Source organism: Astatotilapia calliptera, chromosome 22, assembly GCF_964374335.1.
Source record: "Astatotilapia calliptera chromosome 22, fAstCal68.1, whole genome shotgun sequence".
NCBI classification, from domain to species: Eukaryota; Metazoa; Chordata; class Actinopteri; order Cichliformes; family Cichlidae; genus Astatotilapia; species Astatotilapia calliptera.
Genome location: NC_137442.1, coordinates 21,517,121 through 21,656,789, shown reverse-complemented (window position 1 = coordinate 21,656,789; position 139,669 = coordinate 21,517,121). Strand labels below are relative to the sequence as shown.

General features: G+C 41.1%; 4 protein-coding genes and 2 long non-coding RNA genes across 13 annotated transcripts; 2 read left to right on the top strand and 4 right to left on the bottom strand.

Annotated features, from left to right (window-relative positions):
• The first annotated feature begins 3,072 nt into the window (after nt 1-3,072).
• LOC113015253 (dynein axonemal heavy chain 3-like) lies at nt 3,073-26,134 on the top strand. The gene is given in 42 exon segments (XM_080295850.1): nt 3,073-3,081; nt 3,185-3,392; nt 3,560-3,601; nt 3,704-3,865; nt 4,249-4,345; nt 4,347-4,442; nt 4,760-4,796; nt 4,798-4,835; nt 4,837-4,891; nt 14,281-14,472; nt 14,634-14,724; nt 15,279-15,460; nt 15,555-15,687; nt 15,988-16,175; nt 17,189-17,332; nt 17,456-17,570; nt 17,657-17,853; nt 18,511-18,600; nt 19,915-20,009; nt 20,138-20,239; nt 20,479-20,698; nt 20,793-20,927; nt 20,981-21,092; nt 21,268-21,401; nt 21,404-21,440; nt 21,633-21,875; nt 21,878-22,029; nt 22,031-22,169; nt 22,172-22,218; nt 22,292-22,448; nt 22,451-22,532; nt 22,619-22,855; nt 22,942-23,065; nt 23,067-23,152; nt 23,154-23,250; nt 24,035-24,199; nt 24,249-24,346; nt 25,044-25,088; nt 25,206-25,446; nt 25,685-25,783; nt 25,884-26,066; nt 26,069-26,134. Coding segments are annotated over 42 exon segments (5,172 nt in total).
• Nucleotides 9,373-13,544, bottom strand: LOC113014988 (uncharacterized). Its single transcript, XR_003271041.2, has 3 exons — nt 10,716-13,544; nt 10,502-10,581; nt 9,373-10,418 (listed from the first exon to the last, which is right to left on the bottom strand). It is a non-coding gene; the product is annotated as an uncharacterized LOC113014988 (long non-coding RNA).
• Nucleotides 26,135-31,366: 5,232 nt separating the features above from the next.
• LOC113014503 (inactive phospholipase C-like protein 2) lies at nt 31,367-57,939 on the top strand. Its single transcript, XM_026156083.2, has 12 exons — nt 31,367-31,901; nt 40,244-40,345; nt 40,535-40,684; nt 40,893-41,053; nt 42,144-42,612; nt 42,701-43,909; nt 44,266-44,515; nt 44,612-44,898; nt 47,163-47,366; nt 50,318-50,393; nt 56,387-56,496; nt 56,679-57,939. The coding sequence occupies exons 1-12, from the start codon at nt 31,656-31,658 to the stop codon at nt 56,859-56,861; spliced, it is 3,447 nt and encodes a 1,148-aa protein (XP_026011868.2). The 5' UTR covers nt 31,367-31,655; the 3' UTR covers nt 56,862-57,939.
• Nucleotides 57,940-59,640: 1,701 nt separating this feature from the next.
• Nucleotides 59,641-80,362, bottom strand: tbc1d5 (TBC1 domain family, member 5). 5 transcript variants are annotated; one of them, XM_026155943.2, is made up of 23 exons: nt 80,222-80,362; nt 74,561-74,613; nt 74,158-74,276; nt 73,351-73,408; nt 73,073-73,181; nt 72,762-72,851; nt 72,456-72,530; nt 72,185-72,252; nt 71,988-72,090; nt 71,574-71,662; nt 71,405-71,455; nt 71,245-71,314; nt 69,722-69,894; nt 69,476-69,618; nt 68,789-68,895; nt 65,606-65,691; nt 63,873-64,168; nt 63,612-63,668; nt 62,190-62,398; nt 61,987-62,086; nt 61,667-61,746; nt 61,306-61,563; nt 59,641-60,926 (listed from the first exon to the last, which is right to left on the bottom strand). In XM_026155943.2, the coding sequence occupies exons 3-23, from the start codon at nt 74,255-74,257 to the stop codon at nt 60,645-60,647; spliced, it is 2,604 nt and encodes an 867-aa protein (XP_026011728.2). In that variant the 5' UTR covers nt 74,258-74,276; nt 74,561-74,613; nt 80,222-80,362; the 3' UTR covers nt 59,641-60,644. The 5 variants fall into 5 exon arrangements, with proteins under 5 accessions (XP_026011728.2, XP_026011731.2, XP_026011730.2 ...); XM_026155946.2 differs by having other exon boundaries at nt 73,351-73,405; XM_026155945.2 differs by lacking the exon at nt 80,222-80,362 and adding an exon at nt 80,010-80,189.
• A 7,195-nt stretch (nt 80,363-87,557) lies between these two features.
• Nucleotides 87,558-101,184, bottom strand: satb1a (SATB homeobox 1a). 4 transcript variants are annotated; one of them, XM_026155942.2, is made up of 11 exons: nt 100,695-101,184; nt 99,969-100,198; nt 99,532-99,708; nt 99,322-99,448; nt 98,608-98,731; nt 97,469-97,580; nt 95,282-95,814; nt 92,522-92,719; nt 92,091-92,246; nt 90,223-90,426; nt 87,558-89,281 (listed from the first exon to the last, which is right to left on the bottom strand). In XM_026155942.2, the coding sequence occupies exons 2-11, from the start codon at nt 100,183-100,185 to the stop codon at nt 88,400-88,402; spliced, it is 2,730 nt and encodes a 909-aa protein (XP_026011727.2). In that variant the 5' UTR covers nt 100,186-100,198; nt 100,695-101,184; the 3' UTR covers nt 87,558-88,399. The 4 variants fall into 4 exon arrangements, with proteins under 4 accessions (XP_026011727.2, XP_026011726.2, XP_080152859.1 ...); XM_026155941.2 differs by having other exon boundaries at nt 99,969-100,130; nt 100,695-101,113; XM_080296733.1 differs by having other exon boundaries at nt 100,050-100,130; nt 100,695-100,913.
• A 7,179-nt stretch (nt 101,185-108,363) lies between these two features.
• On the bottom strand, nt 108,364-109,021 carry LOC145423490 (uncharacterized). Its single transcript, XR_013904550.1, has 2 exons — nt 108,906-109,021; nt 108,364-108,568 (listed from the first exon to the last, which is right to left on the bottom strand). It is a non-coding gene; the product is annotated as an uncharacterized LOC145423490 (long non-coding RNA).
• Nucleotides 109,022-139,669: the final 30,648 nt, after the last annotated feature.

Here is a 139,669-nt window from a genome sequence, read left to right as displayed (position 1 = left end):
CGTGCATGGGGCTAGACGGCCAACACGTTAACGAGCTAACTGCGCTAACACACTAGTTCACACCAATGTAATTGAGCATTGCATGGCACATCCAACATACTGTTTTACTTTAGTCCATGACTCGCTTACCTTCAGGGTCATACGTCACATGAAAACCAAAATAATTCCAAACGCCAGATCTGAATGAGGTTCAATTTGCCTGTTGCAAGTAGAGCTTAACTTCTGTCTCGCTAGCTTGCCCTGCGCTCTTCCTTCTGACTATGCTGTCTGTGTTGAGCGCTCAGTGGATCTGCGCTGGACAGTGCAGCCTAGGCGGAGTAGTCGAACACAGATTCACTGAGCGCTCAACACAGACAGCATCGTCAGAAGGAAAATTGATAAAAGAAATTACAAATGTTGTATTGTTCGATACATATGCGTACCGAACCGAAAGCACTGTATCGAACGGTTCAATATCGATACGAATATCGTTGCACCCCTACTGGAATGATAAAATTATTTGAACATTACCTAATGAGACTGATTTAGGACAGACAATTAGTTCTTTTAAACTTTGCTATCAGTCCTTCACAAACAGGGAACAGTCTGTCTATTCTCTCCATCTGTCAGCTGCTGCTGGCTCTTCCTCTTCTTCCTCGCACACTGCTGAGTTTGTCCTGGTGGATCATCAGGGGTGCAAAGCCTCACAGATGATGTGCAGCAGTGGGTCCCTCAGTCTGTCCTCACTCTGGACACTTGCAGTTGTCACACATGGAAATCAAATGTGTGATAAGCTGCAGGATTCAAACACAAGTGTAACTTCTAAATACATGTTCATACTTTTATTACACAATCAGAGAGAAAGAAAAAGAGAGAGATTGCAGGACAGACAGGTGACAGTCTCAGGTGTACACTGTTACAAAACAGCACAAGAGAAGGAGGATTTAGTGTTTGTGTTATTACGAGTGCTAAACAAGAAGAGTTTCCAGATGGTACAGTGGACACATGTGTGACTCCTGTGATTTCAGCTTAACGAGTGAACCGTCAGCTCGTTCAAACACACGTTAAAGTCCGTTTGGCTCGACACCACCGAACAGAGGCAGCGATATAACAAAGCTAACATTAACAGTGCAGTGAATCCTGCTTGTGCCGTGATATTCAGGACTGCAAACTGAGCAGCATCACTGACTTTCAGCTTGTTGTGTTTGTGGATATATGACTGACTTTAATTATCCACAGAATCATCAGATTCTCTGTAAGATTAAGGTCGACTATTGAACGGCGTATATTTTGAAGTAAAGGCTTTAAAACCAAGTTAGTACAAACATCACTAATGTCACATAACTTTCCCGACATGTGGCCAACAGTAATGATTTAATGTTCTTCGTTATTAAACATTCGCACATAAATAAGTGACATCATATTCAGTACTTACTTTTGACAGTTCACTCTTCGGACGCTGCCGTCTGCCGTATTTTGTGGCAAAATTATCCACACCCACCGCCGCACTATGTATTGTGGGATATATGGGACCGCGAAGCGTGCACCGGACCACGCTTGATATTTGGGGAAATCGACGGCGCATTTGGAGTATGCATTTGAAGTACACTTTGAATTGGGACAGCCGTCGTCGCGTGGCGGTGACGTAATCGCACTCAAGTACTTCAAGCGTGCGGTCTCTTAATTGGGACACAGCGACCTTATGTGTTTTAGCTAGCAAAGCCGCATGGCTGATGTGGAGTGAAGCCACGTTAATGACAATGTGTACAACCATTGGAGATGTGAGCAGGAGAGACGGAACAATTGACGGAAAAAGTGTGGACTTTATACCAGTTTTTAAATTGTGTTGATAGGCCATTTAAAACCAGAGTTATGATAAAAATATCTGCAATGTTTAGTTTTCTTCCTGAAGACTATCCTTGTTTATATTTACTGTGGGAAGAAATGGTAAAACAGCGTTTTATAAGGAAAACGCTCGAAAGCACTCTCCGCCTGTGAGCAAAAACAAAACCAAAAAAAACCCCACCCTTTCCTATTGGTCGAAAAATGTACCACGTCGACCAATCAAAAAATGATATGGCAACATGGCATTTAGTTGTTTAGGAAGGGGGAAAGTTTTAGGAGTGATGGCGGTGTTTTGAGATGTGAGAGATTTGTGACGTTTAGCACAAATCTTGTGTAGTTAGTGTGTAGTGTAGTCAATAGTTTTGTTGTGTGTGTCAGAACAACGAGGTGACTGCTGAATGTTACAGGTGTTACAGGAGTGATACATCTCCTGTTGTCAGGCCTGCAGGTATCAGGCTGTTGTTGTCCTTTATCTCATAGTGGACAGAAATTGTTTTTTGGAGTGGCACAAATGATTTGTGTGGCATCAAATTTGATGCAGAACAGCTGATTGTTCTGTAAATAGTTTGAAATGTTTATTTAAAAAAAAAAAAAAACACCTTGGCTGCATTTTTAGGTAAACAGCTGCAAGAAACTTTGTTGTTTGCAAAACTCAGTTACTTTTTTTGAAGAACTATATAATTAATTGCCCAACATTGATCATTATTTACTGTATTTTGCAGACAGAGTTACAGGACTCTTTCCCAGACCACCATACTCATAAAAGTCAAAGCTTTATACAAAGAAAAAAAAAGAAGAAAGTTGTGTTTTCAAAATTGGGGTTCAAGTTATTTTTACTTCCAATAGTGTTAACATACTACACAGGTCATGAACAATTTTTTTTTAAATTTTCATTGTAAGTGGGATAAAGCAGTTAATTAAAAGTAGTCTAACATAAATGTAAATGCTGTAATTTGATTATTTTAATAAACCATGTAACTTGGATGGATTTGATGCTGGCGTGACCACAGTGCACACGTCTGCTGTTGCTCACAGTGGTACACGGGACCGCTCAGGGAGTTTGTGTGTTCGCTCAGACACATGAAAAATTAGAGGGAACATTGGTTCCAACCCTCACTGTTTTCATCCGATTTACAGATGGATGACGACTCCATTTTTAATACAAGTCAGAAGAGAGAATATTCTGTTCCCCCACCTTTGCCCTTGAGCTGTAACAGCGAACCCTCCGAACTCAATCAAATACGAATAATGTTTACGGTGCCGCATATGAACTAGTGCTTTAGAAAAGTCAGTTAAGTAATTGTCTGGAGTTAGAAGCAAAAATCCTTGTGCCACCTTTTAACCTTTTATTTGAACTCAGATCGTCTTAAGGCACAGCGAATACCAAACCATTCTCCAGATCAAATCATGGACGCTGGCAGTTCCATTTAAAGAGCAGCGTCACTACCGAACCCCCAGTGAGTCCATTGGAAACAACTACAGGCCCTGGGCTAAGGATCTGAAAATTAATCAGCTCCAGCGCAGACGACACACTCTCCATCAATCCTTGGCAAAACCAGCGGGGTCTTGTATCCTTTTGAGCTTGTCTCGCTGTGGGATTAAAAAGGGAAGGCTTTGTAAAGCGATGTGAGACTGCAGTATTCTTTGATTTGCTATCTGATAATTTAGTACTTCTTAAGACTTGCCTGAGAAACTTCACTTCAGCATATATTTTTGATCTTAATGAGGCTTTTAGCACTAACACCACCTGGAAAGAGAAAAGCAATAACCCCAAGGAGCAGGTAATTATACATTTAAGCAAACAAATGACATCAGTAACTTAACTTTAAGGTGTTCTTCTTCGTAAAACACTTGATCTAATTCACTCACCCTTTCATAGGGATGCATCTCCTCATGTATCATTTCAGGTCCAGGTCTAGAAGCTTGCCCAGACCCAGCAGGCGACCTATGAGTCCTGAAGAGCAGCTGGACACAATGCTTGAGCAAGAGAAGATGATCAGGGCCACTCAGGCAGAACCTAATGACACAGACCTGGAAGCAAGTATCACTTAATTTAGTGTGTAATTAGTCAGACGCTGATTTAAACCCCTTTTTTTAAACACATGTATGACCTTGACTTTGCTGTCACAGAGGTAAATATACTACATCAACACTGTTCCCAGCTCAGTGTTGGCCCTCCAGCCCTGCTAGCAGATGATCAACATCGTGCAGCTGCTGTCTCCCAACACTAAGGATAGTAAACCCCTCCAGAGTTGAGTGCTGCCATGGAAGAGGAAGTCAAAAGAGATTATTACTTCAGCTTGAAAAGCGTAGGTACTAAACAGTGATAGTAATCCTTAGTGATTGCACACATCTCCACTGTTAGCATTTGTTCTATAATTAAACAGACAAAAACTAATGATTCTTTCATGATCATTTGACCAGTGAACTACATTCTCATGGACCCATTTGAACGTCATCGATTATCCATATGCAGTGTCCCTCAGCTTTTTCCCCAGGAGGTTTTTTCGTGCAGTGTCCAGGGCAACCAGCTACAGGGATGTTAAGTTGTGGCAAAGACAGCATCTCTTTGCTGTCACTCATATTATGCTCCTACTGCAGGAGGTGTGGCTAAGCAGGTAATGTGTTCTTCCTGTTCACTTAGATTATGCTGTTTTACTTGCAGTGCATGGGATATTTTCAGTGAAGTATTTCACTTGTAAATTGTCATACTGAGCGCACAGGAAACAACCTCATGCCTCCCCCACAGCTAATTCAGCTCAGTTTCTAAGATGTAAAGCTAAAATGTTATGCCAGATACAAAGAGAAACAGCATGAGTATTGTGGTGTGAAGCTGAATTTCTGTACTAGGTTGTATTAATTAACTGACTGAACCAATTAAAAGTGTAACTTTTAAAGTGTGAAATGCAAGTCATTATCTTTGATCTCCTTTCAGCTTTTCTTCCTTGAGGTTTATCAAGCTAGAGGACCTTTTTCTCCTCCAACCTCCCCCTCCTACCATCTGAGTTTGAAGTTTGTCCAGAGACAGTGCCAAAGTACAAGAGAACTGATTCAAACTGATTCAAAAGTGAGTATTGCCAATTTAACAGACTGCCTCAAAACAGGCAGCCTGTCACTGAAACTTGTATGCTAATGTCCACACTTAATAACTGTAGTGTAGCTTTACGCTGGCATAGAGCTGCAGTATGTGCCCAGGCAAATCCAATTGTAGGTGCTGGCTCATGTTTCAACCCTGTCCACTCTGTAAGGCCCATGTCAGACTCCTTTTCAGGGATCGCTTACAGTGCCACCTTTTGGGATTCCATCAATACCTTTGTATGTCTGTTGTATTTCAGGTTAGACCATTTAGCAGTCCTCTGGGATTTCTATCTAGAACACTGAAATATAAGCCATTGTAATCTGTAGAAATTAGCATGTGTATGTTAATTCCTGTATGCATAACTCCTACCTGCATGGTTACCTTACCTTTAAATAATGTGCTCAAAGGAAGAATGTTATCAATAATGTATTTTGCACATGTGTTCCTCAAAACACCAATAATGACTGACACAAATAAACAAGTCAGTGGCTTTTACTACATGTGGACTTAGGTTAGACAAAGCATACACTTCCACTCTGTTCTGTGTATTGATGAGCTGTGCCTTTTCCATGTCCAGGCATTCAGAATGGAACCAGCGGTTACAGTTATCACACTGAATCTGTGAACAACAAATACATGAGTTTTCATAAAGACATAAAGTAAATAAGTACATAAATAAAATAATTTGAATCAGAAGCAAATATGTCATCCTAGACAACAAAACTATTTTTAAAACATTGTACCCAGTCAGTGATGGAGGGTCCTGGATTGGGTGGTTTCACTGTTGCACACATAACACAGTTGTCACTGTTGAATACTAATACATGGAAAAATATACATATATGTTAGTGTTCAGCAGTTTGACACGAATAAATAAATGAAACTTAAAGATGTTACACACCTGAGGCCTCAAGTATTGTCTGCGGCAATGTCCTTTGTGCCTGGCCATCTCTTTTTTAGTTGTCAAAATGTAATTTCAGGTTTCTTTGGGAATGCGTCCATTACAAACAAACAAACAAAAATAGAATTAAAGTGAAAATATCAGTACAGCAGGTACAGTTTCTGTTGCATGATAAAAGTTACACACAAAATGATCCTTCTCTTCTTTTTCATGAATCAGACAGACACATGAATGAATCTCAACATGTTTTTGAAGCTGTGTGAGAATGCCCTGTGATCTATATTATGTTACATGAAGTTAAAATACATATGTTCTTTTAAATCTACAAATTGTGCTAATGTCTTTCTCCTTAAGCATTGTAAGGGTATTTTTATTTTTGGAAATTGCTTGTGTCTAGTTTGGAAATACTTGTTTAAATAACTGATAACCATGGATTTTATTACCCTTTCATCTCCAACCATATGTTCAAATATAGAAACAGATGTCCTCCATAAACAGGTGAATGCCCTATTCAGATACTAATCCTTTGTAATTCATGTAAGATGACTGTTTTCTAACAATTCTTTATTCATCTTTAGTGCAGTTTATTAAGCTACAAATTAAAAAAAAAAATTATGTTAGAGGGCAGTCTGTGTCACGCAGTTCGAAAGCACCTTTAGATAAAGGCCCTTGGTCCTGCCACTTTTCTAATGACATCACAGAATACCTAATATTTTGTTATAATAATAAAGACGTAAATAATGCATAATTACCAGAATCTTTGGGCTACCCGGTCAGACTCTTTCTGCTCCAAAGACTTTCTTGAAGGATCGCCCAAATACAGAGAGCTGTCATTGTACTGTGATAGATCTAGTTTTTAAAATTACATAAATTATGAACACTGTTAATGGAAAAAAAAAATTAGTGTAACAAAAATGTTGCTAGTACTAACCAGACTTCCGGTGTATATTTCCAATGTGTACAAATGATACAATGGCTTTGTAGTTGTCAAAGTTCACCTGTGACACATTAGAAATTCATAACAAATCTGCAGAAATACTTTTTCCATTTATTTAAAGACATTACAAAATTTCCAAAATCAGAAATCTCTAATATATGAAATAAAAATTTACCTTGGACAAACTTTGCCTCCTGATGATTTCTATCGCTCCAAAGATCACAAAATAAAAAGCAGGTATGGAGGAGATCAAAACTCCAGACATCCAGAGGCCCCCAGGACACAAGAGACCAAGGAAGACCAACAGAGGGGCAGCCACGCCACTGTCCCAGAAAGAGCTGAGGAGAGTCCCAGATGAGGGCTCACTCAGCAGCCGCGGAGCAGAAGCCAGGGGGACTTGCAGTGACGTGCCCGTGAGCTCCGCTAGCAGCCAGCTGTGCCTGAGTGACCGAGCCCCAGGCCGAGAGGCCGGGGGCACCCCACCTCCGAAGTGGCCCGAGCGAGCCCCAGGCTCCAGGCCCCGATAAGCGGCCGCCAAGGAGTGAGCCGGTGTGTACCTGGACGCCCATCCCCGGACACAAAGAACCACCAACGCACCGATGTCTGAGGGAGTCCGCCACTGGCAAGGGAAGTGGTGGTAGGGGGAGATAGGCCTCCAAACCTTGGAGGGCCTGAGATGTCCCCAGAGAGGTGGCGCCTGACACCCAACCTGACATATAGACACAGACATACAGGCACACACAGATACAAACATCCATTCCCACCCTCATGCTCTCATATGCACTTACTCCACACTCAACCAACGTGGAGACAGACATAAAGAGACGTTGTACACACGATCACACTCCCCAAGCGTACTCTACAAACCGGGTCTAGGTACCCTTGCCCCTGGAGGGGGGAACTGCACCCAGACCCAGGTGGTGTTACCCTTTTCCCTGCGGTGGGGAGAGGCAGACCGCCCCGACTCCGCAGCAGCAGGGAGGCCCCACACTCCAGACCGCAGTCGGACGGCCAACTCCTCCTCCTAGCCCCCCCGCTCCAGCAGGTCGCAGAGAACGGGGGTGAGAGAAGACTCCAAACCTCCCTCCACCCGCTCATTGTAGTGTTGATGCATGTGTGTTCTAAGGTGCATTTAAAACCCAGGAGGGCATGGAGCTACCTGCCAGAGAGCAGCAGGTAAGCGCATGGTCCCTCCTGCTAGCCCTCAATGTCTAAGTGTATTTAACCTTGAGAGGTGGGCAACGACGCCAGGGGTGGGGTGTACACCCTGATGGTACTTTGGATTCCGTGTATCGTGCCCACCCCCAAGATCCTATATGTATGTGTAATGAGAGTGTGAGTAATGTGAATGTCTAAGTTGTGGGATAAAATTGAGGCAGAGGCAGCCAGAAGGGGACAGAGGGGGGGGGGGGGGTAGCCTCCTCTGCACCCTGGTGACATACCCCTACTCCAAGGTCCTGCATGTGTGGGTGGTTGTGGTGGAGCAGGAAGAGGGAGGCAGCTGGAGATGGGGAGGGAAGGAAGGGAGGGGCAGGTGACCCCTCCCTGGGGCCAGCTCCCCCGCTGACCCCAGTAGGCACCCCCATACTCCGCGACCCGCCAGGGAAAGGGGGCCCAGGCCCATCCAGACCGGGGCCCAGTGCAGCAGCGCCTCCCGGCCCCACAGAGCCCGGGACAGTCCACCCAACCCCACCACAGAGAAAACTGCACCCACCCCACCATCCACTCATCTTCCAGACTACATAAGACAATAAACACCCAGGCTGAGATCTTCCTCCACCTCTCCTGTATCTCCCCCTCCTGCAGAGGGAGCTCCTGAGGAGAGGAAAGCTCCTGCAAGATGTGACAATCTCCCCCACCAGTTGAAGAGCCCCCCAGGTGGCTCGATGCACCGGTGGCACCCTCCTCCTAGGGCTGGGCCCCCATGCACCCACCCGCCCACAACCCCGGCAACACACCAACCAGGACCCAAGCCCCCGAGGCCCGGCCCGGGCCCCAGCCCAGAGACGGAGCGCCCCCAGAACCTCACGCCCATCCCGGACCCACCCAGGGGAAGCCAGGCTACCAGGTCAGTAACCCACGTCCATCAGCACAGACCCTCCCCTAGCCCCGCTGCACGCAGCCGCGAGGAAACAGTCACCTGAGAGCCAACAGAGCCCCCAACCGGGCATGACCGCTACCCCGGGTTGAGCCCCCCAAGGAAGATGCCTCCGGGGAACCCCCCGACGCCCTAAGCCTGTCCCTACCCCCACACCAATCACAACAGTGAAGGCGGGACCAAACTATGACCTCCCACCCCCACTAGGTGATGGAGCTGATCAAAGGAGCCCAGAGCAATTGATCTGATGTGGTGGCAGAGGCTGTATCAAGACTAATGTAATCTAATAGATAATTTCTATATTGGTTAGAATTAAGATTATTTTTATTTTTCCTGTTCATGAGGACTGTTTTCTTGGCTATGCATAGGGCAGTGAAAACCATATGGGCGATATTCTTTTCTGAAGTGACATTATCTAAGCTGCCCAACAAACACACTAAGGGGGAAGTTGGAATGTTACATTTCAGACACTTCGATAAGTCTTCACATATCTCGCGCCAAAACTTCTGAACTGGTGGACAGAACCAAAGAGCGTGGATATAATTGTCCGGTGAATTGGTTTGGCAGTGTGAGCTGTTGTTGGTAGACGTAAAGCCCATCTTGAACATCCGATGACCTGTATAGTGCACTCTATGTAATATTTTGTATTGAATTAATTGAAGATTTTGTTTTGTTTTTAATACTAGGAGTACATACATCTCCTACAAGCCAGCTGTGTGGTCTAAGGGACAGGAGCTCACTGTGACATATGATGAAGTCGTTACCTCTAATTTGAGACAGGACCACAAAGACAACTTCTGTTTCATGGTGTTTCCACAAATATGTGAGCTGTGAGTCAACAACAGAATAGTAATTTGTTATGAGTTCAAAAACTCATTCTTCTGAGAACATTCATTGTACCGTAATAGATTACAATGGTTTTAAATGTAATTTAAAAAAAAAAAAAAAGTACATCATGCAACAACAACAAAATATCTCCAGATTTTACATGATTACATAAATAAAGTCCAATAATTGAAATGCGTTTTATTTGTGATGTTAAACAAAATTCAGAAATTCATACTTGTCTCATTTACTCTTGTTCTTGTAAAACACTTTAATGCTGATATATTACACATAATATTTGTGGGGTGTGTTTGATTAGAAATCATAACAGCTGAAAAAAAAAAAACATAGTTTGAATCTATTTAATGACTGCTACTTTTTGTGGACTAATTTATCATTTTATTTTACTTTAGCAGTGGATATCATGCGCACTGTTGGGTCATTCTGCAGACATGGGCCTACCAAATGAATAAGCGTCATGCAAGGTAGTTTCCCTGCTTACCGCTACTTGTCCTGTCTTTAATTTGCCATTTTTGCCAAAGAAGACATTGCTCTCTGCTTTGATATTACATCCACCAGTGGCAATTAGTGCCTTTGTAAGTCTGCCCATGTGAGAAAGAGTTCAATTAGCAGCATTCACAATTGCAGCCATTTCGAAGGCACTGAAATCTCCTTTCCAAAATGTGACTGACGCTTTCTTAGCCATGTATGTTGCAGTTTTCTGGCAAACAGCTACTTGTTCCTGGCTTTCATCCTACAAAGACAGACATGTGACAATAATCAGACTCATGTACGATAATAACACACAACGGTAGACATAAAATAAACGTAAAATACCTGGTTTTAGACAATATCATGTTGTTTGAGCTGTTCCTGTTCCAAGGTTTTGACAGGAACCGTGGGAGTCGTGTCTTTCTCTGTTAACAAATAACATTTTTGAATGACTTCTTTTGTTTATTTTATAGAACGACGAAAGGATAATTGTGAGCTTAAAGAATTGAAAGTCCGGTTGTCATTTAATTCTTGAAATTAACGGAACATTAAAACATACCTCAGTTTTCTCTTTTTTCAGTGGCAAGCCTGTCACTAATGGTGACACGTACACACTGTCATGGCTGGCAGACCGTGGGGATGTGGGGAAATCAGGACCCACAATGCAGGACTCTGGTGCAGAAAACAGTGCGTTTATTGACAGTGCTGTGAATATTACACAATAGATCCCCGTGCGCTCCCCTGACTCCCTTGTCGTGTCTTTCTACACCCGAAGTCCGTGCTCTGTATTTTCAGCTCCCGTGTGTCCGCACACCCCGTGCTTGCTGCCCTCTCGTTTCCATGCTCCGCCTGGGGGGGAAATAACAGAGGCAGCTGTCAGGATACACAACTACAGCTTGCATACACTCAAAAGACTTTGCTCAGTAAGACAACTGACATGCCGTCTCACACAACAATCGCACATCAGTAGGAGCTCAATCACACCCTTAAATAGCTCCCCTGACAAGGCTGATCAACTGCAGGTGCGTGGCATCATCTTCAGGTGTGGCCAGCCACCTGGCAGGGCCACACCCACCAGGCCTGAAGGTGCCTGTAGCCCGGCCTACCGGATACAGCCGCACCCACACACAAACACCTGCCTATACATGTAAGCATGGAAACAGGGACAGCAGCATAGCAGCAACCATACATATAAGATATTATACAAGTCCACAACTGCTCACGGACCCTGGGTCACTCAGACTGTGTTTGTCTTTCCATTTCTCCATGCCTGTTGAGTATACAGACATACTTTTAATGCTTACAGATTCCATCACCAGTTGTTTCTGTACATAGGCAAATATTTTCACTGGTTCTGACTATGTTGCTCTATTTGTATAAAATATCATTTTTAGTAACAGGAAATTGTTCATACTTTCTTGATATTTTCATGTTTGCATATTCAAGAAGGAGGGCATCGTGCATTTTTTGATATATGTCAACAAAGTCATCAAGCCGTGTCAGTCTCCTTCTCTGGATACGGATTCTTTTCATATCCTACTGGCTTTTCTCCATGATTCGCTGGCTTCTGTTGTCTTGTGTAAAATGATGTAATGTAATAGTACATAGTGAGTTAAACAATCTATGTATTTCAATTTTATCTACAATTTCTGTTTCTTTTACACTTATTCTTCTCTTCATGATACCTGGTTCTTGGATTGCTGAATGTCACCATGGAGTTAATCAGGATCAGTACCATGACGTCCAAGATCCCCTGAGGAGCATCCAAATACTTCAGAAATATAAGTAACAAACCAAAGCTACTGACTGACAAATCTTTACTGAGTTGTCACTTTTACAGTTATTTATAAATGACAAGTTATAAAAATAATACAAAAAATAAAATGTACCGAGCATCAGTGCTGACCACAAAGTTGCATGTGGTAGAAGGTGATTTACGAGACCTGAAATACATTTCGGCATAAAAGAGGTTTCGTTCACCCTCACAGTCCAGTGTTGCACTGTCAACAATTTCCTGGAAATGGGTCTTCAAGGGGGCGTTCTGAACATCAGTCTGTTAAACTTATATATAATCAGTAATATCACAAAGCAAAAAAAATAAAATAAAATTCTTACTTTCATGCAATGTTAAATTCATTAAAGTATGTACATATGAAAGCATGTTTTCATAATTATTTCATTTTTTTAACAGATTATTGAGTTTTAAAAATACATTGTTATTTTTAATAATATAAAGTAATGAATTGTTATGGGACAGAGACAAATAAACACTTATTACTAATATTACTTTACTAATAAATATAAGTTAACTTTGTAGTCCTCAGCAATCACAGTCTTTTCATCCACATCTAGGGTCCCCCTTTTTTGCATAAGGAGTTTCAGGTTGTTGTAATGCTTTGTTATATTCCTTCCACTACAAGGACTGCGAAACACTACTGCTGCACTATGGACAACCTCATCCATGTCTTTTAAGTTAGCACAACATGCAAGCAGCCCAAATAGATGCATTCCAAGCCTGTAGTTCTCTGGAATGCTGGGGAAAGAAAGAAATGGAATCACTGTTAGTAGTACCTTTAAATTAGAAATGTTATATTCTCAAAGAATTATTGATGTAAATGTGCATACTGTTTTTTACAAAGGTCCTTGGCATTTTTCATGACGTGGCTCAAATACCGATGAAGAAAATGGTAAAATGGTAAATGGCCTGTATTTATATAGCGCTTTACTAGTCCCTAAGGACCCCAAAGCGCTTTACATATCCAGTCATCCACCCATTCACGCACACATTCACACACTGGGAATGGGAACGTTGAATGTCTGTGATGAATGTTTGCCAGTGAGCAAGAGAAAGTTCTTCTGCAGCAGATCCTCACAACTTGTTCTGCAGAATGTGATGGAAATGGATCAGAGGAGTACTAGTGATCCATCACACATGAACATGACAGGCCTTTTGTAGGCCCGATTTACAAAAGCTCTCACCAGATCTGTTTGAAAGGCCTGCAAGAAGTATGTTACAGAGGCTGTAATATGGTCACACATGACATATGTAGCAACAGGAAGAGGAGGTGCACCTTTGGATGGGTTTCTGACAACCAATTCATACACATAGTATGGTGGCATTCCAGCACTTTCTTTTCTTACTATAGCATCAAAGTACACAATGTCTTCTTTGCATTGCTGATACAAACTGACAAGGTTTTTTTTGACCACCTATCCAGGATGTACTGTCACAGTTGGGACAGGCTTGAGCAACCCCTTTACCTTATATTGGATAAGCAGCTAAGAAAATGGACAAATTGACACAAATATAATTTGCGGATACAAAAAAGTATCAAATATATTTATATGTTAATACAATTAGAACAATAGAATCGAAATATATGATCTAAAAAGAAAGCATTCTCTTACGAAAGAAGGAAAGTCAACATCTGATTGTAAAGAATTAAAAACAGTGTATCTATTAATTACAGTGTCATCAGTTCACTGTGTTTCCGGATTCTTCTTTCTGTCTAATGATGAGCTCCTGGAGATTCTGCCACAGACCAAAGACCCCCTGTGTGTCCAACCCCACCTGAAGAAGTGTTTTAAAGGCATTGCGAAGCTGGAATTTACTGAGGACATGGCGATTACTGGCAAAATATCAACTCTGAAAAGGAGACAGTGCCCTTGACAGAGAAGATTTATCCAGCTCAAGCTAAGGTATACAGCAAAACAGTGTTAGCTAGTAACACAAAAAATGCTATTTTGCATATTTCATATATATAAAAAATAGATATCTAATTTACATTGTTTCACTTTTTTTTTTTTTTTTTTTTGCAGTTTTTCAGTTCACATAGTGCAGAGGCCATATTTTGTTACTTTTTACTGTTATCGCTTTTAGGGTATGGTGGGAAAATGGTTGGTCAGCTGTCCTTTTTTTCACTAGGATATGTGAAAAGAGTGAGGAAATTACTAAGATGGTCAGAGGCACCCCAAAAACTACAGAAGAGATCATGACTGAGCTTGAAGACAGCAGAGCAAGTCTAAATAAACAGAAAACAGATTGAGGACCACCTTCAAACAAGGTAAGAAATGCAGCTTTACTGTCTGTTTTCCCAGCTTCTTTTTAATGTAAATACCAACAATTCAAACTGACTGCCCTGTCCCCATTTGACTGTTTCAGGGTCTTTAGCTTTAACCAGAGGCTGCAAGATGTGCAGAAAGAGATACTGGCTTTTAAGAAAAAGAAACTGATGAACATGGAGGAAATAAAGAACAATGTGAGAAATCTCACTCAAATCACTACCAACCTGGTGGACGCTGTCACTGAGCTGGAGGTCAGAGAGGCTACATTCTTACTTCCCTTAAAGTACACATGTTATCTTTTCATTTGGTAATGTAGCTTAAATAGTTTTTGTACCTGTTAAAACATAGACCTTTCTTTATCCTGTAAGGCCAGAGGGTGCTGCACGATTGTTGTTGTTCTTCCTCCATACAGCATATCAACAAAGAACAGGCTTTGCTAGATATGGAGCAGACATGATTTCTTCATTCCCTCCTTGCTTATAGAATAAAGCAGCAGCACTACTGTTCATGTTGTTCCAACATTTTGCATGCAAAAATAGTGCCACTGTGACTAATGTGTAATTACATAAACATGAAACTCTGCAGATGGCTCACTCCTGCTGCTTTATAATGGATGCAGGTGTTTTACTTTGATTTTAATATTTGTATTTGAATGCGTACTAGATGTAATAATGGGGCACTGGCACTGCTAAAATTCAAATTCAAACATCTGTGGGATTAGCGTGCACTTCCGTTTAAAAAGCGGTCTGAGTAAGTGATATGCAAGCTCTGTTTCCAACAAGAACAAAATTACTTGACCTGCTTAAGCACAGCCTCAGGCAACGAAATTACAATATATTTATCCTTTTAGTGTATATTTTTCTGAATTTCCATTTTTATGCTCTTCCATGCTAATATTACAGTCATGTACATCTCTAGTCTTGTATTTATTCTTTAAGACATTTATCTGAATTTAGTCGTTGGTAAATTCTACATTAGAAATGCTATGACTATGAGATACAACAAAAGCTCATTTTAAATGCAGTTGTGTTATTCTTACTGATACTTTCCTAAATAGCAATGGGAGGACAAGCTGCAGGACGTATGCAGGACATACTAGATGCCATGTTGAAGTGTCAGGCTATGTGGCTCTACCTTGAGCCCATCTTCAGCTCCGAGGACATCGTTGCCCAGATGCCTGAGGAGGGACGCAAGTTTGCCATTGTGGACAGCTACTGGAACAATATCATGACGGAGGCGGTATAATCCCTATGACACTGTCAAAAGGCGTTTTAGTTTCTGTAATTGGATCTCGTGAATTTTGTTTCGAATTCTGTGTGATAACACTTTCCAGGTTAAGGATACGCGTGTGTTAGTGGCTACGGGCCAGCCCAACATGCTGGAACAGTTGCAGGAGTCCAATGTGCTTCTGGATGACATTCAAAAAGGCCTCAATACCTACCTGGAAAAGAAGAGGCTCTATTTTCCAAGGGCACTATCAGTAGCACTGATAGTACCTTCAGATATTTGATATTTCAGCTATTTTGACTCCCATTTGTAGGCTAAAATACACATTGACAGTCTATGTTTGCTAAATAAAATTAAAAAAAAAAATAGAACTAACGTAAAGCAGAAGCATCTACAGTGCTGTAGATGCCTGTAGGAAAATCTTACATTAATACAGAAAAATAAATATGGAAGAGTTACTTAATTAATTTACTAATATTAGAAATACTGTTAAGGATCTTCTCAAGTGGCTGTTTCAGCTTTCTTTGTTCACTGTGTTTCCAGATTCTTCTTTCCGTCTAATGATGAGCTCCTGGAGATTCTTTCACAGACCAGATACCCCCTGTGTGTCCAACCCCACCTGAATAAGTGTTTTGAAGGCATAGCAAAGCTGGAATTTACTGAGGACATGGCGATTACTGGCAAAATATCAACTGACAAGGAGAAGATTTATCCAGCTCAAGCTAAGGTATACAGCAAAACAGTGTTAGCATGTGTTGTGTTACTAACTATTTTACATATTTCATATGCATAAAATAGATTCCTGTTTCATATCTGATTTACATTGTTATACTTTTGCCGTTTTTCACTTCACATAGTGCAGAGGCCATATTTTGTGACTTTTTATTATGATCACTTCTAAGGTTTGCTGGAAAAATGGTTGGTCAGCTGTCCTTTTTTTCACTGGGATATGTAAAATGTATGAGGAAATTACGAAGATGGTCAGAGGCACCCGGAAACTTCAGAAGAGTTACTGTCTCTTAACCAGTACATTAAAAACACCAGGGATGTGACCATTCACAAGCTGATAGACGAGGTTGATGAGGCAACCAGGCATCTCAGCTTCCTCTTCGATTATGCTACTCTGACTTGTATGCCCATCAAATCTTTTCCTAACAAAATAAATGCTTACTTTACTCTTTATCTTGTTTTTAGGATAAGGAATGCTAATGTATCTGTCTTGAGGTCGCTACCAACTGTCAGATTTAGGCACCATGTGTAATGGGGAAGCTCAGGCACTAGTCGAACACTGCACAATGCCCAGGCGCTCCATGGTCGCAAACTCCTCCCGAGCGACAGACAATTTGGCGGGGTCACGCGTGAACACCAGGTGCCCGACCGTAGTGATATAAATGGTTGCTGCAAGTGGAGAACCCAACGCTCAGAAGTGTTCGGCATGTTTAAAACACAATAAAGTGAGAAGATATGTGAAATAGTTGTTGAAGCTAGGTTAAGAAGATGGGTGATGATCAGCGAGCAGCAGTGCGACTTCATGCCAGATTATTTTTTTGCTTTAAGAGTGTTGATGTAGAAGTATAGAGAAGGTCAGAAGGAGCTGCACTGAGTCTTTGTGGATCTAGAGAAAGCATATGATAGACCCCTCTAAAATATAGAGGGGTTGTAAAATATGATTAAAGAATACTATAACTCCTATCATCCTTATTCAAATATTCAAATAGTGTTTTCAGTTATTTTATCAAGAGTTCAAACTTATCTGAATTTTGTTTCATGTAGATTCCCCGGAAGAAGTGGGTGTTGCAGTGGCCTGGCCAAGTTCTTATTTGTGCCTCTTCTATATATTAGACCAGCCAAGTGTCTGAAGCCATCCAGACCAACCCTCTGCCTGTCAGTCTTTAAAAAAATGTAAAAGTTGAAAAAAAAAATCCAATTATGAAATGATACTGTGTGGGTTTCTTTAAAACTTAAAACTTCTTTTACATTTGTTTTTATTGGTTTCATCTTCCAAAGGCCTATGTGGAGAATTGCAATGCCCAGATTGCTGACATTGTAGACCTGGTGCGTGGGAAGTTCCCTGGAGGGGCAAGGATGACCCTTGGTGCTCTTACTGCGATTGATGTTCATGGTAATTTCTAAATATCAAAAATATTAGATTTTGTTTTAACATAAAATGTTATCTGTGTTTAACCTGTTTTGTTTTTTCTCTCCTAGCTTGAGATGTTGTGGCAAAACTTGCAGAGGACAGTATCTCCTCACTGAATGACTTTGTGTGGATTTTTCAGTTGCGTTACTTTTGGGAGGATGGAGAAGTGATGTTGCGGATGATTACAACCTGCTTGAAATATGGCTATGAATATCTGGGCAGTTCCCCCCGTCTGGTCATCACACAGCTTACTGATCGCTGCTATAGATAACTTTCAGTTGGTTTGGTCACTTATGGTTTTAGCTTGAAGTGCAATGCTATAAAATATAAAAAGAGGACCCAGCCGAAGGCAGAAGGTCGCGGCCGCAGTCGCAGGAGAAGGAGAGAGGGCCTTCGGTTCGTGGGTGGCAGACTATTCCAGGTGGTAGCAAGACGCCAGCTAAAAAGCTTAAGGCATGGAACAGTGGCGAGCGGAGTTTGGAGCTCCTCCCTCGCGGGGTAAGTCCCGTTTGTTAAAATGCATAAAGACATCCCCGGTAAATTAGGAAGGGTGACTGCCGCTGCTTTCCTGTGTCTAGCGGTAACAGAGTGGCAGAGGACACTACATGAGGACACTGTTGGCCTGGCCCCACTGGTGGAGTTCGGCAGACTTTTAGTGGCCTTAAGTGTGGCGGAGACTGATTGGGACCCTTGGGGGCTTCAGCTCGCGGACTGAGGACTGGACTTTTGTTATCCTTAGTTTTATGTCTTTTTTAAAAATTATTCTTTTCCCTGATCGGGGTATCTTTATGCTGTAAATAAAGTATATATTTTTATTAATTATTTTAACCGGGTATTACATGTCTTTCTGTTTCCGTGATCATCCCCTGCTGCTCGTCCCGTTTAGAAGGGTTTCCCTTCTAGCATACACCTGTGACACTAGTGTGTGGTGTTCAATTGATCAGATGGTCTGGACTACAAGGCCATGAGTAAATTCTTAAAAGGACTTGCTCAGTCGGGAGCTTGGGCATGTTTGAATTAATTTAATCGTGTTGAGGTAAAGAATTAGGCCAAATGTGTGTACGAATGCGTGACTGAGATACGTTTGTGCCAAATGAGAACCAGTTTACAATTGAAACGAACCCTATTTAAACCTAATATAGTATAAATGCTGTCTTCCTCTAAAATAGAAGCAGATTCTCCCCCTCGAGCTTACAGGTGGGTCCTGGGGTGTTAGAGGGATCAAAACAACAAGAAGAAATGTACAACCTTGATATGTCAGAGGGAAAGAAGATGGAAAATTTTAAAGTTAAATAGATCACTAAATAGGGAATAGTGTTTGCTCTATTTAGTGTGAACAGCACTTCAGTATTTTTTTTAACAATTTTAGTACGTCTTCATATTGTTATTATACGAACATATTTACATAGAAATGTCTTTACAAGTCTACTCACAATATAGATTTTTGCGTGTCACGGGTGGAAGTGCCCTCTGTGGTGGCTCAGCAGGTTCTCTGTCAGGGACTGGGTCTGTGACCCAGCGTTTTGTATTATTTTTGTATTATTTTCTTATGTTTATATTGTGTTCTATTCATGTGCTGTTCTTAAGTTGAGGGTTAATTAGTTATTTTGTATTTTTTGATTATTTATGAAATGATATTAAGTCTATTATTATTATTATTATTATTATTATTATTATTATTATTATTATTATTATTACCTTGAATTGCAGTATAGTTTAGGTTCTTTTATGTCTGCTTAGTTATGAGACTCTTCGTGTCCCCTGGTGTAAGTCTGTCCCAGTCTTCTGTGTCATGTATTTTCTGTCTCTGTGTTTTCATGTTGCTCACGTCATGTCCACATGTTTCCTGTTTTATTTTGAAAGAGTCTTGTGTTCTTGGTTCCTCATGTTTAGTTTTATTCTCCCTTTTGTAATTATTCTGTTAAGCCCCACGCCCCAGTACCGGGGGCAAAAAGAAGGAGATCACGTTTAATCGGTTATAACACGGGGTCAGAAATAGAAGTCCTGACATGTGTGGTATCCACAGAAACCTCTGAATCTCAGCTAAAATCTCATATAAACCATTTCTACAACCACCAAACACAAGGAAAACAAGCCATGATTAAAAGAGCTGTTACCTAAATGCGCAAAAGTCCGCTAAACAAACAAAACAGAACCAGAAATTCTTCAGAGTTAATGTAACTGGTTTTCTGACAAAACGTCCTACTTTGTCAAAACATCCTACTGTAGCGTAAATTTATAGTCATGTCTATCAATCTGATGAAATTTCACAAATGTTAGCTTTATTTTGATACCATGATTGTATACACAAAGTTTGTAATTGCAGAGAAATACTCAATTAATTTTGGACATTTCATTATCTGTCTTTATCACCATGAACCCTGGTTATGCTGGCAGGGCTGAGCTTCCTGACAACCTAAAGGTACATATCAGACCAGTTAATACAGTTATACAGTTAATACAGGCTAACAACACTGTTAACATAATATAATATAAACAGTAAGGTGAATAAAATATACTGTATGTTGAGCTGGCAGTCTTAGTCTTCCAGGCTCTTTCCATACCGTGGCTATGATGGCGCCAGACTATGGTCTCATTGGTGAAATCTCACTATTCTCTATGGGCTTCATGGGGAAAATATTCCACAAAATGTTTTGGTCTGAAAATTATTTTAAGAAGAAGACTTGTTTGGTAAAAAAAAACAACAACCCTCTAATTCAACCCTTCCTATCTTATTCATAGCCTTTTCCTTTTTTGTTTTCTTTAGGTCACGAGCAGTTGTCCAAGCATTTCACTACATATCGTACTGTGTATGACTGTGTACGTGACAAATAAAATTTGAATTTGAATTTGATTTGAATTTGAATTTGAATTCAAATTTTACTGACAGTTTGGCCCAGAAGATTGTGGCCACCTGTCGTTTGTGCTCTGAGCAGCTGTCTTCTCAGCATCACTACGACTACGGTATGCGAGCTGTGAAATCTGTGCTGACTGCAGCAGGGAACCTAAAGCTGAAATATCCCTAGGAGAATGCAAGCGTGCTGTTGCTTAGAGGGCTGATGGATGTCAACATGGCCAAATGTCTGGCGCAGGATGTGCCACTGTTTCAGGTGTCAGATTTTGTACCACGTCCACTGATAGACTGAGTCTGTTAGCTATAAATCAGGGCATGTTAACATATCATTCTCCTGCTGCTCCCTGCACGGCATCATCTCTGATTTATTTCCTGGAGTTGTCCTTCTAAATCCAGACTATGACCTCCTCCTCAAAGCACTCAGTGACAACATTGCAAAGCTTAACCTCTAGCCTGTTCCATGGTTCATTGGCAAAATCATCCAGGTATTGATTCAAATTTATAAATGTTTGCAGAATAAATTTTACTGTATATACAGGTGTATGAGATGATGTTGGTGTGTCATGGCTTCATGATAGTAGGGGATCCTTTAGGAGGAAAGACTTCTGTCTATAAAGTTCTTACTCCTGCACTTGGAGATCTTTACAATGGCAAATATTCACAGTTTATAGTATACACAGTTTTTACTGTGATTGCCAGCAAGTTTCTTTGACCGCCACATTTTTGCTTCAGACTGACCCATTGCAAGCTATTGATTAATTAAATGTATTTATGTTATGTTTTTGTTCCTCTGTTTAAATTGTTATGCAAATTATCTCCATTTAGCCAAGTTCATGGATGAATTTGCAGTGAATCTTTGCATCATCAACCCCTAGGCCATGGATCAATTGTATGGTTGCTTCGATCCAGTCAGCCATGATGGTGTCCTGGCCACCTCCTTCAGGGATCATCTCCACCTATCTCCACCTCAGAAGATTGACGGTGGATAATCTTTGATGGTTTGACCTTTTGTCCCAAAGATCCTATCCACTTGGCACAAAGCCTATACAAACTGTATTCCTGCATGATGGGTTAGTAAGAATGACTTCTAATTAATAATTGGTTGGTCAGAATGTATTCATATTTCTCACTGTGTGTGTATGTGTTTGTTTTAACATTTCTGTCAACACCAGATGAAATTTGTGCACCAGAAACCACACAGAATATTGTCAGCCAGCAGATAGCCATGTGGTTGCAGGGTCTTTTCCTATTCACTGTGGTATGGTCTCTTGGTGTTATCATAACTGGAAATAGTTGTAAGAAGTTTGATGTCTTCTACCGCAAACTGATCATGGACATGTATGATGAGCACCCTCGGCCCAAAACCATCAAACTCAAAAAGAATAATATCTTTCCTAAGAGAGGTAATGAAAATGTCTCACACAATCCCGAGAGGGTCTCTGCAAATGGGTCAGGGCAACGGAGGTTTATGAGTGTGTAGCCAAGGTTGTAGCCCCCAAAAAGTAAAGATTGAAGCTGACTGAGAATGAGCTGGTTGTGAAGATGGAAAAGCTGGCTGTGAAAAGAGCTGAGCTAAAAAAAAAAAGAAAAAAAAGTGCAAGACCATCTACAGAGCCTGAATGATGACTTGTCAGCCATGATTAAAAAGAAGAACGAACTGGAGGACAACATCGAATTGTGTTCTCAGAAACTGATCAAGGCAGAGAAATGAATAGGAGGACTGGGGGGAAGAAGGATAGGTGGACAGAGGCTGCAAGGCAACTAGAAATTAGGTATGTGAAAATACGTATATGATGTGCTCATTTTTACTGTTAGTTCAGATGTATGGTCATGTGTGCCTGAGTTTTAGCATTAATCGGGTTTGTATCATATTTGTCTGTCTTACCTTGGGGCTTTTACTGTAGATTATCGTGTAGAATGCCAGGCACAGTGGCATATTGTATGTAAAGAGAAGAAAATCCCCTGCTCTGAGGACTTTACCCTCACTAACACCCAGAGTAGCCAGGTGGCTTCAGGGCATGGCAAATTGCGAGATTGCCAGTGGACTCGTTCTCCACAGACAATGGCATTGTTGTGTTTAACTCCCGTCGGTATTAACCCCCTGCTTTTAGCCTGGAAGGGAGCTACAAAGACTCTTTTATTATAAATCTGAATCATAAAAGGCTTTAATAAAGTCTGGCTTTGTGTCATTAGGTCTGCTGAAATTTGACCTAGATATGGGGGGCAGTAAGACCCAAACCATCTCCCTTGTTCAAGGGCAGAGACCCATAGCAGCTCGAATGATTGACAAAGCCATCAAGGAGGGAACCTGGGTGGTACTGCAGAACTGTCATCGAGCCACCAGCTGGATGCCCATTTTGGAGCGGCTCTGTGAGGAAACCTTTACTCCAGAGAAGACACACCCAAGCTTTAAGTAGCAGATTCTACATTTTTTTTTATTAATTTATTGCATCAATAACATAAAAAACCAAAATTATACATTTATGCTTTTCCACTCAGGTTATCGTTAACCAGTTACCCATCTGATAAGTTCCCAGTCAATATCCTGCAGAATGGGCTGAAAATGACAAACAAGCCTCCTAAAGGGATTAAAGCCAACCTGTTGCACTCATACCAGAGTCATCCCCATCTCTGACCCGGACTTTTTTGGTGGTTCCAAGAAACAGGTCATTTGGCAGAAGCTCCTGTTCGGCCTAACCTTCTTCCATGCTCCAGATGTTCCTTAATGAATATGAAGAGGTTCCACTGGAGGCCCTTACATACCTTACAGGTGAGAGTCAACATAGCAGTTTACTGAGCAGGTTATCAGTTAACACCAATGAAATGAGCAGCAGCAAATGAGGAAATGTGATTTTTTTTTTTTATGTGACCTTTTTTGTGACATTGTCATCTGTTAACTCTACACTGTAAGATATCCATAATTTTCAGTGATATTAGATGGAGCATCGATATTATCAGGCCATTATTCCCAAAGTACATACAGTTGCATTTAATAAAAGAACACAATAGCCACAGATTTTATTGTTAACCCAGAGGTGTTATGTGTCACCAGCAGTTTTAAGGGAGGACCCATGGTGCAAGACACTTAACACTTAACATTTATTTAATTAACTTCATGACAAATGATACAGCCATAGAAGTATTTCATCAGACAAAATTATAGTGGTGAGACAGGACTAGATATACCATGAGGGGTGACAGAAAACAAGACAGGTTGAAGCAACTATGGTGGAAAATAAAAAGGTGGGAAACAAAGTACAGCAATTAGACACAAAGAAAGAAAGTTTAAAAGCACAAAAGTAAATGTCACTGAGATGCACACAGAAACAACAAGGGGAGACAAACAACCACAGCTGACATTGAGAAAATGTCAAATATGAGAAGGATAACAATTAAATAAAAGAGGAGCAGCCAAAACTCAAACTCTTAACAAAACATCATGACAGAAGGATTAATTAGTTTTTAATTAGCAAATGTAATATATGTCTGTAATTAAATCTAGATTATCTTGAGCCTTGGAGAACCAGTCTGTCCATGATAGTCCAATCTGATAAAGAGTTGAATACAAAAACAATATATTTATGTATTCCAGACTTATGTAGACTACATTTGAAGCCTGCCAATTTCTGCTGATCCCTGTGTGTTCAGACTTAACAGTAACGCGGAAATCACCAAGGACAATCAAGAGACCAATCAGCTCTTAGAAGGAGTACTGCTGACACTTTGCAGGCAGTTGGGTGGGGGTTACCACCCAACTGCCTGGGTGGTATCATGAGGCTTCATGCTCTTGTCTGTTTGTGTTGTAGGAATTAGTAGATGAGCTTGCAGAGGACATCTTGTCTAAGCTGCCCACAGACTTTGGCATGCAAATGGTGATGGATAAATACCCAGTCAAGTATGAAGAGTCCATGAACACAGTTTTTTTTAACTCAATTTTTATTATAATTTACAACATTGCAACTTGTACTGGTCAATGTTCACAAGTAGGACAGTTACAGGAAAAAACCCCCAACAAAAACAACCAAAAAAAACCAAAAACAAAAACTTTATGTAATATTAAATAACACGTGACAATCTTAGCCATAAATGAACAAAACGAAACAGACCTATGCTAAATTATTGAAACAGTAAAGCATGTATGGGTCGCCAACGCTCAGTAAACAATTCTCTCTGAATCCGCAGAGCATATGTTATTTCCTCCATTTGGTAAATTTCTCTTACTTTATCAATCCACATATTATATGAAGGTGGGTCAAGATTCAGCCATTTAATAGTAATACACTTTAGTGCTGCTGTAAGCAAGATTCTTAAGAGATACTTTTTATTGTTTCCCGCTAAACCATTTGGTAATACTCCTAAAATGGCTAGCTGTTGGTCTTTTGTTAATGGTTGTTGGAAAACTGTATTGAGAACTTTAAATATGTCATTCCAAAATGAGCAGATTTTTGGGCATGACCAGGATATATGTGAGTGGGTTCCTAAATAAGTACCACAATTTCACCAGCAGGTGTCAGGATTTGTAGGCTTCATTTTGGCAATTATCTCTGGGGTTCTAAAATATCTCATGACCACCTTCCATTTAAATTCTCTCCACAGCCCAGAATTATGAACGCTGTTTTGAGGCAGGAAGTCATCCGATTTAACAGGTAGCATTAACTTGTGATGCCATGCAGGTAGATGAAGTTGGGAAACAAATGTGTTGTGTTCACTGATCTGTTGAAATTCTTTACAATTCACCCTGAATCGCTCTCCCCTCCTGTCAGACTTACAGATGTGGTATGTGTCACGCTGGTAAAAATCAGAAAAGCTTTGAAGGGCCAAATTGCTATGTCTACTGAACTCAAGAGCATCTTTAACAGCATGCTGGTGGGCAAGGTGCCCGCTATGTGGGCGGCCAAGTCGTACACTTCTTTCAATCATATGCGGAGTTACATGACTGATCTGTTAGCCATGCAGGCTACAGTTTCTACAAGTAAGATTTATGATTGTTGTGAGTCACCTAGACCATGACCATCTTTGGAATATGACTGCCAAAATAAGTGTTGCACATACTAAAGAGTTGAAGGTCAGCAGCATACTATGTGCAGCTTGCTAGGTCTTCAGTTATTGTTCAGATATTCAGAAAAAATGCATGCAGAAAAAGTACAAGCAAAAACACTGAGAATATGTATTATTACTAACGATCTATTGTCCTGCATTTTAGCTGTGACTATTTTTTTATTGTCTGTCATAACAGAATTAGATAGATAACGGCCAACCTACACGTCTTGTGGCTCTCCAGCTTCAGAATTTTGCCAGGACGTACAACATCCCCATTGACTACACCAGTTTTGAATTTGAGGCATGTATTTCTATTTCTAACTTCCCTCTGTGTTTTTGGTCATATTCACTCCGATTGATCTAAAGATATTTTATACTTACACCTTTGAGCTGTATTCCAGGTAACTACGGAAGAGTCGCAAATGGATGAAAAGCCAGAGGACGGAGCTTATATCAAAGGTCTGTTCATGGAGGGGGCACGCTGGGACAGGCAGAACATCGGAGAGTCTCTCCTCAAGATTCTGGTTGACTCTTTGCCCAAGCATAAACCAGGAGAAATGGACAAGTTTTGACATGAAAACATATGTATGTATGTCCTCTTTACAAAACCAGGTGCCCGCCGGGGGACTTATACACATTTTATGCATCTTAGATGACTTTAGATTTCTCCAACCATTTTAACTTTTACAAATTGAAATATGCAAAACATCATACCAACACAAGAACAGAAAGTTAAAGAAAAATTAAATAAATTAGAAAAAACAAAACAAAAAGATTTTTCTTTCATTTATAAGGGTGGGGGGGGGTCACTTAAATCTTATGTCTACATTAAATAAAAGCATTGCAGTATTAAATAAAATTATTACAGTATTAACCCATAGAGATGCAGATGGAGACGTGGGAGATTTCCAAATACGTGGAATACTGTGCCTAGCTCAAAGGGAACAGGAAGCCAAGATCTGTTTCCTGGGGAGATATATTAAGAGGGGTCATTGGAATTCCAAATATGGCAATTAGAGGGGATAATTTGTGCAAACTTGGACAGAAGAAAAACATGTGGCTTAAATGGCAAGGGGAGGTTTGGCATCTGTCACATTGGTCTAGAATTGAAGGAAAGATTTTAGATAAACAAGATTTTGAAAAATGGACTCTGTTTATTACTTTAAACGGTACAAGCTGTAGCCTAACACATGGTGTACTTGAACGTATTGGGAGATTCACCTTTCCCCACCATGATTCAAAAAGTTCTGATTTTACTTGATGAGTCAGATTCGATCGCCATAAGCGTATGATAGTATGACTTTTTGTTAGGCCTAAGAGCCAGAATTATCTACAAACCCATTTTGAGACATGAAGTCCGAGATTGATTTTGACATAGAGGACTGAGTAAAGATACGAGGTGAGGAGCGGTCTGATGTTGGGTTCATTACACAATTTAGGTCCCCAGCGAGAATTAAACAATGGGTATCAATAAAAGGAAGAGTGCTAAATAGGTTATTTGTAAAATCTGGGTTATTAAAATTTGGAGCATAAATGTTTACTAATAAAATGGGAGTATGAAATACACTACCAGCAAATATAAGAAATCTAGCATTTTTTATACTTTATTATTTTAAAAACTGTAAAATGAACCTTCTTACTAATTAAAATAGCTGCTCTTCTGGCTTTAGAGTTAAAAGCTGAATGAAAGGTCTCCCCAACTGATGAATACTTGAGCTTGAAATGATGTGTATCCTGCAGGAGTGTTTCTTGTAAAAAAAATTACTATATCTGGGTTTAGATCTGAAAATATTTTAGAGCGCTTCACCAGGTTGTTAAGGCCTTTGATGTTCCAAGTAAAAAATCTGACTGAGAAAGACCTTGATGAAGCTTGGATAACAGGGGACATGCAATCAGTTGTTAATGGTAGAAGTGAATAGACCCCCCCCCCCCCTCCCCCCCAAAAAAAACAACCAAACAAAAATTCAACAAAAACAAAGGCCGCCCATCCCTCCCTCTCCTTGCTTGCACTCTGTCCTTCCTCAAACGAAGGAACGGTGCAGACTCCTGACAAACTTGTGCTAACAGCTAAATGGCGCAATAGGAAAATACAAAAACACCTCTAAGTGCTGGGTGAGTCCTGCAGAACTGGACAGGTAGTATAAAAAACACTATTCTCGGGAACCAAGAATGCCTGCGGTGAAAGTACTGTGTTTAAATTAAACCCGTAAGGAACAAACATTTCAAAACCGACCATGAACTTCTTTCTAGTAAAGCCATCAAACTGTCACAAGTGAATGGAGTCATCTTTCTCTTCACCTGTTAACCCACTACACCACACAATCTGCGTAGGAAACATTCAGTCATAAATATCAAAATATAAGAGTGCGCCTTATCAGGCTGAATGAGCGGCAGGATTTATTGAAATCAAACACTAGATGGCAGCAAAGGAAAAGCACTGTTTGTATCATTTTTAACAAAGTGCAACGGGGACTCACAATACTGAATGCCTTTGCACAATGCGTCTTGAGTCAGATACATTTTCTGCAAATAACAAACATTCATGTGTCCATTCATCAGATAACTCTGAAAGGAAACACTAGTGTTGATATATTTCTAGCAAGCAGATTCAAGTTTGTGCAAGCATGACAGCAGGTCATCTATCTCCGCTCAGGCCCAATATGATGCCAAATATCTGCTTCACCAACCATGATTGAAAACTGGCTGAAGTGACAATAATTTTCCCCCATGACAGCAGATTTATGGTCTAATTATGAAATGCTGAAATTCAATATTGGATTCATATTCTCTGCATACGGGATGCCACAAATCACCATTGAATGTTTTCACGAAAGACCCGGCTCATGTAAACCTTTGCAAAGGGATTTGTTTTAGCATTTGAAACCCCAGGGTGTAGTTTCACAAACTCCAACACAATAACTTTAGATCAGGTGGCTGCTGAGTGGTGCTCACTGGCTGTATTTATGTCAGCATTGCTTGATGTTCCCTGTGGTCAGCACTTGTGAGTTTAAACATAAATAATCTGACATCTGAATCCAGCTGCTGCACCATTACCCACCACATTGCCTAGGTCATAAAATATTGCAACCTTAAATGTATGTCTAATACAAATGGAGCTGATGGAGGTGGACGTGTCAAATGCTCCAAACTTAAGTGATGACGCATGTCCAGCAGCTGTGGTCTGCAGTGTGTATATTCTCAAAAATACAGAAGAATCGCAGTGTTTTGGGGAATCTTGCAGTGAGGCAAAACATTAAGGATTCCAGCTTTGTAAAAGCCGTTATCTCCTCACCACAGGCCTCCTTAAGCTAATGTGTAAATGTCTACCAGAAAGAGCCCCCAGGAGAATAATATGATCGCATCCCTTTAATGAAATGACCAAAGTGAACCGTCAAAGCACAGGCATCTCTTCCTACGCTTGATAGAAGAGTGACACCTTCGTTCAGTCAGAATAAGACTACAGAAATTGTGCTTCAGGTCTATGAGCAACGGCACCCTGGAGTCCACAGTCATTATATTATGTTAATGCAAAGCTGATAAAATGCAAGCCTCTCCTGCTTCTTCAGATAAGCTACTGTTTAATGATTATATATATATATATATATATATATATATATATATATATATATATATATATATATATATATATATATATATATATATATATATAATTAATACTGTATTTTATTACGGTGTTATTACACTGAAAATGGGGAACTGCTGTCTCATTAATCACACAACTGTTTGATTTTTGTAATGTAGCAGTGGCTGTTGCACTGAGCTTGTTTTTGTGCAAGAATGGCAGTGAGTCAACAATTAAAAGGACCAGGGTTTTTTTTAAGGTACTTTAGACCAAGTTTGTCCTGTAGAAGCACATAAACAGTGCAGCAAAGGACAGAGTGACATTATATGATCTGGCTACACTTTTCTCTGAGTGTCCTTTTATTCTTAGAAAAAATGGACCTATTTTATTAGGCTTTTCCACTCAGGAAATCATCTTGGCAGCTATCCCTGTAAGTAATGCATCACAGTAAATTGCCCCTGTGTTCTCCAGCATAATCCACAACCTTTCTAATGACTTTTAAAAGGACAATACTTTGTCCTCTGTGTTTTTTAGGACGATACATTTTTGGACATGACACTTTTTTTGCTTTGACATCAAGGCACAAAAGTTACTGGACAACTAACTGACAAACTTTTTCATGGCCAACTGAGACATGTGCCCTCATTATTTTGAGATGGAATCAACTGCATGTCCTTTATCCAAGTGTATTTGATAGTTTTCACTGGACGCTTTTATGAGGTCCAAAGAGATGTTGAAGTAAGTTAGGGAACACATCATTAGGCCGAAAAACCAAAATAAAGCAATCAGAGAGACAGCAAAGACTTTAGCAGTGGTCAAATCGACATTCTGATTCACTTTTAAAAAGACTGAAGACCAAAAGGCCTGAAGGTGACTGAGGCCAGTGCATGATCGCAGAATCATTTCCTCGAATAAGAAAAACAGTTCACACTTCTAACCAAGTAAAGAAAAGTCTCAAGTTGGTAGTTGAATCACTGTCAACTTCAATTAAGCCTCCAATTAAGAGACACCTTTGTGGATGGAAACAGAGACACACAGGTGCAAACCACTGTTTACACTCAAGTGCAAGAATTTCAGATCAGGGTGTAATAGAAAACACCTAAATAAGCCTGTACAGTTCTACAAAAGGAAAAAACAAAATCTTTGGACAGATGAAACCAAGACGAACTTGTACCAGAATGATAGGAAAGAAAAGCATTGAAAAGGAGAGAAACAGCTGATGATCATCATCTGTCAAACATGGTGGAGGCAATGCTATGGCATGCGAATGGGCCATTAGTGTTTATAGATGATGTAACGGCTGATAGAAGCAGCAGGACGAATTGTGAATCATACAAGGCGACACTCTGCTCAGATTCAACCGAATGCTACAAAACTGATCAGACAGTACTTCACAGTGATAGTGGATAACGACCCAAACATAGTGCAAAAACAGCCCAGCGTCAAAGACAGTCACCTGATCTCTACCCAGCAGATCAGCTTGTTAGCTATTAAATACAAAACTGAATGAAAAGACTCAAACAAGCAGCAGCTGAAGGCGACTGCAGTAAAAGCCTGACGTCTCAAGGGAACAAATGCAGCATTTGGTAATGTCTGTGGCTTCTAGACTTCAAGCAGTCATTCACTGCAGAGGATTTTTCATTCAAGTATTAAAAACAATCCTCATAGCATTTTAATATCACTGGTTTCCATTCATCCATAATATGAGTTCTGCCTTTATTCCTAAATCTGGGTGATCAAGAGGATATGCCGCTGCACTTTAAAGTCAAGCTAATGCATTATCAGCCACACGGACAGTTACATAGAGCTGGTACATTAAATCATAACAAGGCTACTGAAAACAGTGGCAACTGTTCAGTAACTGCAGTAACAGGTTTTCCAAAATGGCAAAATGGGAGTTTCTCACAACCCAGAAGTTGTGAATACGCATAAAGCTGATTATTTACAAAAAACAAGTATGAAACAAAAAGCGCATTATGTGAGCCTCGTTTCTTGGGAAGGACGAAAAAAAGCATAAAACCCCCCAAAACAAAAAAACAAAAAAACCCGCCCCCGAGATTATCGACACGTGACGACTTTATTAGCGCGCGCGTATCTAGCTTCAAAGGATCAAGTCTGGACACGAAATAAAAACAAATCATAAATAGTTTGCACAATTGTGTGACACAGTGCTCTCATTTAAGATTTAGCACTCCGTGGAGGAGTAAGGGGAGGAGATGGTGGTGGGCGTGGTGGAGAGGTGGGGCGGAGCGGGCCGGCCCAGCTGCATCTAAAATTTCCTGAACACAAGCACACATCCAGCTGTCGGCGAGATGTGAGAGCTGCAGTTGGCGAAGGTCTGAAGGTGTGTCTGTCACTGCTGTCCCTCCTGTCGCCTCGCCCCTCAGCGCGCGAGCGGCTGTGAGAAAAAGAAAGAGAGCACGAGTGAAACAGAGAGAGAGAGAAGTTTCCGCTGTCTTTAGGCGCACGGTCGCCGATCGTTCACGTAACACGATGGCACGGCTGTGTCAGTGTGTATCGCTGTCGCTGTTGGAAGCTCGGCTGCTTTCATGAAAGCTAGGAAAACGGAAAAAACCCCGAAAGTGACACCATGGCAGAATTTGGAGAAAACATGAGCGCCGTCGGTCCACCGGTTGCTGGCTGTAAAGCTGCGTCAGGGGGAACCGGAACGAGCCTGGAGACGCACCGAGGAGAGCCTGTGTCGAACGGCAGCTGCAGCGTGCCAAACGCCGGCAAGAAGGTCCAGAACGATTCCAGCTGCGAGTCTCCGAAGTGGGAGAGCACGGGTCCAGACTCAGCTGCTAAACCAATCCCTCGACGCAGCAGTCTGATCAAGGTAGGCCACCAGTTTCATCAGCAGAAAACGGCTCATCTTCCTTATTGGAGGGGGGGGGGGGGGATGCAAACTGTTGCAACTCCAGAAAACACCGAAAGCATGTCTCATATAGCGCAACCAGCAGTGCAGAAACGCCACGCTGATACTGTGTTGTTGTTGATTTAAGTGAGAATAAAAGCTCCACCGAGCCGTGCGCAGATGTGGCGACTTATCACCAAAGAATATCTCGCCAACACTACTCGATAGAATCAAGTTGTAATCTGGAAATAAACTGTTACGCTGCATTGTGACACATTCTGTTAACTTCCTGACCGTGTGTGCCAAATAGGCAACAATCAGGCCCCTCATCTCACCTCGTGTGTGCTGCTGGATGAAGGCATGCTGTGCATTAAGATGCACATCAGGCTAGTTCCTGTCACACTGGAGATGATTGTGTGTGTGTGTGTGTGTGTCACATATTTAGAGGACAAGTGTTGCCCTTTGGGCCCACGACTTCAAACCAAAACTTGCTCACAGTTCCAAATTTGCTTTGCCATACAGCTTCAAGCAGTGTTACCTAAAGGCATCCTGTCAGTGCAAGACCAGAGTAGGAGCTAATAGGTGAAACCACCTGCTGCAGCCTTTGATTAAAATGGGAAATTACATTCACTCCATCCTCTGTGGCCCACAGTAGACTACAAGACCCCCCACCCCATGTTCAATTAACCGCTCTGCCCACACTTACCTGAGTGTCTACGCGAGCAAACGTTTATTGAATGAAAGCCTCCAGACTTAATCATACCCCCCAATACACCCACACCCACCCCACTGGAACAGCGTTTCAGATATTGCCAGATCAATAACATCTAATTAATGAGTTATCCCCTGAGTTTGTCCTTTTATGGTTTTAGGCCTCCCTCTAGACCCGTGGGAGGTCTCGTATTGATCTCCAGTTGCTACTTGTCTCTAGAGCTGCTGCCTGTAAGGACTTGATTATTTGCACATGCCATCGTCCGAGTACCATTGGCTGTAACTCAGCAAGACAGGATGCCAGCCTGTTGGCCAATTTCCTCACACAGTTCGTTTTGCAATATTGCTATTAAGTCATGAACAGTTGGTTATGACAAGTCACTTTCACTGCACACACACAGGCAAATGTTTCTCACTTCCTCGCCCACACGCAGGCCGGCTCCTGTCTTTCTTCTGTTACCCTGGACGCTGTGGCCAGCTTGACACAAAGCATTAAAAAAAAAAAATCTCTTTGCTTCATTGTGGGTCGCAAATGTTGTCCAAATACCTCCTGGCGAGGGCCACACCTGATACACAGCGCCACGTTTGATGTGTGATGTTTAATGGCTCCAGGACATCCCTCTGACCCGCTGCTACAATGGATGGTGATGAAGGACAGCGTGGGAAAGCTCGCTGTACGCATCACATGCCTCCTTTGTGTCAAAGCAAAAAACGATCACGATTCGGTGCTCGCGTTTATAAGTTTCAGAGGGATGCAAAAAAAAAAAAAGCGAGGGGTTATGAGTGCATCTGTCAGCACAACAGCACCACACAACACTTGTTTGCTTGACTATGGCAAAACACAGAATTGCTCACAACAGGAGTCTGGGTGGTATGTAGGTAGATAAACAGGAAGCATGACATTCCAGAGCGGTTTTAACAGGAGTCAGGGATTCGTGTCCTGCGTTTGTATGTTCGCAGTAGCTTCGGCTGCAGTATCAGGAGGTCTCGGCAACTGTAATTCCTCAGTGTGGGCTTTATTCCACCTGCAAATCCATTTTTTTTCCTGCCATGCTCTTATGTGCATGATCAGGAGTTTATGCCTGCTTTGAGTTCATCTTGATGTAGATAACATCAGGTAGTCTCCGAGTTTCAAACACCGCACACTTGCACAGACCTGCCTTCTAGTAAAATACAGCTTGGCACAGCTGATATCTGCTTTCCTCTTCACTCATTATTCATGCCAACATAACTTTAGAAAACACCCGGAAAGAGTTGCTGCATGTTTGTGAGAGTGTGTGTGTTTAATATGACACAAGGCGTATGTGTGGATACTGCAGTCCTGTACAAACTGTATATATTCAAAGATTTTTCCTTTTTCTTTTTGTATGAACTGCTTTTCCTCTGCATTTATAAATTATGCAGTGTGTTGTAACACTTACACTTGTCTGAGTAAGTAAAGGAGTCATTTGACATTTTGGATTACTCTTCCTTTCTCGCCAAGCATTATATTAGAAGACAGACAGCACTCGTATATCTATTAAGCCTGAATAATGGTCGTCTCGGCCTTGCGTAAACACTGAAAGCAAAAAGCAACAGCTCCCCAGGTTCCAGGTGTAATTTGTAACAGTCAGGTAGGAGGTTGGTATCGCTTTTGTAGCTTAGCTCTCATAAAGACAACAAATTAGTTCCACCTACTTGATATATTGTGAACCCCCCCCCCCCCCCCATGTGTTGCCAAAGCATCGATGACCTCTTGGGTGCATGGAGACAGGACCAGTGGGGGTGTTCTAGCAGCAGATACTTTGGCTTCTGCATGCCGTGGCTTCTGTTTGTACGTCTGGATGTTCGTATATGTGGGTTTGGGGAGATGGGGGGCTGGTTTAACGCCATGGGCACTTTGCAGTAGGCGGTGACTGCTGCCATCAGTGAGCATCATTACCACGAGGACTCTGCTTGATCTGCACCAATGTCTTGATGGGTGGTGTGTATCACGGTAACATCTGGCTTTATTGCCAGAATCCAAGGTTTCCCAGCAGCATATCGCTTTGTAAATGTCACCTGAAAATGGTTTTTAATGTTGTGGCTGGCTGGTGTATAGAGTGTGTGTGTATACACATTATTTGTATTTTCTACCGTGGTCACGTTCAGTGGTGTGATCCGGGTGTGTGCCTGGAACGTGCGTGTCACTGCATGTTTTTCAAACTGAGGGAGCAGCATTTGCTGGAGGTGAACACAGCTGGGGAGGATAGCTGATGGAGTGAGAGTGAGCCCCCGAGCACAGTTCACATCAACATCTTTAGTCAGCTTTGTACCGCTTCAGCCTGCATAAGCATGACCCTGCACAGCACGAGGAGGGGATCAAGCTTCCTACTGACTGTGACGGAGCTGCAGGACAGTCTCCCTAATAGCTGACAGCTCATAGCTTTAACCGCTCCACACATGCACTCTAAATTCGTTGCAAAAGGACCCCATATAAGTGCAGCGACAGGTGCTGATGAGTTACGTGAGAAACTCACTTGGCTATGCGCTTGCAGGTGTTGCCCGACTTAGTCCTCAGCAGCCTGTTCTTGGTATTAACGGACCCGCTCTTTCTTCAGTAAATGCGTCTCTGACGTTTGTCAGCTGAAATTGTGGTTATCTCTCTGACAAGGTGACCTTTTTCAAGTCAACCTTTTGCTTGTTTCACTTTGTGTGTGTGTGTGTGTGCGCGCACATGGGACTTCAAAAGGTTCTAAGCGTAAAAGAGCATCTGCTGCTCTTCTTGCCACAAGGGCAGGTGTTCATAGTCAGAGCGAGCAGCTGAGTTACTGCGAAGGCTCGCCACATTTTCCCATACATGGAGCCTCAGACAGAGCTGACCACACGCTGCTTTGTCTGCTCTATTTATCTCCAGTGTCCTGGGCTCTGTTGTGGCCACACATGTGCACCCGACACCCATCACCCCACCCAACATACAGATACCAAGCATGTGAACACGAGATCAGCGTGCGATTAGCCTGCCTTAATGCATGAAGAATTGGCCTGATTAGTGCAGCAATGTGCAACTGTTTAAATCATCAGTTAAGGCAAGAGCGGTTCAGTCTCTTTTGTTGATTGGAAAAAAAACAAAAAAAACAACCAACGTCTCCATATACATGAAAAATATAAACAATCCTTTCATTAGAAAACCAGCTGTTATTCACCCCATTTTAATGTGGTTCTAAATCACATCCTTGGCCCCCCTGGTTGCACGGTGCTCCAGGGTAAAAGACTCTTGGAGGGAAAAAAAATCTATGCTATTAAGAGTCCATAATCCACTGTCAAACAGTCCAGAGGCAGGACCCCTTTCCAATTTTCACTCCTCTATTCTTTTCCTCTCACTTAAACAGCCGTCTTTCATTCTATTTCTGTCTCATTTAACAAATCAAAGGCAACTTCCTTTGATGACCTACATCTTCATCCTGCTAGTATGATGTACCAGCTATGTCATCTCGCAAGCTCATACATGACACAATGCACTCGTTTTTTTTCTTCTTCTTCTGACTAATGAAAACACCGTGCTGCACCGCGTCCTGAACCCTGCGGGAGACCAAGTGCAAATCCTCTGATCGTGTGCACTGACGATATTTAGCAATCAAGCTAGAGAACATCTTTATCTATTTCTCTTTGCACTTATTTTTCAGAAGTTTATCTGCTTCCTCTTTCCTGTGTTAGCTAGAATTTGCTGTAACGTCTCTTGTACTCTGTGTCCTTCCCTAAAAACTGCCTCTAGTGTGCTCTGCCACCCAGTTCCTCCCATTTCTCTCACTCTCCATCTATCTATCCCTGTATTCGTCCATCCATCCATCCCGGATTTCTCCATCTGTTCAGTCAGTGTCGAAATCCTAACAGGGACATCAGTAATCTCGTAGTCTCACGATAATCCGAATCTATCTGCAGTAATCTTTTGTGTAGTTTGAACAATTAAAAACTTGCAGACAAAGCCTCATTTTTGCTTTGGTATTAAATGTCAGTGAATTTGCAGTTTTGGTTCTCGTGACTCTTTTTTTTAAAAAAACTTTTTTTTTAATCAGTTGTTTTTGGTTTCAGGAGGAAACTCCAACACTTTCACTGCTTTTAAAGCCCATATGGTACAATAGATATTCACTTCATGCATCTTGCCCATGTGAGCAACCCTACCCTTTTCCTACTTTTCGTGCAGCGTGGAAGGACAACTGCAAATGACTGTTAACGTGTCAATAGTTGAACAATTAAGAAAGACTGTTAGTCTGCATGGCTGGTATTGCAACATTATGAGAGATCAGTTTCTTCATAGTCATGTTCATGACTTGTTGGTCACATTGTTAAACCTAAAAATAACCATATCAAGTAGAAGGGTTTCACACGTTATTTTTTTTTCCGCTCTGTCTCTCTCTATCGTCACTTTACTCAAGTCTTGGTGGAGCCCACAGGAAACTCTCTGTGACGGGCTGACAGGCTTCCTGTTTTGAAGCGCAGTTGGTGGTTTTAGAGGCTCATCTCTGTGTGTGAGAAAAAAAAGCAGACTGAGACATGCAGTATAGAAGTACAAAGTAAATGGGAAATCTTATACGGGAATGGAGGCAGAACTTGTTTTTTTTTGTTTGTTTGTTTGTTTTCCGTGTCCTTGGGTGTTCCAGTCTGATTTAATAGCATGCATGTTCTTTTATTTATTTTTTTTCTTGTAAGAAAAATTGATGTGTTTGCATTTGCATTTTTATTCAGTTGTTTATCCACTTGCGGGGTTAAAATGTGCCCTCCAGTTTTATCTTGCCAAAATAATTTATTTAGCTCCTGACGTCAGTGCTAGGTGGTTTGATGTTTAAGCTCTTTGTCTCTTTCTGTCAGTAATTTATGTCAGAGGATAACAGGGGTGATCAATCACAGCTTTTTGCAAAGCATGGCAAGGATTTAGTTTGTCGCAATCTCGAGTTTTGCTAGTGGTCAAGTGACGTGCAAATGTCAGTAGAGGTAATGATGATGGGTAATATGTGCACTGCAATTGGGTGCAGATCCAACCACAGAGAGACCCTTACTGGTAATGCCACAGACAGGAAGTGATGCACATTGAGGCCATCATAAGTCTCTTGTGCCTGTCAGTGCAGTGCATGACGGCGAAAAGAAATTCGTGAATGATCGGGTGGTCCTCCAAACTGCTGTGCGAAGGTGCATCCATCTCCATTTTTGTTTGCCGTGCCTCATTCTGGGTCACTGGGAACTTTGCCAGTTTTTCCAAATGAATTATTTTAACAAGACAGAATCAATCTTGGTTTGATTTTCAGATTTCCCCCCTGCTGATGCATCTGAGTCTTTCTAACTGAGTTAAATTTAGAGGTGTTGGTGCAACGGTGCACAGGGGTGTGGGATTTTTAACAAGAAAACGAAATCAGAGAGTTTAATTTTTTCTTTTTCATTCTGTAGTTTTCATATTGGAAGGGCATCTCCTCCACACCCCCTCTCGCTCCCTGTATCATCCCTGCAGGCACCAGGGGTATTTTTAGAGCACTCCCTCATTAAAGTGACTCAAAAAAAAAAGAAAAAAAGAGTTATTGTGATTGGAAACACTTTCCTGTCCTAATGAGGCGATTGATTCTGTGAGGATTTGGGATGGTTATGTGCCCTTCTTTCCGTCTGAGGGGAGCGTCTTCGTCCTCTGTTAATTATGCCCACCCCCCTTTATCACGTGTTCATTCATATTCCTCAGATGAAACGCATCTCCCTCCCCCCCTTCTGCCCTCTCTCTCTTATCTCTTTTTGCCTTTCATGTCCGCTGGGTTTCCTTCATATCAAGTGCCGCCTCTCTCTCCCCTCATAAAAGACACAAGTGCTCTCGAGGTTCATATGAAGTCTTATTTGAATGAAACCAGAGTTGTGCAGATGAGTAGGGATTCATCAGCCGCCGATCAATATTCACATATATTTGCTCTGAATGCGAAAACATTATGCTGCTAAGCAGCAATCTGTTAGACTTGTATTTAAAAAGTTTGTATTTAAAAATAAATAAATAAATAAATTAAGGATTGTTTGCTTGTTAGCTATGGACCAACAGAGTGCTGGATTTGATCTTCCTCTGTGCTGCTTTGATTTGTTCACTGTTTCAAAACAACCCTCGCAAATGTATCACTCTTTCAGACAGGGATATTGCTCTTGTGCACCTCAGCTTCATACCTTAAATTGGTTAATTACTTGGTTAACAGCTAAAAATGGTATGAATTAACGGATTTTGATTTATTTCTTTATTTAGTTTTGGTCTTTTTGCAGAATTCCAGTTTCCACTTTGAAATGTGAATCATGCAAAGCTAACCTTGTAACCATTACTACATGAACAATTTCCAAACCAAGCCATTTTACCCCCTCCCTTTAACACGACCTTTATGATTGGCTGTCCCTTGCAAACAGAAGGTTTGCTGTGCTAACAGCCAAAGCTTTTTGCCATATTAAGGAGATCAGTTCTAATTGTAGATCATGAGGCATCATCCAAATTAAGAAGCTTTTTTTTTTTACTTATAGGGAATACTTCCACATGTGATGATTGCACCATTTGGAACTGTGGTCATGTTTATCCACCATAGTGCTGCTGATCATGAGGTAGAGCAGTTCATCCACCAGCAGACGGTGGATCGATTCCCTCGGGTACTCCAGTATTTTGACATGCCCACTATGGTGGGCAAGGTACTGAAGCTATCGGCGTATATGTGTTTGAACAAATGTTCTGGTACAGACAAAAGTGCTTGTGTGAATGTGCATATAAACTGGTGAATGAGGCTTGCAGTAGAAAAGATCTATATAACTTTCAGTCCATTTATCATTTATAACAATATATGTATAAGACATAAATAAGGCAAAGGATAGTAGGTCCACTTTAAGGGCATAAAATATTGATTAAATAAATTAAGGAACAATCACTGACACAATAATCTCTAATTAAAAATTTATGGGTAATTGCAGTGCTACAATGTTCTATTTCTCATCAATTACATTTTGCCTCCTTGCTTCTGAGAGTCACCAGCAGGTTGAGTTTGTGGGTGTTCTCAGTCAGGCTACTCAGCTGTAATTAAGTTATCCTGCTCCTCTTTGGAGCGTCAATTAAGTCTCTGATTTCATTTAATCAGGACTAGTATATCCATTATTGAATATATTTGCCCACATATATGCTCTTATCTGCAAGCATGAGGCTCTTTGCGGGGGCGACATCTGATTGGTCAATAAATCAGATGGATGAGCTGTGATGGTGTGCTCAGATAAACCGATTGGGTCGGCCTGTGTCATTGTGGAGGGGCAGAATTAGAATGCTGGAGCCTGCTGCTTCCGTCTAGTCAGGTGTGATTAATGGTGAAGGGCAAGAACGAGCAAAGGCTTTTAGCCTGGTATCAGGAAGAACAATAACAAATTGGGAGGAGGTGGCTCTATGAGGTAGACCCAATAATCTCATTTAGGTTTGGTTATATAAGCTGATATGTATTTTAATCCTTTGTGATCCATTCAACGCTGAAAAACTGTTGTCATGACTAAGCAAAGAGTACTCTTCAGAGGGATCGCTGTCTGCCTGAGTCATTTTTCTTATTATTATTACACCCCCTTCTTCTCCTCCTCCTCTTTATCTGTCACATCCTTTTTCTCCCCCTCCTTTTCAGGATGGATCACGTGCTGGTCGGGAGAAGAAGAAGACGGTGTCCTTCAGCAGCAGTCTGTCAGAGAAAAAGATCAGCAGTGCTTCTGATTGCATCCACTCGATGGTGGGTCAGCTACCGTGAGAGCCTTTACATAAAATATAAGCTTTACATAGCTGTACATGAAATATATCTAAGGTAGTATCCATGCATCAAGGGTTTCGGGTAGATCAAAGTCTTACTTTCCAACATGGCTGAAGTCGACTGAGCTCTACTCTGAAAGTTAGTGAGTGATTAACCATATCTGGTTTCCAGGTTGAGGGGAGCGAGCTGAAGAAAATCCGACCCAACTCCCGTGTTTATCAGCGATACTATCTCCTTGATGCCGGCCTCCAGGCTCTATGCTGGGAGCCATCCAAGAAGGAGTCAGACAAAGCTCGGATCTCTCTCTCCTCTATACGTGAGGTCGGTGTCCAAGAAAAGGGAAAGACTTTTCTAAATCAGCCCACCATGGATTTGTTTCACGAATGCCTTCTTAAGCCTTTTAAAATGAATTAGCTGTACAAGTTTGTAACCGTTTCCATACGGTGGATAACAGTTCATTTGATTTTATTAAACCTCGCATAATTTCTTCTTCTCTTTTTTCCTCATCTTCGGGTGTCTCAAACTCCAGGTACGGACAGGTCGTAACACGGAGACCTTCCGCACCAGTGGAGTTTATGACCAGATTTCAGAGGACTGTGCATTCTCCATCATCTATGGAGACATTTATGAAAGCTTGGACCTGGTTGCCAACTCTGCAGAGGTGGCTAACATTTGGGTTATTGGTCTGAGGTAAGACACAGAAAGAAGAAAGAGCAGTTTTACATTGTACACTCATTCTTTAGCTTTTAATCCTTGTGTGTTTTCCACCTCTTAAGCAGCATATGACAGCACAAATATGTGAATAAATAAAAAACCAGCTGTGTGTGAAATTTACATAAAGCATCCTAAGCCTATTGTTTTGTAGTTACTCAGTTTAGTCTGAAGGACTAGTTCAAACATAAATTTAAATGTTTTTCTTATTATTCTTTGTTCATATTAAAGATGCCTACACTCAATATGCATGTGTAAGTATTCCCTATGAGCCAACATCTTCAGACTATCAACACAGTTTGTTTCCAGCAGTGTTTTCCTGGTGAGGGAGAAGCAAGCTTGTTTCAGACATTGAATGAACTAACAAGGTTTAACAAGATAAAAATGGCTTATTTTGGATTTTAAATCATGCAAAGCTAGTCTATTATAGGTCAAAAGCTATGTGCCCTGTAATTCACACTCATTGTAAGCCAAACGTTTGGTAATAGACAGCTCATCCCTGTAATATTGGCCATCTCTGCAAACAATGTGCATGTTGACGGCCACCATGTTCCATCCATGCTTTAGTCGGGCTGCTTTTATTAATAAAGCCCAACAATCCTCTGGTGGTCTGACTGATGTTACGGTGAACAAGAACTGACGAAGGATTTAATGTGTGATTGAACTGAGATTTTTGTCTTGCAGGGAAGGTTAAGCAGACATAAAGTGTGTTTTTCTTTCATGCCAGTTCACTTTCATATCTTGTCACTTTTCTTTTATCTTGTTCTTTTTTGGTATTGATTGTACTGAGATGAACGGTGGGATTTTGCTCGGTTGCCTTTATTATGTAGTCCTTTTAAGTTTTCTTTTTATAAAAGCTTGTGCCGTCAAACATGGGCGGATTTTAAATTGATTTTACTGCTGCAGTAGTTGTATTTTATATTTCAAGCACTGTGCGAGATGTCTGAAATATAAATTAAAATGGAAATGTTTGTGCTGTAGATTTGATCATTTATACCAAAAATATTGTGTCCTACAATAGCTCAGTCTTTGTCTTTTTTTAAGTGCTTCTACATTTTTCTGTCTTTAGGTATCTGATGCAGTATGGGAAACATACCCTCGACATGCTTGCTAGCAGTCAGAACAGTCTTCGTCTTGGCTGGCTGGAGCAGTTGTTCTCCTCTGCTGCTAACCAGGACACACGGGGAGACGCGACAGAAGGGATTCATTTGGAATTGGCTATAAAGCTAATACAAGGCGTGAACCCCGGGGTGAACAGTGGCAAAGTGGAGCACAGGTTTAAGGAGCTTCAAAGACTCAGAGAGAGGATGTGCGAGCTTACGATAGATAATGGATCTGGACTTGAAGACTACAGCGAAAACAAAAAGCTAACGGCAAGAAATGAGCGGGTCACCAAGCAGGAGTTCGTTGAGGTCTTCCACGACTTTTGCACACGTCCTGAGATCTATTTTCTCCTAGTGCAGTTCTCCAGTAACAAAGAGTTCCTGGACACCAAAGACCTGATGAGGTTCATTGAGGCTGAGCAGGGCATGGCTCAAGTGGGTAACTTAGCTTAATCACACAGAAAATTCAGGACAAATATAATCCTAGTCTATCTAATGTCTGTTTACTCTTCTTGCCCTCTAGGTGAGTGAGGAAACCAGCCTGAAACTCATCCAGGCTCATGAGCCATCGGAGAAGGGGCGGGAGCAGGGATACCTGTCATTGGACGGCTTCACCAGCTACCTCACTTCGGCGGAGTGCCACCTCTTTGACCAAGAGCATAGCATCATATGCCAGGACATGACTCAGCCTTTGTCTCACTATTATATCAACTCGTCCCACAACACCTACCTCATCGAAGACCAGTTTCGAGGCCCCTCGGATATCTCCGGCTACATTCGTGCCCTCAAAATGGGCTGCCGGTGCGTGGAGTTAGATGTTTGGGATGGTGCAGATGAGGAGCCGCTAGTGTGTACTGGCCACAGCCTCTCCCCGCCGCTGTTGCTGCACTGTGTGTTAGAAGCAATCAGAAGGTTTGCCTTCGCAGCATCGGAGTACCCGTTAATTCTGTGTGTTGAAAACCACTGTTCGCTTCGACAGCAGAAAGTGATGTGGCAGCATCTCATGAGGATTTTAGGGGAGAAGCTGTACACAGATCCTCCAGATGAAGAGGCTTCATACCTTCCATCCCCGCATGCCCTAAGACATCGAATACTATTAAAGGGTAAAAAGCTAGTGCCGAGTTCTGATGGGGAAGATGGCGAGGTAAGTGAGGAGGATGAAGGAGCAGAGATGTGCCAGAAGATAAAGGCAGTTAATAGTGGAGGGGCAGCGCCTGGAGGAAGTGAGAAGGACACTGTGCAGAAAATCGTTGTCACGTCTAGTCCTTCGAGCGTTCCCCCCAAACATTTCCAACTGTTGAAGGAGCTCTCGGACTTAGTAAATCTTTGCCAGTCTGTCACCTTTATTGACTTTCCAACCTCGTCCAAAAGCCAAAAACCTTGGGAGGTGTGCTCTTTTCACGAGTCTTTAGCAGTGCGTCTTGCTAGCGAGAACCCCGGGGACTTTGTCAACCACAACAAGCACTTCTTGTCACGGGTGTACCCCAACCCTATGCGTATTGACTCGAGCAACATGAACCCCCAGGACCTGTGGAAGTGCGGTTGCCAGATAGTGTCAATGAATTTTCAGACAGCAGGACTGATGATGGACCTAAACACAGCCTGGTTCCGGCAGAATGGGAACTGCGGTTACGTTCTGCGTCCGGCCATCATGCGGCAGGAGGTGTCTTACTTCAGCGCTGACACCAGAGACACGGTGCCTGGTGTGTCTCCGCAGCTGCTCCACGTGAAGGTGTGCAGGAATAGTGTGTAGACTGCAGTTTAAGTTTTCTAAAAATTCTCTTATAATGTTTGACATTGCAGTAATAATTATTATTATTAGAACTTTGTCCTTTGAAGTTTTGCCCTCATTCCTTTGGGTAACAATAGAACCCCATAACATGACAGAATGGCATACATTGCATTAAAAAAGCCATCAGTCTAGCAAAGCTTATTTAAACATCTGAACCTTTGGATTAAGTTGGACAGTGCATGCTTCTACGTTTACTTCCAAGCAAAGTCATATAATCTAGCTTAACTAGTTTATTATAAACAAGAAGTTTATAATGACTGAAACAGTTAATGAAATGATCTACCTTTCGCTTGCAGGTCATTAGCGGCCAGAATCTGCCAAAACCCAAAGGTTCTGGGGCTAAAGGGGACGTGGTGGACCCATATGTATATGTGGAGATCCATGGCATCCCAGCCGACTGCACAGAGCGCCGCACTAGGACTGTGAGCCAGAATGGAGACAACCCAATCTTCGATGAGAGCTTTGAGTTCCAGATCAACCTGCCTGAGCTTGCTATGGTTCGCTTTGTGGTGCTGGATGATGACTTTATTGGGGATGAATTCATAGGTCAGTACACACAAGTTTTATACTTATTTATGAGCCCCACAGCTCCTGTGTAGCAACCATGAAATCAATGCGTATGTGATTTCTCCACCACAACAGGTCAGTATACCATACCTCTGGAGTGCCTCCAGCCTGGTTACCGACATGTACCCCTGCAGTCTCTGACAGGAGAGGAACTCCCACATGCCAAGCTGTTCGTGCACGTGGCCCTTACCAATCGCAGAGGTGGAGGAAAACCTCACAAAAGGGGTTTGTCAGTACGCAAGGCCCGAAAGGGGAGGGACTATACAGCTCTGAGGGACTTGGGAATTCGAGCAGTGGATGAAGTTTTCAAAATGGCTGCTCCTCTGCTGAGAGAAGCCACCGATCTGAGGGGAAACATGCAGGTGAGGAAAACTATTACTGGACACAGCCAGCACAATGTCACCATTTAGTTTGGGATCAGCTTTAGTGTTTTTTGGGCCATTTTCATGGTATTTGGAACTCGAAGTGTAAAACGATATCTGTTCACACTTGCTGAGGAAGAAAACAAGAATAAAGTAAAACGTGTCATTCTACAAAACGAGAACGTGCATATATAGTAAATATACATTACTTGGTGTAATTACGTCTTCCAACAAATTGAGAAGGGGTCGTCTTTCAACATAGAACTGAAAACACAGGAATCAGAATCTTAATAAAATGTCATCCTCTTCCTCCTCATTCCTCACTCCTTCCTCCTCCTAGTCAGGCCTCTAGCACATGAAAACGTACCTAAACATGCTAATTGATTCCCGATATTGTCACGATTAGTTACTGTCAGCAGATTAGACATGCAGCCCTGTCCTCTCTGGATTAGCCAGCTAAACAACAGCTGGTTATACTCTAACATTATGCCAGCTAATGTTAGGCTGTCTCTAATAAACAGTTTGAGTACATATGAGTCAATCATATGAGTGTTTATTCGCTAAGTGTCCAAGTCCATCAATGTTAGAGCCATTGCAGCTTGCAGAGGCAGCAGCTATCAGAGTCTAAGGGTTTGATATCCTCAACAACTCACCTGAATATCGCTGTTATTGTTATTGCAAACTGACAGCCTACACTCACTACGAGTGAACGGTGTCCAGAGTTATTTGTCCTAAAGCAGCCACCATAGCTAGGATTAGGCACATGAATTGAGAGGGGTAAGAAAACAGAAATCAGTTGACATCTAATGGTAAGATCTTACGCACTGTTGCTGTTGAGAAATGCATCTCCCAGCTGTGGTGGAGGAAACTGACTATACAAAGTAAAGTTGGCTTTTTTTCTGCCGATTTGTAAACTTGTTTATTTTACCTGCAAATTTCTGCATTTTAACCATGGGAATTCCTTAGGACTAAATTGATGTATTTTTCATGAGGAAATTAAATTACAGTTAAAGATTAATAGATATAAGTTGATCCATATTTCACTTCAGTCCCATTTTTATTCTATTTATTTATTTTTCATAGTGCCAAGTAACAACGATAACAGTCGCCTTAAGGCGCTTTATACTGTAAGGTAAAAACCCCAGAGAAAATCCCAACAAACAAGCCGCTATGAGCAAGCACTTGGTGATAGCAGGAAGAAAAAACTCCCTGTTGACAGAAAGAAACCCTTGGAAGAACCAGGCTCAGAGAGAGGCATCTGCCATGATCGGTTGGGGGTGAATGAACGAAGATGGGATAAAAGACACGCTGTGGAAGAGAGTCCGAGAATAATAACTAATAATTAAATGCAAAACGGAGAGTACAAAGCAGTGAGTGAAGAAGACACTGTATATTGATATAAATATATCAACTGACATTGCACTAAAGAAGCTTACAGAGGTGATAAACAGAGCTGATGACTGACGATGCAGAGGGACAAGTGACGAGGTCACCGAAAGAGTTGAATTAATTTTATTATAAGTTGAGTGTTGGATTAATAAACTATCAGCCTCTGTAAACTATTAATAGAGGTTAACCTTGAAACTACGTGGCAGAGTCCCAACATGGTTGAGCTGAAGCAGGTTGGAGACTTGGATGAGGATCTCTGAGTGAACAGGGTGAGGTCGAGATAAATGAAAGACGAGCACTCAGGTTTATATCAGCAGGGACAGAGGCTGATTAGCTCCCAGAAAGCAGGCAAGGAAATTATTAACCCAAATGCCCGGGAATGTGTTGAACTTGCACAGAAGCTTCATTGTCTTTCATTAATGGTCGAATTAACCTTTATGAACCAAGCGGCAGTTTTGTCTGTGGGTCCTTTTGTTACCCTATGCCAAACAGTAATTACATGTTCTGTGAATGTGTATGAGACTGTTGGCCATCCACATCTCTTGATTGCTTCCATTTCACTCTGAACTACTGCCACAGCACAGCAGCAGGAGCGCAATCAAATACAAATAGCTCTGTTGCAGGATTTGGGGTGTAGGGTGTGCATGTGTGTGACAGAGAATGAAACGAAATCAAGTCGCAGACTTGTGTCGCAGAGTGTAGGAGAGATTTCACTGGTTTTCTTGTCTTTTTTTTTCCACGCAATTCAGTGCCTCTGTTTTTTTTGTTTTTTTTTCGTCCAATTAGGACAGTGAATAGGAGAAGATCGTGTATTCTTATTTAGCTACTGATTAAACATGTCCTTCCTGCTTTTTTTCTTTCTTTCTTTTAAACAGAACTCAGTAGCAGTGTTCAGGGAGCTGTGTGGGGTGTCGGCTGTGGCTAACCTCATGCAGTGCATACTGGCTCTGAGCTCTAGAGTTTCAGAACCAGAGGGGATGCCTTTACTACTGTTTGACCTGCGGGACCAGTACCCCACCCTGGAGCCCCAGGGGTCTTTGCCTGATGTCCTCCGCCGGGTTGTCTCTACTTATGAGATGGTGAGAAAGGAAGAGACCTGACAGTTAATATTCTGTATGTTTTCGCACCAGATAAAGGGCTCTATGTGACTCATAAATCTGAAATTCATCAAAAGGAAGGAAAGACCAAACAAAGGCAACGTATCAGTCATCCCCCAACCGCTTGGCTTGACAATGAAAGCTCCCCTCCCAAACAAAAGCTTCCTTTTTAGCCAATAGTTTCTGAAACCCGACATGAGCTTTTCATTGTTATGTAGCGGGCAACATCCCCATTTGTTCAAGTCTCATAAACACGCTGGCGACATCCTCACCTTGACCTAAATCTACTTTGTGTTTCCATCCAAAACGAACTGCAGAGTTTCATTCACCAAGTGGTTTAACTGACTGAATTTATGTAACGGCGTCTAAAAATAAATCCAGTCACTGAAGAAGAACTTCCCCCGTGGAAACTAACACAATGAGAGGAGGGAAAAAAAACAAAAAACCAAGCAGGGTCAATTGGTCTGCAAGTTAACTCTTCATTCAGTCAATGAGGCAGGGTGAGTTGGTGTGTTCGAGTGGGTTTTCCTGTGTCGTAACTGAAAGGATGAGTCTTTCTTTCCATCCTCGCTTTTATATAACACTTTCAATAATTTTCCCTTTGGTTTTTGCCGCCATCTTTCAATGCCCTCCATATTTCCTCTATCACTGATTAATCTCTTGCAGTTACTGCGTTCTCTTGGTCCCTCTGGTGTCTCTTTGTGAATGTGGCTGTCCAGCATAAGTGGGTTTTGTACATCTGTGGGCTAGCATTCAGTGGACTGCTTTGCCTGTGTTGCAGTGTTAAAGTGTTGCTGTGGTGAAGAACGCTACGCCTCTGTTTTTTTCTTTCTTTCTTTCTTTTTCCTTCCACCATCTGCCTGCCTGCAACATTATTTCTTGAAATTGATATTTGCTCAAAGTGCACTTGTTCCCGTTTCATATTAGATGTATCCCGGGAATCTCTCGGGCAGGATGATGGACAGTCGGTATGAATTGCAAAGTTAGCAGCGCTATCGGGAGAGTATATGAAATGAGGCTGCGCAAGTGTGAATGAGAAAAAGAGACTTGCTGTCATGGAGAAAAATGAAAGGGTTTCTTCTTATTGAGTCATGATTAATGTTTAGCAGAATGATTTGTAACCCCTTAATTTAACTACAGCTTGTCAATGCTATGCATCTAGCCTCTGCACAGACACAGGCTGTCTATTTGTGAATTAGGATGTAAGCGTGTGTGTGTGCGTGCGTGCGTGTGCGTGCGATTAGCCACACTTGTTTCCAGCCGAGCAGATCAGAGTTGAAAAAGCTCCCGCTGTTGCTGAATACTATTTGCATAGATTTGAATGTTGTTCACATAAATGGATTCCACACCTCAATTCTGGTGCCTGCCGAGAGCAGTAAACAACAGAGACATCAAAGTTTGAATGAATGAATCTGCGTGTGTGTGTCTCTGTCTGTTTGTATTGCTGAACGAGATCTGGTCACAGTAATGTTGTGTGGTTAATCCCGTATTTGTTGAATAGCATTCCCCCCCCCGGCACATCGTGAGGGTCAGATCCTGTAAGGGTTTGTGAGAGTTGATCAGGAAGAAGCGACTTGTTTTATCTGTCTTTGTGTTTGTCTTGTGGGGTCATGTTCAAAGAGCTGCCATATTAGTCTGGGGATGACTTTATTTGCATGCACCTGTCAATTTCCAGTCATCCATTAAATGTGGGAACAACACGTTATTATTGTTGTTGTTATTGTTATTACTACATTCTTTAAGTTGAAGTGCACAGTGTGGTATGTACAGACGGTACTGTGCCGAAGTTTTGAGTCAGCCCTCATTTCTTTAAATTTTGCTGGGAAAATGAGAAATATATCTGGCCATGATTATAATGTGCTTGAAAGTCAAAATGTATTATGTCCAACTTTATTCTTTAACACAGTTTGACCTCTCTTAGGTAAGTTTTCCTGTCATTACTTTAAGTAATCTTCAGGAATAGTTCTCCAGGTTTCTTGACACATTCAAAGCTCTTATATGGATGTTGGCTGCCTTCTTGTTTTGTTCTCTGTCAAGATGATCCCACACTGATTCAATAATGTTGAGGTCTGGGGAGGCTAATCCTTGACCGATAGTCTTCCATTATGTGTTTTGTTTGTTTGTTTGTTTGTTTTTTTGTTTTTTAATCCAGGTATGCTTTTGCTGTATTGGCAGTGTGTTTGGGATGATTGGCAACGGTTTCCTTTTTCAGAATGACAATCAGACTCTTTCCAGACTGTATTGCATGGTGGAGCAATACTTTTGTGTTTATAACTCCATCAGTTTTGACAAGATGTCTAACACCACTTATTGAAATGCAGACCCAAACCATGACTGAGCCTCCGCTGTGTTTTGGCATACCTCAGCCTTTTCTCCCTGTTTCCCTTCTGTAAAAATGGCTTCTTAACAGCCATCCTATCAGAGAACAGCAGATGGGCTGGATTATTTTTTTTTTCATATTTCTTTAAGCCAGTTCATTGTTTGCCCTCAATTTCTCAAAGTCTCTTAACAGTTTTTAAGGACACACTGCAGAGCATGCTCAGAGAAAAGTTTTTGGCTAATCACTTTTTGGGAATCATCTTGTTGTTGCAAAGATACAAGGTTCATCCCTTGAGTTAGATGCTTAATGCAATAATTCTTGGTCAGTAGATTAAGTAAATGAATTAACAAACGAGCAAACATTCCTCTGAAAATGGATGAAAAAGCATCTAAAATCCAAGAAAATCTGGAGAACTATTATTCAAGAGGACTTGAAAGTCCTTAAAGATCTTAAAGGACTTAAAGATCTGAGTGGTGGCTCAACACTTTTGCACAGTGCTGTGCACTATATTCCTCTTCAGCAGATTAGACACATTTCTTCAAAGTTAAACTCTGTGATTTCTTCTCCTTCATGCTCTTTAATGTGAATCATGTTGATGCTTCCCTGTCTGCAGATGGTCCAGGCGAGCAGAGCAGTGATGGAGCTCTCAGATGGAATCCACGACAAGATCCTGCATATACAGACAACAGGTGTGTAGGCGTGCGTGCGTTTAAATGAGATTCTCCTATCTAGAGTGCGTGTAATGAGTATAAACCAATCTATCTCCATATTTCTAGCATACTCCCACACAGCCTCTTTAGCAGTGCTATATAGATGGCTGCAGTGGCTGATTACCGTCAGCTCCCTTCCTTTCCTCTCCCACTATATTTTATCTGTCTTATCACCGCTGTTAGACAAGGTTAGATGAGGCTTTATACTGGCTCAGTTTGTGTGTGTATATTTTGGCTGGAGGAGATTTTAAATTGGTGCAACTCCCATCATCCATCACCCATCTGTCTGTTAAGTGAAGGGCATGAAATCTGACCTGCCGATATCATTTCTGTGATCTTTGGCAGAGGTTTGTTTACTTCAGCAGTATCCCTTGGGTCATCTGACTTTAGTTAGCCAGACTGTTGTCATAGAGGCCATAAACAACCCCCTCAAACACATTGCTGCACACAACACATTACGCACATCACGTTCATCACCCTGTTTTAGTGTCTGGCTGTCACCCAGGAAACAGCTTGACTGACATTTAGACATGTTAACCGGTTTGGTGCAAAGGGGGGAAAAAAAGTGATAAACATTCACAGTATATATGTATGAATCTGAAGGCGGTGAATTTCAGAAGCTGCGCTTACAAATGTCTCACTTTTGTTTTCCCTTCTAAAGAACTCTTAGTACACATTAAATATTAAAGCGTCCATGAGCTTTGTAAGAATGTTGCAGTTTGAAATGATGCAAAAAATTGTTGGCTTTTCCAATGCCACCCTTGAGCAAAATATGAATAGAAAAAAAAAAACCACACAAGGGAGGACTCCAGTTAAACTCCAAGTCAAATGATATTCGGAGAGAAAGATGATGGTTCAGCTGGGGCCACTCCAGTGGAGAGACAAAGTATTTGACTGAGATGAATGTTGTTTACAACTTTGCAGACTCCTCCACTCTGCTCCCAGACAACTCATCACATCCTCCATTGGACTTTATTTTCTTGTTTTCGGGGCCGCTGCTCGACTCTGCGATCAAACTGCATTTGACATATTCATCTGTTTTTTCGCAGTTACGAGTACAGCGATGGCCACTCTGTGCCGAGAGATCCCTAAAGTGTGTGTTTTCTGCACTCATCTGATAAAGAGCTGCTGCAGAGCCTTAGGTCTGATCTTGTGAGCAAAGCTCTTCCTGTGTACAAAGGAAATCTGGTGATCAAGTGATCCCAAAGGCGGAGGTCCACCTCTAAGCCTGGGAAGAGGGAGTTGGCAGCGAGAAGGCATAAACCAGTCACTTGGGGGGGCACGGGATGATTGGTGACAGAGATACTTGGCTGGAAGTTGCATCAGCCGTTACAAAAGCCGTGGGAAGATGAATGGGAGAGATGGATGGCTAGAAGGAATGCTGGGAGGGAGACAAGAACACCAAGGGAGAAGAAAGGAAATCCACTCCAGTTTAAGGGTGTGCTGGGGAGGGGAATTCTCAGCTGTCACTAGTGGTATACATGTATATTAGATGCTTTGTAACTTTTTGTTAAGTGTGAAACTATTATAACACCAGCCTCAAAAGCTGTTGCTTTGCTGCTGTTCCTGCTCACGAGCTACACTAGTTTCACTTCTGTCACACCCTGAAGTGCACAGGCAGCGAGGTGAGAAGTTAAACCTCAAAGAAAAAGCGAAAGCAAGATTCTTGTGGGTGTTAATTTTCACATCTGTCAGAGATGATGCTCCATCACTGATTCAAATGCACTGTCAATTTATGCTGCTGTGAACACCTCACATATAATTCTAGTCTCTCTCGGATGTGTGTAAATGGTAAATGGCCTGTATTTGTATAGCGCTTTACTAGTCCCTAAGGACCCCAAAGCGCTTTACACATTCAGTCATCCACCCATTCACACACACATTCACACACTGGTGATGGCAAGCTACATTGTAGCCACAGCTGCCCTGGGCGCAGTGACAGAGGCGAGGCTGCTGGACACCAGTAGGCAACCGGTGAAGTGTCTTACCCAAGGACACAACCACCGAGACTGTCCAAGCCGGGGCTTGAACCGGCAACCTTCCAATTACGAGACGAACTGCCAACTCTTGAGCCACGATCGCCCCAAATCCAGCAGTAAAATGAATCTGCAAGGCTTGCCTGCTCAAATGAATGGGATTAAAAACTAAATGAAAAATCTAAACAAAGGACAGAAAAAGGTTGACTCTAAGCAGATGCTTGTGTAAAGTCCAGACATGGATCGTTTTTATCTTTTTGTTTTCCATCCCATCTCAGTAATCATCAATCGTCAATAAAACTTCTGCTTGTGAGAAATAACCTTCCTCTCATCTCATCCTGATCCCAGTTTAAGATTTTAAAAGGCACTTTTTTTTCTCTCCTTTCCCTGCATTGATGTTTCTTTGTGTGAAATAATAAGTTCTCAAGACAACAGCATAATCCAGAAGAAAGTTTGATTGGCTCATAGGGAAGCCTGCACACAGTAGTCCTAGCTTTGCGCGTCTTATCACCTGCTCTTCTTGTGTTTCTCCTTTCCGTCTTCAAACTGGACAGGATCATTCGTCCTGGACTTATTCTCTCACTCCTTATTTCTTCTGAGAGGGTGGCGACAGGAGAAACGGGTCAGGAAAAAGACTATTGGAGAACAGCAACATTTTTCCTTCTTTGAGGGCCTCTTTAAATTGGTTGTTAGGTAGTAAAATTATCTTAATTGCGGGAGCATAACATTTGGAGGAGTACAGTTTGTTCCTCCAGTATGGAGAGGTCGGTCACAGATGAAAAACGCCATCAAGGGATATAGAGTCATACCCACTTTTTTTTCTAATTTTGGGAGAACTTGTCCGTCATTAACCCCAGATGATCAGCTGCTTTTCCCTCAGGGCGCTGGCCTCTGTGTGACATCTGGAAGTATAGATTTTACACTTCATCAGATGCTCACAGCCCGGTCGTTTCTTGACGAGATCTCTGCTGGAAGTCGGATCATTTCCATCTCAGTTGCTTCACGGTTCAGGCTGAGGACATAAAGTGACGATGACAAATACCTGTCACATGCTGATTGGCTGGCCCTGAAGGCTATTTTATCTCTGGGTCAAGACCCTGTATCTGGGAGTGTTGTTTGCCTGTGTATGCACACACTGAACAATATTGGCTTGAAAAATACCCCCCTCCCCACCCTCGACTTCGCTTGATTTCACAGGGAAATAGACACACAGTCGCACACGCACACTACAGTGGCACGTAGGCTTTGAGTTGCCTAGCAACCACGCAGTAAAGGTTATTATTCAGGCAACTTATGTAGGTGTGTGTGAATGTAGAGCAGTGACAGCGTATGTGTGTGCAGGTGCGTGTCCACGTTTGCAGACGTTTATTGACCGGGAAGAATCATGTGTCAGGGATGGGTGAAATAGACTAGCACCCAATCTGTTCACTCTTCTGCGTGTGTGTGTGGTCCACATTTTGGCATGTCTAACGTCTGGGTTCTTGTTGATAGCTCACACTGATGTGTGCCCCATGTTAACCCACTTCTGGGTTTCCATGGTAACAGTGGGACAGTGGCCCGGAGCGGCCAGAGGAAGCCAGGAACACAACTCATTGCACACAGGCTAACTAGCTGCCGGCCTGACTTCTGTGACGCTGTCTTAATTTCTCTGCGTCTTTCTCTCTCAAGTCTCTCAGACGCCTGGCAGTTTCATTTTGTAATCGGCTATTGTTTATTTGTTTATTTATAAGGAACCCCATTAGCTTCCACAACAGTGGTTGCTAGTCTTCCTGGGGCCCAAGCCATCAAATATCTCCAAATAAAATGTTACAACAATTAGATCTACAGTAAAGTTTTACAATACTGAAATGTAAACATGTGAATATTAAAAATTATATAAAAGCAGAAAACCAAAACAAAACACTCAAACAAAATACACAATTTCCATTACAAGTGATATTACCCTCTACAATTTTTACAAATACATTAAAAACTGCCTAAATAGGCTTTTAGGTGATTTTTAAAATTATGAATTGAAGCCAATTCTCTTATTGCCTCAGGCAACTTATTCCACTGAAACGATGCTCTGAATATAACAGAGTTTTTCAAAAAGTTACTTTTAACACGAGGAATTACTAAATTGTGGTTGGTTGAGAATCGTGTGGCATGATTATGAATTTCATCTGGATATTGCAACTGAGCACAAAAAAAGTGTGGTGTGTTTAACAGTATTGTTTTCTTTAAAAATACAAGTAAGCCATAGTATAATTTAGCTTGTACAGAAAGCCAAGAAAGTTTATCATGCATTTTGTCAATACTTGTATAGTATGAACACCTTAACACTAATCTGTTAAGTTGTGTATGATGTGACTTAATTTCCCCCAAAAGTTTGAAGATTACACAGGTACACATCCTCCACCTGTGTCTTCTAGAATTTGGTTTGTTAAAAAAGTACAAAAAAACGTCATCAACTCCAGGCTTAAGAAGCCTGGAAGAAGACTCCAGGCTTGAGAATAATGAAAAATGGCCATCAGTATTTACTGACTGAACAGAGACAGAGTTGGTCAAATAGACCTCCTTAATGCGATCCAAAGGTGAGCGTAGAATCTTCTGGGGCTTAAGCTTATGCAGATGTAATATTGAAACTCACTGATTGACCCAGAGCACAAAGATCATTGGGCAGATATGAACATTGAATGTGGGGACAGCCGAGCAAAGGTGATGTGAGAAGCTAAATATGCAGTACAAGTTAAAATGTAGCTGCAAGTGTCAGAGGGGGAAAAAAAAAACCATCAGAGAAAGGCAGGGTGCACTCAAGCAAGCTTGATGTTTAGACTCATACTTTTACAGTTCTGAATTTGCAGCACACAAAGCAACTGACTGCAGCAGTCACTTTGGAAAGATAAAACCCGGCCAGCAACGTGTGCGAGCTGTGGACCAAAGATTATCTTAACCAAAATTCAGCTACATTCATATAGCACCAAATCACAGCAGCAGTCGCCTCAAGGCGCTTTTATATTGTGAGGTAAAAACCCTCCAGTAATACAGGGAAAACCCCAACAGCCAGACAACCCATTGTGACCAAGCACTTGGTGAAAATAGGAAGAAAAAACTCCCTTTTAACAGGAAGAAACCTCCAGCAGGGCCAGGCTCAGGGAGGGGCAACTATCTGCCATGATCAATATTGTCCCAGCTGGGATAGACTCCAGCCCCTCAATAACCCCCAAATGAATAATAATGAAGGTTTAAAGAAACTGAACGGATGGATGTTTGAAAGGATAGAGCTGGCATCTAATATAAAAGGTCACTACGACATTCAATCGTAGTAATCGTGTAATTCCAGTTTTTTCCTCTTAGTCAGATTGTGAAGCAGGTAAGCTTTAGTACTCGAGACATGCCCAGCACATCCCTAGCATGATTATCTCAGTGTTCCTGGTAGATTTTGCTCCACTCGTTCGCTGTATGACTTAACAAAAAGTGGTGTGATGGGGCATTATTTTATTTTATTTTTTTTGGGGGGGGGGGCAAATGATGTGGGGGAAAAAAAGAGCTTGTCTCTGTTTGTAAGCTAAATTATGTATGACATCCTTAGAAAGTCAGAGTAAGGTCAGATGAAATGTTCTCATATTGGACACAGCTCTGTGTGGAAGTAGGAGACCTGAAGGCTACTGCGTCAGTGATAATTATGTTGTTCACTTGGAGGAAAAAAAACAATTTTATTTAACATGATTCATTTTTGTTTTTATTTTCATAATGAGAGTATAGATTGAGGCACGGAAGTAATTTGAAATAAATGCTAACATGCTCACAACAGTGGCACTGCGCAGATGTTTAGCAGGTGTTGTCATGTTAGTATGGCCTGTTAGCCATGTTGATTGCCTTGGAGAAAAGTGCACCATGTTCCTGTAAAGGATGATATACTTCTTTTTTTAATTTTTTTTAAATTAAATTTAAATGTACGAGATTGGACTTAAATGGAAGTCTGATCTGCTGTGGTTCTTTGCTTTTTCGTTCTAGCCATGGAGTTTCACGAAAAACTGCAAAGCCTGGGTACGAAAGAGGGGCTGAAAGGTTCCAAGGTCAGCAGAGCAGTTGAGCGTTTCAGCTGGAACATCACCATCCTTAAGGTCAGTTATACACTCATGCACGCTGAAAAAGCCCAACAGCCAATCGGGGCAGAGTATCAGAACATGTTTCAGCCTCTGGCTGGTTGCTCATACTTTGTTCTTTCAACCTCCCTGCCCTCACCCTTGTTCTTTGTAACCCCTGCCTCCTGATTTTTGTGTTCCCCATCTTTCCTGACACCCAGGGCCAGGCTGACCTGCTGAAACACGCCAAGGCTGAAGTCCTGGAGAACATGAAGCAGGTCCGTGATGCTGCTCTGGCTGGAAACCTCACCAAGGAGAGAGCCGGATTAAGACGGGCAAGCTCCCAAACACGCAGAGGCCACAATGAAAAACTTGCAATGAGTACTAGAGGACAGTCGGCATAGCAAGTAGAAAAAAAAAAAAAAGAGGGCACCTAGCTGCTGTGAAAAACTCTTTTCACTTCTGTGTGTGTCTGTGTGTGTGTGTGTGTGTGTGTGAGACACTGTCTTAGTCTCCCAGAGTGGGCAAGCTATCAAAGTGTTTTGTAGGCATTACAGAGAGTAACAGATATTAAGAAAGAGAAACAGGAGAACTGATGAATGCAAGTCTTCAAAACGCAGCCACTGTAAGCTCACCTGTTACTGAACCTTCGAGCCAGAGAAGGCGGTGCACAGCCAAGGGAAGACTAATGAAATGCGAAGCTGCCGAGATGAATGTAGTTACTGAAGCCAAGGTTGAGCGGTTTGTACTGTATTAAACTGTAAATAAGCCAAATGTTTAATGTTCACTTGTTATGTGCAATGTTTTCTGAGGTCAGGGGATGATTGAAACCAGAAGCCAAAACCTTTTTGAAAAAAAATGATGGTGACTTTTACTCCACAGTGATTAAATTCAGATTGGTGTGTAAGACAGCTTGCGTGTGAGTTAAAAGAAACAGTTTGTCAAAGGATGTGTGGATGTTTGAGGTCTTCTGTCGTTACTTGTGGACCAACGCAGTCTCTTTTTGTCTCTCTAGATTTTGATTACCTGTCTTTTGGTCCCCAGTCGCTGCTCTTCACTCAACTTCGATTCAATTAACTTGAGGTCCTTTGTCTTACTAAAAATCCACCAGTTTGCCATCTTACTACGGTCTTACATACAGTATTCTATATTTTTGTATTTACATAAAAAAAAAAAAAAAAAGGCTTGTGCTAATGAACCCGGTGTTACCTACCAAAATGATCAATTCCAGAAGTGTAAATATGTGGTTAGAGGGAACTAATACTGTTATGTTTGTGTTTTAAAACTCTGTACAGTATTTTATTAAGTAATTCTATCCTTTTACTGCAAAGAATATTTTACATAAGTTATTGATCCTGAATGAAAACATTCCAGATACATATTATTGGTGTAGATAAATGAGGCTCGAGCAGTTCTGTAAAAGGTCAGTTCACGATTACCTTCCTCAGCAGCCAGGATGAAAATAAACTAGTTTTTAAATGACTTGTGCGCATGCCTCTGTTTTTCTGCAAGACTTGATGGAGCTTTCAGCTATAGTGACGCATGACACAAGCAAGAGGAGTGCTGCGATGACAGCTGGGGAAGCAGACCTGTGATGCTGCTGCGATGAGCAGTGGAAAAAAAAAACTAATTACAGCTTCCATATAAAGCTTCGGTGCATCACGGTTGAAAGGTCACAATTAATGACTATTTCCAACCATTAAAACATGCACCAATGACCACTTTATTAGGTACACCTTGCAAGCATACTGGCAGCGATTTTGGTTCATTGATATCAGTTTCTGCAGATTTATAAGCTGAACATTCATTATGTGAATCTCCCATTACAATATATCCCAAAGGTGCTCTATTGGATTGAGAGCTGCTGACTGGAGGCCATTTGAGTACATTGAACTCATTGTCATGCTCAAGAAACTAGTTTGATTAGTTTTGTGACATGGCATGTAATCCTTCTGGAAGCATGCCCACACTGTAGTCATAAAGGGATAGCTGTGTCAGCAACAATAGTCAGGTAATAGTCTGGGGTTTAAATGATGCTGAACTGGTACTAAAGGGCTCAAACTGTGACAAGATCAGCCTCACCATTACATCATCACTAGCCTGAACCATTGATGATAAGAAGGATGAACCAATGCTTTCATGTCACTTATGGCAAATTCTCTCTCTACCATCTTGCAGTAGGAATCATGGCATCAGACCAGGCAACATTTTTCCAATTTTCTACTCTGACTGGAGAACAGAAGTAGCTTCTCTTTCCTTTTCTTAGCTAACAGCATAACAACAGTGGTATGGCCTTCTGCTGGTGTAGCCCATCTCCATAACAGTTCAATGTGTCTTGCATTTAAAAATTGCCGTGGTTGTAATAAATAGTCATTTGAGTTGTTGTTGATTTCGAAGCAGTCTGGCTATTCTCCTCTGACGGCTGGTATCAACAATTTTTTTGCCCAAACTGCTGTTAATTGGATATTTCCCCCTTTTTCAGTGTAGAGATGGTTGTGCAGGAAAAATCCCAGCAGCTCAGCAGTTTTTGGAAACACTCAGATCAGCTCATCTGACACAACTGTTCAAACTCAAATCACCTTTCTTGTCCACTCAGAGGCTTGGTTTGAACTCCAGCAGGTCATTTTGACCAACTTTATGAACCTAAACACATTGAGTTGTTGCTATGTGACTGGCTGATTACATATTTGCATTAACAAGCAGTTGTAAATGTGAACATAGTAAGTGTTTGTACATATAAATGCACATTTTATTTGCATGAGATCCAAGTTTTTACTGTCCTGGACATAATCATCTCTCAGTTTCACTGAAATACAGCAGCAGCATGGGTAAGCCTATAAGTATGGATGGCTTTGCAGTTAAATACGTTATAAACATCCAAAACATCTGTAGCAGCTCCTCGCAACAATGAATAATATCTGGAGATGAAGACCATTATTTAACCAAAACCCCAGAATTGCTTTTAAATAAACCACAAAGACTGATATCTCTGCAAAATTTGCTCAAAGTACACAGCATACGTAATAATACCATTAGCTGCGAATCCATGGTTCAGTTGTTATGCTCCTACTCCATTTACCCACACTTCCTGTCTGCTTTTTACTGCTGCTATCCAATCAGGACAATGTGTTAACTCAAAGTCTTGAGAGCAAGTAATCCAAAGAAGACACTAGAAGTTCAGCATTTTAGCAAGAGCAATGTAGTTTTATTGGTCTAGAGTTAATTAGGCTGAATAGGCAGCTATAGAGGAACATTCTTTGTGTGCTGCTTTGTGTAATTTTGCCACAGAACACGAGAACAACTTACCTGTAACGTGAGCAAAGATAACAGACACTGAATTGTCCATATTGGAATCAATTTTAAAACAAAGGTAAAGGAGATTTATTCCATAATTTAATCATATACACCAGGGAAATTAAAGCACTAAAGGGTTAAAAATAAAAACAAAACCGTTTTCTTTAAAAGAGTTTTCTTAAATAAAAAAAAAGAAAAAAAAAAGAAAAAAGAAAAAAAAAAGATCACAGAGTTAGGTTTTGTTTGGCTGAGAAGAATAACGGTCAGAGGCACTGGTTTATGGGGGGGGAGAAAGCTGCCCTCAACAAGTGACAGGACGACACCATCCTTCTTTCCTTCGAGTATCAGGGCAGAGCGCTTCCTCTTTAGAGGCATACACGCAGACAGAACACAGGCAGAGGTGTGGCCAGAGCTCCACATTCACGAGGAACAACAGCTCCACACTCTCAATCATTACAGTAAGAGAAAAGGAGTCCCCTCCTGAAGGTAAACTGCAGTTTCAGGTCCAACTCTTTAGAATCATCTTGTAGTGACAGGGTAAGCAGTTCAATGGCGCCCTCTCTCTGTAGAGCAGGGAACTACAAATCATGAGTGACGGATGAGGTTAGATTGTACCCACTAAAAAGGCCCAGCATAATAAGGAGATGAGACAGCATACAGCATCAGCTCAGACAGGACTGAAGTGGCACAGATTAAAGAGAGAGTATCGGGCATTTGTGACACAAGTGTCACAGTCCAGGTGTTCAATTTCTATGTTGAGAGCAGTTTCAGTTTCACCATTGACCTAAAGTCCCCTCACCAATTCCAGGTCACCTTTCTCTGATCAAACCCCGCTGAATGGATATGAACCAGAACGGGTATAGGTGAAGGAATAGGGCGGTGATTTAACACGTTCACAGGTCGTTCGGGTTAACGATGGTAAAGTCAGAGTCCTTGCTGTGGGTGGAGCCTTCATCTGGGCTGGAGGAACCTGAGGTGGTGCCTGCCATTAGGGGATCTTGGAAAGTTCCAGCCGCACCCTCAGGCTCCATCCGCACCATGCCACGCCCCCGTCTGATTTGAGGAGTGCGCTCGGATGCAGACCTTCCTCCAGTTTCGGCGTGTAGGTCTCCGTCCTGGGAAATAAGGATGTAATCGTCCCAGTTTTTGCCCTCCAACCCCAGAGAAGACGCCACCTGCATGCAAGAATCTTTTTTTAAAACTGCATAAATGCCTAAAGTGTGAGATCACGCTTGCCTTGGCCTAAAGCTGAGTGTTTTGAGATAAACTTGCTGTGCTCGGCGGTATCATTCAGAAATGGTATAATTCTTAGGAGAGCAGATTTAGCATGACACACCATAATCCTGGAAAGATACAAAACCACTCTGAACACAGACTTGCAGACATGAAAGGGATTAGGATTTAAAATGAATGAATCCTGGGATCAAAGGGTCAAACAGCAGAACAGACGACGAAACATAATCCTGTATGGAGTGAACGTTAAACTGTATTTGATGCCAATACAGCTGGCAGAGGTACAGAGCAATAATTTACGCAGACAGGAAAAACGCTGACCTGTTGATCAAATGGTGTCATGGCCTGCTCCTCCTCCTTCTCGTCCATGCTCGCGCTCCCTTCCAGCTCGGAGTCCCTGCTCGGCCTGATGTTTGCCTGCTGTTGCTGGCCACTGTGGAGGCTGCTGGTGCTTAGAACAGTTTCACCTGCTGCTGCTGTGGACGTGTAGTGATCGTCAGCAATGGTGATTTCTTCATTCTCCTCAGCTTCCAGCTGGCTCTGGTTGAAGCGCAGCGCTCCCTTTAGGATGTCTTTAATCTGACAGGGAGAAGGAGGCCACAGAGATGAGTTAGTGAATATGATTATAAAAGGGACATCACAAAAATGAATACACACTTATAGCATCTGCTCACACAGTCACCTGTTTGAGTCCAGCCAGTGAGACCAGGACCTCATCCTCTTTCTCGATGTGTTCTTGGAGAATCACTTCCTGGATTTTACCTAGAGGAACAATGAGTGGTCAAGCACTGATCGGCCACAAAAATCGACTATATTACTATCACTATATTACAATTCGAAAACATAAACAGTATTATTATAGTCAGTAAATTTTTAGCAAAATTAGAAATTTACAAATTTAAGTTAGACAAAAATATAACCTGCAGCAGACGCTGACGCACGAGTGGAATTAGACTGAATGTTTTTTTTTTAAGCCATGTAACCATGTGTGGCTGAACTTACAGATGTGTGTGTTCATCATCTTAGCACAGTATTTGCTCATGGCCTCCAGGTCGTTGATCTGGCCCTGCAGGAAAGAGACTTGGGCTTCCAGGTCTTCTTCCTGTTGATCCCACAAACACAAACAGAGAAAACTGGAAACTGAAGGAAACCCTACAAAGAAGGGATTATGGTTAAAGCTGTGAGAGAAAATTAAAAAGACTTACCATCTCTTTCTTGCCCATAGTCTTGCTGTGGGAGCGCGAGCGAGTGATGTTAAAGAAGGACTCCTTCTTGGTGGCGGAGAGGGGCGGGGATGAAGTGCTGACATCACTCCCTCTGGATGGGGGAAGAGGCGGGGAGGCGGTGGATTGACCACGGCCACCAGAGAGGCTTTCTATGCTTGTAGAGGAGCTGACCGTCCTCGAGCTTTGGCCTAAGAAGCACAGACAGACATTTTTATTAGTAACACTAGGAAGTTGAAAACCTATGGACGTCACCTTATTTGAATTTACGGGAGAACAACCTGCACAGGAAATAAACATGAAAGAAACTATTGTTCCTTTAAACTCTATGAAGAACCCTATTTATGGAGGCCAAATCTCAGAAATATCTGTAATTTAGAAAGATATTAAACAGCTAAGTGCAAGACAAGACTGAAACCTGGACTGTGAAGCTGGAATTGCAGATTTTTCCCCCCGTGCTGAATGAGATGTAGAAATTGTGAATTCATGTATTCATGAATTCACAATCAAAAAAGACATACATTGTGTTTTAAATGATAAATGATTTTTTCCCCAAGTGCATCTAATTAATAAATAAATAAATAAATAAATAAATAAAAGTGTCTAGTAGTGCTAATGAGTCTGTCTGTTATATTTCCTTTCCTAGAGTTTTTAGCTTTCATGTCATCATCTGTTTTTAGATAATGCAAATCTGCAGCAGTGCGCCTCACCACAGAGCAAAGCAGGAGCTGATTGGAGAGGCGCAGTCCCTGCTGCTCAGAGAATGATGCTCATTAATGCAGCAATTAAATGCAAATGTAAGTAATCAATTAATAACAGACTTTTGCAGTTATTAATTGACTGCAAATCTGTTGGTCTATAATGAGTCATTAGATAAACCATTTCTTTGCATTTTTCTTTGTCACTGCAGACTAAACAGCAAGCTCACACACACACACACACACACACACACACACACACACACACACACACACACACACACACACACACACACACACACACACACACACACACACACACACACACACACACACACACGACAAATAGGGGTTTACAGCTACAGTGATGCAACAACAGAAACTTGCTGACAGGTTTTTTGTTCGGTTTTTTAAAGGACACAGTCTTAGCACTACTGATGAGAGATGTCGCAGCTCACTAGTGATGCCTATGCCATCATCTGCACTGATGCAGCGAGCTGTGATCTCCCTCTGGTGGTCACAGTTGAAAATCACATGCAGCACACACTCATGTCTGTTTATGGTAACATTTGGCACACCAACAGCAGGGACAGGTGAGCAAACGGCGTACAACATGCAGGATGCTTAGAAATGGGCTGGCAGTGATGAAAGCACGGACAAATAAGGGCGGGCATGTCACACAAGCAGTTGCCATGACAGCAGTTACCTTGTGTGTCACTGTGAGTCTGGGCTGAGGCCTGAGACACTCCACCTGAAACGCCATCTAACAGACAGGAGAGTCAAAGCCGATGCTGCCATAACCACACAAACCAAAAGGCTGAACAAACTTCAACAACCAGTGTTAAAAAGGGTGTAAGGGTAATTCACCGGGTACATAATACACCAACTAGTAGATGGTAAGAAGGATGTCATCACATCTGTCCTGCCACAAATCTGGAACATTTCTGTTTTGACTACTTGTGCTCACCTTTGCTCAGGTGGACAGGCATGCTTTCAGACTTGAGCAGGCGATAGTGCTGAGTCTGGGCCTGGCCCTGGGTCTGCGTCGGAGCTGACGGATCTGCCAGCAGGTGTGGTAAGATGGGCGTAGGGGCCGAGGCCGGGGAGGTGGACGAGGAGGAGGAAGAGGAGGAGTGTACCTCGCTGTTGATTGGTGAAATAGACGCACCAGACATAGCTGGAGCAATGAGCTTCCTGCCGAAGTTGAGCAGACTGCTGGAGACCTTGTTGATGTTGAGTGGAGCAGCTTTTGTAGAGCCAGAGCTAGAAAGAAAAGGATATGAGACACTTCACCTGATCTCATCTTTACCAGAAGATTTTCCAAACTACTACTTTTAGCATTATTTAACAAATGTTCTACCTTCAAGGTATCCAGAGGTTTATATTTTATAAGATAGAAAAATTAAACCCTGCTTCCAGAAATCTGGGATTAGCCTGAGAAGTCTCAAAGACAAAACAAATGCTATAAAATGGCTCATGAGAGGGGTTTTTTTTGGTGCTCAATTCTTGAATGCAAAACAGTTATCCCAGAATTTAAAACCTGGATTACCCAGCACAATAACATAAATTGACATCTCGTTCTTAATATTAACGACTGCAGATCTTAAGGTAGTTTTAGACCCTATAAAACTTTAATGCTCCGAGTGGAGGTCTGATTTCTAATAGCTCATCTGAGGTTTTTTTTAATGACCGCATTCTTGTCTCATGCACACAAGGGAGCCTACAAACACTGCCTATTTTATATTACTTTTATACAGTTTCACTGACCTAAAGAATGTGCTCATGTGAAAGAACATGTCCGAATAGAAAGCAGGAAATAAAATGACTAATGGCGAGTGGACTTACAAGGTAAGGTTATGCTTTAATAAAACATAAGGATCAGTGCAGGAGCAATTTTAGTATTTTATACATATAGACACATTTTTAATGTGAATATATAAATAATGATAAATACTGAAAACTGTAGCCATGTTCGAGTCAAATGGACCCATCTGTCATTTATGTGTGAAGGTTCAAAGTTCTGCAAGCTGTCATGGGCGTCATATAGAGCCCAGAATAGAGGGGGGGGGGTAGTTTGAAACAGCAGTCTGAACCTTTGGCTCACTGGGATTACTTGCACATAACTAAACTAAAGCAATTTTTATCAACGGCCACTAATGTAACCCATATTGTATGTGATACAGTTGAGTCCATAATTTTCTGGACAAAGACAAAATTTTCATTTTCTTTGGTCTGAACTTCACCACAGGGTGATGCTCTCAGATAAGATTCAAATAAAAGCAGCATGACTGATCAGATGGTGCTTTACAATGCAAATGGATAATGATCTAAAGAATACCAAGACAGTCACCTCATCACAACCTAATAACCTTTCAGTTATTAAATACAAAATTAAATGGAGACCCACAAACAAGCAGCAACTGAAGGAGACTGCAGTAAAAACCTGGCAGAGCATCTCAAGGGAGGAAACGCAGCATTTGGTGAGGGTTGGGTTATAAACTTCAGGCAGTCTTTGACTGGAAAGTATTAAAAACATTCCTTATATTTTAAAATATCTTAGTTTGTCCAATTAATTTTGAATTGGAAACATGCATTTTTGTCCTGGATGCATGCATGTATGTATGCATGCCCCATATGTTTATACCCATGTGTGTGCGCAATGTCAGGTCCATTCAAAGACAAGGCTGTGCCTTATTTTACCCTGTCTTGTTCATCAGGTCAGCTCCCTTTGTTTTGTAGTAATCCAGGTTCTGCTGGAAGTGGTAGTTCACAGGTCGCGGGTTGTTCTACAAAAACAATAACTTAAGCTTAAACTGTTATTGTTAACAACTTTAACAAGACAGATTAAAAACCTCTGCTGTGCACAACAAACAAGTAATCTCACAGTAAACAAGTCAACCGAAAATATGTGCACATGCATGACTACATAAATAAGTCAATATATGTTTCTGAGTCAGTACTTATGAGCAACAAACCTCCACCATGCCCCTTCTTGCACTGTTATTAGGGATGAACCCTCCCCAACCACCCTCCAGGTATAAATCTGATGTTGACCTGGTTTGACATGGCTGTTCACCTGGGGGTAACACTGTCATGTCAGATCAACACCTTCCTGAAATTTCATCTCAGGAGAGTGGTGAACAGGAGTTTGGTGGAGTTGTTCAGTATACAGGTCAATGAATTTGGACGAGGAACAAAAGATAATTTAGGTGAGGTGTTCGCTAAGGTCAAAGACTCCGTGCTGATTTAACTTGTTCACACAACAACGTCGAGCTTACATGCAACTAAAACGGTACAACTACAAACGTTCTGCGTGGGAGAAGTAACAGCACAGCAGACCTCTGGTTAAGTGAACAAAAATCAGAAAGACCGCAGGAGGAAAGAAACAAGTGTATGACAGGAAAAGTATGGTCAGGGCTGGGGAAATCTTGGCAAAAATGTATCAGGTCTTTTTTGGATTTCTAAACTAGACCAGAGTTTTGCACTTCACATAGTTTCACATTTACCAAGTGCACAAGTACTTCTGTTTTTACTTTAACTGTCTTGCAGTTGCATCATTGTGCCATTTTAGGATTTTCGTAATCAAACTCAGGACAGGACTTTTACATTGGAAGTTTTTTTCCACTGCATTTATCATCAAAGCTGAGCTCAGGTCCATCCCATTTCCACTGATCATCTGCCACTAGAGTCCACCTGTGGTAAATTCCGTTGATTGGACATGGTGTGGAAAGGCCCACATTTGTCTATATGAGGTCCCATAGTTGACAGTCCATTTCAGAGCACAAACCAAGCCATGAAGTCCAAGTCTGTAGACCTCAGAGACAGGAGTGTATTGAGGCACAGATCTGCAGAAGAGTACAGTTTCTGCAGCAATGAAAGTCACAGTAAGCAGAGTGACCTCCATCCATCCATTCGCTTCCGCTTATCCTTTTCAGGGTCGCGGGGGGCGCTGGAGCCTATCCCAGCTGTCATAGGGCGAGAGGCAGGGTACACCCTGGACAGGTCGCCAGTCTGTGGCAGGGCCAACACACAGGGACAGACAACCATTTGCACTCACATTCACACCTAGTGACAATTTGGATTATCCAATTAACCTATCCCCACAAGCTGCATGTCTTTGGACGTTGGGAGGAAGCCGGAGTACCCGGAGGGAACCCACGCAAACACGGGGAGAACATGCAAACTCCACACAGAAAGACCCCGGCCTGATGGTGGAATTGAACTCAGGACCTTCTTGCTGTGCGGCAACAGTGCTAACCACCGTGCTGCCATTATATGTAAATTGAAGAAGTTTGGAACCACCAGGTATAACTGGCCGCCCGGCCAATTTGCCACACTCCACTAGTCAAGCCTGTAACAGAGCGGCCATACAGAAGCCTCTCTTCAGTAAAAGGCACGACAGCCCACCTGAAGGCAAAAAGCACCTGAAAGTCTCTCAGACCATGAGAAACAACAAAAAAAAAATTCTCTGGCCTAATGAAACCAAGCTTGAACTCTTTGCCCTGAATGCCAAGAGTCATGTCTGGAAGAAACCAGGTACTGTTCATCAGCTGACCAATACTATCCCTACAATGAAGCACTGTGGTGGCAGCATCATGTTATTGGGATGTTTTTCAGGAGCTGGGAGGCTACTCAAGGTCAAGAGGAATGCAGTGATGTACAGAGACATCCTTGATGATATCCTGCTCAAGAGCACTTTAAACCTCAGACTGGCAGGGGAAGGGGGGGTCTCTTTCCTTTGTTAATGTTCCAGCCAGAACCTAGACTTGAACCGACTTAACATTCTGGAGAGATCTGAAAATGGCTGAGGACCAATGCTCCCCACCATGACCTTGAGAGCTTCTGCAATGAAGAATGAGAGAAGCTGTCCAAAAATAAACCACCATTCTAAAAATGACTTGAGCCTGTAATTGCTGCCAACTGTACTTCAGCAAAATATTAAGCAAAGGCTGTGACTGTTTATATACATGTTGTATGTTTGTTTTTAATAAATTTGCAAAAATTGGAAGAAAATGTTTTCCCCTTTGCCATTAGAGGATATTGTGTTTAGGACATTGAGGTGAAAAATTTATTTCATTCATTTTAAATAAGGTTGTAAACATGACAAAATGTGGAACGAGTGAAGTGCTGTTGCAAAGACCATGAAACATGCACTGCTGAGCTGAACATTAACTAACCCAACCATAAACTCTGATATGCAAGGGGTGCTAGTTTAAGATTAATGTGTTTTAATTGTACATTAAACATACAAACATAAACACAGAGGCCTATTTGTTACACACAAAGATTAAAATGCACTTATATTTGTGCTACGACTACTTGTCATTAACTGCAGTGACCACTTCATTGACTACACCTGCGTTTCCTGTATTTACTGTAAGTGCCCCGACATTAAAATGTAACCTCTCAAGCATGAGAAACTAAAATACTTGCTGCCAATTTTAACTTCACTTTTTACACCCAAGCGCTTTCTGAGAGTACAACAACACCACAAAAAGGTTTTTGGTCCTTGCTAAAAGTGTGTTGCTCGAGGATTTTAGCCCACTGTGCATATGAGTCTTTCACTTCTGCAAAACTTCTACTTCCTCTGTGATGGGGACAAAAGGCAACTTGTTTTGAGTGAGGCATCGCCTTTACAGTAAGTACTTAAAAGCTGCTAGAAGAGAGCTTGTTTATCAACTGTAAGTTTGTTCTGATTTTGATCATGAGTCTCTTTCTCTCTTCCCCATTTTAACCTGTGACCAGTTAGACAGTGAAAGAGACACGTGAGCGCATAACACACATCAGCACTTTTATAGAGACTTACATCACCAACTGTCAATTCTATCAGCAAAACCAACATGTATTATTTTTCTAGTTAAGTACGCTGGTATAATAACTTACTTTGGGATCTCGAAGGAACAGAGCCTTTTGCAGCAGAGAGTTGATGTCTCCTATTGGGGGGTAGTGCATTAGGAGGCCCAGGCATGTCTGGAAGTTGCTAGCAATTACTAAAAAAAGAAAAACAGATTTAAGAAGAATCTTAAAAAAATAAAAATAAAAATCTGGTAACAGCTTGTGCTTTGCTTTAATCAAGTGTGAATCACCAAGAGTGTTTCAAGCTGTAGTCTCACTTCCTTAGTGTTTTCTATTTGACTTATTTGTCACAGACTAGACTCTGCATTCCAAGAAAAACAAAGCTAAACAAAAAGAGTCCACAAAATATCAGAATAAAAAAAATAAATAAATAACTTAAAAAAAAAAAAAAAAAAGAGAAGTTGCAGACTTATTTTCATATATAAAAAAAAAAAGAAAAAAAGTGCGAATGGACAAGCTTCATTAACTGCAGACTGAAATTGCATTGTGTTACATTTTGGCTCATTGGCATAACAGTAGCACTTATACAAGCAGAACTGCAGTCTATGCTATTTATATGAAAAGATCAATTGTAGTCCAAAGTAATATAACTCTGTCTAACTAAATGAGCCGGAGTAATTCACAGTTTTCCACTTATGTATGTCTTACGAAATTACATGCTACAAAGACAACACATGGCATTATTGGATTATTTAAGTAATAAATGGTGCGTACGAGCATCTCGGATATAGAGCAGCATGGCCACAAAGATGTAGTCCACAAGGTCCAGAGTGATACAATCAGCAAAAAGGGCATCCCACACCACCAGCAGGTCCTGAAGAGGAAATTCCCGGCCAAACAGCAGACGAACCCACCGGCTAAAGACACAGAAAAAAAAAAAAAAAGCTTTACTGCATTTGTGTCCAGCAGTGGATCAGGAAAAAAAAAAAAGTCAGACTGCCCAAAGATGTAAATACTGACATCCCGTAGATCTGCGGGGCGATCTCCAGCCGATTGAGATGCATGTGCAGCTCGATATCGTGCTTCTTCACCAGCTGGTCCTGGATGCGGTTGACTTTGGTTACTATGGCAACAGATGGCCCTGCATCCTGGGGTCGAGCGAATGGGATGGTGGTCAGCATTTCTTCTTTACCCTGGGGAAGCAGATTGTTCCATCACAACTGAAACATCTTCATGCAAACATAAATGAGGAAAATCAGCAACAATGAGGAGCTGCAGTATCCTTTTGGGAGGATATGCTATTCTGAGTTTTGTTAAGTTTACTTGCTTTACTTTATTTAATTCAATAAGGTGGAGTTTAATTATTAGATCTTTTGATTCATATTAACAGGATAGGAGGATATCTGGTGACTGGAGGGCAGTGAAGTCATTGTCATTGTCATTGTCATGGCCATGACATCAGTTTGAGATGGGCTGAGGTCACATGATGTCTTATGCTGCTGGAAGCAGTCGTCAGAAGATCGGCACATTGTGCCCATACTGAGGTAGGCTGTGGACTTTAAGTGATGCTCGCAATGACAGTGGCGCAAAGGCAACAACAAAAAAACAAAACAAAAAAAAAAAACTAATTCCCCACACTAAACTGTTCTTAGATGGTAGGTTAGATTCATGTTTGCAAGTTGTTTACACCAACATGAAAGAGCATAACATCTGAATGTTGCAGCATAAATTGAGACTTGTCGAATCAGGCTACAGTTCCCCTCCCATCAGCTCAAAGCAGTCTGGCCATTCTGTTCTGATGTCTGATGTCAACAAGAAATTATTGCCCAGAGAAATCCTGCTCACTGGGTATTTTCTCTTTTTCAGACTATTCTCTGTAAACTCTAGAGATGGGCATGCGGGAAAATCCCAGCATAGCAGCCGTTTCTGAAACACAGACCAGCCCATTTGGCTGTCACTGAAATCCCCTTTCTTCCTCATTCTGATTCTCCGTTTGAAATTCAGCAGGTCAACTTGACAATGTCTGCAAACCTAATTGCACCAAGTTGTTGCCATGTCATTGGCTGATTAGATATCTGCGACAGTATAAAGTCTTATATTGCAAATTTGTCTCTAAGAGCTTTGAAGAGCCTCTACAGTCTGCTTAATTTGGAGTGGAAAAAGAAAAAAAAACTAATAAAAAAGTTCACAAAACATGAAGTGTTTTAAGTAACAATTTGACTGACAGTCAGTGATAATCATGGTTTCTGTTTGTTCCTGCACTTGTGCCACAAATCGGTTGGGTACATCAAACAGATCCAGCTGCTCGTCTACATTTCTGACAACGAAGCCTCTCGTCCTATGTTCACTATAGTAATAAAAATGCAATTGCTGCTACCATGGTAACCACCTGAGTGGTCAAATTAACCAGGACTGAGCTCTTCAACATTGTAATTTAGCGTTAATATAATGTCATGTCTTCATGACAGTGCAATCAGCTGGTATTGTGTTACAATCTACAATCAATTTCAGTGTCAAAAGTAGTTTTTCAAATTAGAACAGACCTTCCTCACTTCCCTTTCAAAGCTGGAGAACCACGGCTCTGCTGTCTCCATTAGCTGCGAGAACATGGCACTACAGAGAGAGGCAAAGATAAATGTAGTGAGATTTTTTTAAAGTATAAACATTTCTTATTCTGAACCCTTTTAATCGGCTGATACTTACTAGGCATCGTGCTCGAGGTACACTGGGTCTAACAGACACTTCATCTCCTCACTGAAAAAAGTGAGAATCTTTCAATTTAATCTTTGGACAAATAAATACAAAAAATATGTTGTCATCAGAGAAGCAGGTCTGAAGGTGTTAATGGCTTTTCAGTGAAATGCAAACTGACCTGGGGCTGGCCGTCTCACTGGCATGCTGAAAGGCTTGATGGTCACAGTGCAGCACAAACACTATGGGAGCCAGCAACTCGTGCATCCCCTACAGACAGAAAATCAGACAGAGGCAGAGAGAATGTAAGATGCATAAAAGGCAGAAGGGAGAGGAAACAAATACAGTTCAATTGTGGTCAGTCTTTCTTTAATAGTGATGCACGAGGTTTCTAATCCGTCATGACAGGTTTAATTTAGATATTGTTAGCCACTACTCAGCCATGTGTCACTTCCAGTTTGTAAAAAAGATGCTATGCTGGCCATCTATTCACAGGCTGGCACCTGTTACAGACACTTGTAATGCTTAGGTTACAAAGGCATTTTGTTCTGTGTGAGCTTGTTGAACAAACACACGGGACGATGTTGAATGTTACCTGTTTGTACAGTAACTGCTCATTTTCTCTGGCATAACAGAAGAGAATATCAGTCAGCTTGGTCCTCACATCTTCATCCTGGAAGTATCGGATCTCAGGGAATCTAATCCAAATACAAAAAGAGCAATTTTTTTTTCCTGCCATGTTAATAACAGAAAAATAAAATAAAATAAGCAAATAGTAACAGAGATACTTACGTTCTCAACACATCCTGCTTGACCATTCCCTTTAGCTCTTTATCCTGGAAGAACTTATTCCACAAACTCTGGATGTGACAGAAAAAAAAAATTACATTCAGAAAATCAAGGGAAGAGATTGTTGTCATTACAATGACAATGTGTGTAAATCTATATGTTAAAAACCAATATGTCATTGACAGTATCAATAATTATTAGAAGGTCACAAAGTGTCAAAGTGTCAGGGTCATATTTTGCACATAACCATGAAACATTTGTGGAGAAAACTCACCCCCTCATCCTGGGACAGTGGGTTGTTCACCACAAGGTCCTGCTGGCCTGCGGCCTTGCGGGGGTTGGTAATGTGCTGTGACAGAAAAAAACAAAACAAAACAAAACAACACAACAATAATGCACAACAATTAGTTACAACCTTTGATGATTTGATAAGTGATCAGTTTTTTCCCTCATGGGCTGCATATTATGCTCTGTGTTTCAGGATATAAGCAGCTATAAATTCTACATATGAATGAGCAGTGAGGTTAATGGAGAACATTTATATCTTAGAACCACACTGGCCACAGATGGGTGCTCTCACCATCTCCTTGATCTTCTCATACTGGGCCCGGAGCTCCTTTGTCTTGTTTATCCACTGCTCTTTATCCTCTGGAAGAACCTCCAGGTACAGCTATAGACATGCAATGCACATATCAGTCCATGCAACAGTTCATCTTTGAGAAATCACTAACATGCAGAAAAATCAGCCCTTTCAGAACTACGCTCGAGGCTGTTATATCCACTGAGGAAAAAGTCTGTAAGCCACCACAACTTCCCTTTTCTGTGACAGGGAATTTGCCAAAGCCCCCTTAATCAAACTCGATAGGACCGCTTGATCCAACTGGCAGTTACCTTCCAGCACACACTCCGAAAGCGGCTGCTCCTCAGCCGCCCATTGATGCCTGCCTGCCGGATCCTGGCCAGGTAATTACTGTTGAGAAACAAGTCGTCCCATTCTTTCCTGCATTGGGGAGGGGGTGGTGGAGGCAAAGCATGAGGGGATTTACCAGCTTCAACTCAACTTGGGCAACTTGTGTCATCAAGCAGTAAACAAACAAGATAAGAAGCTAAGAGAAGTGGGCCACGAGTTCACGATACCACCATGAAGGGATATTAATGGAATAACTCACCTATATGAGAGAAAGGTAGAATGAGACTCCGAAGTGCTGCTGTCAAGAGATCCTCCTACTGAGAACAGACACAGCCACAAGGGGGAGATGTAAACAACAAGTGCTAGGGCGTCAAAGCAGAAATCAATTTGTGTGTGTGTGTGTGTGTGTGTGTGTGTGTGTGTGTGTGTGTGTGTGTGTGTGTGTGTGTGTGTGTGTGTGTGTGTGTATATATATTTTTTTTAGACGAGGCAATGACAGAGCAACAAAAATGCATACTTAGACAATTTTACTGCATCACAATAACCCATCAGTTATTCTTTTACAAGGCACGCAGTAGAGCAAAAAGGGGAGCAGAGAAGGTGATTAAAGGAAGTAAAGTAACATACTCTGTTTCTTCTTTATTGGCCGTAATAAGTCTAATTTGGCCTGCAGGTGAACATGCATTGAAGTTGGAGAGCTGTCTATCAGCATTAGTTACAGGAGTGGATCGCTCCACAGGGACGCTCAGTATGAATATTCATCAGTTCCACAACATGCCAGCCACCAACGTTTTCTTTCAGTCACACGTTAACATAAAAAACACACTCAGCCTGGGGGTGTCGCAAGCCACATCTGTGACTCACACTTCAGTCAGCTCAAAATTTTCTTTTTAATCATCTCCAGAATGAACCTAAACTTATCATCTCCATTGTTGTGAGCCTGTTAGTCCCAAAAGGACTGCAGCATTGGTATATTATGATGTGGGTCTTGGTCCAAGGAAGGGGAAATGGTTACAGGTGTTATCTATAACAGAGGTTTGGAAGTCTTAACTGAAAGTTGACATACTGTTTTCATTCTTGTTGAAACTCTGGAGCGCGTCAAAACCTGTCTCCTGATGATCTTCACTCTGGAGTGGATGGCGGGTCTCAAAATTGGGATGCTGCATGACTGCGACCCAGCTGGACCTGGAGAATGAGGTAGCAGGTAAGAGCAAAAAAGAGAAAGATATAAAGAAGAAAGATAACTGAACACGATCTCCCAAAAAGTCCTGGTGTTAAAGCACAAACTAAACTTATTTCTTTTAACAGGGACACAGAGCTTCAGTTTCAGCTTCAGAACCTGTCCTGACTTTGCCAACTTTTCATGAACATTGTAGCCTCTGACCTCTTTTTATATAACAGTGCTGGCAAATCAGTCCACCGCAATCAGCAAAGTTTCTCCAAGCACACCATTTGATCTCGGTACTTACTGTCACAGCTTCGTGTTTCTCGTCAGTTGAGACTCAGAAGGAAAGGATCGTTTCTGCAAGTAGAGGGAGAAGGACTGATAATAAAGGGGAAATGAAGGACAAAGCTGCTAAAGGGCCAAAAATGACTCAGTGAAATATAATACAGTAGAGCAGAAGTAGGCAGCATTGGAAGAAAATTAAAAGACGTTGGTGAAAGAAATGCTTTGTAGAAACACCCAGCACTAAAGACGTAGACTAAAGTGACTGCAGATGCATTTCATAGTGAAGAATAAATCCAACAATTTATTTCTCAAAAAGTATTTTCATGAAGGAGCGACTTGATCAAAATTTGCTTTTTTGAGTTTGATACTGATTTTCAGCGAGTAAAACTACTGAAATATGCTTTATATTAGTAAATTAATGTAGTATGTCAGGAAAAAGTCAATGTTTCAAGCAATGCTTAAAAAAAAAGAAAATAAAAAAATAGCAGGGTTGTATTTTTAGTTTTTTTTTTTCCCTACACTGTGGCAATCGCACAAAGGGATATGGCATAGTCTCCCTTCAAATGTATTATTTTCAACTTAACATAAAATAAAACACTGACATTGATTACAGTCAGTGAAGAATGGCTGAAATTAACAAGAAGCACTTGAGCTGCCTGATGTTCCACGGTGCTCTTTGTGATACATTGAACATAACTGGTGAAGCTAATGAGGTCATTAAGTAGGCAAATTAATGCATTAATTACTGATGTTTAATGTGAAGAAACTTGTCTTCGCGTGGCTCACGGACAGCAGTGTTTCTGAAACAAAAATCAGCTCTGGCGAGCGGTCAGGACGGGACTTCCGGGGAGCGATCCAAATGCAGGAGGAATGTTGGACGTGGTGCTGAGATTCACAAAGAGACAACCTTCAAGGCGATGATGGATATGACTCTAATTTTAACGGGCACCGTGCCTTCCTCTTTGATCACACCACAAATTAATCTCCGTGTGATAATAATGTAATATTGTTTTTCTCTGTTTTGACTGTAAATTAACGACCAAACATATAATACGAAGAAAACAATTTGAAGAAGTTAGGAGAAACTTTTCCTTTGTTTCCCCCCACCCCCTATGTTCATTTTTCACATAGAAATACATTAATTGATTCATCTTAAAAAGAGAGGATGAATAGAAAGATTTCCCAATGATTTAATGCCATACTGAGTGGTTTACCAGAACAGAAAGATGGATTCATTAAAAATAAATAAATAAATTCCAAGAAAACACAAACAAAAAACCCCACTATTAATATCCCGACCAGGTAAACCGTGAGCCAAGTACTCGCTGCCAACTTCTGAGAGAAGTTTACTTTTTCCGTGAGACATCACAATCTAGGTTAACCAATCCTGCCTTCGTTCTTTATCCGGCTTGGGATTATTCCATGTTTATGAATATGTTTAGCCTAATGCGCAGGCCTACAGAATAGCACGTGCCCACAAAGCATTGTGTTTTCTTTCGATTTAATAATTGTGGAAATAACACAACAAAGGCATTTCTTAAACCAATTAACCATGTGAATGAAACACTGCTTGATAAATTAGCTACACATGCCATCAAAATAGAAATTATTTTATATGCATAATATATGCGGCTGTTTTCACGGGGAACATCTGTTCTACTCGAAGACTAATGCTCTCCTTAAATCTGTGTGCTCCCCCCCCTCCCTGCTTTCCTAAAAAGGACATTATCCTATCAAATAATCGGCACCAGTCCACAACTATGGGAAAAAACAAACCCCCTCCAGAAGAATGGTGTGAATAGGTGTTTCCAATAATAGCATCTTCTGCTTTCAAAGATTGGCATGAAAGATTTAAAGTCTCCTGAGTGAATACAAATACAAGCGGTAGTCATCTTGCATAGAATATTAATTCATATGATCACTGTGACCAAAATTACTCATGCAAAGTACTTTGAAAATTCTTTTCCCTACAGTCTTGTAGTCACATTCGTCGCTTTGTCTCTTCTTTCCAAAAGTAAAAAGTGACTCTAAACTTTAGAGATCACTCATCCCTACTTGTTCTTTGCATAGGCATATCTTATGTGCGTGTCTCCGCAAGCCTTTCCGAGCGAGTGAAAGATGACGCGGGTGTTCGTCTTGAGGCCTCGCCGTGTTAGCACAGCCTTGCCTGAAGCGACTCTTCTCTTAGCCTTCTGCTGCTTTCATTACTTTTTCCCGGAGTCGAACGTAAAATGACATCCCAACTTTACTACATAATAATCAAGGCAAATTAGCTTCTGCATAATTTAATCCACGGCACCTGGAGACACCTCAATAATTCAAAGCACGAATCTTTCATGAAATAATCAAATCAATACATAATGAAATGCATAAATAAATCAACAGGCAAATAACAGCGAGTCCATCTGTTCGGAGGTAGAAGATCACTTACTGGGAATTGCTAACAAAAGCTTGCAAAGCTAAACTCAAACTGTAGCAGTGACATCATCCTGTGTTAGTTTTGCAGATTTTTTAGGATTTGGCTTCTTTAAGTTCTTACCCAAGATGGGATTTCAAATGAGCTATGCTGATGCCCGGGACTGTGGGAAGCACACTGAAATGATTTCAAAATTAAGCATACAGCCTCACTCTAAACCTCAATCCTTAATAGTCTTCCACAAGGCGTGCAACATAACAGTTCACTTTTCATTTCCCATCACACACATTCGGTCTGAAAGTGAGCTTAAAAACCACAGACTAACACTTCCCATTTGATCTAAGCCAAGAAGCATCACATTTTAAATAGAGCCCACAGTATGCTCAACTATAGGTTCATGATTTTATCTTTGGGGTCTGCTAGAACAGATTTCCACATCTTGGCATGTTTTCATACCATACTGTACACTTCTGCAGAACCTCCTTTTACCAGCTGTGTGAAATGCCTCATTTTAGATGGTCTCTTTACTACCGCCCTCCAGGGAAAGCCTGTCTGCTCTGATAGTTGGGCAACAGCAAAGCAACTGTTCTATGAAGCACATGGGTTGTCTTTCAGAGAGCTGTGCAGTGGTAATGACTCCCCAGAGTTAAACATGTTTTAATTAAAATTAGAACCAGAACAATGAGTGATTCCTGTCCACTTGCCTTTATTACACAGTGCACTATTTGAGCGATGACATTGTGGTTTCCAAAATTACCTCATTTTGGACATGCGTACCAGAGAACGCCAACCAAGAATCCAGCTGAGTTTGCGTTTCAGTGACGGACAATTAAAAAGACAGACGTAACTTCTGAAGGACCTTCAACCTGCATTCAAACTTCAGACCACCAGATGGCGATATCTGTGGTCGCAAAAACACTTTTGGTGCTGTAGAAATCTATGGGAAAACTGCTCTAACTTGATAACAGCCAAACAACGAAGAGCAAATTACTGCAAAAGTGACAGTCTACTGACCACAACCAACCAACCAACCCGGTGATGACATGTTCTGTACGGGCATGGCTCTAAATATGTTTTAAAAACTTTAAGCGCTTATTTCTTAAATGCAGCTTTGCAGACAGTGTTACATCTATGTCAGTTTTTGAGAGCAGGGCTCCTCGGTGTTACACATAAAGTGTTTCATGTAAATTTAAAAAAGAAAAAGAAAAACAGTGAGAGGGAAAACCGTAATCTCAAGAACTCAGAAGTTGATCGATGACCTCATGGTACGCTTTTATATCATCTATGGTTGCAGCATCCAAGCTGCTTTTTTTTTTTTTTTTTTTTTTTTTAAAAGGTTTACACAATTTCTGGTTGTCCCTATAAGACACAAGATCAAAGCTAGCAATGGTAATCAGAGACATATTACTCTTAACACCTTAAACAGATTGCCAGTTTATTGATCTTAGTTAACTGACTTAATAACTACGTTAACTAGTTAACCAAATTAATTAGGTTAATTTATGGGGGAAGAAGCCAGAGTATCTGGAGAAAACCCACAGAGAGATGGGGAGAACATGAAAACTCTATAAAAGTCAAGGACAGCTGGGGTGGATTCAAACCCAGGACCTTGGTGCTGTGTGGCAACTTCAACATGTAAAGCTGACTCTGCAGACTGATGTCTAATAAATATACTTCATGGAAATCATCCATATATATATACATATATATATATATATATTTTTTTTCCAGGCTAGATAAGCTGGAAACTAAACCCAGATTAGTCAGTTGTATTAAACATTTTGCTGAAGTGCCTGCAGTATTTCCATTTGAAGACATCTGACTGAACTGCAACTACAGTTCTGCTCTCCGCTCAGGGATATGCTTTTTATCATTTCGCATTCAAATTCAGATGTTTTTTTTAAAAGTAGTAATAAACAGTAACAGCTGATCCACAAGAGTCTCAGCAGTTTCATGTGGGGGGAAACTGCTTTTACAGGATGAATATTCAAAGAGGATCCGGCAAACAGCGCTAATAGGAACTGTCAATGGCAGCTTCAGTCAAGACAGCAGCGAAACACCCCAGCTAAACAAACTCACATGCCTCTACTTCAGCACACAGTGAGAGCTCAAGAGCCTTTATGGTCACATGCTCTGCAAGAGACTGAGAACATGTCTGGAACCTTAGCCTTACCAAAATTCCAAGAACTTGTTGGGTCCTGAAAGATTTAATTACCAAAGATAAAATCTGACAGACATCTGTCTGTACTGAAATGGACAACTCGTTAGTAACATGGGGGAAGAGGACATCCACAAAGAGTCGCAAGGTAAATCTAAAAAATGGGCATTTCTAAAGTGCCTTTTCGCTGATAAAAGCTATTCAGATAAAACTAAGGGGACATCTTGCCTGGACTACTCAATGACATTTACATGTAACCTCATATAAAAGATCACAAGTTAAACAAAAATAATAAAAACACCACCAACAACAACAGCTAGGAAGCATTGCACTAAAGGGAACGAAACTCTGAATGCACAGAAACACTCAAGTCAGCAAGTACTGAACATTTCCTCCAATATTATTAGCAGGCGGTGTGTTTAAGTCCCGGGTCTCGCTCCTTTCTAGTCCAAACGGCCTTTCTGCAGTCCACGGTGTCCTACAGAAAGATTCCCACACGGACATTTGTACTGAACTTCATCTTGGCAGTGTGGAGAAGTATGTGTGAAACCACACGAAACTACACAGGCAGGTGGTGTTAGCTGTTACCAAACCTCTGCACTGCCCTGAACTAGTCACTGAATCTTTCACCCATAGTTAGTCCTCCACTTAGCAAACCCACGATTAGCTGTTTTTCCCCACATTTTTTTGACATCGTAACTTACATCAATGACAAGGTCTGTCCAAATTGAAGCAAAACGTACACAGGGTCCGTCTGGGATGCAGCACGAATGAGCTGCCAGGAAGATGATCGAAGCAGAGGGGGCTTAAAAAAGCAAAATAAAACGCCAAACAGCAGCTAAGCTAGCTTGTATCGTCCGTCGGCTAGCAAAGCTAAATATGAACTAAACTTACTCTGGCAGCTGAAGCTCTTCATGTTGATTGAATAAGAGTTGAAACGACAGGAAGCAGGAAGGCTAATATGACATTAGCCTAGCGAGCCAACTCGGGGCCCTGTTATTACTTCCAACACACACACAGCTTCTGCTTTAAACGAGACAAAGTTGCGCCGCACGCTCAGGAACTAGCACCAAAAAGCAATGCGTTAGCAGTTTTTATTCACGTACCTGTTCGGATCACGCAGGAAGCCTCATTCTGCTCACTCGGGCTCCGCTGATTTGTAAACAGTAGCGTGTCAGGCTCACTGGCTGAAGACCAGCTGACTGGTCACGTGACCCCCGGCCTGTGACGTTACTGACTGCCTGCAGGTAGCTGGTTGTTCTAGATTTGTCCAAAAGCTAAGCCTTACTTGTTTGTTAAATGCAAAGTAAGGGGGTCAATATATTTCAGCAAAATTGTGCAATAATGTTTAATAATTATTTATTAAGGCTTTGTGGCATTACTTGTATAAGTTCTTTGTAATATATAGTGAAGTTATGCGTTCATTTCATTTGTGAAGATCTCTAGAAGATAGCAGACAGCAGGCTGCAAAGACAAGGACCCAAACAATTGGCTGCTGGAAGAGGATAAGCAACAACCAGTAAGTTTTAAAAAACAAACAAAGAAACAAAAAACAACCTGACTAAGCAAAGGTTGAACTTTTTATTACTATAACCAGTCTATGAAGAATAAATGCCCAGTAAATGACACCTCTTAGAATTTGATAAGGCTTTAACAACTTCTGATTGAGTTCCAGTAATCTTCATAGCTCTGAATGAAACATGCAAGATATGAAGTTATTCATATTTCCACCAATAGGAATATCCATAGATGAGTTATGAGAGAGGACTGAGTCTCACAGATTGCACACTTACATGTCACAGATTGTACTTCTTCCCACAGCTCTGCACAGTCTCCCCACAAGGCAGGATTGCAAAAAACAACAACAACAACAGCAAAAAACAAAAAACTGAGACTACTCTAGCTACTTTAGATTGCAAAGATAAATAGACAGAGGAGATTGCAAATTCAGTTACCGATTTATCAGCACAAAGATTATGCCTTTCAGTTCACTTATCTGCATCAGCTAAAACATACTGCTTTGTAAAAGAAAAATATGGGTGGTAAGGCTGTAAAAAAAAAAGAATAATGATCTTAATCTGTAATGGCAACATAGAATGTTGAGGTGGATCACACCACCAAGGAGAAATAAAAAACATCATTGAATGAGGAAGAACACCGAAGGGGCTACACAACGTGATGGCTAATTAAAACAGTTTTATGTAGACTTAATTACAGCAATTTCTGAGGTCAAACAAGTCAAGTTTATCCGTGGAGTGCTTTTAACAAACCGCTTTATCACAAAATGCTTCCAATATACAAAACACAAGATGCACAAAAATATAATTAAATCAAAGCAGCGAGATGGTCACAATGGGGAAAAGCGTAAATCCACCTGGTATGTACAGGTGGAGCCGTTAAGTAACATTGCTGATTCAAATGTGTACACTGGTGGTGGTGCTGTGTTTGTGCATTGATGGGGGGTTAACACAAAGCAGGAATAATGACCATTATCGCTATTACCATCATCATCACAGGCATGGCATTTCAAGAGCACCATTATCATCATTATTATAGCTAATATTACTGATGATGAGGCCTCTTTGTTGGCCCTGACTAAGGTATTGTCATGGAAACAGATGACAGAAAAGAGCATAGCTTTATTGAATTACACTGATGCTATTCTGACCAAATGGGGCTTGAATGCTGCACTGTCTGAGTGGGGTATAGAAGCATCAATGTGAGAAGTCCTGAGGAGCGACAGATGAGAGTCAGGAGCAGAGAGCGGGAGACAGAAACACAGATGAAAATAGCTCTTCGTGCAGATCAAATAAAAGAGGAGCAAAAAGAGACAGAAGACAGAAAACTCCAGCAGTACTGAGGGTCATGTGATTGCAGGGAGTCACAGATCCACTGGTACAGAGTGAACTGGTGATCAGCACAGAGGAATATTGTCTGATGGCTGGAAACAATGACACCGATTCACCAGCACAGGGACAGTCATACGAGAGAAAATCATTAGTACTAATAACAATAATACAGACAATGGGCATAACAAGGGTTGATTGATTCAGTCTTTAACAGATCTGTTACAACAGGCTTAACATGGTCACCTGATGAATGAGCTTAATCTTTTTATGTATTTATTTTTGCTTCTCTTACTTGATTCGTAGTGTCTTTTAAAGTATTTCATCCTTTCTTCATATCCAGCTCTTCACATTGCTAACATCCCAATGCGCTATTTTAGTAAGTGCAAATGTAATCTAGAGGTAATATGCTACTTAAGATGAATGCAACCCTCTTTTTATTGTCAGAAAGCAGTAATAGCACGGTGGCCTTCCAGCTATCTTAGCCGCTGCAGATTTTATCACATGGGGGCCATAAACCTGGGAAATATGATGTGCCACTTTCTGTTTTACTTTTAATATATCTGATGAAAAGAGCTTGCCAGAGATGATTCTAGATTAACTATTTCCTGCCATTATCAAAAGATAAATCTTGCCTAAATCTTTATTATTGTCACTTAAATTTTGTGAAAATGGTTTTCTTCTGGAAGATGACCATGCTGAAACAGATTAAAGCAACCAAAAATATACTTGTGATATATGGAGCTCCAAGAGTGACAAAATGAATGAATTAAATACACCATTAAATGATTAATTAAATGTGTCAATAATTAATTTAAATTGGAATTAATTAATTAAATAAATAATGATGACACATTTAATTAATAAATTATTGACACATTTAATTATTTATTTATTTCACATTTTAATTAATTATTGACACATTTAGCTAATTTTAATTGATCTGATCAAGTCAAAACCATTGCTTTGGCCTGGTGGCCATTCTTTTTAGTGGGCGTTTCGCCACACCAGCAACTGGCATGTGGGAAACTAACTGAACTGTACTTTGAAAAAAAAAAAAACAAACCCTGTTTGTGTGTCACCAAATACACTTTTAATATTTTTATTTAGCTGACAATGTAGTGGTTTAATCTTCAGATATCTGGTCAGTTTGTCAAAGAATCAGAATCAGAATCAGAAACTTTATTGTCATTGTCACGAGAACAACGAAATGAAGAATGGTCCCCGATCATTGCATCATCCCTAGCAATATCAAAATATAAATAAAACAATAAAATTCAATAAATAAAATAGATAGAATACTTAAAATACTAATAAGATGTAACAGTAAAACACACACATGCTTCAGACCGTGCATAGATTAACACAAGAGTGGCGTGATGGACATTTTTTTGTAGTATTCAGATGTGTTATTGCAGTTGGATAACAGCTGTGTTTGAGTCTATTAGTCCTTGCTCTGATTGCCCTGTACCGTCTGCCTGAGGGCAACAGTTCGAACAGGGAGTGGCCAGGATGTGAGGTGTCTTTTATGATGTTTTGGGCCTTTTTAAAACAGTGGGCATTGTGTAGAACTTCCAGTGTGGGGAGAGGGCAGCCAGTGATCTTTTGGGCAGTGTTAATGATCCCTTGGAGTGCTTTCCTCTGAGCCCCTGTGCAGCTAGTGTACCAAATACATATGCAGTAAGTTAGAACACTCTCAATGGTGGCTCTGTAGAAGGACACCAGCAGTTTCTGTGTGATGTTATTCCTCCTGAGAATTCTCAGGAAGTACAGTCTCTGTTGGGCCTTTTTCAGCAGCTCGGAGGTGTTCACACTCCAGGAAAGGTTCTCCTCTATATTGACTCCCAGGAAGCGGAAGCTTGCCACCCTTTCTACACAGTCCCCATTTATGAATAGTGGTTGGATCTCTGCCTTTTTCCTTCTGAAGTCTATTATGAGTTCTTTGGTTTTTGAAGTGTTGAGGAGGAGGTTATTGGCCTTACACCATGACGTCAGCTGCTCCACCTCGTCTCTGTACGTAGACTCGTCTCCCTTGGAAATGAGCCCCACCACTGTGGTGTCATCTGCAAATTTCACAAAGATGTTGCTGTGGTGGCGAAGAGTGCAGTCGTGTGTGTAGAGAGAGTAGAGCAGTGGACTGAGCACACAGCCCTGGGGTGAGCCAGTGCTGAGACTCAGGGCTGAGGATGTGTGATGGCCAACTCTGACTCTCTGTCTACGGCCCGAGAGGAAGCTATTGATCCACATGCAGGTGCTGTCTGGAAGTCCTGCATGTGGATCAAAGAGCCTCTTTGCAAAAGTGCTTCGACGATTTCGGAGATGTCCGCCCAGCCCAGTCTCACGGCAAAGTGTGTGATAGACCTGCTTGCATCGCAAATGCTCGAGCTGTTATACCGCCGACAAAGCTCAGGTCCTGGTACACAAATGTCATAACCTCCACTGACTGTGCACCAACTTTATTTACTGAGGTTATATCTATCAGGTCTTTATTTCTTGATGTTCATACGTGTCATACTTGTTTTAAGTCGCCAATTCTGAATTATAACTAGCATTAACATATCTTTAAGGAGAGAGCAAATCTGATTAACATCTGATCTTTGTGTTTTTTGTTCAGTAATCAGCATGACCTGTGTATACACGCATAACCTTTATTCAAATAGATAATGTTGGTGTTTCCATCATGTAGTAACTGTACAAAGCTTGTTAGACACTGTGAAGCACAGACTTCACAATGTTCGACTAATATTTTTGTTGTGAATATTAATCATGAGGGTAAACGGGCAGTCCAGCTGCTGCCTCAGAGCCCAGTACACCATGGAGCGAGGTCAGCATATCCAGGATATCTTCAGCTCTCTAAGTTAACCCCGAGTTTCCCAGCTCGGTCACATGAAAGTGGCGGCAGCATCAAACTAATCTAACGGTCATCTACGAATTTAATTCACAGGTCATATCGATATTCTTTTACAGAAAATCATCCTTATTACTGCCAACTATTCCAGAGACGTGAACTCCACAGTATAAAGAACACAAAAATATAGCAGTGCAACACAACACTGCTGTAAAAGAGATCAACGCTTCAGTTTGTTGCAGATCAAAGTGGAAAGAATGTGATTGGCTGAACAGGTGTTATTGCATGTTCTATGTTATCTGCATTTCCATCAGTGTAAGACACTCAGCAGCAGATTAGAATCAAGTATAATAGCATTTATACATTTAATAAATGTATTAATACACGGATGTTCCCGTGACAATGCCAGGCACTGTTTGCGCAGAGATTTTAGTACAGCACGATGCTCATTTAAAACACATTCCTGAGTCTACGTACACATTTGATATGAGGTCAGCAATTAAATGGCCTGTATTTGTATAGCGCTTTTCTAGTCCCTAAGGACCCCAAAGCGCTTTACACAACCTGTCATCCACCCATTCACACACACATTCACACATTTACAGTGTCTGTGTCCCGTGACAAGCTGACCAGGCATGTGAAGACTACTCCACTACATTCGTGGCTAAAACATTAAAAGTGTAGTTGGTGACAGAAAAACAGGGTATTTTAAAACTTTACCTACAGTTTAGAGTACCGGCACCATTGCTGCTTGGGATTTGAAATGCATCGTGGGATTCCAAGCTGCCCCAAGTCCACACTACCACCAGTTCATAGCAATCGATTATCTAGGATCGACCTTACTTTGCATTGTAACCAATCAGGTGTTAGACAAGCTGCAGTGGCAGCAGTAACGCTGTCCCCTGAGTTTGATGGGTGAGGCTGACAGATAAAATTAATTCATGAACAGCCAGAGGTCAGGACTGCTAAAATGAATTAAATAAATACATCAATAAATAATTAATCAAATGTGTCAATAATTAATTAAAATGCAAACAAATAAATAATGAATTAAATATGTCAATAATTAATTAAATGTGTCATCAATATTTAATTAATTAATTAATTCCAATTTTAATTAATTATTGACACATTTAATTAATTATTTAATGGTGTATCTAATTCATTCATTTTGTCACTCTTGGCACTCCATAATGAAAACATGTTAAAAGTTAAACATTTTCCAAATTTCTTTTTTTAAATATACACTATGTTCACAGTCTTTCTTTCAGAGCTAAACTTTAAACACTGCGCACACTTGCAGCCCACTCTATGGGAAGAATAAAATGAGAACTAAACTTTTAAAAGACTTTTAAAATATTGACTGTATATTTTGAGAGATTTACAGATTCAAACATGAATAGAAATTCTATGTGTACACTGTTTCAGAAACCAACTTGTTCATTCGTTAGCATATAATGATAAGCCTGATACTGGACAATCTTGAGATATAGGAATAAACATTGCACCATTTCAAGTACAGACATTTTAGATACCATTCTGATTGGTTATTCGTCCTTTATTTTATTTAGTGGCTCAATAGGTTCTGCAGTTAAACCTGTATTATTCTTTGTAAATTCAAATGTCACTGTTTATGGAGCCTGTCCATCTTTTGGCTGATGTTATTGGCCAGTGTCGGCCTATCAGAGATATATCAGCATTATCATGTAAATTTAGTGATGTGTGACAACACAATACCTTTTTTTTCTTGCAGAACATAATGAAGAAAATTATGCATATGGCAACTTAGAAGTGGTGTCACTACACCTTACAGTAGTCTCAACACTGTTTGGAGCGGAGTGTGTCTCTGTGTTAGGCTGTTAAGTAAAATGCAATGCTGGATAGTTAGTAAACAAAGACCCCACTGATAATCAAATACACTTGATTAACTGATCATCAGCAAATGTGAGCACCTCTATAAAAGCAGAATTTTTTAGCAGTTTGCCAGTCTGGAGCATTCGTGTGTGTGAGTTAACAAAATGACACATTGTTCCCAGCAAATTTACCCCAAGGTCAGACTGTGCAATGTTCAGAGAAACTGCAGAAAACCCAAGAGCTACGTCTCAGACTCTACAGGCCTCTGTTAGAAGGGAAAAATTGGGGAAAAAAAGACTGAACAAGTATGTCTTGTTTGGAAGGGTTGCCAAGAGAAAGACTCTTCTCTCTAAAAAGCACAGCTTAGCTTTGCAAAGAACAAACCACAAGACTTCTTTGGACTGATGAGACCAAAGTAGAGATGTCTGGCCATAATGCACAGTGCAACACTTGGTGAAAACCAAACTCAGCATATCAGTACAAACAACTTGTACCAACTGTCAAGCATGGTGGAGGAGGGGTGATTATTTGGGCTTACACCTTGTAGCCACTGAGTTGACCACGAATTCCTCTGTATATCAAAGTATTAAAGAGTCGAATGTGAGGCCATCTTTCCTACCACTTAAACTTGGCAAAAATTGCATCTTGCAACATGACAATGATCCCACAACTGCAACAGAATAGCTGAAAAAGGAAATGTGTTGGAATAACCCAGTTAAAGTCCAGACCTCAATAATTGATTAAAATGATGAGGTAGGACCTTAGGAGAGTTGTGCAAAAGTGCAAACTTCAATAAACTCAATCAACATTGTAAACAAGAGTGGGCCAGTACACAAACTTTCTTTGTCACATGTCTGTATATACAGTTTATATATAAAGAATATTGACACTGGCTTTTTTTTTTTTTTTTACCAATTTAATGTCATCATCAGCATCTGTCCCTAGAAAATAACTTCTTCCAAATGATTATACTTGAAGTTTATAAGATGACATATTGTTTAATGTAATCATGTGGCTAGTAACATACTATGGGTGTTACATGATCCCAGTCCTTTCCCAGTAAGTATTTAATTTAAAACGACAACAGGAAACTTGTTATTTAATAAGAGCGAAACGTGAACAGTGAAATTTATGAGGTAAAGAGTAAACGACTCAGACAAAAGCCAAACCACAAAGCACGGTTAGCACAATTAAAACAAAAATGGTGAAGATACACCTAAAAAAAACAAAAGAACAACATGATTGGCAGTGCCACTCTCTTCAAGGCATTTCTGGTATGGCCGTTTTTCAAAAATGTCAGTCAACCAACTACACTTACTCTTTTTAAATAGAGATATGTAATCTGAGGCTCATTGTATTGGTTCCCAGCACTCCACCCAGAAATATAACTATACATGGAAACTATGTACTAAAGTTCAGTCACAGTAAACTGTCTCAAGTGCATCAAGAATCCTCAAATCACAGTACAGCTTTCTATGTAATTACATAACTTAAGTCTCTGGTTATGAAAGCTGTGGTATACACAGTATTTTATTAGTCTTTCCACAGTGTGTAACAATGCAAGCCTATAAACACATAAATACCAACACGCTGTGACTCTGGACTGGAGCAATATTTTAAGTGAGAAGCATTTGCACCGAAGTTGCTATGTTTCAGAGAGGAGAAGCACCCGGTCCTGGGTCTAAATGGTAAGTATGGCTTGTCCAAGCTGCTGTATGTTACTGGATGTATGCGGGTTAAATGTAGCTCTCCTGCTCTTCCTTCATAGGGGGAATAGTTTGAGTGCCAACATCCGATTCTTTTAATACAGTCATCTCACTTGTTTCATTTCTTCCTGTTAAGTTCTCCTCCTTTTGTTCTGTTTCTGTTTTTCCACCTTCTTCCAGTTCCTGTGCAGTCACATTAGCCTGCAAGATGTTTGGGTCTGTGCAGTAATGCTTGTGGTCGCGACTGTGTTTTGGGCTGTAGTCTTGGCTTTGTCCTTGGTCCTGGCTATTGAAGAAGTTGCGAATTATATGTTTAGGTAAGCCCAGCTGGGCAGACAAGGTGTGGACCGCTTCCTCGTCTGGGTTGAGGCCCACGTCCTTGATGAAACTTTGCAGGATACCGAGGGCATCTCTGGACACATTTAACCCCTGACATTGGACCTCCTTGTAACTTTCTACCTCATTATCTGTCTCTGAACAAACCCCAGCCCTACACTGTTCCTCATTCTTCATGTTGGGCCATTTCACAGACAGCTTCTCCTTAACCTTCCCTTTTTTGCCATCTCCCGTGATGTCATCTATGTCTTCCTTCCCTATATTTCCATCCCATACCTGTTCGCTGTTTTCTGCACCTCTGTCCCTCACGGTTCCAGCACAACCCCAGTCCCCACCTAAACTGTCCCTGTTTTCTCTTCCACCCTCAACCCATTCTTTACTGTCCCCTCCCTCACCATTGCTGCTGCCTCTGCCCTGCAAATGTACTCTCAAGTGCTGCCAGGCACCGCCAGCATCAGACTCGGCTGGCGATGCAGCGCAGGGTTGTGTCGGGGAAAGGTGAGGTCCTGTCTCGGGCTGAAGGGGTTGATGGGGTTGTAGATGGTGTTGCTGTGGCATCAAAGAGCTGCGTTGGTACTGATGAGAGAAATTAGAAGTGATTAGAGCAAAAAGGTTGGTATTTAAATTTTTCTAGTTTTGAGTGTGAGCAGTACTATGTTTGACTTTAAATAGTTGTGAATGAAATAAAGTGAAGTCAACAGAGACTGTTTCGCTCAAGAAATGTCACCTTTTATGTTAAAATGAAACTACAACTTAACATGCACACCCATCCATTGTGTTTTGTTTTTGTGTTTTTTTACCATATCTAATTGAATCTGCAGAGTTTAGACACTGATTTGCTGCTATATGAGCAAAGGCACAGGACACGATGATCTGGGCTGGTGTGAAATCAAGGGTAGTGGAGACCGTTTGATCTTAATCTCCTTAGTGTTCACATGTGAGGTGATCTGCAGTGCAGCCACCCAGAACTGATGTCTGCAAATGCACATCAGGATCTGAATTTGCCCATGTGGTGTTGACTTTTCTTGTCAACACTACATGGGCAATGATGCAATGATATGCTAGGCAGTGGGCTGTATGTTCACAAACAGAAGGGTATGCAACCATTTTATCTTTGAGTTTGTCCTATAATCAAGCCATCAATCCATGCACAAGCAATGGAAGGGAAAGAAAAATAACTAATCAGCCTCACGGATCATTGCTTAATGTGGTAATCATCTTTTTTTTTTCTGACATCTCTGGCATTTAGCTGTCATTACTCTGCTGCTTTTCCATTGCACGCCCTAGAGATCTATTGGCATTCAATGTGATGTATTCACTTTCAGATTTCTGATAACTTTTTATCCATAACTTTTTTAAATTACAAAATTAAAGTCAGTACACCTTAGCCTCAAGTGTTTTCTGCCATGTATATAGCTGTTTAAAACTCTAATACATAATAGTTTTCTTCTCAAGCAAGATCTACTGAAGTCAGAGTGTCTGTTGATAATAATGTTTGTCACTTTTGGAAGTCTTACCAATGTATTGTCATTGCTTAGCAGGGTGAACCTGTCAATGCAGTGCTGTTGTGCAGTCATGTTGCTGCTCTCCTGTTCGTAGATGGCATCTCTTTCATTCTGGGACAGGCTGAGGAACCGGCGGATCATGCACAGATTCTCCCACAGCGTCCGGTTCTCTGGACTGGGTTCCTCCTTCCAACGCAGCAGCTCGCACAACCATCCCTACAGGAAATATGTGCATATGCACAAGGTGGCTACAGTTGCTTAACAACTCTTAAAATATCTTAAAAGCACATTCACTAATAAAGGGCAAGGGAATAAGCAGCCTTACATTCAGTTAGAATTGGTTTCAATGTGTTTAGTCATGTCACTGGAAAAATTTCCAGCACAAAGTGCTGCTGTTTTCTCCCCAACGACACACTTAGATCACACAACGTGACCATATCAATATGACTATGCTGTTATGTTTGACAACCCCTTTCAGGCTGTTTATGTCTATTTTAAAATGCTTACAGTACAGTACAGCAGACTGATAAGATAAAAAAGGTAATTTAAAGGTTGCAGAACATGAGTAAACTCACACATTAAAAAAGAGGCTAAGCTGGGGTTCAGTTTAAGCCTTGTAGACTGCCAGCAGAAATTTGAAGATGCATGTTTAGCGACAGCATTTGCAGCCTTACATTTAATTAGCTTATGTATGTTGGCACCCTATATACAGTGAAAGGGATTGACCAAAGGGGGAAAAAAATGAATTCACAATAACTTTCTCTATACATTGACTCCAAACTGGTTCAGTGTGTTCTCAATATACATACAAAATCAAAAAAATTTTTTTGGATCTGCCAGATAATCTGAAGATTATAGCAAGATTTTCTTATCAGCATGAATTGTTTGTGTATCATGAAGGAAGAAACTTGTGAGTGACAGATTGGGGAACGTAAAGCCAAGCTAGTTTCAGACTCATGAACTGAGGATGATTATGTTTGCAAGCAAGCTGATATGCTCACACGCACGCGCACACACACCTGGCTGTAGCCCAACTCTAGCACACAATGCCATCCAGATGCACAGTGCAGATAGAACAGGGAGATGCTGCATGGCTCTGCCTGCCAAACAACCGGGTAATACGGGGGGTGGGGTGGGGGATAAAAGATAGAGAGAGTGCGAGAGAATAAAGGGAAACAGGGGTGGGGGTTAAAGAAAGTAAGGAAAAAAAAATGGAGGCCAGTGAAAGAACCTCAGGGGTTTTGGACCACCTGGCTGTACTGGCATGACCGCTGAATGACCTCCAAACATCTTGATGATGAGTAGAAAGAAGAGGGAGTTATATGGGAGAAGAAAGAAAGAAAGAAAAGAAAAAAGAAAGCAAGCAAGAAAGAAGCTAAAAATTGGAGATGTGCTCGAGAGGAAGAGAAAATGAGACAGCTAAAATCCCCCCATTCCATGAAGGGAAATTATCCTCAAAACAAAAGGCAATAACAAGCTTATGGGGCCGCCATAAAAATGAGAACAATAAACACTCAAATCGTGCTTGTGTGTGTGTATTTGTATTAGTGTTGCTGTGTCTCTGTGCGCGCGATCACGTTTTACTTGCATGTGCTCTTACTGTATGTTTGTGTGCACAAGCGAGTGGTGTGTATGTGTGTATGGTGACTATTAAAGCGATAATTTAGGACACAATAGCAGTCTGATGCACTGATGATAGTCCTCTGCAGAGTACAGCTGCTGGTTGATTATCTGGGCTTTCCTCCACACACGGTATCCATCGCTGCTTTAACTGAGGCGATGGAGTCATAAATGAATGCTAAAATTGAGCATTTCATCAAGCGATAGAAACGATTGGGTGGTTTGTATGCTCAGATTTAAACTAACAAGAAGCAAAGTACCTGGCTCTTGGAGGCGGCAACCTTCGCAAACAGCGCCTGAGACACTTTGGCTCTCTTCATCTCATGCTGGATCTCCTCATAGATAGAGGCGCTGACATTGAGAACGCAGCTGTCTGTCCGCAGTCCTCTGTCTGCTGTAACTGGGGACAGTCTTGACTAAAAAGAAGCAAACAAGAAGGAAAACCGGGTTTAAATACAGGCTATGCAAAGTAATGGGCAATAGGAGGACTATGAAACAGATAACAGGCAAAGGTTTTTATGTTTTTTTTATTTGAAAATGCTCCACTTTGAGAGCTAACACAGGCATAGTTGAGCCAAGTGACAGAACTCACACTTGAATATTTCAATGCTGTTTTATGAACAACTTTAACCTTTCACAGCTGGTTTACAAGACTTTTGTTTTCATGTCTTTCAGTCTTTTGCTGGCTGACCTGTGAGGACCTCGGTGGCGTGTTGTTGCAGCTGGGTGTGAATACAGTCAGACTTCTCTCCTTCTCCTCTTGGTATATGCGCTCCCTCTCAGCCTCTGGGAGCTGCAGGAAGCTGTGCATTGCCCGTAGGTTGACCAGCAGAGATTGGGAGGCGTGTTTCGGGTCCTCCTCCTTTCGCAGGATCTCAGAGAGTAGGCCCTGATAAACACACAGAAAAATCAGCGTAAGTTGATACTTGTGATGGATTTTTTTCCTTCTTCTATAAGCGGCTCCCTTTAGGGGTCACCACAGCAGACCATCTTCATCTCACCCTATCCTTAGTATCCTCTTCTGTCACACCAACCTTGTGAATGTCCTCTCCTCAGAGGACTTCCTCTTTTCCTCCTGCCTGGAAGTTCAGTATTCAACATCCTTTGTCCATTATATCCTCTATCCCATCTCTGCACATGTCCAAACCATCTCAGCCTTTCCTCTCTAACTTTGTCTCCAAACTGCTCAACCAGAGCTGTCCCTGTGATGCCACCTCCAGCTCAGCCTCCTGTCTTTTTGCTAGTCTCCAAACCATACATCACAGCAGGTCTCGTGACTATCTAGTAAACCTTCCTTTTCACTCTTCCTGCTATCCTTCTGTCACAACCTTGGCACTCGTCTCCACCAGAGCCATCCTGCCTACACTTCTTCTCACTTTCTTTTTTGCATTTTCCGTTGCTTTGGATTGTTGACCCCAAGTATTTAAACTCATCTACCTCTAAGTCTGCTCCTTGCATGTTCACCTTTCCACCTGTCTCCCTGTCATTCACTCACGTACTCTCTCTTCCTTGAAAAGTGGTCCCATCACACTTCTTCTCCATCCTTGAGGCATCCTCTCATCCTCCAAGATTGTGTTATACAATCTGGTCAAAAAGTCCACTGCCCTCTCTACCGCACAGTGTTACCTCCACAGGATTGCCATCTGGCTTCTCAAGTACATGTTAGTAAATGTCCTAGCAGCACATCCTTTCCAGGTCGATCTATATATAGTAATGTATAACATACATGATGTTAGTGGTATAAAAATGGTTTAAGGGACACCAACTTTGCTTTCTTCATTTTATTCAAAACTCACATAATTTAAAACAAGCGGCAACTTAAGATAATATCTCGACCTTCAAGTGAGAAATGGTTAGCGATGATCACCATATATGATAGAAAAAAAGAAACAAGTCTTCACCAGTGCCGTGATGCTGACCTTTATTCTTCTAGAATTACTTATGGATCATTTCTCATTCTTAACGGTAGATAGACATTTTCTGAAAAGGTTTATGCCAGAAGAACTACTGAGTTAAGATAACAATCAGTAATGCTCTTATCAAATATGATAGCAATACTGATGAGCTCATCTAACTCCAAACTGCAACATTTCTTTGAAGCAGAGGAAAAGTAAGCATTCAGTTGTACAGAGGGATGACAGATATTGTAATTCTGCTTTAAAGCTATATGAACTCATAAACCTGAATTCTTTTCCTTCATGTTGAATGTTCAGCTTTCACAAACAAAATGATTCAGGTCAGGTATTAAAAGCTCCAGTCTCTCAGGAACCACAAATGGAAAAGGTCTCATGAAATATTATGTATTCTTTCACTGTCTTCATTTAAAGATGATAAATGTAAAGTTTCTTGTGAAACTAAAGGAATTCAGCAATAGCCTCGTATCCAACTCTGAATCCTATTCAGTGGCATCTTGACAAAACCTTGCAGTTTAGGGTTTCACAGCCAGCTTCTAGTCAGTGCTTAGCATGCTGCTCGCCTGTACATCTAGCATTATTCTGTCTGTATCTGTCTATACAGGGAAGCGTTCAAACACCACATGCAAATTTCAGGGATTCCTTCCCTGAAAGGAAATCAGATTTCACACTGGCAGAGAAATGGCTTTAGAGGAAACAGCCTTCTTATTCAAATAATAGATTGTGGTTGGAGCTGCCCAGCAAACCCTGCCTTCTGAAGAGATGGAGGCTTGATGTGAGTCGTCAAATGACAAATGCTTCCCTCGCTTTTAGATGACGTTTTGGCATCGTGCCCAACTTGTATGGCTGGCACCAGAGCACCTTGGACTTGGCAACAGGGAAACATGGGGGTGGATAATAACTAACTCTGCTTATTGTGATGAAAATGATAATGAAGGTAATAATAATAATAACAACGGGCTTAGCCGGTCCTTTGAGCCCCATTTCTGTGGGCACACTAGTGAATATAAGATGATGGACACAGACAACAAAGCATTTTAGTGTTAGAGAGGAGGCGATAGTAGAGGGAGATATGGATACAAAATGAAGGAGACCAATGGACAAAGTAAGGGAGAGATTAAATATAGATGGATTGACCATGGGGGTTAGAGATTAAATGAATAGAAGGGCTGCCAGAGTGAAAGGTGGTGAGATGGACAGCGAGATATAGAGGTAGAGAGGGAGGCAGCAGTTCTCTGAGGGGTTGTGATTAGTTGGCCCAGCTGCTGCTTCAGTGCTGGCACCGGCTTTGTGCCGCAGAGAGCTGGCACAAACACACACTCACACACGCATACAAACACACATGCACAAGGGGGAGGAGGCACTACGGCAAAGGCCATGCCAGTGTGCCAACCATCTCACACTCACATATTCACAGAACACACTTAGCTATCACCGCAGCACCAGGGCACGAGCAACCTAATCACCACCAAAGAGTTGAAAACTGCTTTAAAATTCGATTTCAGCATCTTTTATTTTGCTCTCTCCTGCAACCATACCTGGGTCCTGTTAAATGCCACCCGGGCAAAGACGGCTTGGGAGATGCCTGCTCTCTTGAGCTCCTCCCTCACGTTCTGGTAGATGTCAATCGGCACCTCTGATGGTCCAGTGGAAGACGCAGCCAAGGTCTGGTTTTGCAGTCCGGCAGAAGAGCTTCCACCCGGGCCGCACTGCACTTGCTGCAGGGCTTGGGGATCAGGAGCTTTAGAGAAGACCTTGGCAGGAGCCCTCCCTACAGGGGGATGGTTCAGATACTGCTGTGGTGACGATGCCAAACCCTGGCCAGCAAGCATGCGACTAACAGCATACTGCTGGTTTAGAAACTGGGCCATCACCAGCTGCTGGTTGACCATTTGGGAGCTCAGAGGCTGGGTTACCAGCCCAGGAGGGCGCAGACTGAGAGGTGGGCAGTTGGATATGTTGGCAACCGCTCCACGAGGGAAAAGGAGAGTTGAGCTCTGGTCAGCGGGGGTACCAGTGGCTGGCTGGCTGAGGGTCATATGTGAGGACTGGTCAGAAAAGTTGTCAATGTCTGGTAAAGGACAAGGAAAGAAGAGGCAGGACTATTTTTTACTCATTGTTCAAGTGCTAATAACATCTCCAAGTCACAGGATGATTTACATTGTGGCAGGAAAAAGTGGGTGAACCCAGGTTTTCTTCAATATCTGGTCACCAGGTCATATATGATCGCAAGTTTAAGTAAAGAAAAACAAAATAAGCTTCTTCAGGTCATCAACTGGCATCTCTGTTAGGTTTAAGCCTAAGTTTAGACTGGACCAGAAGATAGATTTTCTTCATTTGAAGCCATTTTGTAGCTAGTTAAGCATCTTGATGTATCATAATACTCCCTCCACTGTATTCCACCCATGGGATCATGGTTTCACTTTGGAATACAGTCCACTTTTATTGCCCTAAGTAGTGGTTTGTGTTCTCCATAAACAATTTATTGATTAACTGTCTCTCTGGGCTCTGGTTCTTTTATTGTTGTGCATTTTGTATTTTACTGTTTGTCGTACTGGTAAAACCTCATCCCGAATAAAAAAGAAAAGCCAGTTCTGGGAACTTTGGCAGGTTTGGCAGGTGTGTAAGCCTGTCCCTTCATGGTTACATCACAATCATGTACAATACAGTCATGACACTTTGCAGCTGTGTAGCTGACACCAACATCCTGGCCCCAGATGGTAGATGGGTGTTGTCTGGGAACTGATATGATTCCTGTTCAAGATCATCTTTAATTTATAAGTTAAGTTGTTCTAAGACGTACTCCATTCATATTTCAAGGATTAGACTCCATGTTTACTGAGTCCTTGCTTTAAATAGCATTTGTGGTCATCAGCAAAGATATTCAGAGACTTTTTTTTAATCTCTATTGTACATGTTTAGTAGTTGTGACAGGTGGTTTGTGCGGTTTGCACAAACTGGTCTTGGAGACACCTACAATGGTGGGAAACTTTCACTTTATTAAGTACTAATCTAATAGCATGCAATTTCCTACAACACTTCTATCATAAAGTTTGCTTTCATGCAATATTTTCTTTTTTTTTGTTGACATTGTTGAACAGTTAATGATTTTTAAGCTAAGATAAGCTAAGATTTTTTGCATTTGAGGAGCAGAAGCCACTGACATCACCCCACCAACTCAACACTGGACAATCTTATCCAAATCCCTTGAGGAGTACTGGTAATAATTCGGCTGTATGTGTAATATTGAGGTTATAGGTAACTGGCAGTGGTATACTGTGCTGAATTATAATAAAGGGGCACTTTTAAATTGCATGTTTTGGTGGATGCCTGCGAACTTTTGTCACCACAGTAATGTCACAAATGTGCAAAGCGCACCGAACTGTGTTTGTGTGTAACCAAGATCAAAGGTTTACTTTGAAGAATACAACTATTTTTGTAAAAGTTCATAAAATAATTGTATCTGTTCATAGTTATAACTTATTCAACGATTTGGCTATCTCTAAAAACAAATTCATACGGCTTATTTTAAAGGGTTCAACAGCTTTTCCTGCTACTGCACTGTAAAATTTCCCTATAAAATGAAAATGGTGAAGCATTCATCTTTTTATTCAAGTTGCTAAAAGTGTATGACGCCTGTTAGTAGGACAAAGCTCATATAATCAGTATCTAGAGTGTATCAGACATGCTGTAATACTTCACAGGTGTGTTTTGAGTTCTCTCACCCTTGAAGCATTTGGACTTCTTGAAGTGCTTGTACCATCGGCCAAACTCATGACACTTGGCAGCTGAGACATTTGCATAGTAAGTGCTATTTACAATAGACGATATCATACTCTGAAACAGAGGGGAAAAGACAATAGAAATTCATTACATTTTCTGAGCTCCTGCTATGGGCGGCTTGGGTGTCTCAGCTGTTCACACATCTGATATTAATGAACTCAGATCTGTGTTATTAAAAAGACCCCCAGGTAAATAGGATAATAAAGACAGATGAGAGTGTCAGTGTGTGAGCTGTGTGGGTATGCATGCATCCATGCATACATGCGTGTGTGAGTGTGCAGTTAAACAAAACACTACAGGTCATCAGAGACTATGCCTCTGTCTCTCATTCACTCACTCTTACACACACACACACACACACACACACATGGTTTGTCCCTGAAGACTATCCTGTGCAATCTTTACATCTTATTACACCTTTCATCTTCTCATATTTATTTTAATCTGCTTCCCGCAAACAAGAGAGGGGGGTTAAGGTAGTGATAGGAGAGGAAGAGAGATGGGGGAGGAAGGATTTGCTTGTATCAGATTTTAACACGGCAGAGAAGAGAGGAATCTGAGGTAGAGAGAAGACGGTGAACAGTTATCCTCTATCAGACTGTAGCTGTCCTACGCCTCGGGCAAAATAATAGATCGACCAGGTTGATAATTATGAATATTCATAAAAAGGCCTTCCCCAAACACTGCGTGATTAATGACAATTATTTCTGCAGTTGTGTCTGTATTTGCTTAATTAAACACACAAGAATTGAAGATATTACATTTAGATTATCGCTGAATCAGTCCAGAGTGCAGAAAAGGCTAAACAGCAAAGGACTGAAAATCAACAGGATCAAGATAGGCAGCAAGCAGGCAGCATGGCTTTTAAGGAGATAACCATCTCTCTTTATCTGTTTCTCCCTCCTGTGCTCTGCCCCCACACCTTATCTATCTCTGCATCTGGACTTCCTGTCTAACTACTGGACCCTTTGCTTACTCTTTGCCACATGTCAAAGAGGGCACAGAAGATTAAATTGCATGCATGTTAAATGCTAATTTTGAATTTTAGTCAAGTTTAGATTATTATCTCTCTTTTGTATACCTGGGACAGTGGGCACTCCTTGGCCAGTGAGCTCTGGTTCATGTCCTTGAGGAGCTCTTTCAGAGCATTTCTCACCGTCGAGTGACTCCACTGCTCGGCTGGCAAGTCCTCCAATTTAGGACAGCTACACAAAGGTCAAAGAAAAAAAAGAACTAGATGATTTTAGTATATTACTGTTTAAAGGTATATTTAAGCTCAGCAGTGTTTTACTTTGACAACAAAGTGAAACACTACTAGACCTTCCATGATGTAACTTAATGGCATATTTCATTAGAATCTCTCAACATGGTTATTTACTGAAAAAGCTCCGGTCAGAGCCAGAGAAGCTCAGTAGTATCCCTTCAAGAAGACACCAACATGGATTGTTGTCTAAATGCTGAAGCACATGTACTGTCTAATGCAATAAAGAAATCACAAGCACACTTAAGCTCAAGAAGCTTCAGATAACAATAATGATATCAGGTCCGTCTTTATTTGCAGTACACTGTTTTCATAGAATATATATATAAAAAAAAAACAATAGGAAAAGTACATTTGGTGTCAAAGTGCTGGTATTGCATATGCTGACTCAGTGTCATTACTAAAACCTATGATTTAACCACTTTAAACTTCATCTGAATGTACATTTGTGCAGCAATGTATAACTCACACAAACAGGACAAAGATATGACCCTGAAGGCAAACATACTGATATGAGTGCTGTCTGCTCTCTACCTGTGCAGCTGAATTTTAAGTGTGATAACGTGGTGAACATCCTGCAGCATGTCTGCCACTGTTGCATCTGGAGCGTCGGTTACGTAGGACAGAGGCACCGGGTTCCACCTACCCACCTGGATCAGACCTGAACACACGCACATACATAGGTGAAAATAAGAAAGATTTAGAGTTTAAGCTGCGCTTTCTTTGCACTGCAAGTGTTTTTACCTTTTGCCTGTGCTGCAGAGCTGTGTGAATATCCCAGTGTCAGCAGGGCCATCTCTATCAGCTGGTTAAACAGCAGATCTCTCTTAACCAACACAAACTCAGCATGCTCTTCTCTCCTCTCTCCTTCCAAAGGGCTTTCCGTGTGCTCCACCACACAGAACACCGGCAGCAGGCTCCCTGCGGTGACAGACATGCATGATGCCATACACCAAACCATTTGGGTAATTAGAAGTAATTCATCAACTTATACAAAGTATTTTTTTATACATGCATTTGCATCAGAACTAGCTGAAATTAAAAAAACACATTTAGGGTTATGAGATAAGCTCAATGAATTTGATAACACAGCTGAGCCATAATCACAGAAGATCCGTGTAAAACTAAAAAAATACATATATGGGTTCAAACCCTAGGCTTCATCTTTTCACCCCATGTACCTCTGCTGTGCCAGCTCTTTCCCTGTGACCTCGCTGTGGTGGGTTTCTGTGCCATGCAGGGGTTTTTGGCCACAGGACTACCTTGTCTGCTCCTCTCCTGGGTCGAGGGTCCCCCCTCATGTTGCTCCACTCGAGCCAGCTTAGCAGGAGGAGGGCGAGGGTCTACAGCAAGATCACAGCCCTCAGCTTTCTTGATTCCATTACACAAGGGATCCATCTGTGGTCTTACACTAATACAGAGATAAAGACGCTTAAACATCAAATACTACACTAGGTAAGCTAATAAAAGTCACTTATACCAGTTCTCCTTAAACTTTTATTGACAAACTTTTTTTTTTATATGTACTCATAGACACCAATTAAATAACTGCAAACTGCTCTAACATTCGCATACATAGTGAACGTCAAGAGAATGTGAGCTGGAAACTGCCACATAAAGTAGCCATAATAAAATATATTTTTAAACACACACACGTGCACGCAAAGGTTTAAATATCCGTCTCAGCATCGGGGATGACCTTCACCCAGATGCCTCTTTGAGGCTAACCACTGAAATCCCTTATAACAAAAAAGATGCAGTGAATGCTACAGCGCAGTTTCCCCACAATAAACTGCCGTCGCCTCCCGGTGCGCCGCTTGTAAGCGCCGCTGATTCGCTTCAATGTTAGCAGCTAAAAAACAGTCCGACATCTGATTCTGCTGAAGTTTGACTGAGGCGAAACCAACCTGTTTCAGTCTGCACAACGTGCATGCCCGACCCGCTATCGTACATCAGCAGCCCATTCCCGCAGACGGCGTCTGTATCCATATGGTTCTCCCCGCTTCCATAGATCTCTAGTTGGAGAACAGATCCGCTTCTCCCGGCTGTATGTCCCGCGACACGCTCCTGTGCGTCCTATTACTCACAATAACCGTTTACCATCTGAATTTTCTCGTTTTCCCCTTGTGTCAGGAGTAACTATCTCGATCGATCCTCCCTTGTTCCCCGACAGCGCTTTGCTTTCCGATTAAACTAGCCTCAGCACAAGTTGTGAGCGACCTCCCAGCCAGAGCACCGGGGCACGCTGCTTCTGTGGATCAAGCTCCACAAAGAACAATGTGCGCCGAGGAGCTCCTGGAGTATATTTCCTGTCATATATTAGACCACTGACTCAGGGAGAGCAGTTGTTGGTTACACTTCAAAGCGCTGTGCGCACGAGGAGAGAGAGATAGCGAGAGAGAGAGGGTGAGAGAGAGAGAAAGAGAGAGAGAGAGAGGTGGGGAGGGGGAGACCTCCCTACACAGTCTCTAAAATCCACGGACCCAGCTGCATTAACATATGGTGTAATAATGAATTCACTAGCGCGCTCCGTAAATGTATTAAATGTGACAATTGCGCATAAATCTATTTATTATGTTCTGCCGCATGCTGTGCACGCACTTATTATTGTCTTTAGGGTATTGGAGCTCTCCATGGTAACAAAGTGGAGCAGGGCAAGGTGGAACTGGCTCACTGATATTAACTTTTGAACGCTGATGTTGTCACAAGATTATCTAAGGCTCATTTTTAATATGCAGAAGATCACTTTTTTCTACTACAGGAAGAGCAGGAATGAGCTCTATACTAAATTTACAGTAGTGTAGGGTGTTTATACTACAGCTCATATTATATGTGTAAAGGTTATATTAAGCTAAAGTATACAGTAGTTGGTATATTGCTGTACACTCAGAATGGCTGTTTCGCTGTTTTTAATGACTAAATTTCGTTTTAAAGTGCTTCAAGGGGCTTCACTTCTTCAGTGTACCTCGAAGTGTTGATATGGCTGCATGAGTTATCATTGGAACCAACTTGTCTTCTGCCCTTTTTGCAGCAACCTTAAGCTGCAGCCGAGCGTAAGCATACCTCCCCCATGCGGTCCACTGCAGAGGAGGTGCACTCCATCTCGGAAGCTGAGATCCTCAGACAGTGCTTGAAATCTCTGTGAGGGTATCACAAAGCAGCGGGCGAAGTGTGCGCTCCGTGCGTGCACGAGAGGGAGACAGAAAGAGATGAAGAGTCAGAGATCACTCATGCTGGCAGACAGTCTGTTTTCCACCGGTTCATTATAGGGTGGATGGTGTGCAGTGGAAGTGTATGTTTGGGGAGCGGGAGTGTGCTCTACTACTTTTTGACTAATTAAACAAAGTGAATTAGCTATCTCCCCAGCCAGAACGAGTCATGGCTGGTTACACATCATTCATCGTGACTAATTCACAGAGAGAGATGTCACTCAGCTGGGCGGAAACGAGTGCGTGCGTATATATGTGTGTGTTTGCAGCATTCCCCTTGCACCTCTGGGTATTTTGCTAAGTAAGGTTCGCAGCAGTGTGTCATCTACTAGTTTGTGTGTGCACGTGCCTTTAAGTTTTTATATGTTGAAATTTCTTCCCCTCTGTTATTCTCTGCTCTACTATTTCATCACTGGCCTGATACGTCATCAATGAGGCTGCCGTGCTAAATGATAATTAAGACCATTACACGCTCACAGAGCGTGCTAGCAGTGCACCGCACAGCTCCCTCAATCGGAGCCTCATCTCAGGGGACACCCTGCTGCTTACACAGTCGCGTATCTCAGCCAAATTAGGTTAGATTTTCACGCCACCTCATTCGCCATAGATGTGATGTGGTTATTATAACCTCATGATGTGGTTAGTGAGGTGGCTGCCGTTACATGGGTGGAGGCAACACGTCAGGGTGTTAAAGGGGAAATGGATTACCGGCACAAAGTATTGCACAGTTTTGTTTCGCCTGCTCCCTGATCTTAAAGCGGACCTATTACGCTTCACATTTTTATTCCGGTACTCCACTAGAGTAGCTTTGTGTGATTCACAGTTCAAAATAATACTCGTTAGTCTTGTACTGCCACTTGGTGCTGTCTGAAAGAAGCAATTTTAGCTCCTCACCCTTTAAGGTCATGCTTATTTTGAGCCAGCTTTCTTCTAATTGGCTGCCCCTTTTAAACGGGAGGTTTGATAGGTGGGGCTCCAATACTCACGGCCAGAGCTGTGTGACGGACATTTCCAAAATATTCACTCTCAGTGACGTCATGCAGACCTAGGATTACAAATACTGACTGAAGCAAGGCATTTAGAGCAGCCTGAAGGCTGAGCTTCTGGCTCATAGGGATTACTTGCGCATACAGTGACCTCAATTTTAGCTCAGATGTTCTGGGTCACATAGAAAGAAAAGCAGTCCTGTTGCTCTCTAAGCAGCCATCGTACCTGTGTATTACAGCGTCCTGTTGTTTTACTTCATCCAGGTTTATCACATGATTACATAACATAAACATTACGTGATTACATCTACATAAATGTAAATAGGTCCTTAATCATTTAGAGAAAAGTCTTCATTATCTTAGCATAGATGAAATCTCTTGTGCTTATCAAAGAAACAATAAATTGGGGGAGTTGCATGTCCAGAATACAATCCCACCCAAAAAGCTTTCTTCATGTGCTTGCTCTAAAGAGTTAAGGGGCCAAAAGGCTACAGACTTCATGCAGCGGGGTGTACTGCTCTTTTCACGAAACATCACATCTCTGAAAACATCAGAGAACTTTTTGCAAAGAGGCCCTATGTGGAAAATTCGACAGCATATTTGAAAATTAATTAATTAATTAATTATTTATTTCCAACATCAATTAATTAGTGAAAGATTTAATAAATTAATTATTTTCTATTTTAATCCATTAATGACAGGTTTATTTATTTATTTTTCCAAATTTGATTAATTAATGACATATTTAATTATTTATTCATTTCCATTTTTAATTAGTTCATGCCGCATTCAATTAATTAATTAATTAATTAATTAATTAATTCAAAGTTCACTGAATTAATAACATAATTAATTCATTATTTATTTCCAATTTTAATTAGTTCCTGACACATTTAACGAATTATTAAAATATGTCACTCTTGGTTCTCTATATTTCTGGGCAGAATTTGATTCGGGGCCCCGCCCCCAGCTAAACTCATCACCAACAGCCTACTTCAGTGCCACCATTATTAACTATATGTTGTCCATGCTTGATCAGTATGCATCTAATAAACCATTATTATGTTTTTCTAGTGTGCTGGAAAGAAATAAAATAAACGAGCAGACAGTGCCCTTTTAAAACAAGTCAATTGTTTTTTTTAAATGTGCAAAAGGGCACAACAAGAGTTTATAATGACCTAAATTTAATTTGTCATTTTTACATGACGAGTGCCACATGACAAATGTAAAACAGACAATATTAAACAAATTAAACAGAAAATAACTAAATAGAGAGCTAGCACTAGATTATTAACTTTCCATGCAGCATCACCTAAGCTCACTACAACTTGACTGAACCAAAAGCTCTTGTTTAGCTAATGTCACTGTTAGCCAGTCTTAATGATTAACTGCTTATATGTGATTATTCTCAGAAACATACGTTTATCTTCCTTTTTTTTTCCTCTGATTTTTTTCTTTTCTTTTTAGCCCCAGGGGATAAATGATTTTTTAAAACTTACTTGGACACCAATCTTCTTACAAATACTTACACTGTGCATGAGCATGATCCTGGCTCTGACAGTAAAAATGATTATAGCAGTAGCATGAACTTGTACTACTGATATGTCACATGCACAAGAAATACATTTAATCAAACTGTCTTTTGTGACGTTTCAAGCGCTCTTGGGGGCCCCCTGTTGGTGTGGGTTCCCCAGGCACATCTTGCTGACAGACAATTCCTTCAATTCCTATCTTTGTCTAAGGTTTTAAGATGTGGAACAAAAAAAGAAAAAGGTGCTGAGGAGGAGGGGTGGGGCTGCCTGATGTCAAAAGCCTAATATAAATATGGTGGGATAAAAGTAGGAGATTTGTACAAGATAAAAGTGATCTTGATAAAAAAGAAGGCTAGCTATGTTATTTAATTCTATGATATACTCCTAGGACACTTGTTTGCTTACAGCAGGATAATGGTCCTATACACAGCTCCAAACTATTACAAAATATACAACAGCAGAAGCAGCTGGCTGTCTTTGTCCAGTGCAGTGGACAAAAAAGGAATATCAAACATAGTTAATGGATCTCAGTGTCACTGAACTATTGTGGAAACAAGCTGACCACATGGCCTGTAAGAAGTGTGAGTGAAAAGCATAACCATATTACCTCCATAAGCTTACATCTAGTGTCAAAGGTCATTCAGGCTCTGATGCTGCAAAATTTGATGAAAAGACAAAACGATTGTTTTACTTTGAAAAAAAAACTTTGCTTATATCTTTGCTTATTTACTATCAATGTTACAATTTATTTGATGAATCTGAGCATAAGCTCTCATGTCATTCTCCAAACTTATGAGCCGTTATGTATTTGGCAGCCGTAATTATCAGTCATAAATTAAGATAGCACTTAAAAAAAATGACAGCTGGGATGGGCTGCATGACCCTAAATTGGATAAGCAGTTAATAAACTGAATGGAGGGAGAAAAAAAAATATGATCAGACGATAAAATTCAGCATATTGCTAAAAGTTCTATTTTTGAGCTGTTTGTTTTTGACTCTGTTACAAATGACCCGTGTCTAGTTTGGGCCCCTTAAATGTATCAACAGATGTTTGTGTGTTGCTATCTTACATGTCCTTGGAGTAAACAACTAGCTACACTTTGATTGACTGACAATCTTTATTGAATTTTTGTTCACATTAAAAGTTTGATGATATAATGTAGAATTACATGTATGTCAGGGGCAATTCTCTGCACAACCAAATCTTTTTGTGTCTAAAATTCCTGTTTTGAATGCAGGGCTTTCTCTTGCAATGGGTTTGGGCTGTGAGTTCCTGGTAATATTACTTCATTCTTATTCAGCCACTGTCGTTATCATTTGCTCTAATATGAAACATCTTTACCAGAAAAAATCTCTCTGCAAACATATTAGATGGCCATACTATAATCTTATCTCTAACATTGTATCATAGCTTGGCTTTAAGGCAACTGTCTCTCCTCAGGTCTCTCCTGATCTGGGGCGTGCACAGGCTCCTCAGTCTGTTAATGTACCAGCATGGGTATCAAACACTGCCTGAAAAACCATAGCCTTGTGTTAAGGTGGCTTTGTTAAATGTATACAAATCAGAAAGTCTCTGAAAAAAAGGTTTGAATTTAGGAGCCTCCAGGTTTCAGATTAGATTGTGAGCTCAGGATCAGATGCGAGATGCTGCCCTACTTACTTGCTTGATTGAAAAATTGATGGGTTTTGTTTTGTGGGAATAATGGAAACAAAGGACAAGAAAGAAAGGACAAAAGATAGGAAGTGTAAGTACTGGTTAGAAGAGGGCAGGTGTGATGTGTCATGTGACATTTCTGTAATTGCCTGTATCATTAGATCCCGTGCAGTGTTGATTGTGAGTGAGGACACCAGTATTGATCTGTGGAAATGTGGCTTTGTACATATTTCATGTAAAATAGCCTGTTGCAAAGGTGTGTGTGTTTCTTTCATTAGGTGTGCCTGCACCGCGCATAGCAAAAAACGTGAAGTTGAAATGCTAGCATTGTGTTGCTTTAATGCCGCAAGGGAATCTTCAGTATAAATGCATGACTGTACATTATACAGACACAAGGTCAGATCTGATTAGGGTCCAACTGTTTATACCAAAATAACACAGAGAGACTCAGAGCTGGAGCTGAGATTACTGTAAAGCAGTACAAATGCATATAGGCGTAATGATCTTCATTACAGTTATTATTATTGTGCACTATTCAAACATCTTAAATTCACTTGTAATTGGTGCATATTAATGGGTTCGTGTACATTTTTAAACCAACATCACCATCCAGCTGAGGGATTAATAAAACGTAACTTTGCCGCCCCCTAGCGGTGCTATCTGACTTAGGGAACGGTGGCTGGAAGAAATCTATCCATTGCACCAAATTTTGACAAGGGTTGTCTAATGTTTTCTGCGACACAAATACACATTGCCCCCCTACCTCCACGTGTCAGGATGTCCACAGACATTCTGAAATGCCATTTCAGGTGTAATGAGTAATGTAAACAAAGCCTCGGTCTCAGTAATCAATAACAATGACCCAGTGTGCAGCACTCCGGCACTGACACGTCCAAATGAGAGCCATTTAAAACGTTACACCTGAGCTGAGAAAATATCTGCTGTAAGAGAGGTTTATTTATGTCACCTCATGCAGTAGATTAATAATAAAGTTAGGTGTAAAGTTGCCGTGTTTGCAAGCATTAAAAACAATTTGGACAGATGGGAGGTGGTGTGGAGGGAAATACATTTTTTTTCTCCCTTTGGGGTAAGGTAAATGTTATAAAAAAGCATGGTGATAGCTCTGCAAATAAACTATTTTTCTTCAATATCCCAAATATTTTTTCTCTAGTGCCTTAAGTGTTGTCACAGCTACAGTGATTGATTGATAATTACGCGGAAGCTTAATTGGCTCTAATCTTTGGAGGTTTAATAACATTTCTGGTGAGGTAACGCTGGAATCCACAGCGACTCACTTTGGCTCGACTGTCACTTTGCTATGAACTTAACTGTGAGGCGCACACACACATGCACGCAAGATGTGTATTTGGTGCAGTGATTAGGATTAAACGATGCATTAAGCATTTAATTACTCAGGTGGAGCATCGCAGTGTGTTGGCTGTCTGTTTTAATTTTATTAGCTGACACATTTATGGAAGAAGCTCTGTGTGCTTAACTACTTGGCTCTGGCTCACCTCGGGGACATGACTCACATATTTCTTTATGTGGATCCTGAATGCATTTGTTTGAATGCGTGTACAGTTCGTGAGCTTGTTTGAAGGCACAGAGGAGACATATGATTCACATTTCGATGGGCCTGGGAGCGCCTGATGACTACATGTTTTCCACATGACATAAACACTAAAACAGCTGCTTCACTTTTGGGAAAGAGCTGAGTAGGAGGCACTGTTTTTGACTTTTGCTGTTTAGGCCCATGCTGTAGCACTGTAGGTAATGGGACTGACCTAGAATGGAGTTTAGTTATGGCTTTTGTTGAACATGTGTGTATTTGTGGGTTCATGAACTTACAAGATAGGTTTCAAGATATTTCCTAGAGGTATCTTGTACTTGCAGCATGAACCTTGAAATTGAAAACTTGGATGTAGTCCTATTTCTTGATTTACGTACTGGAGAAAATAAGGATTTGCAAATTGGGATTTTATTACACGAGGCAGTTTCTTAAACGTCTCTTACTGTTAGCCAATATCTCAGTAACTCTGCTCCTTAGGAGCACCTTGAGCTTATGCTGAAATAAATTGCTTTTTATACTGAATGTTTCCTGTTGAGGAAAGGTTTGCATTTTAGAAGATATTATCATGTGGAAAAGAAGCACATCATGAGAAAAATTACTATTTGAACAATATCCAAACAAGTGAAGCATTTGAAGATCTTTTATTTATTTATTTTCTTTTTTTCTTGAGCTTCAGAAAGTATTTACAGGTGTCCTACTCCCATCCATCATCCATCCATCCTCTTCCACTTATCCTTATCAGGGTTTCCGCAGGACGAGGGAGGGGCGCAACAACAAGCAGTATGGTGGTTTGTAAGGACAACAGCATTTCCATCAAGTTCCCCTGATCACTAGAGTCAAAACATCAGAGCACAGAGTGGTGATGAGAACCCGCACGAACCCAGAAACCACAAGTGCCCACAGCCAACAGAAAAGACCAAGCGCAGCAGCACAGAATGACTTCGCGTTATCATCTTTAAAACAGTATATAACAGTACATGGATTTAAGAAAAAAGGCAGATTTTAATTAGAAAAGTTATTAATGATGTGGAAAAAGTACAAATTTTACTACTTTAGAACCATAAAATTAGGAATTAGGCTTGCAGATTAAGTACCAATAAATAGAAACTTGTAGGGAAAGTGGAAACTGTCTAATTTAGTCCTCTGCCAGTTCTGGAGCTGTCTTACTTCTGAAGTGTGCCGTGTCATCAGGGTCTAAGAAGCTCTCTCAGGTCTTTAGAAAAAGGTTGAGGATGTTTATGAGTCTGGTAGTCTGTGGAAAAAAGAACATCAAATCATTCCACTGCAAGAAAATCATCTACAAGCGGCAGTGATTTCTAATGACTGCCAGTTTCTCCGTGACCTACCGCTCCAGAAAATTCAGCCTAAGAACAAAACTGTTTAATGCACAAAGAAATCTCCAGGATCTGTCGCTAATGTTGTTGTCAAAACCAAATCTGAGCTGCATGGGAGTCGTATCAGGAAAAAGCATTTGCTATCTATAAAGAACATTAGAGCAAAGGTACACGTTACTACTGAACATACCAACGTTTTTTTTTTTTTTTTTGAATAACACATCCTGGATCAGTGAATAAGAGATATCACTGTTTGGCCACAATAACAACAGACATATTTGCTGCAGACCAAAAACAGCTTTTCCAGAGAAGAGCCTCATATCAGCTGGGAAACATGACGGTGGAAATGTTTAGTTTGAGGCTTTCTTGTTGCCTCAGGAGCTGAGCAGTGTGCAGCTATTGATTCAACTATAAATTGTGTATCATATCAAAGAATTTGAAGCAGAATCAGAAGTGGGCCTCTCTACAACATAAGCACAGGAGGAAATTTACTAAAGAGTGCCTCAGAAAGACTAAAGAGTATAGTCTATGTTTGAATCCTATTAAAATAAATGTTAAATGGACTCGTACTTAATAGCAGGTGTTACTACAAGCCTTATTCCCCCCAATCACACACAGATAGATTCATACTAGTGCTTTTTTCCATGCCTAGGAAGCAAATGTCTGACTTCCTGTTGGTAGATGACTCACTATACCTCCTGACCACGGCCATGTTAAGCAATCATATAAACATATAAATGAAAACCCCAAACATCTTGCAACAGAAGGATATTTTGTAATTTCTGCTGCCCTCTTGGTTATAGTCTCTCTTAGAAAAGAGATTTTTATCTCAATGAAGCTTTTAGCTGATAAATGAGTGATACACTAAGGAGTGGTCCACTGTAGCCACAAAAAGGATGCTTGTCCAGATCCCTCAAAAACAAAATACAAACAAACAAACATTTTCATGGGATGTTGCTTTTGAAATATTCGACCGTACTGTTATGACATTGATAAAACTGAGTCTTGCCGTTACAGCTTCTTCAATGTCATTTTCATTGTACGTCTCACTAAACGGTTTAAGTGATTTTTTTAGACAAAGACATAGACTTCATTGACATTGGGGAAATTTACACATTACAGCAGCACAAGGGTCAACAAGACGAAGGGAATGAGAAATATATGAGAAAAAAATAGAAAAATAAGTACCTAAGAAAAAATAGTGGACAAATAATAAAAGCCTCAAAACTCTACCGGTATTTTCTACTATTTACAAATGGTTACTATATACAGTAAATACACTCTGATTATTTTTTTCATATGTACATAAAGTGCAGTGTGAGTAATGTTATATACACATATCTATATAAGAAACTGTAACTAGTTAACGAGCATTTATGTGCTGCACATTTACAGGCTTTATGGAGATCTGTATCTTAGCATCCACAGGATGGCGATGTAGCACAGCGGATCCGAGCTGCGCAGCGCTGTTGTGCAGCTCATGGCAGACTTCAGCCCATCTTTCCGTGCCTTCCATGCAGGCCGTACCTTGATCCTACCACCAGATGTCGCTAAAAACAGTGCGGACACGCTTCCAACACAACGACGTGAATGAGTCGTGCACCTACTTAAGTGACTTATTTGCAGTCTGCACAACTGATGTAGTTTATTGGCTTTATTTTAACACCGCGGCGTCCTTAAGCAGAGCACATGAGCAACGGCATAAGAGAAATTCACGACTCACTTGAGTGACGCGCTAAGTGGGAGGAAACTAATTAAAAAGCTGTAAATCAAAATTTCAATAAAAGTTCAGGAGTCAGCTGTTTTTCTCTGTTGTGATGTCACCGTGTCTCCACGCCGAGAAATTGTCAGATTTGCGGCTTTAATCACAGCTGTTAAGAATGCTCGTCTCTCACCGCTGCACGCTGTGGATAGATGATCGTTGGCTCCAACCGACATAATAATGGAATCGCTGACAGGGAGTGTCACCCTGTCCCTCGCTGTTACCTGAGCAGCACCTGTGGTCTCCCTCTTCTCCTGTCCTTAACACACGCAACAGACGCACGGGTGAGCGCATCACGTGCGCTCCCCCCCAACTAGGAGCTTTTGCGTTGTGCTGAGTTGACTGGATAGCTGCTCGGTCATATAGCCATCAGCACCTTCGATGGGAGCACCTCAAGCGTTTGGACGACTTGCACCATCTCTTCAGTAACTTTGATGGGGAATTCGACATTAAGCAGGGAAAATGCCTGTGATGAAGGGATTACTAGCGCCGCAGAACACGTTTCTGGACACTATAGCCACTCGGTTTGATGGCACTCGTAAGTTTGCTTTTTAATCTCCATATATTTTAAATCATTGACTCATTTAAGGATGTGTAATAGTTTGCGATTTAAGTTCCTTTCCCCCCTCTTCTTTATTTTTGGCCGGCTGGGATTCTCCAGAGAATAAGCTTGCAGGCTGATCCAAAACGCCCAACACCTGTAATAGAGAGAATAGGGAGTTGTCAGCACCTTTCAGTATGATTGCATGCTTGCTGTCCTCGATACAGATAGCGACATTAGATCACCAGGTATTTCACATTTCTTTCTATTTCTTTTTTCCTTGTCCAAAGAGAGACTTCACTAAAGTTCAAGGTAATCCAAAATTGTTTCCAGTATCAAAAGCAGACAGCGCTGAGGCTTTCAGCACCACAGACAGCGACAAAGGTCCACTCCCAGTTTACAGTAGGGGAGACCGGGGATAGTTGTAACGTGGGTTAGTTGTAACACTTCCAATTTCTCCAATCAGGGCTACGTTTCAAATGATGTGACTCATCCTGTGCATGCCCAATTCAGTTCTGCTATCACATGTGAAAAATCAGCACATTTTGTCAAACACAGACAATTTAACATGAAAAAAAAGTAATTTGTATGCCAAAAAGTAAGTTTTTCTACTTTATTTCAATGTTTAATAGCATTATCTGCTTTGCAGTTAAACTCATCAAATTTAAATTATGTTATTTGTATGTCTATGGGGATATATTCTGTGTAAGTCTTTAGTGCTAATGTTTTAGCCGTTGGCTGTAATGTTAGCTAGTTCATGGCTATAGGAGTCTGGGTCAGTTGTAACAGCAACAGTCTGATTTAGTTGTAACAATAATGCAGATGTTACAACTTACCACACTATTACTTTAACTTATATTAAACAAGTTGGGGCAACGACATCAGCAGAGAGAGGTTCACTGGTCACTTTTGTATATGCGGTTAATGCCATTGGCAACACAATTCCTCCACTGTTTGTGTTCCCACACATACACATTCTCACACTGTGTCAGAGATGGACCAGTAGGAAGTACTGGTAGTGGAAATAAATCAGGATGGGTGCAAGAAACAGATTTCCTCATCTTTCTGAGGCACTTTGCAAACCACACCAAGGTAAGCCATGATAAAAAGTAATGGAATTGCGATGCTGGTGAACAACTACATTTTTTCAGCTTCATTGTTATGTTCAAAATTGGTGCAAGAGTTGTAGGTTATAATGCCCACTGAGCCAATGAGGCCAAACTCAAGGAAGACCAATCAAAATTAATGAAATATTCAGTTGCAGAAAATTTCATAATTTGTCTTTTTTGGGGGGTTGGAATATGTTCAAAAGCTAGATTTCTGCATTCTGTCACACACACACACACAGCTACATAAATGGCTCTAAGTGCATTCATGTGTTGAATAAACAAAGATTACATGTTAATGTTTCGTTAGTACCCTTATTTCATTGTGTTACATTTCACCCCAGGATATGTTACAACTAACCCAGACTATGGGGTTAATTGTAACATTTCACTCTTTGTGTTTGAGACCATACCATGCAATGGGTAATTGTGCTGCAGAGAAAATAGCTGCACTATTTAATAGCAGAGACATGTAAATACTTTGCATTACATTTTGAATCCACTACCTTAAACGAGCTCCAATTTACAGACAGAAATGTCAAAAATGTTACAACTATCCCCGGTCTCCCCTACAGCTTCTCGCCAGGCATTTGGGCAGCATGCACACAACTTGCAACCAGTGTTAATATTTGTGTTTTTGAAAGAAAAAAACACACAGCCCAACTTTCTGTGGCTTTCCACTCTTTTATCTTTACAGTGAAGTTAACCTTTATTATCTGGCTAAGTCCTGCAGACGCCGACTGCAGTCGTTCCTCCCGCCGGTCTGAAAGCAGCGGTCACATTTATCAAACTTAATTGGTCGACGGCGACATTACAGCAAGTCCTTCCCCAGGCGAAGCCCACACAGACGTTTCTTCAACTTTACTCTGAACTCTCTCTCAATAATAACCACGAGGATTCCTAAACACCAAGCACCGTATTTCATAACTATCTCGTGTTTCTCTTTGAGAATTCTTTTTTATTTTATTTTTTTCCAGGAATCATCAGCTGCTCAAATAGAATCAATGCACTGCTCTGCTCTCATTTTCCATTCAGCTTTGTTTCAGCTCTGTTGCTGTTTGTTTTGGGCAACTACTCATGTCCTTAGGCGTGGATTATTATGGACTTTGTGGCTGAATTTTACCGTCTTTGCTCTTTAATACAAATCGTTATATCGTAAAGTAAACAGGAAGGAACAAAGGCAATGCTGTATATTGACCATTTTCTTTAAAAACACACACACGAACAGTAGCTTTTTGTGTGATTGGTGATTCAAATTTAAATTTACTAGAAATTGTCATGACAACCTGTCAAAAACTCACTTCTGTCTGTTCTCTCTGTGCCAGTACTTGCCACATTTTATTACATCATAGTGCTTCCTACATTTAGGGCTGATTCAAGCTCCAGTTTAATATATTAGCTCATTGGTATGTGTGCTCCCTGGGATGTTCTACCTTTCCTGTAGCTTGTTCACTTGGAGAATAGCAATAATAACCAGAAACATTTATCATTATTTCTGTCCAAATATCTGCTGGTTGACGACCAGTAAAGGCACACGATGACAATAACTATTAAGCTGCCTTGGCAGGAGGGCTGTCCTAACTAGGGGAATTGGGGTTGTACTGTACCTGTAGCACAAGCAGTTTGTCAAGCTCCCGAGAATGAACTGCTGTCCTTGAGTTGGTGAAGTAAAGGAAATTAATGTTGGATTTCAACTGCAAGACGGGGCAGACTGGAGGTAGCAGAGCCTGACGGGACAAATTAGCTATGATGGCCTGGCCAAGAGCAAATATAAGGGAAGAGGTAGTTTCGCTGCTATGCGATCTCCTATCACATCAACCAAATCCAAGAGCAGGTCAGACCTTTAAACGGTGATAAATGGCTGAAAGCAATAGTGGAAAACTCTTTAAGTTGATCTGATTTGTTCTTGGAGAAATATTTTTACATTTAGTGGTGGTCATTTAAATCAATTTAACTTTTTTCCTGGACAGTAACATTAACTTCTATATTCCAACCAACTGTTATCTGAATTAACTGAATTTGCCCTTTCACAACCAGAGTCTATAGAGAACTGAAAACACTCAGAATTAATTCTATTAACAAATCAAATCAAATCAAATCAAATCACTTTTATTGTCACATCACATGTGCAGGCACACTGGCACAGCACATGCGAGTGAAATTCTTGTGTGCGAGCCCCACAAGCAACAGAGATGTGCAAACACAACAACACAAACGAGCAAAATACAAGAATGGCCAACCTGAAACTAATAAATATATGTACAATATATAATAGTGTATGCATTTCTGGATGTGTATACTAAATATTTTCCTACGTGTGTGTGTGTGTGTGTGTGTGTGTGTGTGTGTGTGTGTGTGTGTGTGTGTGTGTGTATACACATTTTTACAAATTAAATAGTAAAAATAATAATAATAATAATAATAATAATAAAATATATAAAATATACAGAGTTGAATATGTGCAAAACAAGTGGCATTTATATACAGTGTGGAGTGCATAATGTTGAAGTTCCAGTAGTGAAGCTGAGGTGTCTATGACGTGTTCAGCAGTCTGATGGCCTGATGGAAAAAGCTGTCTCTCAGTCTGCTGGTACGGGACCGGATGCTGCAGAACCTCCTTCCTGATGGAAGCAGTCTGAACAGTTTATGGCTGGGGTGACTGGAGTCCTTGATGATCCTCCCCGCTTTCCTCAGGCAGCGCTTCCTGTAGATGTCTTGGAGGGAGGGAAGCTCACCTCCAATTATCCGTTCAGAGCACCGCACTACTCGCTGGAGAGCTTTGCGGTTGTAGGCGGTGCTGTTGCCATACCAGGTGGTGATGCATCCAGTGAGGATGCTCTCAATGGCACAGTGATAGAAGGTCCTGAGGATGCGGGGGCTCATGCCGAATCTTTTCAGTCTCCTGAGAAAGAAGAGGCGCTGCTGCACCTTCTTCACTGTTTTGTTTGTGTGTACTGACCACGTAAGATCCTCAGCCAGATGTACACCAAGGAACCTGAAGCTGTTCACTCTCTCCACAGCAGCGCCGTTGATGGTGATGGGGGTGTGTACTTCTCTGCACCTCCGGAAGTCCACTATCAACTCCTTTGTCTTTGCGACGTTGAGGGTGAGATGGTTGTCTTGACACCAGTGGGTCAGGGCGCTGACCTCCTCCCTGTAAGCCGTCTCATCACCGTTGGTGATAAGACCCACCACTGTAGTGTCGTCCGCAAACTTCACAATGATGTTGGAGCTGTTAGTGGCTGTGCAGTCGTAGGTGTAGAGTGAGTACAGGAGAGGGCTCAGTACACACCCCTGTGGAGCACCAGTGTTCAGTGTGATGGGGGATGAGGTGATGCTGCCCAGTCTGACCACCTGGCGTCTGTCAGACAGGAAGCTAAGGATCCAGCTGAGAGCTTTTTAACAGCTTTGAGAAAACAGGTAATGCCTGTTCAGATGAGCTGTTCAAACGGGGATATGAAATGTTAAATTCAGATTACTCTAAATGCTTCATTCCAGACAATGTTTTCCTCTCTTAGCCTGTATGATGTCACTGAGAGGAGTGACATAAAATACTATCACAGGGGCAAAGCTTTGGCTGTGAAGAAGCCCCACCCACCTGCCGTTGAACTCTTCTGTTTGCAAGAGGCAGCCAGTCAGAAAAAGTTTGGCTTAAATTGTAAAGGCAGGGAAAACAAAGACAGAGTATAAGATAAATAAGGATTATTATGAACCATGAATCATGCAAAGCTACTCTTGTGTGTTCCAGGAATAAAAATGTGCAGGTAGAAATGAGCATAATGTGTTTACTGAAAGTATTTAAAGCATTTTATTACATTTGGTTGAAATTGGTTCACTTCTTACTATGGTAACTCACATTATTACCTTCTCTGCAGCAGGTTATGCTCTAGGTTAGAGATCAACAGGTATGAAGTCACTGTCTAGTGATCCTGTAGCTTGGGAGGTATGGTACAGGTCAGGTCATGTACTGATTAGTAGGTTGGCGGTTTGACAACTGACTGCTCCAGCCCGCATGCCAAATATCCTTCAGCAAGATACTAACCCCAAGTTTCTCTCTGATGTTTCCATCAGAGTGTGAATGTAAGATACAATCCACTTCAGCATTATAAAAGCTGCTTGTGTTAATGGGTGAAGGAGGCATGGTGTATAAAGCCCTTTGAGTGCTCAGATAGAGTAGAAAGGTGCTATATAAGAACCAGTCCATTTACCAGTTCTTTGTAAATAGCGTCATCCATTCCTGGAAGATCGCTTGAAACTCTGTGCACGGACAGCAGGATGGTCTAGATTTTTTAATAGCATCTAAAGTCTTTGTGTTTCTTAGATGAGCATCAGTAATTAAAACACATTCTTAGACACAACTTTATTCCATGTTTTTTTTTCTTGTTGGCTACAATCTTCCAAAGTTTTAGTTTTTATGAGCATTAATAAATGATCCTAACAATAATAAATGATACTAACAAGTCTGTTAACTTACACAGTCAGCATTTTTCTTGGCTTTCTTTTCTGGCTTCAGATAGGCTAAACTTTATTAGTAGCTCTTCTGCAGTCTTGCTGACCAAATCATTCACAGCGCTCACACATTCATACACTTTTAATACTGAACTACTATACAGTGCTTTCTCTCTCACACTCACACACACTCGCAGCTTTGTCTGCATGTGTTGCTTTCAGTCTGCACTGTTTTTTTTAACATGTTTATATTTTTATAACGGTTTTATTTTTATTTGTAAAAATCAGCCTATGTGCTGCCAGTACACTTCTCCGTGTTTGTGATTGGCCAGATGTTGCCACTCCTTTCAGATGAACATGCTGGGGAAACCCTGGGTTACGTTAGCAAGTTGATCACCAGTTAGACTAAATGTATCCAGATAATGGAAAGATATCCCTCGATATGATGACGTCTCTTTTTAGTACAGTGCTCATCACTGTTATTTTTGGTCTGTTTGCCCGTGCTGTGATTAAAATAACAGAACATGGCTGTGGCTTATGCTGAGATACCTTCTGTCATCACTACAACCTTACACCATCCAGGTGACTAATCTTACCACCTGTCCAGCACTGGTAGTTAATTATTGTGGGGAGTGGAGTATAGATTTAGTAATAATTTAAAAAGACAAATCTCCAAACTCAATGTGAGAAATTCTAATCATTCAACATCCAAAACTTATTTTTCATTTGGCATAAGATTAATTTTTATTATTTTAGTTATCTTAACTACATTTATCTAAACAGCAGTCACTTAATATATCAATGCTAATGGTAAGGCGGCCTCATCATCAAAAACACAATACTTGCTGCCTTGGCTCTGCAATCTAATGCTGGCCCTCCTTTCGTAAGGAGACCATATTGGGGTGTCCTGCTTCCAAGTTAAGCAGAAGGTCTGGTTGCCTCACAGAGTGTCGCCTTCTTCCCGTGCAGCACTGTTCTTCCAGATTGCTATTTCCTAGCTCTCAGCACAGACTAGTTCCACCTCCACTAGGCACGTAATTACTGTCACGAGCGCTGGTGCCAAGACTTGAAACAGCTGTGTGTTGAGTTGGAACACAACGCCAGTCGTAATGTTTAAGCGTGCATGTGAATGAAAACGAGAGAGAAGGAGAGAGAAGGAGAGAGAGCATGTGTTTAAAAGGAAACAAAGGGAGACCGGAGATCAAGAAGAAGCAGGAGAGTATGCTACATTTTCTGCATTTGGCTGCTTTGTGTCACCGAACTGCCCATGGTGTAGTTCCTGCTCAACTGCCTTTGAACGTGAGGGAAGTAAAACAGAAGTTTCCTCCCTGCTGATTAACGTTCCTTAACGCAGCACACCTAATTACGTGCTTAAGAAGTGGCTGAGGGATCCATATTGTGATTACTACTCGCTGCAAGGTGAATGTTAAAAGAGCCTACTGGAGTTTCTTACACAATAAAGGAAGCTGCCTCCAGTGAGCTGAGTTTATACTGTTGGTGTCTCTACGGCTTTGTCTCAACAGCAACCCCGTGACCTGCAAGAAGACAGAGGAAGCTAATTACCGAGTATAAAAGACCACAGACCGCACACTGACGCACATACAGTACGTTTGAGGAAGGTTTATTAAAGCGAGGAAAGCCTGGACTGTGTGCTGGCATTAACCAAGATTGTATATGTCATATAGTAACAGAAACAAGAGCGAGACTTTAACTTCTCTTAACAGATGCTTATTAATAGATGCAAACTTGTGGAAAAGCCAGCTCCGATATTGTCCTCGGTCAGAGAATGGCTGTGAAAGAAATAATGAGCGCAGTTATGAGACTGTGAGGGAGTAATCAATCATCATTGACTGTTGTGCTGCAGGGTGCAGAGGGGCCCTCACTTATTTGGCAGTGGATTGCCACTACTGTTCCAATTTTCTCCAAAGCCCACTTAATGTTGAGACTCTTACATTTCAGGGCAAACAAAACAAAAAGTAATGGTGCTGTGCTGCACGCTCGGGAGCTCTAAAAAATCCATCATGTTAAAGAGACAGCTGCCTGTTCACACATCCACCAGAAACAAAGCTTTCATTTAAAGTCTTGTTTGTGACCATGCGATGCGTCTGTAACTAGGTCTGTTATTCACTTTCTTAGCTTAATTCTAGCAGAAAACAGCTAAAGTAAAGATTATTGTGTTTACCCACACAGGGTTTGGTGTGCACACTTAAACGCAGGATCCATTAGTTATATTCTAAAATATCCTCTCTCTGATCTGAAGGTGGAATAAGGCCATTCAGACCAGGGTGGAGTTTCTAAACTGGGTATGTCTAGTGTTTTGGGGAGGTGGGGAAACATCGTTACAGCACAGTATCTCGATATTTTGCGTAGCAATATTGTATCAATACAGGTAAACCAAATAAATTAACGCCATCCTGAGATAACGTTAGTTGAGCGAACTTATAAAATCCATCCAACAGCCGACACACACACACACACACACACACACACACACACACACACACACACACACACACACACACACACACACACACACACACACACACACACACACAAAGCAAACTGATGGCTCAGTCACATAAGTAAAAATAGGAATTGCAACTTGTGCTGGCTAAGTGTTTGCCCAGAGTGCTGCAACTACTTATGAAGGTAAAGCACTTGCACCCCTCTGCAAACAGTCACTGTCTGACTGCAATCACTCTCAGAGAGATTGTCATCTGATTTATGAATGTAGACATACCAACATGTTGCCATCAGTCTGAGTGAGTCTTTGTCAATGAGCACAACTTGAGGGGACTCGGCTCTAACGTCTGATCTAACGTCACAGAAAAGTGGGAAAACCTTTTGTTATTGGATAAAAGAGATACTGATAAAGTTTGACTTTGAGGACATAATTAGCTTTTTAAAAAAATGTGATGGATTGCAATATATGTTATTGCAACAGTCAGCATATTGCAAAATATTAAAAGTTGCGACAATATTGCATCGTGAGTGAACTATTGTGATAATATGGTTTCTAGCACGGGACCTAATTTTGGATTACTCCCAGTAAAGCCTCTTCTGTCCCCTTCCAGCTGTGCCTTTGCAGTGCGTCAAAACACAAATCCTTCCACTTAATTTTTATTTAAAGGAAGTGGACAAATTCACAGGGACTAGAGTGTGTGATGACTGATAATTGTGTTGGTGTGACACCATGTCCCATGCCATAGTTCAGGTCATTTCTGCGGAACATTCTTCATCAGGTGCCTGAGCATGTTGCCATAGAAATCTGCATTGATGGTTTGAATTTTTGGTGACTTATCCAGTAAATGATAAAAAACCATACTTAACAAATCCCTAGCACGGTCGTGACCAGAGACCCAGCTCATCACAAGCAACAATCCTCCAAACAAAAGTTATGCAAGTTTAAAACAGAAGTATTTTGATGACTTTGCATGTCTGTGTTGAAATTACAGAAGAGAGCCGCTGTGCTAGAAGCAGTTCAGAGGTGCACGAGTGGCTGATTTTGAAAGGCAGATTGACAAGATTTTAAAAGAGATGCAGGTTTTGTATCAGCTGCTAGACAACCTGGTTAACCTGTATTATCCCAAACAAGCTGTTTCCTACAACACAGCCAGCTGCATGCTAAAAGCAATGAGATAGAGTGCATCTATCTCCATACTCACTGTAAACCAACTGTGAAAAATCTAAATCTCAGTGTCACATTAATAGCAACCCAGCACTATCCACTGGCTTTAATAAGGCTTTGATAAAGTATTCAGTTAAAAAGACACAGCCACCCTCATCAGTACAGACTTAGCTGGGAAATGCTGTCCTCGCTGTAAGGTCACTGGACTTGATTATTACCGTGAGCTTAAAGGAGCGTGAGCCTCTCGTCTGTTCCACCAAACTTCTGGGACTTCTGAGAGCCTCCCCATCACCGTGGACGTTCTGCCTTGTTAAACCTCCTAATTAGCGAGATTCCTCTCCTAATCACCATCCCTAATGGACTGTCCAGAACGATCGACAAACTGGGTTTCACTAGAGGAAGCCTGGGCCAAGTCGGCCATTTTTAGACTCAATTAACTGCGTGAGATTTTGTGAGACGGGGAGGAAAGTTTTTCTTTGTTTTGGGTTTTTTATGCATTTGGAAGAAGAGGGGGAAATAGACAATGGAGCGTGAAAAAGACACTGGCTGAGACAGACATGGAAGGAACAGCAGGTGTGCCACCTGCAAATTACAGGAATGTAATGCACAGTGTAATGTTTCATTTGGTGAGAGCTCTGGGGATTGTATGATAAAGGGGCACAGAGGTGATTAAGGCTGTGGATTTGTGTAATGATTTTCCTCCTTCAGTTACAGGGTGTGAGAGGATTACCACTGTTAGAATGGGTGCGAGAGTATGTGCATGCATATACTGTATGAATGTGTACAGAATGCTCCCACTAATAACCGAGACACAGTTTGTTGATACAGCACAGAAACTTAATCTCATTATCCCATACAATGACTGACTCGACTTTTAAGACAAACTGTACATGTGTAACCTTGGTTGCCATGGTGTGTGTCAGTGGTTACTGTGGCAACTGTAGAGTGACTTTCTTTTTGGTTATGTAACTGCTGCTCTAGCAGCATTTTCAGAGGCCCACATGAATTTCGTCAAAAAGGTGGTGAGGTCTTTTCCATCCATCTCCCCACTTCCTGACCAATTTTTACCACACTCCATCTCCATCTTTCATCATTCCGCCTCTCACAGCTCCATCTCACTTACTTTCAACTTTCCAAATCACCCCCTCACCTTGTGCCCCTCTAACACCCTCATCTGTCTGCCACAGTGTATTTCTCAACCTCCCCTTCTAGTCCCCTTATCTGTCCACATCCCCCTTCTCTCTCATTCTCTCATCATATTTGCCATCCATCTTTTCTTCTCCCTGCTGTGCAGTGCTGTCCGATTCTACTTCCCTACTTTCTCTCTTCCCTCTCTCTTCCCTCTCGCTGACTCTCCACTGCTTCCTCATGCTCTGTTCCCCATCATAGGAATTGTTGTCGTGACTTAAATAGCTCTGGGGTTGCTTGCAGTGACGGCACAAGGCTGACAACGAGCTGCTCCCGGTGTGTGTGTATGTTTAAAATCCCCAAAACTGGGACAAAACAGTGTGCGGACAAGGTAGCAAAAACACACACTCACCTCTTCTCAAATATACCATCTGTTTAAGGCAGGGGTGCGCAATTCATTTTCCCAAGAGGCTACACGAGAAACTGGGACTGTTGTGGAGGATTGCACCAACAAACTGAACTGATGGTAAGGGCTAATACTGCAATTAGGCAATGAAACACTGGAACAGTCAACATTTTTTCACTATTTTATCAGCATTCACATTTTTCCAGCTAGCCACAGTCTATCCAAGCATGCAGTCACCTCCACAAAGAAATCACTCCCTGTCATAGACCTTTTCACTGAGGGCATTGCTGCCAGTTCCGCCGTAATCTCAAAAGTTTTAGTTAGTCCACAAACAAAGATGTGCATTACAGATATCACAGCTCTCATCCAGAGCCAAGTGTAAAAAGTCAAACTGGATCAGTTTATTTTTCAAATGAAGCTCCAGATTTCCCTCAGTGTTCCCAATCTGTCTTGTTAGGTTTCACCAACAGAGGCGTGCATTCCACCAAACAGTCTTTGATCCCCATCAGAGAGTGGCTTAATGTCACAAAGCTGCTCCATCCCTGGTTGAGCAAAGCGTGGTCAAAAGCTTCTTATACTTTTCACCTTTGAAAGCTAATTTCCCATTGTCTACACACCTTTGGTCAGGTACAACCAAAGGACTGAAACAGATCTGTGAGCTGTATAATGCCAGGGGCTGGTTTAAGAATTGGTGGTGAAAGACTTCACTTTCAGCTTTGCCTCATCTGACCCATCAAAAAATACATTGATCAACTGTAGTAAACCCAACCTGTTTTCTCTTTGCTTATACCAATGCTTTCACAGTCCCGAGGTCATCTGTTGTTTAACTTTTGGATTCCTGTGACCATTATTATTAAAGTCCTGCTGAACTTTGGTTTTGTGATATTTTAAAATTCAGACTCATTTTTGTTCTTGTGTTGTTTTGTGACATATTGAACTTCGGTTGCTGTTTTGATTTTATTTTTCTGCTTCCCCAGCGTTTCCATGTTGCGTTCCTTCGATCTCATTTATGTGTTTGTGTCCTTCACCCCGACTGTTTAGTGTCCAAATGTCGTCTGTCTTTTAATATTTCCCTGTTTTACTTTGTAGAATAATTTGTGGTGTTTGTGGTGTCTCCTTCTACTTTTCCTTTGTGCTAACTATTTTCACCTACTGTTGATGTCTTCATTTAGTCTTCCAAGTAAATATAGCCCTCTGGTTCTTCATTTCCCTGTCAGATTGTCTGCTATTTATTTTGGACTTTCCTTTCTCTGCTTTGTTTTACTTTGTCTGCCTTTGTGTTCTGGATTTGGGTCTCGTCTCCACCACAAATCTTGACAAAATCGACCAACATGATCATTTGACATGGAGCTCCTATAGTGTAAAGCCATGTTTTAAAGCCCCACAGTGTTAAGAATTTAAGTTTCCTTATCCGCTGCTGGTTTATGTTCTCTTTGTTTAAGTTTGTTTATGTTTAAGCCCATAAAACAACTCCGTGTACATGAGACATGCTAGTGCCTCTGTGAGGCTATGCATATTGAATGAAAATGCAAACATGATTGCTGAGATATTTAATATGGACCAGAGTTCAACCAATCCAGTGACCAACCAGAATTTCTATTCCAAGAGCCACACTCCTATGTTCACTAAAACCTGTTTATTAAGGTGAGGAAAACAGTCGTTATTTGCATAATTACGAAGAGCACTTTTCTGTAAAATTTATACCACTGGTTATTTTGTGTGTTTGTCTAAATTCTGTATGTGAGTAAATAGCAAACCAGTTGAAAACAGTCTTTTTAGTATTTTGGTTTTACTATTTACACTAGAAAGTTTAATTGATCACAAATCATTTGCAAATCTTTTGCTCACCACCTTCACTTAACTTTAATTACATAAGTAGTCTCTGTAACCACATGTGTCTTGCTTCTTCTTGCACTTTTTGTTATTTTCCTGACCTCTTTCCTCTTCTGCCTTCCTGCTCTATCTTTCTTTGTCACTGCCTTTTCTCCTCCCTCTATCCTCTGTGTACCTGTGGGGTTTCACCAGCAGCTGTCATGCAGCAATGTGAGCATGAGGCAAAATGATCTATTGGCTTCCACACTGGAGCAATTAGCCAAAAGAAAATTTAAATGGAGAACACAGAACAACTTGAGGTTATGAAGAGGGTACGACAGAAGGTAAAAGATGCAGAGAAGAAGTAAGAAGGAAAGATGATTGAATTTTAGTTTAGCAGAGATTCAGGGTGCAGAGGAAAGATAAAGTAAACTTAGATAGTTTGTACTTTTTTAGAGGCAGTAAAGAAGGTGGACGTGTGCAGAAATGCAGGGAATAAGCAGATTGGGGTAAGAGGAAGGTGTGATGGAATTCCAAGGCTGGAGAGGAGATGAAGAGTAATTAGGTAGAGAGAGCCAAAAATGGTAGGAGGGACATCATGAAGAGTTGGAGGGCAGAGGAAGGAGAGAGCAAAGGTTGATAGTGGAGTAAAGTTGGAGTGATTGAAAAAGTGGAGGAGCAAGAAAAGGAAGTAAAAGTCTGAAATTTAGGAGGGTAAGAAAAGTATAAAGAAATTTAGTTGAAAAAACAGATTTATTTCATTATTTATTATTTTTTAAAGGTTGAAATTAGTTTTGTGGTGATTACAAACAAGTGTCCAGTTATTACAGTAGTAGATGCAAAATCTATTTGACTGTTTCCAAGTGTAGAATTTGTGATGTTCTTTCTTTTTTGAATTCTTGGTGATAATTAGTCTCTATTTTAATGTTCATGGGCTACTGCTCTTCCTTTTTCAAATGTTTGTTTTACTAATTGTATTACCATGATTATTTTTTGTGAAACATCTTGTAACATGTCTGTGAAGGTTCTCAGTCATCCAGGTCATCGTAGTCAAAGGAGCTTGCAAAGAAAAGCGTCTGGACTTCTTTAAGTTGCTTGAAGACGTTCTAAGGTCAAATGGTGGAGAGTCCCAGATATAAACCTAGTGGGAGTAACCCCCCACAGAGGGACAAAAGGACCCCCTGATGATCCTCTAATCGCCTGAGCCAAGGTGTGAAACTGGGCGTGGGTCCCAATCAGCCAGAGTTTTGGGTGAGCTCATTGTGAAACCTGGCCCCACCTTATCATGCGAATTCCTGAGGTCAGCTAGCCCAGGATGTGAGTGGGCGTTAAGGCGTCTGGGAAGGGATCTCAAAACTGGATTATAGATGGCAGAGAGTTGGTGTCGTAAACCACCGCCTCTGTTCAAAGATGGTCGCTCACAGTGGACATAAATGGCTTCTTTCACTCCTCTTTCAAACCATCTGTCCTCTCTGTCCAGAATGTGAACATTGGCATCCTCGAAAGAGTGACCTTTATCCTTAAGATGCAGATGGACTGCTGAGGCTTGTCCTGTGGAGGTGGCTCTTCTGTGTTGTGCCATGCGCTTGTGAAGTGGCTGTTTGGTCTCTCCAATGTAGAGGTCTGAGCATTCCTCGCTGCACTGTACAGCATACACCACATTGTTAAGTTTGTGTTTTGGCGTTTTGTCTTTCGGGTGAACCAGTTTCTGTCTGAGCGTGTTGCTGGGTCTGAAATACACTGGGATGTCATGCTTGGAGAAAACTCTCCTGAGTTTCTCTGATACACCGGCTACATAGGGGATGACAATGTTGTTGCGTCTGTCCTTCTTATCCTCCCTCGCTGGTGTCTGGTCTTCTTTTCTGTGCCTCTTTGCTGACTTTAAAGTCAGCACTCACATCCTGGGCCAGCTGACCTCAGGAATTCGCATGATAAGGTGGGGCCAGGTTTCACAATGAGCTCACCCAAAACTCTGGCTGATTGGGACCCACGCCCAGTTTCACACCTTGGCTCAGGCGATTAGAGGATCATCAGGGGTCCTTTTGTCCCTCTGTGGGGGGTTACTCCCACTAGGTTAATATCTGGGACTCTCCACCATTTGACCTTAGAACTGAAGAAGCTTCTCGGATGAGAGGTGAAACGTCTTCAAGCAACTTAAAGAAGTCCAGACGCTTTTCTTTGCAAGCTCCTTTGACAACATCTTGTAACATTTTTTTGAAATGCACTATATAAATAAAGTTTCTAATAACCACAACAAAAACAACAAAAATAATAATATTTAGTAGTGGTGGTCGTACTAATGGTAGCACACTTTCATGTAAAGCACTCTATACACTGTACTTAATTACATTACACACAAATTCAAGTGTAAAAGTTAAAAACTGTGACTAAAGCTGTTCTCTTAGCTCCTGCATTTTTGCAAATATTTACAACTGCTGGACCCTCTCACCACACATCTATCTTCTACACAAAAACATGATGATCTAGTTGTTTGTTTTACCTTCCCTTTTTCTAGTGTATCCATTATAATAAGTAAAATTTTATTTCTATAGCACCTTTAAAGATAAACATCACACAAATGCTTCACAACAAAATGCCAGAGGATAAAAACAAAGGTTAAAAAGTCTAAAAATATGACTTTTTAGTTGTTTAGTCCATGGATTTCAAGCTTACAGGGAGATTTCCAGAGTCTGGGGCGCACTGTTGCAAAAGCTCTTGAGACTTAAAATCGATATATAACTGAATGTCATCTGCATAGCAGTGATAACAGATGTCCTTAAAGGTGCTCGCAGTGTGCTGAAGAAAGAGCAGAAATAACTGAAATAACCAAAATAATAAGGGCCCCTAAAATGAACCTTGTGGCACATCATAGGTAAGCAAAGTAAAAGAGGACTGGTACTAAACACTGGTACTAAAAGGCAGCCAGGGAAAAGAATGGTTCAGATAGATGTGATGCAAACCACTCTAAAGCAGCAGACCCAGCAATAAATAATAATTGATGACTAAGAAGTGTGCAGCTATATGCACTTACAACTTGGACCATTATGGGTAGCTTATTGGGCCACTTCTTATAGCCTAACTTGTTGGTATGACTGCTCTTATGTGTTCAAAATAGCAAGTGTAAGTTTGAAGTATGTGTTCTGAGACACAATTATAAGGTGTTTTTAGTCCAGGTCCTTTCTATAGATAACCCAATAGGTTAGGTTAGGTGCATGTCAGAAGTCAGACACAGTCAGACCAGAAATTAACTGGTCGTTAACCTACTAGTTGCATACTGCAAAGCACATGTGAAGTTCAGTTGCACCCATGGAAAAATAGCCCAGGTGATTTTCTGGTGAATTCACAGTGATGAGTGAGTGTCATGTGTCCTGCTTCTCAAACACCAGGCAGCTGCCTAGACAAAACCAAATAGAGAATTTCCAGTAGTGAGAATTTGTCTGAAGCTATTCCCTGCTGTGAGCTGCATGTGAGAAGAAAACTTCATTGCCCTGACCTGATTTTGTTGTGCGAAAGCAACTATAGGCTAAATATAGTTCTTAACATATTGAATTTAACACAGGGCATGAAAGGAGAGTAGAGTTTAATGTACATGCTTAGCTTAATGTTTGCTTTGTTCTAGAGTATGTTCATATTATGTGTTTGATCCTGAGGGGAGGGGAGACAAGGTCATGCCAGGTAAAACAAGTTACCTAAGATGACCTTGTCTCCCCACCATGTGACGCAGTACAAGTATACTGTATGTGCAGACAATATATTGCATACCTGTCAATTCTAAGCAAACAAATTAATCTGCTGTCAAACACAGTAGAGTTTTTTGTCAACACCAACCTCCTGTGCTCTGAGAGCTGCCACGAGATAGGCTGCGGGCCTTTCCTCAGGACTCACGAGTCTCAATCTCCAACAGTCTTGACTGCCTCCCTTTTTCATACCCTCAGCCTCAGGGGCCTCACGCCTGACAGCCAGTCCCAGTGCTAAGACCCACTCTGACCATCTGTCTGGGCCATTCAGGCCAAATACTGCTGCTGACGTAGACACGTTCATATGTGTTTTTCTTTTTCACATATTGGGATCACTGTCAATTAGACTTTTCTGTATGCTAATGAATCCAAAACATTGTTACATTTTGTTTTCCTAGTCATGCTTACCACAGCTCTTGGTAAAAAACCAAAACATTTCAATTTTTCTGTCAATGCAAATGAATTATGCAAGTTTTTGTAAATTACTTGTTTTCCTGTATTGGTATTCAAATAGCCAGAAAGTATTTTAAGACAGATTAAAGAATAGATTATACTCTGTTTTGGACACAGACGACTAGAGACATGATGGTCATATAGTCATTGCTATTATTCTTTGAACTCTTTATTCTTTGAATTTACATCAAACAGACCCAAGCAGACTTGTGGACTTGGAAAGGCTAAAGACTATTTTTGTTTTTATTGGTTATTACAGTTCAAATTGCCACCAAAACTACACTCACCAGCTACTTCATTAGGTACATCTATTCAACTACTTGGAAAGTTCACATATCTAATCAGCCAATCACACAGCAGCAACTCAGTGTATTTAGGCATGGTAAAGAGAACCTGCTGGAGTTCAAACCAAGAATTAGAATGAGGAAGAAAGCTGATTTATGCAACTTTCAACGTGGGATTGTGCTTTGTAGCACATTCGATCAGAACTTGGCATAAACACCATTAAACCGTGGGTAAAACCTAGTACTAGTAAGGTGTAGCTAATAAAGAGGCTAGTGAGTGTCCAAAACAGTTTCCTGTTACTGTTCTGTTTTCCCACATCTTAGCCAATATTAAACAATAAGTAATAGCGATGATGGAAATAGTACTAAAGCTTTAATAAGCAAGTGTGTTTCTGTTATTAAATAACCTAAAAGCATCGGGTATAATGACATTTATATTTTTTTTATAGTGAGCACTGTCAGAGTGCTGAAGCAACTATTGATTTCTTGATGGGATTCGAGAAAAGGAACAAGCTGCTCGTTCCTCTTGTGTCACATACAAGATTTTTGTTCCCTGTAGTTGAATTCCCAGTTCAGATCTAAGGTGTCTGCTTTCAACAAACCCTGACATAAAACATAAAACTATTAATTACCTGGAATGAAGAAAAAAAAGATTTACTGATGCAGAAAATTGATTTTTGCAATGAAACATAATTGAACAAGTCACTTTGCAGGATGTGTCAGCCAGTGATTATAAACAAGCTCGTGTCACTTTGTGGGTTTGTGTTTGGTGTATCGAGTAAAGTGCTTGCAGCTCATTTATTTGCTCTGATTATACAAATGTCTCAAAATTTGTGTGGGTTCTGTATAATTTCTCAATACCAAATGAAGCCATGCATGTATCTGTATTCTTACTTCATCGTGTAATTCATGGACAAGGATTTGCTGGTTTGACTGCTTATCAAATTACAGCAGTGGACACGCAAATACATAGACCTATAGACACTCACGCACTATAGAAACCGTCAAAGCAGCATAGTCAACTGTCGTGTATAATGGGCATTGTACTGTAAACAGTAGCTGTCTGTCAGCACAGCTCAGCATCATTCTGCACAATCCTGCCACTGTGGGTGTTTGTTTGCACACATGGGTGTATGTTTGTGTGCCTTAATAGATGGATTCAGGTAGAAACAGCTGGTCCACTTCAACTGGGTATTTAGAGTTAGACACAAATGGGCTAATTAATTGTGATAGACTTCAGCACAGTGATTCTTTTTTTCACTGTCATCACGTCACGTCTCCCTTAGTGATCCCCTTCTCCAGATTTTTCTCTCACTCTTTACCAAAATTTCTCCTGAGCCCATGGCCTATCTTTAACACGACTCTCACTAAGAGTATTACAAATGAGAAATCAGTGTTTATTAAAGCCAGGGACTTTCAAGGAGTTTCATAGGCATATTTCTTTCTACACAGAAATCACTAATTTATTTAGTTAAATAACCTTTATTTTACCCACACAGGCCTTTATGTGTCTAAGCTAAAAAAACAACAAAACAAAACCCCCATCCTATCAGAATTAGTTTTTCTGTGTTAAAATATCACTGCAGTGGCTAAGTGAGAGAAAGTCATTGAAACAGCTAGAGAGGCACTCCTTGACCAGTTGAAAACGATTCCATTTATACTGTTTGAAGTTTCAGAAGTTGGTGGTGATAAAAGCATTTTGGTGTCCCAGTGCTGGCAGTACAGTTTCCACAGATGAGCAGGCCAAATTTCTGTTCATAATGTTCAGCTTTCCAGAAAAAAAGAAATGATGATAGCTAGTTTCTCATTTCAATATGGATGAGATGGCAGTGTGCAATATGAAAGATGTCTCATATTAGGCATTTGGGCCGGTAAAAAAAATAATAAATTGACACCCATTTGCGGTTTTCCTTCTGGCTTTCTGAAGCATGCTGGCATCTGTTAGCAAATTTGGGGTTTGTACACAGACTGTATAAAAAAGACAGCCATACCCACCGTGATGTCATCCACTGGCTTCTGGGCTGCACATTCTGACATCCTTGATGTTAGTGTCTTGACCATTTCCATGTTAGCTTTGGAAACTATGTGGACAAAAGTATGAAGCCACACCTCTTAATTTTTCAGATCAGGTGCAATCGGCCTTTGCAAGCTTTCATTCTAAAGAGCTCACTGAATTTGAGCATGATACTGTAATAGGATGCCAGTGTTGACACTTTGTGTGTGAAATTTGATTATTTGTCAAATTTGTTCCATGTTAACTGTAAGCTGTGTTGTTTTTAAGAATCAGCAACTCTGCCACATAAAATTACAGTGTGGATTCGCTGAGTTCTGAGGTGCATAGTGCATAAAGGTCTGCAACGCTAAGTAACTGCAGAGATCCAAACCTCCTCTGCCATTAACATCAGCACAGAGACTGTGCACTGGAAGCTTCATGGCATGAGTTTCGATGGCCAAACGATTCCTGTAGCCATAAAATGTAGAAGGCCAAGTACTTTTGTCCATATAGCACATAGATGAGAGGATAGAGCACCAAATTATCAGCTAATGCTACCAACCATGGCTAGTAAGCTGCACCCATAAACTGTACTAGTGTACATAGATATCTGCTAAACAGTGCAAAGTAACAGACTCATCAAAGAGCAGAATTTCATTCACAAAAAAACTGAAGCACAAATTTCCTTGTCAGTCATTTTTCAGATAATTCCATTAAAATACTTCAGGAGGCCCCCAAAGGTACAAGCAGTTTTAGAAATAAATTAATTGTCAGGACCCAAAGCAGTCAGTGCAACCACACCCCTAATTATAGGCTTTAACCAAATGGATGAGTTATTTAAAACAAAAAAAGTTCACTAAATTGTACTGTTGTTATAAAACGGGGAAGAATAAAGGCCAAACTGCTTTTTGTACCAGCCTGTAAACATGCTTTTAATACTCTTGAATTCGTCGTAGGAATCTGTTGGGACAGACTCGCCTTTGGAATGAGCTTCAAGTGGCCATTAGAGACACTTTTGCATTGGCCTCATTTTTCAGCAATAAAGGCTGTCTCTTAGTTTCCTTAGTGCTTTGGTTCATCAATGGGTTTTTTTCAGACATACAGAACTACTGTTTTCTGTGAAAATGCTCTTAAAACCAATTGTACACTACTACCCAAGCACCAAGGTAAAGAGGAGAAAAAGAAGAAATGTTAGTAACAATGGTGAATTTAGATGGTGTATTTTTTTGGTTGCTAGGAGATTGGTTCTGGGACCTGAAGGGCCTCTTGAAGCAGCAAAATAAAGAAGAATTAAAATGAAATTTGCTCTTAGAGTTCTGTTTTATATCTGTTTTCGGTCACTGGCCAAATGTAACAGTTTACTCCTTTTCTTTGGAAAGGAGCTATGAATTGAACTAAGCTATCCTGAGCTCTCCATTTATTTCTCCTTTTTAGCAGAAACCTCATAAAAGGCATTCATTATTTCCAGGTAAATAGAAAAAAAGAAACAAAACAAAATTCTACCATAACCTTGATAATAGTCTTTTCTATCTTTTCTTTCTCTTGCAGACAGCAACTTCATCCTGGCCAATGCTCAGGTGTCGAAGGGGTTTCCCATTGTGTACTGCTCCGATGGCTTCTGTGAGCTCACAGGCTTCTCTCGGGCAGAGGTCATGCAGAAGAGCTGCGCCTGTAAGTTCCTGTATGGTCCTGAGACAAGCGAAAGCATCATCCTCAGCATCGACGAGGCTTTGGAGGAGCGCAAAGAGTTTAAGGATGAGATCATGTTCTACAAAAAGACAGGTCAGTCAAATGTCACTTTCCTAGCTGTAGTATTTGAGTTGCATGCTCAATTATTGTTGGCTCCCTTCATTTATCATTTGTTTTCAGCTCATGCCGAGTCGCTTCACAACGCAGTGCAGAGTCTGAGCCTTTATTTACCATTTGCCAATTAGGTTGTGGAATCATAGATGGTAGGCAGGCTCAGAAAGCTATTAGATACTGCACCATGGGGTACTTTGTCTTTCAGATTTCCACGAATGGATGGCAGTTGTGTGTGGCTATTTCTGAGGAAGGTCAATTTAACCTGGCGTAGATGGGCCAGTCGATAGATGAAGCAATGGCAGAAGGCATGGATGTATTACTTCTTTTATTGAGCCATTCTCATTAAATGGTGATTAAACAAAGCCACCAGTCGGGAATGTCCTACAGTTATTATTTAATTCTGAGACATATTAAACTTTAATAGCTGTCTGCTAGTGACTCCTTAACCCCGTCTCCTTCAATTAAACCGAGACCAGAAACTAGCTGTGGTGCAGTATGGTTCGGTGTGTGATTCGCTGATTAGCGAGCCGGCCAATGAACAAAATGGAGTCAAAATAATGAGATCGTCAGGGTGCCAGCAGTTACACACTTGCTGTGATACAAGCTGAGATGGTGCTATGTACCCCTGCATTTAAGAGTTTTTGTTATTTCTTATTGTTTGGGTTTTTTTTTAACAGATCCAGTTGTGAATCTACAAAATAATTAGAAAAACACGTTTCCACCCAGACAGCCAAATGTTGTATTTTTTAGTGAATACCTCAGCAGTTCCTCTGTCACAATCCAGGAGGAAAGTTATTCATTTTATCAGTTTAGTGTCTCTCTTTCACTTCACATTAGGGCTCATTCGTGAGTTTCCAACTGAGCCTTCAACATGACACATTTGATAAAGTCTGTGGAAACAAAAGAAATCTGTTCTTGTGCAACTGGGCAAAGTCTCTTCCTTGATAATCTGACTGGATTGCTTTATTTTTCACTTTCGGTTGTGGAGATTTCTGTTTTGTTTTGTCCAAACAGATCAGTGGTGAGCAATGAACCTGCCTCGACATTATTTTCTGTTGGCACGGAGATGGAGCCTGCAACAGCTGCTAGAACCGCAAGTTCCAGCAGCTGTTAATGTTTTTAAATCGATCAAATGAGCTTGTCACTTTACGAGCTGTTGTTTCTAAACATTGATTCAAACAAACAGTGTTGGTTCAATGTCTCTAAAGCTGCCATCAATTTACACAGCACTGGGCTCAGCCAGTCTATACTGTAGATGAGGTTACAGCTGAGAGGACCATCATATTACTTTCAATTCAATTCAGTTCCATTTTTTTTTATAGTGCCAATTCATGACAACTCCTCAAGACACTATATTGAAAGATAAAGACCCAACAATAGTAGAAAGAAATGGTACGGCTCTGTGAGCAAGGACTTGGTGACAGTGGGAAGGAAAAACTCATTTTTAACAGGAAGAAACCGCGAGTAGAACCAGACTCCACCAACACTGGTTGGGTGTGAGAGGAAAGACAGAAAAATATTATAAATAACCAAATTATTGGATGCTAAATCATTATTTTCCATCTTGGTTTTACCGCACACATTTCTTCATCTCCAGAAGAGTAAAAGTCAGCGGTAGAAGTCCAACTTCTCCTTTGACTGATGTTGTACTACCTACATGTTCTGTCACATCTCGAGTCCTGCCCAGAAGGTTATTGTAGTTGGTTAAAAGTAAACTAAAGACTAAAACGAGGTTTGAAAAAAGATTTTAATTAACCAAAAAGAGCTTTTTTTTCTACTTGCTTCCACTAGCTTCCACTTAGGATATGAGTGGAATATTCACCAGTGATGCTCCACCAGTCACAAAAATCTTAAAAACCTGGACATCTGCAGGAGCCCAAAAGGATATCGACTCAAAACTCACAACATTCATCAAATTCACATCAAAATCAATTAGGCAATACACAGCAGAATCAACCACAGAGGAGATTCTAAAGGCTTCCCGTGTAGATGGGTTGCTAATATAAAAGTCCAATTAGTATCTAGTCATGGGGTAATTGATGTTCCTGCACCCGTGCGTTTGGCAATAAGTAGAACTCAGGTGTGACTGCCTTACTACCTGCTTTGTTTTTTTTTTCACTGCTGTTTATAATAAAGTTTGCATGCACATGCAACATATTTACTGCACTTTAGTGCACGCCTAATAGAGGATGTTCAAAACACACAAATCTGTCTGATATTGCAGAGGACTTAGAAATTGAGAGATCTGCAAACACCATTGTGTGAACTGATCAAAAGCTGTTTGTGATTACGCTGTTTTGACAGCAGCTGTGAAGATGATTTGCCATGCTGCATGCTCTCTCAAAACGAGTAAAACAGAGATGGTGATTCGTGCACATGTCAGATTTTTTAGCATGTTTGCATGTGTTTATTTTTGATTGGCTTTTAAAGCAAATTCAGCAGGTCGTGCAGGGTATACACAGCTTTGCTAATAGCATCACAGATGTGATTTTCTACCCGCATCTTTGTTGTCTTTGCCACCATCTCCTTTTCTTTTCACTCAGCCCTTTTATTACATTTCATCTCTCTCTCTTTCTCTCATGGCAATGCCATTTGTTTCAGTCCCGGTCTTATTACCATCTCTACATTGTTCTTTTGTCACCGCTTTTTCTATGTCTCTGTTCCTTATCTTGCTGCTTCCTCCCCTGCCTCAGCCTTTTTGTGTTGCCTCATCCCTCTCGTTTTCGTCTGTCACAGCAGCGTCCCGAAAGTAAACGCGGCTGATTGACTCAGTTTGTCCTCCGTCTGTCTGCCTGAGAAAAGCCAACACTGCATGATCGCAATCAAGAAGGCTCTTTCTCTCACTGTGTACTTGATAGTGCTGCCTTGTCTTGCAGGCAGACAGATATTCGCACGTACACACGGGGAGACGAAAAATACTGAGATTTAGTTATCATGAGGTGAGGGGGATTTAGTGAGTGGGAGAGATGGGAGGGAACTCCATGGGAAATCCCTCTTGATCAACAACTCATTTCTAATTACTGAGCAGAAAAGCAGTAAAGGTAGAGCAAAGATCTCTACTGTCACAGTGACATTGTGTGCTAAAAAAAGACGAATCCTTTTAAAGAACTAAAATGTTCACCTACCTACCTAGATTAGGTTTATTTAAATATTGTCCTTATTATTTACTGCCAGCCATGCACAATCCCCCAGCTTGATGTGGATTAGGTATAATTTGATGTGATTAAATAATTAACATAAAGAAGACTTCCAGACGGTCCTTAAGGAACACAAACTCGCTTTTAGATACAGCCCTGACTTGATCACTTTTTAAGCTGATGGAGTAAACTCATAAGCAGACAACTGCACATATGCAGATCCAGAGGACACGAAACACGATTTAGTTTCATTTCAAATTTTCAGTCCATCCAAGCCCAATATTTGCTCTTCTTCTCAATCTGCTGTAGTCTCATCAAAATTCTGTGAAAAACATCTGTCCCTTAGCTACTGAATGCTCCACTGTGCTCACTAGCATGCTCCTAATTGTTTGCTGTTCGGTGCTCGGCAGGCAGCGTACAGTGGCTTTTAATGAGAGCTGTAAAAACAGTCCCAAAGTTTTGATCTGTGGAACCAAAACAATGAACTAAAAAGAAATGTTCCACAAAGTTGAGGCAGACGGCAGGCTGGAGATAATTCCACAGTATGCATTTTGTTAACTTTTTGGCTCATCTACAGTACATACAAAAGGATACAATGTGGTCTACTTGTATTTTCTGGATGCACAAATCTGTCTCCTATGACACTTTCCTTTGGTAAATCAATCGTTTAACAAGTGCACAATAACCACAACGAGCACACTCATTCTGATCAGAAACATTGCCCACAATACTGACCTGTAGTCTCTTTGACAAGGAATCTATTTAGCAGGAGATGGGACCTCAGAGATGGGTTCATCTCTTGCTGTGCCTGGAGAAAAGTGGCTTGATCTATTTAAAGTCTCTGCTTCCCCCGAGGGGCATCCAGCTGTAGACAGGCTCACTAATAAGTCAAAATCTTTGGAACTGTTGCTTTTGCATAAACACACCGGTATACGCACAAACTGTAAATCTTGTGTGTGTTTTCCCCTTTCAGCTGTGTTGTTCTGGTGCCTGCTGGACATTGTGCCAATTAAGAACGAAAAAGGCGACGTGGTGCTCTTTCTGGCTTCATTTAAGGACATCACTGACACTAAAGTCAAAGCCATCCAAGAAGACAAGAGGGAAGGTCTGTATGTGCATTTATGTACAGGAAGTTATGTCCTCTAAAGAGAGGTGACCAGAATCCCCAAATATTTAATCTTCATTTTGCATGTGGATTTTTATAATGTAAGCAGCCACAGCTTATCCATCGGATTCAATAGTTAAACTGGTGTTTCATGATGTAGACAAAAACAATCCCCTTAAGCTGTTGCATAAAATATGTGTTGAAGCTGAGTGTATTTGATCTCTCCAATGGAAAGTAGTAAGGTCCCCTTATACTGTTATTCATCTTTCTTTACTGCATACTGTACAAGTTAGGTTTGTGGGGCAAAAGGTTGTAGTGCAAACTAAAGACCAAGAGTTAATATAACATCCATCCATCCATTCAATTCAGCGTCAGGGAGCTAGAGCCTATCCCAGCGGTCAAATTATAATTGCAAGTTTACCACAGAGAACGCACACAAGCATGAGGAAGAACATACAAACCCTAAAAAGGTCCCACATGTCCAGTGGATTCAAATACAAGACCTTGCTGTGAGGCAACAGTGCTAACCACTGTATCAGTCCCTGTCTTTAAATAAATTATGTATAAAGCCTTTACTTAAGTGCTTGCATTTCAAGACAATAGATCGGTTTTTGTTTTTATTTTTTTAATCTAAAACCAGTCTTTGTTCAGGTGCTTTGGTCAGGATTAGCATGTTCTGTCTGATAGGGAATTTAAAAATGAACTTCAATCAATGTTTCCAGCTTTTGTGATTTTCATCAATACATAAAGAAGCTAAGCTAAAGCCAGAGTCAATGTGTGTGAATCTATGTGCTTGTGAAGTAAGCAAACTCACGTTTCTCATCTCAGACCTTCCTCTTCTGGATTTGCCTAATTACTCTGTAAATAAGGCGGAACTGGAAGCAGAAAGCAAAGTTATTTTTGCCCATATAATGAAATGCTTTTCATAGAAAAGGAAAGAGGCTGATGCTGCATGCCTCTGACACAGACAAACAGCACAGTATAATGGGTTTGAGACCCACTATTAATCATGTGTGTCTTCCTGTGAACTAAGGCAAATGGTAAATGGACTGGTTCTTACATAGTGCTTTTCTACTAGACCTGAGCACTCAAAGTGCTTTATAAAAATTGTCTGATTCACCCATTCATATAAGCACTTTTTTCTATGGTTAATGGCTCTCCAACAGTCACACCCATTCACACTCCCATGGATGATTTGGAGATCAACTTAGGCCATCTAGTATTTTTACCAAAGGATATTTGGCATGCAGACTGGATCGAACCACTGATCTTCCGTTTAGTGATGACCTGAACTTTATGCTTTAACCAAAAACCCAAACAGCCACTACATAAAGATATGACACAACATAGAAGAGCGAGCTCGACAGGACAACACTGTACAAGTGCACCTAAAGGGTAAAGGTCACTCTTCTTTCTTCCGTTCACAAGCACCTTACCCAAATCACAAATCATGTGTCAAGTAACCTCATTAGGTTAGATGATAGGGTGGGGCAAGGTCTGACAGTGGTTTCACCCAAAACCTCCGGTGGTAATGACCCACACCTTTTTTCACACCTTATTTCATGATTAATATTGGTCAACAACCACTTCTCGAGGGACAACTCACCAGGGTTTAAATACGTGGGACCCTCCACCTTTTGCTTTTAGAGCTGAAGAAGCCTCTTGAATGAGAGGTGAAGAGTCTTCAAAAACTTTCAAGCTTAAGACGAGACTCTTGCGTATCTTGTCGATCTCCTGTCATTCCTTTGTTTGTTCTCTTCTTTTATGACAAACATTTTCACCTTTGGCAAAACGGCTTCTCACCTCTACTTGACTTTTTGCATCCTTGAGTACTTTTTTCACAACTGCATCCCTCCATGAGTTTCTCATCTATTCCATCTGATTTTACAATCTGTCCACGGCTTCCCCTACTTATGCACAACATCCACCCCTCCCTACCTGTGTGCCCCCTCTACCCACACAAGAATGGCTTTAAAAGTGGAGGGAAATTCATTAGATCTAAAAATAAGAATGTCTCTGCCTCTGTGCTCCTGCCGTGTCGCGTCCCCCAAGGCTGCACCGTGTTATGGATGAGCCCTGTCTTTTCTCCTTGTCTGTGGTCCACACGCGCACACACCCACAACACACACCAGAGAACTCATATACTTTCCAAAGGACACTCAGAAGCAGTTATCACTTCTATTCTGCAGCTTTGTTATCGTTGTTATCCCCTTTCAAGCCAATCTAGCCTTAGTCCTTTCCTGTGGGTGCGCAGCGGTGAGAATGAGGCCCAGAACCCAGCAGCAATAAAGTGCCTTCTCCCATTACCCAACTCCTCAGTCTGAACACATCACTCCTGCACTATCCTGCACTATCTACTTTATCTGCTACACACAGTCCCACACCAGTAGCAATTTACCACAGAAAATATACCTTACTGAACTGCCTCTTTGCCCCAGTGGCGACTTATCAAAGCTGAAAATTGCACTGTTTTGTTCGAGATGGTACTTACACAATAAGACATTATCAGTCAACGGGTTTGTCCAGTACAGCGGATGAACGCATAATAAATGTTTTTTGACCAAACAAAAGGCCAAAGGACTGTAAATATCATTCACTATCTTTGCATTTCTGATCAAATAACACAGTTTGCTTAGAAATGAATTATTCCCACTGCTGCATATTCATGTTTTCCTATTCAAGGCAGAATATTATGTATTTCATCAAGTATAATGGCTGGTTCAGTCATCAGTTAACCTTGGGGGGTAAAGCGTTGTAGAGCGGTGTGTACTAATTTTTCCCTGTGTGCATTTCCAGAGCGACGGCGCGGCAGGGTGAAAACAGGCTCTCCTTTCAGCTCGGCTCGTCTGCGGAGCAGTACCGTACTTTACCACATCTCTGGGCACCTACACAGCAGAGAGAAGAGCAAGATTAAACTCAACAAGGTATCATCATATCATCAGCCTCTTCAAACAATGGGACAGGATGCACTGTGATGAAGGATTCATTTAAAAAGTGGATGGGGACAGATTGTGCAATTTGGGAATTAAGAAGATAACTGCTGTTAGTGAAGCACAATGGACACACTCAAGGGCTAGGAGCAAATATCTCTCACAAACAGTGAATTTACAACAATATGAATAGTTTGAGTAATTTCATTCCTGTATTAATAATGTGATTATTTATTTAACAAAAAATCAAGTCAAATGCAAAAGCAGTGTGGTAAAAAGAGGGTCTAATGTACTTGATTAACTGAATATTAGCAAGTGTGAGC

What these genes read in the sequence shown, in the direction of transcription:
- satb1a (XM_026155941.2), bottom strand. Translation starts at nt 100,776, where the DNA reads ATGGATACAGACGCCGTCTGCGGGAATGGGCTGCTGATGTACGATAGC. An exon ending in CGTTGTGCAGACTGAAACAG is followed by an intron (nt 100,131 to 100,694) that starts GTTGGTTTCGCC and finishes ATCTTGCTGTAG; the next exon opens with ACCCTCGCCCTCCTCCTGCT. An exon ending in GAAGTCCAAATGCTTCAAGG is followed by an intron (nt 95,815 to 97,468) that starts GTGAGAGAACTC and finishes GTCCTTTACCAG; the next exon opens with ACATTGACAACTTTTCTGAC.
- LOC113014503 (XM_026156083.2), top strand. Translation starts at nt 31,656, where the DNA reads ATGGCAGAATTTGGAGAAAACATGAGCGCCGTCGGTCCACCGGTTGCT. An exon ending in ATTTGGGTTATTGGTCTGAG is followed by an intron (nt 41,054 to 42,143) that starts GTAAGACACAGA and finishes TTCTGTCTTTAG; the next exon opens with GTATCTGATGCAGTATGGGA. An exon ending in TATTGGGGATGAATTCATAG is followed by an intron (nt 44,516 to 44,611) that starts GTCAGTACACAC and finishes CCACCACAACAG; the next exon opens with GTCAGTATACCATACCTCTG.
- tbc1d5 (XM_026155943.2), bottom strand. Translation starts at nt 74,257, where the DNA reads ATGCAGCATCCCAATTTTGAGACCCGCCATCCACTCCAGAGTGAAGAT. An exon ending in AGCAGTTACTGTACAAACAG is followed by an intron (nt 71,663 to 71,987) that starts GTAACATTCAAC and finishes TTCTGTCTGTAG; the next exon opens with GGGATGCACGAGTTGCTGGC. An exon ending in GCCCCGCAGATCTACGGGAT is followed by an intron (nt 69,619 to 69,721) that starts GTCAGTATTTAC and finishes CTGTGTCTTTAG; the next exon opens with CCGGTGGGTTCGTCTGCTGT.